Source organism: Zea mays, chromosome 10 (assembly GCF_902167145.1).
Source record: "Zea mays cultivar B73 chromosome 10, Zm-B73-REFERENCE-NAM-5.0, whole genome shotgun sequence".
NCBI lineage: Eukaryota > Viridiplantae > Streptophyta > Magnoliopsida > Poales > Poaceae > Zea > Zea mays.
The window spans coordinates 120,561,949-120,706,127 of NC_050105.1; the positions used below are offsets into that span (position 1 = coordinate 120,561,949).

Sequence of the window (144,179 nt, forward strand, 5' to 3'; positions counted from 1 at the left end):
CATGAGGACTTTGGTGAGCCTGACGTCGCCGATGACGGGGTCAACAACGAGCGGGTATTTCCCCGGGCTCGGCATGTGGTCGGGGTGGTCGGCTTGGTCGAAGGTGATGGGCTTGTCGGACCAGTCTAGGTAGACTGGCGCCGCCACCTTCACCGAACAGACCTCCCGACGCTCTTGCTTGCGGTGCCGAGCCGAGGCGTTCGCCGCTTGCCCACCGTAGATCATGAAGCAGTCGCAGACCTCGGGGAACTCTCCTGCCTGGTGATCTTCCTTCTTGTCGTCGTCATGAGCCCTGCCACCCTCCGCAGGTGGCCCGGCCCTGTGGAAGTGACGCCGAAGCATGGCGCACTCCTCAAGGGTGTGCTTGACGGGCCACTGGCGATAGGGGCACGGCTCCTTGAGCATCTTGTCGAAGAGGTTGGCACCTCCGGGGGGTTTCTGAGGGTTCTTGTACTCGGCGGCGGCGACAAGGTCCGCGTCGGCGGCGTCGCGTTTCGCTTGCGACTTCTTCTTGCCCTTCTTCTTGGCGCCGCGCTGAGTTGACGCCTCGAGGGCATCTTCCGGTGGGCAGCCCTGGGGCTGCTTGTCCTTCCGGAAGATAGCCTCGACCGCCTCCTGGCCAGAGGCGAACTTGGTGGCGATGTCCATCAGCTCGCTCACCCTGGTGGGGGTCTTGCGACCCAGCTTGCTCACCAGGTCGCGGCAGGTGGTGCCGGCGAGGAACGCATCGATGACATCCGAGTCGGTGATGTTGGGCAGCTCGGTGCGCTGCTTCGAGAATCGCCGGATGTAGTCCCGGAGAGACTCTCCCGGCTGCTGTCGGCAGCTTTGGAGGTCCCAGGAATTCCCAGGGCGCACGTACGTGCCCTGGAAATTGTCGGCGAAGGCTTGGACCAGGTCGTCCCAGTTGGATATCTGCCCCGGAGGCAGGTGCTCCAACCAGGCGCGAGCGGTGTCGGAGAGGAACAGGGGGAGGTTGCGGATGATGAGGTTGTCATCGTCCGTTCCACCCAGTTGGTAGGCCAGCCGGTAGTCCGCGAGCCACAGCTCCGGTCTCGTCTCCCCCGAGTACTTTGTGATAGTAGTCGGGGGTCGGAACCGGGTCGGGAATGGCGCCCGTCGTATGGCCCGGCTGAAGGCCTGCGGACCGGGTGGTTCGGGCGAAGGACTCCGATCCTCCCCGCTGTCGTAGCGTCCTCCACGCCTGGGGTGGTAGCCTCAGCGCACCCTCTCGTCGAGGTGGGACCGACGGTCGCGGTGATGGTGCTCGTTGCTGAGGCGTCCCGAGGTCGCAGGCGCTGTGTTGCGCGTGCGCCCGGTGTAGACCGAGGCTTCCCGCATGAATCGGAAAGTGGCGGCGCGATGTTCCGAGGGGTGCCCCTGCCTTCGGGAGGCGGAGCTTTCGGCCCGCCGGACCGCGGCGCCCTCCAGGAGATTCTTGAGTTCTCCCTGGATTCGCCGCCCCTCGGTGGTTGATGGCTCTGGCATCGCACGGAGAAGCATTGCTGCTGCAGCCAGGTTCTGGCTGACCCCACTGGAAGCGGGTGGCGGCCTCATCCTGACATCGTCGGCGATGCGGTGTTGGAAGCCCTGGGGTAGATGACGCTTTCTCCGGCCGGAGGTTGGCCCGCCCATTCCTGCCCGATGTCCCGGTGGATCGGCTCAAGCGCTCCTGCTCCCTCGTCGAGCCTGGCCTGCACCCCGCGGATTTGCTCGAGCTGTGGGTCATGGCCCCCCGCCTGAGCGGGGACCACAGCTAGCTCCCGTAGGATGTCAACGCGAGGCACCGGCCTAGGGAGATCACCGTCCTCCGGCATACCGAGATGGTTGCCTTCGGAGGGACCCCCTAGATCGACGTGGAAACATTCGCGACTTGGGCCGCAGTCCTTGTCGTCGAGGCTGCGGCTTCCGTCGGAACAGTCGGAAAGGCAGTAATCACACGCGGTCATGAAGTCCCGCATGGCACTGGGGTTACCAAGTCCGGAGAAATCCCAACAGACATTGGGCTCGTCATCTTCCTCGGACCCCGAGGGCCCGTAGGTCGAGACGTCCGTCAGCCGGTCCCAGGGTGACCGCATACGATACCCCAGAGGGTTTGGACTCGCCTCTACGAGAGCGTCCGCCAAAGCGAAGCCGCTTGGCGGGTCGAGGCTGAATCCAAAGGGCGTGAGATGGGAATCAGTCGGTACCTCTTGGTCGACGGACGGTGATGAAGTCACGTCGGGAACTGACTGCACTGTCGTCTCAGGTACGAGGGTGACATCCAGCAAGCCTTTCGCGAGCGTGCTGGCGTCGTCCGTTTGCTCGGAATCGGCGTGTTGCGGGGAGACGGCGCTCGTCTTCGTCTCAAACGCGAGGTCGATGCCCGACGCGCCCCCCGTTGGGGCGCTCGCACCGTCGACTCGCTCGACAGCCGACGAGGCGCTGCCTCCTGCTTGGCCTTGGTTGTCCCGCCTCCTCCTCCGTCGGCGAAGGAGAGGACGGGGTGAGCTCGAATGTTGTTCTTCCACCACGCGGGGAAGACGTCGTCGATTCCGCCGCCGGCGGGCGGGCTGTCGGCCGCCATTGTCGCTGTCGCTCGGTGGGGGAAGGAGTATCATGTCGTAGCTGCCGTCGAGGGACATGAACTCAAGACTCCCGAAACGGAGCACCGTCCCGGGCCGGAGAGGTTGCTGGAGACTGCCCATCTGGAGCTTGACGGGAAGCTGTTCGTCAACACGCAGCAGGCCCCTACCCGGCGCGCCAACTGTCGGCGTTTCGAGACCGGGGGGTCCCTGGGCCGATGAGTGAAATGTCGCCGCATGCCCCAGCCCAGATGGGTCGGCGCGAGGCCAAGCGCGAAGGGGGGAGAAAGGTGGCTGGAGACGGGCGTGAGAGAGGTGGAAATCCCGCGGCCTTCGTGTTCGTCCCGCGCCCAGGTCGGGAGCGAGCGGCTTCAAGCGAGCGCCTGTCTCGTCCTCGTCCCCGCGTGGCCAACCCTCTGTAAGAGGGCCCTAGTCCTTCCTTTTATAGGCGTAAGGAGAGGATCCAGGTGTACAATGGGGGGTGTAGCAGAGTGCTACGTGTCTAGCGGAGGAGAGCTAGCGCCCTAAGTACATGCCGTCGTGGCAGCCGGAGAGGTTTTGGCACCCGGTTCGTGTGGTGTCGTGGCCGTCGGAGGAGCGCTGGAGCCTGGCGGAAGGACAGCTGTCGGGGCTGTCGAGTCCTTGCTGACGTCCTCTTGCTTTCATAAGGGGGCGGAGAGCCACCGTCGTCACGGAGCGTGCAGGGCGCCATCATTGCCTATCTGGCGGAGCGAGCCAGATGGGACGCCGGTCTTGTTCCCCGTAGCCTGAGCCAGCTGAAAGGGAAATGTGCCCTTGGGCCATTTCTAAGTATTTTGGTGATTAAGTGTCAACACAAGTGCTTTAATGTGAATCTATGCCCAAGGATGAACAAAGTGCAAATCACAAGTTAAGGTATGTTTCTAAGCCTTAGTACATTGGTTTGTGTACTAATATTCTTGTCTAAGTGTTAGAAACAGGAAGAAGAAGAGGAGTGGAGGGCTGCTTCGGGCTGGGGCACCGGACTGTCCGGTGTGCACCGGACAGTGTCCGGTGCGCCAGACCAGCGCGGAGCAAACCAGCCGCTCTCGGGTTTTTCTCCGGCGACTTCGGCTAAAATTCACCGGACTGTCCGGTGTGCACCGGACTGTCCGGTGAGCCAACGGTCGGCCGGGCCAACGGTCGGCCGCGCGATCGGCGCGCGACACGTGGCCGAGCCAACGGTCGGAATGGGGCTCCGGACTGTCCGGTGTGCACCGGACATGTCCGGTGCGCCAACGGCGCCCGGATCTGCAACAGACAGCAACGGTCGGATGCGCTGTTTATGGAAATAAATCGGGCACCGGACAGTGTCCGGTGTGCACCGGACTGTCCGGTGCGCCCGACGACAGAAGGCAAGGATAGCCTTCCAGATGTGTTCTCAACGGCTCCTAGCTGCCTCGGGGCTATAAAAGGGACCCCTAGGCGCATGGAGGAGGACACCAAGCATTCCTTGAGCACTCTTGATCACTCACACATCAATCTCGCGCACTTGTTCGACATTCTAGTGATTTGAGCTCCGTTCTAGTGTGCTAGTCTTTTGAGCTCAAGTCTGGGTCTTGTGTGTGCGTATTCGCTGTGATCTTTGTGTCGTGTGTGAGTTGCTAATCCCTCCCTTGCTCTGTGATTCTCTGTGAACATCTTTTGTAAGGGCGAGAGGCTCCAAGTTGTGGAGATTCCTCGCAAACGGGATTGAGAAAAGAAAAGCAAGAACACCGTGGTATTCAAGTTGATCATTGGATCACTTGAGAGGAGTTGAGTGCAACTCTCGTCCGTTGGGACGCCACAACGTGGAGTAGGCAAGTTTTGTACTCGGCCGAACCACGGGATAACCACTGTGTCATCTCTGTGATTGGATTCTTGTGGTTATTGTGTTTTGACTCCTCTCTAGCCACTTGGCATAAACTGTGCTAACGCCTAATCAAGTTTTGTGGCTATAAGTTTAAGTTTTTACAGGATCACCTATTCACCCCCCCCTCTAGGTGCTCTCAATTGGTATCAGAGCCGTTCTCTTCGAGAAAGGGACTAACCGCCCGAAGAGATGGATCCTAAGGGGAAGGGAATCGTGATCAACGATAAGGAGAAGGAGTCCTTCGTCAATGAGCCCAAAGATGACAAGCCTACCAACTCCGGCTCGGGTCATAGACGAAAGGAAGGGAAGAAGAAGAAGACGAGGCGCATCAAGGAGATCGTCTACTACGACGACAGTGATGAGTCTACATCTTCCCAAAAGGACAACGACCACAACAACTACGAGCAAAGGAAACCGGTTAATTCTAACTTTTCTTTTGACTACTCTCGTATTCCGCAAAGTTCAAATTCACATTTGCTTTCCATTCCACTCGGCAAGCCCCCACACTTTGATGGGGAGGACTACGGATTTTGGAGCCACAAAATGCGTAGTCACCTATTCTCTCTCCATCCTAGCATATGGGAGATTGTAGATAGTGGAATGCACTTTAATAGTTCGGATAGTCCTATATTCATTAATGAGCAAATCCATAAGAATGCACAAGCTACTACTGTTCTTCTAGCCTCATTGTGCAGGGATGAATATAATAAAGTGAGTGGCTTGGATAACGCCAAGCAAATCTGGGATACCCTCAAGATCTCTCATGAGGGAAATGACGCTACCTTGCTCACCAAAATGGAGTTGGTGGAGGGCGAGCTTGGACGGTTCGCGATGATAAGGGGCGAGGAGCCAACTCAAACATACAACCGGCTCAAGACCCTTATCAACAAAATAAGGAGCTACGGAAGCACACGATGGACGGACCACGACGTCGTCCGACTAATGCTAAGGTCCTTTACCGTTCTTGATCCTCATTTGGTGAATAATATTCGTGAGAATCCTAGGTACACCAAAATGTCGCCCGAAGAAGTCTTAGGAAAATTCGTCAGCGGGCGAATGATGATCAAGGAGGCAAGGTACGTGGACGACGCCTTGAATGGACCGATCAACGAACCACAACCTTTTGCTCTCAAAGCTACAAGAAGCAAGGAGGCGCTACCTAGCAAGGTGGCACAAATTGAGGCGGTCGGACTTAATGATGAGGAGATGGCTCTCATCATCAAACGCTTCAAGACGGTGCTAAAGGGTCACAAGGGGCAGCCAAGCAAGACCAAGACGAAGGGGAAGCGCTCATGCTTCAAGTGCGGTAAGATTGGTCATTTTATCGCTAACTGCCCCGATAATGATAGTGACCAGGAAAAGGGAAACAAGAGGGAAAAGAAGAAGCATTACAAGAAGGCAAAGGGCGAGGCGCATCTAGGCAAGGAGTGGGACTCGGATTGCTCCTCTTCCGATTCCGACAATGAAGGACTTGCCGCCACCGCCTTCAACAAACCAGCCCTCTTCCCCAACGAGCGTCACACATGCCTTATGGCAAGAGAGAAGAAGGTATGTACTCGCAACTCTACCTATGCTTCTTCAAGTGAGAACGAATCTAGTGATGAGGATGAAGTAGATTATTCATGTTTGTTCAAGGGCTTAGATAGATCTAAGATAGACAAAATTAATGAATTAATTGATGCCTTGAATGAAAAGAATATACTTTTAGAAAAGCAAGAGGATTTGTTGTATGAAGAACATGATAAGTTTGTAGAGGCTCAAAAATCCCTTGCATTAGAAATTAAGAGGAATGAAATGCTTGCTTGTGAAGTGTCAACATGCCATGATTCAATTTCTAAATTAAAGAGCATTAATGATGACTTAAATGCTAAACTAGTAGAAGCACATAAATCCAACTCTTGTGTTGAACATGTTGAAATTTGCACTAGGTGTAAGGATTTTGATGTTAATGCTTGTAGTGAACACTTAGTTTCAATTTCAAAACTAAATGATGAAGTGGCTAGTCTCAATACTCAACTTAAGACTAGCAAAAGTGATTTTGAAAAACTAAAATTTGCTAGGGATGCCTACACGGTTGGTAGACACCCCTCAATTAAGGATGGACTTGGCTTCAAGAGGGAAGCCAAGAACTTAACAAGCCATAAGGCTCCCATTCCCGCCAAGGAGAAAGGGAAGGCCCCTATGGCTACTAGTGCTAAAAGGAACCATGCCTTTTTGTATCATGATAGAAGACAAACTAGAAATGTAAATAGAAGTTATGATGCTTTTGATTCATATGTTTATGATTCTCATGCCATGTTTGCTCCTAGTTCTTCTTATGTGTATGATAGAAATGTTACTAGGAGAAATGTTGTTCCTAAAAGAAATGTTGCAAATGTTCATAGAAAAGTAGTGAATGAACCCTCTACAATTTATTGTGCTTTGAATGCTTATTTTGCAATTTGTAGAAAGGATAGAAAAGTAATTGCTAGGAAGTTAGGGGCAAAATGCAAAGGTGATAAAACTTGCATTTGGGTCCCTAAGGAAATTGTGACTAACCTTGTAGGACCCAACAAGAGTTGGGTACCTAAGTCCCAAGCCTAAATTTGCCTTGCAGGTTTATGCATCCGGGGTTTCAAGCTGGATTATCGACAGCGGATGCACAAACCATATGACGAGGGAGAAGAAGATGTTCACCTCCTACGTCAAGAATAAAGATTCCCAAGATTCAATTATATTCGGTGATGGGAATCAAGGCAAGGTAAAAGGTTTAGGTAAAATTGCAATTTCTAATGAGCACTCCATATCTAATGTGTTTTTAGTTGAGTCTCTTGGATATAATCTGCTATCTGTGAGTCAATTATGCAATATGGGATATAACTGTCTATTTACAAATGTAGATGTGTCTGTCTTTAGAAGAAGTGATGGTTCACTAGCTTTTAAGGGTGTATTAGACGGCAAACTTTATTTAGTTGATTTTGCAAAAGAAGAGGCCGGTCTAGATGCATGCTTAATAGCTAAGACTAGCATGGGCTGGCTGTGGCATCGCCGCTTAGCACATGTGGGGATGAAGAACCTTCACAAGCTTCTAAAGGGAGAACACGTGATAGGTCTAACTAATGTTCAATTCGAAAAAGATAGACCTTGTGCAGCTTGTCAAGCAGGGAAACAGGTGGGAGGCTCTCATCACACCAAAAATGTGATGACGACATCAAGACCCTTGGAGATGCTGCATATGGACCTTTTTGGACCCGTCGCCTATCTGAGCATAGGAGGAAGTAAGTATGGTTTAGTTATTGTTGATGACTTTTCCCGCTTCACTTGGGTGTTCTTTTTGCAGGAAAAGTCCGAAACCCAAGGGACCCTCAAACGCTTCCTCAGGAGAGCTCAAAATGAGTTTGAGCTCAAAGTGAAGAAGATAAGGAGCGACAACGGATCCGAGTTCAAGAACCTTCAAGTGGAGGAGTTCCTTGAAGAGGAAGGGATCAAGCACGAATTCTCCGCTCCCTACACACCACAGCAAAATGGTGTGGTAGAGAGGAAGAACAGGACGCTCATCGACATGGCGAGGACGATGCTAGGAGAGTTCAAGACCCCCGAGTGCTTTTGGACGGAAGCCGTGAACACGGCTTGCCACGCCATCAACAGGGTCTACCTTCATCGCCTCCTCAAGAAGACTTCGTATGAGCTTCTAACCGGTAACAAACCCAATGTATCTTACTTTCGTGTATTTGGGAGCAAGTGCTACATTCTAGTGAAGAAGGGTAGAAATTCTAAGTTTGCTCCCAAAGCTGTAGAAGGGTTTTTATTAGGTTATGACTCAAATACAAAGGCGTATAGAGTCTTCAACAAATCATCGGGTTTGGTTGAAGTCTCTAGCGACGTTGTATTTGATGAGACTAATGGCTCTCCAAGAGAGCAAGTTGTTGATTGTGATGATGTAGATGAAGAAGATGTTCCGACGGCTGCTATACGAACCATGGCGATTGGAGAAGTGCGGCCACAGGAACAAGGTGAACGAGATCAACCATCTTCCTCAACTATGGTGCTACCCCCAACTCAAGACGATGAACAGGTTCATCAACAGGAGGCAGATGATCAAGGGGGAGCACAAGATGATCATGTGATGGAGGAAGAAGCGCAACCGGCACCTCCAACCCATGTTCGAGCGATGATTCAAAGGGATCATCCCGTCGACCAAATTCTGGGTGACATCAGCAAGGGAGTAACTACTCGTTCTCGATTAGTTAATTTTTGTGAGCATTACTCTTTTGTCTCTTCTATTGAGCCTTTCAGGGTAGAGGAGGCCTTGCTAGATCCAGACTGGGTGTTGGCCATGCAGGAGGAGCTCAACAACTTCAAGAGAAATGAAGTTTGGACGCTGGTGCCTCGTCCGAAGCAAAATGTTGTGGGAACCAAGTGGGTGTTCCGCAACAAACAGGACGAGCACGGGGTGGTGACGAGAAACAAGGCTCGACTTGTGGCAAAAGGTTATGCCCAAGTCGCAGGTTTGGATTTTGAGGAGACTTTTGCTCCTGTGGCTAGGCTAGAGTCAATTCGAATCTTGCTAGCATATGCCGCTCACCATTCTTTCAGGTTGTTCCAAATGGATGTGAAGAGTGCTTTCCTCAACGGGCCAATCAAGGAGGAAGTGTACGTGGAGCAACCCCCTGGCTTCGAGGATGAACGGTACCCCGACCACGTGTGTAAGCTCTCTAAGGCGCTCTATGGACTTAAGCAAGCCCCAAGAGCATGGTATGAATGCCTTAGAAATTTCTTAATTGCTAATGCTTTCAAGGTTGGGAAAGCCGATCCAACTCTTTTCACTAAGACATGTGATGGTGATTTGTTTGTGTGCCAAATTTATGTCGATGACATAATATTTGGTTCTACTAATCAAAAGTCGTGTGAAGAGTTTAGCAGGGTGATGACGCAAAAATTCGAGATGTCAATGATGGGCGAGTTGAACTACTTCCTTGGGTTCCAAGTGAAGCAACTCAAGGACGGCACCTTCATCTCCCAAACGAAGTACACGCAAGATCTGCTAAAGCGGTTTGGGATGAAGGACGCCAAGCCCGCAAAGACGCCGATGGGAACCGACGGACACACCAACCTCAACAAAGGAGGTAAGTCCGTTGATCAAAAAGCATACCGGTCAATGATAGGATCTTTGCTTTATTTATGTGCTAGTAGACCGGATATTATGCTTAGTGTATGCATGTGTGCTAGATTTCAATCCGATCCTAAGGAATGTCACTTAGTGGCGGTGAAGCGAATCCTTAGATATTTAGTTGCTACGCCTTGCTTCGGGCTCTGGTATCCAAAGGGGTCTACCTTTGACTTGGTTGGATACTCAGACTCTGACTATGCTGGATGTAAGGTCGATAGGAAGAGCACATCGGGGACATGCCAATTCTTAGGAAGGTCCCTGGTGTCGTGGAACTCTAAGAAACAAACTTCCGTTGCCCTATCCACCGCTGAGGCCGAGTATGTTGCCGCAGGACAGTGTTGCGCGCAACTACTTTGGATGAGGCAAACCCTCAGGGACTTTGGCTACAATCTGAGCAAAGTCCCACTCCTATGTGATAATGAGAGTGCTATCCGCATGGCGGAAAATCCTGTTGAGCACAGCCGCACAAAGCACATAGACATCCGGCATCACTTTTTGAGAAACCACCAGCAAAAGGGGGATATCGAAGTGTTTCATGTTAGCACCGAGAATCTGCTAGCCGATATCTTTACCAAGCCTCTAGATGAGAACACCTTTTGCAGGTTGCGTAGTGAGCTAAATGTCTTAGATTCGCGGAACCTGGATTGAATTGTAGCATACATGTATTTATGCTTTTGATCATGTTCCTTTTTGCATTTTGTTGCTTTACTATGGTGCTCAAGTTGTACAAACACTCCCTGGACCTCACAAGTCCGTTGCAAAGTGTTGCACATGTTTAGGGGGAGATGTGTTACAACTTGACCCTCTGAGACTAACCATGTGCTTGAGTTTGATGATTTAGTCTCGAAGGAGGATTGAAAGGGAAAAGGTGGACTTGGACCATGAAAGACTTCCACTGCACTCCGTTGAGAGGGTAACTTATTCCAAGTTCATCTTTAAGACTCTTATTGCCTTTGTATTCTTATTGAAGATTTTGGTGAGGCAATGGGGTTATAGGGCCAAGATTGATCCCGTTTTGGTGCTTGATGCCAAAGGGGGAGAAAATAACGGCCAAAGCAATAAATGGATCAGCTACCACTTGAGAGATTTGAAAATAGTAGACTAGAGCTTTTGTTTTGTCAAAGCTTTTGTTTTGTCAAAACTCTTATTGTCTCTTTTGTGAGAAGTTGGCTTCTTGTGGGGAGAAGTAGTAATTATGGGAAAAAGGGGGAGTTTTTGAAATCTTTGATCAATCTCTTTTGGAATGACTCTCTTTATGCTTCAACATGTGTGTTTGACTTAGAGATAGAGATTTGAGTTTGATTTGCAAAAACAAACCAAGTGGTGGCAAAGAATGATCCATATATGCCAAAATTGAATAAAACTCAAAGTTGAGTTTTTATTTGAAGTAGTTTTGCACTTGTTCTAGTTGCTTTATGTTGTGTTGGCATAAATCACCAAAAAGGGGGAGATTGAAAGGGAAATGTGCCCTTGGGCCATTTCTAAGTATTTTGGTGATTAAGTGTCAACACAAGTGCTTTAATGTGAATCTATGCCCAAGGATGAACAAAGTGCAAATCACAAGTTAAGGTATGTTTCTAAGCCTTAGTACATTGGTTTGTGTACTAATATTCTTGTCTAAGTGTTAGAAACAGGAAGAAGAAGAGGAGTGGAGGGCTGCTTCGGGCTGGGGCACCGGACTGTCCGGTGTGCACCGGACAGTGTCCGGTGCGCCAGACCAGCGCGGAGCAAACCAGCCGCTCTCAGGTTTTTCTCCGGCGACTTCGGCTAAAATTCACCGGACTGTCCGGTGTGCACCGGACTGTCCGGTGAGCCAACGGTCGGCCGGGCCAACGGTCGGCCGCGCGATCGGCGCGCGACACGTGGCCGAGCCAACGGTCGGAATGGGGCTCCGGACTGTCCGGTGTGCACCGGACATGTCCGGTGCGCCAACGGCGCCCGGATCTGCAACAGACAGCAACGGTCGGATGCGCTGTTTATGGAAATAAATCGGGCACCGGACAGTGTCCGGTGTGCACCGGACTGTCCGATGCACCCGACGACAGAAGGCAAGGATAGCCTTCCAGATGTGTTCTCAACGGCTCCTAGCTGCCTCGGGGCTATAAAAGGGACCCCTAGGCGCATGGAGGAGGACACCAAGCATTCCTTGAGCACTCTTGATCACTCACACATCAATCTCGCGCACTTGTTCGACATTCTAGTGATTTGAGCTCCGTTCTAGTGTGCTAGTCTTTTGAGCTCAAGTCTGGGTCTTGTGTGTGTGTATTCGCTGTGATCTTTGTGTCGTGTGTGAGTTGCTAATCCCTCCCTTGCTCTGTGATTCTCTGTGAACATCTTTTGTAAGGGCGAGAGGCTCCAAGTTGTGGAGATTCCTCGCAAACGGGATTGAGAAAAGAAAAGCAAGAACACCGTGGTATTCAAGTTGATCATTGGATCACTTGAGAGGAGTTGAGTGCAACTCTCGTCCGTTGGGACGCCACAACGTGGAGTAGGCAAGTTTTGTACTCGACCGAACCACGGGATAACCACTGTGTCATCTCTGTGATTGGATTCTTGTGGTTATTGTGTTTTGACTCCTCTCTAGCCACTTGGCATAAACTGTGCTAACACCTAATCAAGTTTTGTGGCTATAAGTTTAAGTTTTTACAGGATCACCTATTCACCCCCCCCCCCTCTAGGTGCTCTCACCAGCTTGGGGTAGGGTAATGATGGCGCTTCCTGTCGACATGGTCGGTCTGCGCCCTAGGTTGGGCGATGTGGAGGCTCCTCCGAGGTCGAGGTCGAGTCTGTCTTCCGTGGCCGTGGTCGAGTCCGAGCCCCTAGGTCGGGCGAGGCGGAGACCGTCGGCTGAGGCCAGGGCTGAGTCCGAGCCCTGGGTCGGGCGAAGCGGAGTTCGTCGTCTTCTGGGGCTGAGCCCAAGTTCGAGCCCTGGGTCGGGCGGAGCGGAGTTCACCGTCTTCAGAGGCCTAGCCCGAGTCCGAGCCCTGGGTCGGGCGGAGCGGAGTTCGCCGTCTTCAGGGGCCTAGCCCGAGTCCGAGCCCTGGGTCAGGCGGAGCGGTGTTCGCCGTCTTCCGGGGCTTAGCCCGAGTCCGAGCCCTGGGTCGGGCTGAGCGGTGTTCGCCGTCTTCCGGGGCTTAGCCCGAGTCCGAGCCCTGGGTCGGGCGGAGCGGAGTTCGCCGTCTTCCGGGGCTTAGCCCGAGTCCGAGCCCTGGGTCGGGCGGAGCGGAGTTCGCCGTCTTCCGGGGCTTAGCCCGAGTCCGAGCCCTGGATCGGGCGGAGCGGAGTTTCCAATGGGGCCTGAGGCCGGGCCTGACTGCCTGTCAGCCTCACTCTGTCAAGTGGCACCGCAGTCGGTGCGGCGCAGACGACGCTGTCCTTCTGTCAGGTCGGTCAGTGGAGCGGCGAAGTGACTGCGGTCACTTCGGCTCTGTCGACTGAAGGGCGCGCGTCAGGAAAAAGGTGTCAGGCCACCTTTGCATTAAATGCTCCTGCGATTTGGTTGGTCGGTGCGGCGATTCGGTCAGGGTTGCTTCTTGGCGAAGACAGGGCCTCGGGCGAGCCGGAAACGTATTCGTTGCTGGAGGGGTGCCTCGGGCGATACGGAGATCCTCCGGGGTCGGCTGCCCTTGCCCGAGGCTAGGCTCGGGCGAGGCGTGATCGAGTCCCTCAAATGGACCGATCCCTGACTTAATCGCACCCATCAGGCCTTTGCAGCTTTGTGCTGATGGGGGTTACCAGCTGAGAATTAGGAGCCTTGAGGGTACCCCTAATTATGGTCCCCGACACAAGGTGATTCAAAGAAATAACTTTGAACTGTTATAAATTATGTATAGTTTTGAAATATGCTAGCTCAAGTGACCATCCTCAATAATAAGTATAAAAGAGGTACATAGACTTATAAGAAGGTCGAGCCCACCGGCACTTAGCACCATCCACAGCAACACACTTCTATTTTCGATTCTTCCTCCTGCTTGGGAACCACCTTTGCACAAAAGTAGCAAAACTCCGTAGGCTCTTCACCTAAAACAACATGGGACAAAGCCCTGAGTACGAAGTGTACTTTCGCAAGTCTTACCCGACTAAGGAAAAAGACTCTCAAGGATATGCTGGATTTAGGAATCAAGGAGAGGCTCTTAGCAAGAATCAACTTAGATACTTTTGCAGGAATAGCTTACTAAAGTGAGTCCTTACTTTCAATATTTTAACGCCAGATTAAATATTAATAGACTCTGGTTGCACCTAGTCTAATTTCACCATCTCATCAATACAACCTCATTTTTATTCATAATGTTCACATCCTGACTTAGGTTTTAGGTCAGTGACCAAGTCTCCACTCTCCGGGGATATAACGGCGATCCAAATTGATTTACTCAACTGAGGATCTCTAACCACACGATATATGTAGCACTTAACCCTTGCATATGTCAACCGTTCCCACAGATCCTCCACAACGTGAACCGGTCCGCGCTACCCGGGAGCACAGTACTCCTCCATCCAGCCTCTAGCCAGGAGGGTACACGCTACAGCCTCCAGCCTCTAGCCAGGAGGGTACAGTGCGCGGTTGTCTTTTCACGTATGGAATAGCCAGGTTCAAGCTTACCCTGTCCCATATCCAGGGCATGTGGCCAGTTAAGATAGTCCTTGATCATACAGGCCTACATACGCATCCAATCCTTAATTAACCTGGGCGGAGCATCACCTGTTCCTAGCCCAAGTCTCGAGTTAAGTACTTCCATTCTTAGGAGTGTTTGTGTTCCTTAAGATGAAAAGAGCGTTATAGGGAACTTTGCAGTAAGATCCCACCATGCTCCCAATGAAAATATTGTTGCAGGTAGAAGTCATCCTTCCTCAGGATAAACCTAAGCTTGGCATAAGTGCAAAGGACAAACTATATCTGCTTATAAGCAGGGCTAAGCATTTTTTAAAATTATATTTTGATACTTCACGAGAAGTATCTATAAAAGGAATGGATTTCAAGGTAGCCAATGCATCAAAGGGTTTCCAAGCAACTCCTATAAACCTAATGCACATTTCACTAGACTTAAAGTAGGTAAAAATTATTTAAAAACACAAGGAAGGGGTTGCATGCACCGGGCTTGCCTGAATAACACTAGGTTAGTGTTGTTAGATGACGTCCGCTTGACGACCATCTTTTGTCTTGACATTCGCCAGATTATCCATCTTCAGTTCCGTTCATCAGCATCACCTTGCGGTCGATTCAGTTCTGGTTCTCCGCATCACGTGTTTAATTCACGTACCTGAATGAAATGCATTATGCACATGAATGCACATAGACAGAAATATTACAAACCTAAATAGTGTTACGTGATAGCGGATTTAAACACCTAGCGGCGAGGCGTTGTACAATTTTATACGAAAATACTAGTTATCGATGTATGACTAAGCGCAATAATTACGCTTCTCGAACCTAACGCAAACATTACGAACAACAAACTATACACATGAAATACAATTAGCCTAATCACAACTTATCAATTAATTAATTAAATTCTAAACTTATCCCTTGCTTTATAAATTATACTACATCTTTATAAGTGATTAAAATATTTCATCAACACACAGGCCTACTAATATTCTGCTCGGTACACTAATTCAGCGAATTGACCAAAATTGCGAAATGACTCGCCACACCTGAATCTGGCTCGATAATCGCAAGAACCGCGAAGTCGACGAGAGTTTCGTGACTCACGCAATTTATCGAGCACCTAATGAGCATCGCACTAGCACATTAATTTATTCAACGATCGAACTATTCTGAATAATTCATCAGCTTACCGTTTCAATAGCCGATTCGAATCCGCGAGATCAGTAGTGATTTTCCGATCCAGGCAATTTGTCGAGCGCTTGGGGAATATCACTCGGCTAGCTTCGTCTTCACTCGACGTTTGGGATTTCTTGGGGATGCACGAACGACGACGAGATCGATAACATCGAGGAACCAGCAGACGAGTAGTACGCTGACGAATCCAATATAGAGCTTTGGGTACGGTCGAGGGCACTGGTGCTGCAGCTAGGATATTCCGACGACGACACTACGGATGGTGAAGACAGGGTGATGGTGAAGCAGTGTCCGTGAAGACAACCACGCGTGGATGGTTGCGTGGCATCGACGACCAAGACAACGGCGAGGTCCGCGCAGCAAGACAAAAATATTTACGGAGCACACGACGAGCGCAGCCAAGACGCGTGGGGCTCGCAGGGCTAGATCTTGGCGAGAACGAGCACACACGACGCGACGACGAACGACACGGAAGAGAGGAGCTCGACGCGGAAACTTGACATGCCGTTGCGAGGAGAGAACTTCGTGCACACAACAATGCGACGAAGGAGAACGGAACAGGGAGCTTCGCGGCAGCACGCGCAGGAACAACGGAACGCTACGCGACGCAAAGGCGAGCAGGACGCGAACGGGGCAGCGTCGAGGCAGGGAGCTTCGACGAACGCGAAGGGGCTCAAGCGGGGCAGGGAACTGCGCGCGACCACGGCAGACTAGTCGGCCAGCACGAAGAGGCGATAGCGAGCGACGTCAACTGGGAGGAGCTCGCGAGATCCAGGACGGCCTGACTGGCGCCGAGAAGCGGGAGTCAGGCGCGAGCAGGGCACGCACAGGAAGTTTCCTGGCTGGGGAAAGAACTCGGCAACCATGGCAGGGCCCAGGAGCGCGGCATAAGGGGTTCGGTAGGGCGCTGGGAAGGAGGCCGAGCGCCATTGGGCGAGCAGGAGCCGGCGCCATGGGAGCAGGGAGGTCCGGGCGCGCCATGGCGCGAAGCAGGGAGACCGCAGAGCTCACGCGGAGGGGAAAGAAGATTGGAGCGCGCGCGGGAGCAGCAGGGAGGAAGGAGGAGATGGGGCTGGAGCAGGAACTTGGCGACCTGGGGCTGCAGCAAGGGCACCGCGCAGAGGAGAGGAGGAAGAAGCACGGCACGCGGCTGGGGAAAAATCCAGGGGAGGGGCGGCGACAAATAAGGCCAAGCGCCAGGAAAAGATCGGACGAGGAGAAAAGCGGCGACAGATTTTTTTTTGGATTTTCTTTCTTTTTTATTAGAGAATCACAGATATTTTGAGCCAAGATTTTTAGATCCGAGACGTAATCGGAACAAATCAGAACAATATTTAGGACTGTGTTCCATTTGATTTGAAATCAATAATTTCATTCGCGACTGAACACCTGGTTTCACAGCCACGGATAATTTACCAGTGGATCGAGGCTCAATTATAGATTCTCGTACGCGATTTCACGGTGGACGAGTGGGAACTTAATTATTTAATAATTGTCTATATCCGAAGATTTGGATCTGGGCGAGAAACAACAGAACGAAATAAATTGATTTTGGCACTACTAATTTGTTCTGCGTGATTCGACCGAAATTAGCCGAAACCCGATCCGCTAATATACACTCGTTTTCGTCACCACAACAGCGTACTGAAGAATGAATGGAATTATAACCTCGCGCAAGATTTTACTCGGACGATGCACGATTCAGATTATTTTGTCCCAAACATTTTAGTCGTCGAGTTCAAATTAATTTGGTCGGAATAAAATCATCACTGCTGGTCGGCTTCCGAATTCGGATTCATGCGAGTGATGAACTTTAAATAATCACCGGACGCACCGATTTTCGAAACAGCTATGTTCCGAACATCACGAAAATTTAGGAAGAGCACGAATAAATAAAAACGTTGTCGTACGCGCATCAGACGAAACAGATGCGATATTAAAATCGAGATAGACGAAGACGATTAAAATTTAACATCTGTTTCATCCGCTGATATTACGTGCTTAAATCTGTACTCGTTGTCGAGCGGAATATAAACACCTGGGGTGTTACAATTACATGAATTCATTTTTGGTTTAACTTTTAGGTCTCAATGAAATGAATAGAATTAGGTTTTGTAATTATGGATAACACTTAAAGAATAATCAAATTCCTAAATGAGATTAGTCCATCTTATGATTTAATCTCTTTCTTGTTTAAATTACTACTTTACCTTTTGAGATATGTTCCAAACACTTAGAGAGTAATCAACTCCTAATTAAGATTAGTTCATTTTATAAGTTGATTTCATTCTCTTTTATCTAATACTATACCTTTTGAGATGTTTTCCAATGTTGGTATATGCTTGATGTGATGTTTGTTTGTATTTTTCAAATGTATTGAATGTATGATCGCTTTATTTAGACAACGAGCAGCTTGTGGTTCCTGAGTGTGTTGCCGAAGATCCCTCTGAGCAACAACCTGGTGAAGGCAAGTGTCCTCAGACCTATCATGTCTTACTTTACTTTATAATTCACTGTCCAACATTACATTATTGGAACTTAAGGATTGACTAGTCAGTATTTACCCTACCCTTGTTTACCTTTTTGGGTTAATCATGGTTAGCTTATGCTATTGCTTTAACTTAATCAATGAACATGATGTGATTATTTATGATACGATGATGTTATCCCGATGAGGTTCTTGTGATTCTTTAGGGGGCTTAGGCTGTTTCCTGAGTACCTCTCCGTAAGGACCTGTTTGGGGAGTGACAACCCGAGATAACAGTGCAACCATGAGGGTGGAATGAGACGCCCTTAGCTGATTAATAAGAGGAACCGGAGGAGTAGTTGGCTTCGCCGTAGGGCCGTCAATGGGGTCCGGGCACAGTACTTGCTCTGCCGAGGCTGGTTGCAGAGGTTCTTTGATTTGGTTTTGTTAGTCACCCTTCCTTTGGGGAGATGTACTGTGTTTATCAAACTGGAGAAACTAACGGGCGACTACGGCCTCTGGGAAATCTTTCTAAAGGCTATGTAGTGAGACCCTACTAGGTGACCTTGGTAGTGATCAATGGGGAGGCTAGAACCCCAGACATAATGGGAATCACAGCTTGTGGGTAAAGTGTGCAACCTCTGTAGAGTGTTAGAAACTGGTATCAGTCGTGCTCACGGTTAAGAGCAGCCTTGGGATCCTCTTTGATTAGAAGAACTTTGGTTACTTTTATGATGATGATTAGCAATGATGGTTATAATTTTGATCTCTGGTATTTTCTCTTGGAGGGAGTACTTCTGGGTAATAACTGGGTTTATTATTAAAACTTGGCTCTACTTTTAGTAATAAAACTTGACCAACTAAAAGCAACTGCTTAACCTTAACTCCACATACAGCTAGTCCACTTTAGCCAAACGGGACATTTGCTGAGTACGTTGATGTGTACTCACCCTTGCTTTACAAACCACCCCACCCTAGGTTGTCCCCACTATACACAGTGCTCAGGAGGAGATGTTGGTAACATGGAGGACTCTGAGGAGTTCCAGGACTACGACGAGTTATTGTTTTCTTAGTGGCAACCCCCAGTTAGCTGTCTGTGTATGCTTATCTTCTACGTTTCTTTTCTACGCACTTTGATTTAATGTTGAACACTATGGATATGTATTAGACTCTATGGATGTCTTGGACATCTTGATGTAATAAAATACTCTTTCCGCTATTTACTTTGAGCATTGTGTGATGATGTCCAATTATGTAATCGTTGTGTACGTGAGTTTTGATCCTGGCACGTACATGGTTCGCATTCGGTTTCCTTCCAAAACCGGGTGTGACAAGGAGCGTCTACCTGCGAGGTCCTCCGAGTCTCCCTCAGTGTCCCATACTTCGGGACAGTCGGCCGCTGATTTGGCCGGATGGGGAGAGACATGTAACTTTATTTTCTTCATTCTTGTTCCTATTATGTGTTCAAAATCATAATATAAACTAATACTTTTTATTTATCACTTGGACAGTTGTGGAGAATGTTGGGGGTCATCGCCGCAACCCTAATGGCATCCTCGGCCTGCTATGCAGGGAACACTTCCCTAGACTGGTTGAGTATGCCGGAGTGATGGGCCCAGCCTACATCTTTGACCACTACACCGTCGCCCCCGATGTTGTAGACCGGGAAGGCCAGGAATTCAATAACAAGACGGATCGGGTGAAGCAAGAGCTATGGGTAAGTCTTAATATAATGTAAAATATGTCGCATTCGTTGCACATTCTTGAAATAATGTATGGATACATCATTTTTGTATGCAGGATTTCTTCAGATGCGAGGTTGGATACGAGGCTAGGGCGGATGTGGTGGCCACCACGAGTTGTAAGAAGCTCGTCGTGGACATGCACTATGAGGCCCGAATCCAGGCCATCGTCAGCTACCACGGCTTTGTCCTTGGGGAGAAGGTTGTTGGGGACTTGTTCTCAAATGCTAGGAGTTAAGAACAAGGCAACATAGAAAATGTTAATTGCTAAAGTCCTTCGTCCTTCGAAGCATTATTTCCCTTAGGGTATAATGATTCTCGGACGAAGGTAATGAAGAGCGTACCTTCATAAATTTATTATATAGTGACGAAGGATAAAATGTAAAGAATATAAAAGGTAACATAAATAATTATATATTACTATCAGACATAGACATAAATATCTTTGAGTTACAAATGTACCTCCAACTGGAAGGAGATGACAATACAAGCGTGACGCAAAAAGCGAATGCCAAGTCAGCGTGAACAGTATGGGGGTACTGTTCTCTTATTTATAGGCACGGGACACAACCCATACAAAATTACATTCATGCCCTTTACACTTGATAATAATTCTATAGTAATCTGTCGAGGTTTAAATAGCCTTTTCATCTATAAGTCGGTTTCACTTTTTGCTACCGCGCCGAAGCTTTCCTGCTCACACCTTCGGCTCTGTATCAACCTTCGTATTACTCTGGTCTACTGTGATGCTGACTTGAATCCGAAGATACCTGTTCACACATTATACTCCAAAAATACTGTTAAATCCTGTTTTTGAGGACCTTCGGATGCCGAAGGTCCCCAACAGTAGCCCCTCGCAATATTAATTTGTTTAAAATAATAAATTTAGATTGCGACATGGACGAAGGCTTTACGCCGAAGGTCCGAAAAAACACCTTCCCTTTGCTAGAATAGCAACATTCACTGACAAGCGGGGTCTTTCAATTTTCAACGCACTTGGCGTATAAATACGGCCATACCACAAACTCATTTGATACGCTCTCTGGCCAACTGCTCCCACTCACTCAATTTTTAGCTCTTGTGCACTAAGATTTGCTAAGCTTTTAGTTTTGAAGCTTCGGCTTTGAAAATAGTTTTTTAGCATCTCCGAAGATGTCCGAAGATAAGAAGACTGCTGCTGAGACGAAGCTGAGCCTCGACGAAGAGAAAAATTTGGGGTTTCTTATAGCGATGTCAAAGACCAACACAGAAAAAATCACCAAGGAGATTCTGGAAGGTTTGTCTGAGGATACTGGTGACAGTGACAGCTATGATGTGGATAGTGGTGGTGAAGACTCCGAAGATCGTCCCTAGCGACCAAGCCATTCAGTTTATGGTAAATCAACTATCAAAGAAAATCATCTTGTCAATATGAGAGGAAGGTATTTCCGGGATTTGTCCATTGTGAGGGCGGACGAAGGGGAAAAAACTTGCCCACATCCCGAAGAGAATGAAGTCGTAGTGTACCGAAGCTTTTTGAAAGCTGGACTGCGATTTCCCTTGAGCAGCTTCGTTGTGGAGGTGCTGAAAATATTCGAAATCTATCTCTATCAACTTACCCCCGAGGCAATTATAAAGCTGAATATCTTCGTGTGGGCCGTGAGAAGCCAAGGTCTGAAGCCTGATGCAAAAAGCTTCTGTAATATACACGAATTATCATACGAGACAAAACCTTGGGGTAAGGAACAGTATCACAATAATTTTGGCTGCTACAGTTTCGTTTCTCGGTCCGGGTCAAGCTGCCCCGTGCCAACCTTTCGGAAGAGATGGCCCGGCGACTGGATGACAGAATGGTTTTATGTGAAAAATTATCTGACAATACGAGAAGATATTAAAGGTATAATTATGCGCCCTATTTGGCAAAGCTTCGGCCTTCGAAGGCCGAAGGTTGAAATGAATGAAGCTGCCGAAGAATGCCAGAGGGCCTTCGGCGCAGTCTGCTCTTTCATTGGAACGAGAGACTTAGTACAAGAGCATATTGCCTTCAGGGTATGGCCGCTCGCAGAGAAATGGGAAATGCCACAAGAAACCGTAAAAGAGGCCGACGAAGGTGGACTTATCAGGTTGAAGTACACTTTTAAATTTGGAGATAAATTCGTTGAGCCAGATGATGACTGGCTAAAAAGCATTGAAAATTTAAGTGATGAACTGCTTGGGGCTTATTCGAAGGCCGAAGACACTGCAATGTCAGCAGCCTTCGGAGGCCGAAAAAAGAAGAGGCTGAATCGGGTATTTGATGCAATCGGGTTTGTCTACCCTGACTATTGCTATCCCATTCGAAGGCAGAAGAGAAAAAACACAACCTCTGCAAAAGAAGAAGCTGCAATTGCTCCTAGCGAGCCAGAACCGAAAAAAAAAAGATAAAGGTCCTCACACATCGGCCGCGCTATATTGAACCAGCTTCGGTGCCTGAGTTTACCGGAGAAACTTCTTCGGCCACCGAAGCTGAAAAACCAACCGAGCCAACCTTGCTGCCAGAAGTCGCAGAAACGGCCGAAGTGCCAACAAAGATAGAATTGGAACAATCAAAGATTTTGTTATCAGAAACGAAAGAGAAGGCCGAAGCGCCGTCCACAGAAAAAATGGAAGAGGTAAAAGAAGCAACTGAGGGATCCAAAACATCAGAAGTTTTGAGTCCTGCAGCAAACATTGAGACAGTAAAAAATCAAAAAGTGCCAGCAGTGACTCCGAAAAGAAAGAGAATGGCTAATGTGCTAGATGTACTGGAAACGATTAAATCTTCAAGCACACCTCCGAAGAAGGCTGCTGTCATTCCTGAAACAACAACTGAAATTTCTGGTTCTAAAGCTCCAGAGCAAGAGACTGAAGCCGAAGCTGGGCCCTCAGAGCCCGCAAAGATAAAATCCTTGGAAAGTGAGGCAGAAAAAATAACAAAGCCAACTTTTGTTGAAGAAACCGGTGTTATTGCCCCCGAAGCATCCCTCAAAGTTCGTGATTATATTGTTCGTCATGCTTTGGGGAAAAAACTATCAGAAAAAGAAGAGCAAGAGGCCCAGCACTACGCCCAAAAACTGAAATATCCAAAGGGGGCGTTAATATTCAATGGCAGTGGAGAAGAAGACTTCTTGTATTGTCTCCCCGACAGCAAGGAGATTTCTGTCTGTCGGGAGATGAGCAAGAGCTTCGGATTCCCAACTTTAGAAGACGGGCTCTCGGTGCTGTCGAAGAACGATCTGGCCGACAGCCTGGCTTACAATAGCTTAAAGGTGCGACAAATGAAATCCTTGTATTTTTGTTGAGTCCAAAATTTTTCGTTTGTTTAAACCTATTGACGCACACATATTTCTCTTTGCAGGGCCTGATACTTAGCAATGCCCTCAGGGCACAGAAAGATGCTGAAGACGAAGGGTGTTCTATAGCCCTGAGCAACCTTCGTTCCGAAGTTATTGAACTGAGGAACGAAGGTCTCGAAAAAGATAAAATATTACACTCATTGATAAATAAAATAAAGGAAGACGAAGCTGCTTTTAAAGGTCAAGCTGAAGCTCAGAAGCGCGAAATTGAAGATCTTCGGAGACAACTGGCCAGAGCCAAGGAAGAACGCATACTTGAAGAAACAAAGCGAGAACTCAGCGACCAATGGGCAGATCACCTAGAAATAACTGTGGAAGAGCTTCGTTCGTCCAGAAAGAGATGCTATAACAAATCTATAGAGTGTGTTAAGAAGTTAAAAGCTAGCTTCGCCAGGGTCGGCGCCTTCTCAAGCGAAGAAAACTTTACGAGAGGCAATCCCGAAGGTCCCATCGAATGGATCGACCACGAAGCTGAGGCCTTCGAAGAAATTTTAAATAGCCGTGGAGATATATGTGCCTTCTCTGGTGCCAGAGGAATTGCCACCATCTTAGAGAAGAAGGGTTGCGAACATGTAAAAATTTTAGCACAATCCGAAGCTGCTTTGTCCTTTGAAGATGCAAGAGATCCTTCGGCCGAAGCTAGTATAATTGGTGGAAATTTTTTTACCGATATCTGGGATAATGGTGGCCGAGAAATGGTCGGAGAAATTATTCGAAGAAGTGAAAAGGGCATTCACGATGCTAGAGAAGTAGCTGAGGCTGCTGAAAAGAGCGCAGAGGCCGAAGGTCAATTAGGTATTAACTAATAGTTTTTATTGTGTTGTAATCTTAGGCTTTAAGATTTGTTTGCGATTTGTAATAGCAATGTAGTCGTATCCTGTCTTACTTCAGATCCTGCTAAAGCGTCTTCGGGCCCTCAGCCGAAAGGAGACGACGAAATTTAAAAGATGGCTGAAGATATTATGGACGAAGTCGTCAATCGGCTCCTGAACGAGGCTGCAGAAGTCGTTTTGAGAGAAGATTAAGTATTTTTGTAAAAAACTTCTGAAATGTAATATACTGTAACATTTTGTAACCCCAAATGTAATATACCTATTTTTGTTAGTCAATTCTTTACGATGCATGAAACTTTACACGTACCGCTTTTGAGTCTTTGACGAAAAAACACCTTCCCTTCTTTTCATGCTTCGTGAAGAAGAATTTTTCTTTGTCACAACAATATCCAATGTTCTGATGAATAATATCCAGGCTTCGTGAAGATATTTTCCGAAGCTACACTTCCGAAGATCAATGATGTATCTTTTTGTGACTATGATTTCTCCCTTTTTTCAAAGCGTTCTTCTGTAGATTAATAATGTGTCCACCTCTTGTGCCATATGCAAAATGATGTATGATGCTTATGCTATGCGAAATGATGCGATGATGTTATGTTATGTGAGATGACGTTTATTCCGAAGATACATACGCATCCCTGCAATAAAACACAATCTTTTATAAGCCTCCCTTAGGAGCTTCTTCGCTTTTTACTTCAGCGGAATCAGCGTTTATTTTTCGCTGTAAGCCTCCCTTAGGAGCTTCTTCGCCTTTTACTTTCAGCGGTATTCGCGTTGACTTTTCGCGCTTCGCCTTTTACTTAGGCGGTATCAGCGTTGACTTTTCGCTGTATGCTCTGCATTCCCTTTGGAACGACTTTGGAGCAGAAAACTTACACTGCGCTCCCTTTGGAACGACTTTTTTGTGACTTCGGCAAACTTACTCTGCGTTCCTTAGAACGACTTTTTGTTGCTTCGAAGAATTTTCGATAGTTTGAAGGTCCTCTTTATTATCACAAGTCTTTGAACTTCAATCAATTTAAGCCTGTGAAGAAAACATATTTTCCTTGTAGGAATCAACGAAACTAATTACATGAAACCTAAACAATGTCCTTTATTACAGAAAATAAAACTGAATGAAAAAGATTGCTATTAAGGTAGGATATTTGTCAATAGATGTGCTTTGACTCTGGCACAGTGCTATTGACTGTACGAGCTTCGAACTACTCTCTGAAGTCCCTCTGGTGTGGAGCATACTGGCTCCCTTCTGGCTGCTGGCCTTGTTGCAACGGAGGTGGAGGCGGAAGCTGTTGCCAGGAAGCTTGAGGCTGACTCGCCGAAGCAACAGAAACTGCAGGATGATTGCCCACATATTCTGGGATGTAGGGCGAATGATACGAAGCTGTATGCATGACCTGCTTCGGCTGAGCTTGTTGTGCTGTGGCTTCAGCTATTTCCTTTTGCTTCTGAATAGTAACATGGCACATCCTGGTAGTATGGCCTTTGTTCTCACCGCAGAATAAGCAAAAGATTCTTCTCGGTTGATCGCCAAATCTTCCTCCAAAGCCCCTGGCGCCTCTGCCTCTTGGAGCTGGTGGTCGGAAGGAGCTTTGCTGTTGCCCCGAAGCCTGTGAGGAACATTGTGGCCTTTGCTGTTGGCTTCCTCTATCATCATTTTGTGTAGAGTTATGAATTGATCTCACGTGCCTCGGGTAGAACCTCCCTCCGAAGCCCCTGATCATTTCAGAAAACCTGAAAGCCTCCTCCCTTCTTTGGCGAAAATCATTATCGGCCCGAATGTACTCGTCCATCTTCTGGAGCAGCTTCTCCAAAGTTTGAGGAGGCTTCCTAGCGAAGTACTGAGCTGACGGTCCTGGCCGAAGCCCCTTGATCATGGCCTCAATGACAATTTCATTGGGCACCGTTGGTGCCTGTGCCCTCAAATGCAAGAACCTTCGGACATACGCCTGAAGGTATTCTTCGTGATCCTGGGTGCACTGGAACAGAGCCTGAGCAGTGACCGGCTTCGTCTGAAATCCTTGAAAGCTAGTTAACAACAAGTCCTTCAGCTTCTGCCATGAAGTGATCGTTCCTGGTCGAAGGGAGGAATACCAGGTTTGAGCAACACTCCTGACAGCCATAACGAAAGATTTGGCCATGACTGAAGCATTGCCACCATACGAAGATACCGTTGCTTCGTAGCTCATCAAAAACTGCTTCGGGTCTGAGTGGCCATCGAATACGGGAAGCTGGGGCGGCTTGTAGGACGGAGGCCAAGGTGTAGCCTGCAGCTCAGCGGACAGAGGAGAAGCATCATCAAAAACAAAATTCCCATGATGGAAATTGTCATACCAGTCATCTTCGTTGGGAAAACCCTCCTGATGAAGATCTTGGTGTTGAGGCCTTCGGTGCTGCTCATCCTGGGCAAGATGACGAACTTCTTCAGAGGCTTCGTCTATCTGCCTCTGCAGTTCAGCTAGCCTGGCCATCTTTTCTTTCTTCCTCTGTACTTGTTGATGAAGCATCTCCATATCTCTGATTTCTTGATCTATCTCGTCCTCTGGTGGTGTCGGGCTGACAGCCTTCCTTTTCTGGCTTTGGGCCTCCCGCAGGGAGACTGTCTCCTGATTGTGGTCCAGTGGTTGCAGAGCTGCAGCCCCAGTCGCTGAAGCCTTCTTCGGTGCCATAACGAAGGTTTATGATCGCCGAAGGTGTTCAAAAAACTCAGAGTGGAAGTGAGTTCACCGGAGGTGGGCGCCAATGTTGGGGACTTGTTCTCAAATGCTAGGAGTTAAGAACAAGGCAACATAGAAAATGTTAATTGCTAAAGTCCTTCGTCCTTCGAAGCATTATTTCCCTTAGGGTATAATGATTCTCGGACGAAGGTAATGAAGAGCGTACCTTCATAAATTTATTATACAGTGACGAAGGATAAAATGTAAAGAATATAAAAGGTAACATAAATAATTATATATTACTATCAGACATAGACATAAATATCTTTGAGTTACAAATGTACCTCCAACTGGAAGGAGATGACAATACAAGCGTGACGCAAAAAGCGAATGCCAAGTCAGCGTGAACAGTATGGGGGTACTGTTCTCTTATTTATAGGCACGGGACACAACCCATACAAAATTACATTCATGCCCTTTACACTTGATAATAATTCTATAGTAATCTGTCGAGGTTTAAATAGCCTTTTCATCTATAAGTCGGTTTCACTTTTTGCTACCGCGCCGAAGCTTTCCTGCTCACACCTTCGGCTCTGTATCAACCTTCGTATTACTCTGGTCTACTGTGATGCTGACTTGAATCCGAAGATACCTGTTCACACATTATACTCCAGAAATACTGTTAAATCCTGTTTTTGAGGACCTTCGGATGCCGAAGGTCCCCAACAAAGGTTATCAAGCAACAAGCCCGAACCATGTCGTTGACCAGGGACCAGTACCTGCAGGTAAAGTCATGCATGTTTGGTACCAGTACTCCATGCATGAATTTAATTTTATCTTCTGATATTCAGTGTACATGTTTACTTTGTAGATGATTTCATATTGGTGTTGTTTGGGACTTGTTCTTAAATGCTATGAGTTAAGAACAAGGCAACACAAATGTTAATGGTTAAAGTCCTTCGTCCTTCGAAGCATTATCTCCCTTAGGATATAATGATCTTCAGACGAAGGTCATGAAGGACGTACCTTCATCATCGCGATACATATTAATGAAAGAAGAAGCATATGAAACACAAGAGATAACATGGATAACCATATGACATTATTAATATATCTTAATTATATCATCATGAATGAACGTGAACAATATCGAATTACAATTGTACCTTCGGCTTGATAGAAGGTAAAAGTCCAAGCGTGATGCACGAGTGAATACAAGTCAGCGTGAACAGTACGGGGGTACTGTTCATCTATTTATAGGCACAGAGCACAACCTGTGTAAAATTACATTCATGCCCTTCATGTTTACAATTAACTTAAGGACAATCTATCGAGGACTAGATAGCCTTTTCCTCTTTAAGTCGGTTCCTTTTTCTGCTATTGAGCCGAAGCTTCCTTGCATGTAGCTTCGGAATTGATTCGACCTTCGTCCCGATCATGCTTTTCATATTGTGAACAGCTTCGTTCCAAGTTCGAAGGTTCCTATACATATATTACGCTTGGGAAACATTGTTAATCATGTTTTTGAGGACCTTCGGAAGACGAAGGCCCCCAATAGTAGCCCCTCACAGTATTAATTTGTTATAATAATGAATTTAGACCACGACGTGAATGAAGGCCTTAAGCCGAAGGTCCGAAAAAACACCTTCCCTTTGCTAGAATAGCAACAGTCAATGACAGACGGGGCCCTTCAAGTTGCAACGCACTGGGCGTATAAATATGAACCCACACCGGCATCATTTGGCACACTATTTCTGCCATTTGTGTTATTGTGTCAAATTTTTAGCTCTTGCTCACTAGCTCTTGCCTGATTCATGAGTTTTTAGAGCTTCGTTTTAAAGACACGTTTGCTCCAAATTTGAAAAGAAGAAAATGAGTGAAGAGAAGAAGATGACTGAAGAGAAGAAAACGACCGGGGAGACGAAGCTGTATGAAGAGAAAAAGGTTGCAAATCCTTTCATTGCTGGATTTATTGAGTCCATGGCAAAAACAAATACAGAGAAAATTACTAAGGAGATCATGGAGGGTTTATTCAAATATTCTGGTGACAGTGATAGTTATGACGTGGAAAGTGGGGATGAAGACTCTGAGGACCGACCGTGGCGCCCAAGCCATACTATCTTCGGAAAGTCGACTATCAAACAAAGTCATATTGACGCCATGAGGGGGAGGTATTTTCGTGACATGTCTATTATTAGAGTTGGAGGAGATAGTACTACCCCTGCTCCAGAGGAAAACGAAGTTGTTATATACCGAAGCTTTTTAAAGGCAGGTCTTCGGTTCCCGCTGAGCAAGTTTGTGGTTGAAGTGCTGAAGATATACCAGATCTTCCTTCATCAGATGACCCTCGAAGCTATAATTAGGATGGGGATTTTTGTGTGGGCTGTAAGGAGTCAGGGGCTAGAGCCAAGCGCGAAGTGCTTTTGCAGTATGCACGAGCTTTTATATGAGACGAAGGCTACTGACAAAGAATAGTACCACAACAACTTCGGTTGTTATGGATTTATTGCTCGCCCTAATGCAAGCCACTCGGTGCCAACATTCTAGAAAAGATGGCCCAGGGCCTGGATGGAGGAGTGGTTTTATGTTAAAAATGATTTAAAGGCAAGGGAAGACATCAAAGAAATCATTCAGCGCCCCATCTGGTCTCGCTTCGGCCTCCGAAGGCCGAAGGTGGAAATTGATGGCACTGTTGAAGCATGTCAGAGGGCTTTTAGCACTATTTGTGCCTTCATTGGCACAAGGGATTTGATTCAAGAGCATATATCCTTCAGGGTATGGCCACTTGTGGAGAGCTGGGATATGCCAAAGGAGACCACCGCCGATTCTAGTGATGGTGGTCTGGTCCGTCTGAAGTATACCTTCAGATTTAGGGAGAAGTTTGATGAGCCAGACGACGACTGGTTGAAGTGTATCGAAGCTACCAGTGACGAGCTACTTGGAGCTTACTCCAAGGCCGAAGATAATGCTTTGTCCGCAGCTTTCGGGGGTCGGGGCAAGAAAAGATTGAACATGGTATTTGATGCTATTGGCTTCGTATATCCTGATTACCATTACCCGCTATGAGGGCAAGAGAAAAAGAGAAAGACTGTCGCTTCGGCCACTGCAGCTGAGCTGAAGAGCAAAAAAATGAAGGTTCTGACCCATCGGCCATGTTACATTGAACCAGACGTGGTGCCTAAATTTGGCGCGGGGACCTCATCAGCTGCTGAATTAAAGCAAGCTGCTCTGATTGTGCAGAGCGCTGAAGAGCCGACTATAGTGCCGAAGGTGCCTATAGTCGGGCCAGCCGAAGTTAAAGATGATAAGGCCGCGGAGCCACAGGTGAAAAAAGTAATAAAAGTGCTAGAAAACGTAAGCCCACCGGCAGAGGCAAATTTGCCAAAGATGCAAAAATTCCTACCGCAACTCCCAAGAAGAGGAGGATGGCCAGCGTACTAGACGCTGTCATAGAGACTACCAAGGCCTTGAGCCCTGCCCCTAAGAAAATTGCCGAAGCTACGAAAGTTCAGGCCGAAGCCGAAGCTGGGCCTTCAGTGTCCACCAAGATGAAGCCTGCCGAACCTGAGGAAAAACGGCAGGGCAGATTGTACCTGAAAAGACCGAAACTCCTGCTCCCGAAGCTCCGAACGAAGATGTTGACTACATTATTCGACATGCTTCGGGGAAGAAATTATCCCAGGAAGAAATACTAGAAGCTAGACACTTTGCCCAAAGACTGAAATATCTGAAGGGGGCTTTAGTGTTCAATGGTAGTAACAAAGAAGATTTCATGTATTGTCTCCCGGATAACAAAGAAATATCGGTTTGCCGGGAGATAGCTAAGAGTATGAGATTTCCTAAGCTTGAAGAAGGCCTTTCTGTCTTATCGAAAGATGATCTTGCTGACAGCCTCGCGTACAATAGCATAAAGGTATAAAAGTTGACTTTGAAGTTAGAAGCGAAGTATTTTATTGTTATACTCAATTCTTTCTTCTTCTTTACAGGGATTAATTCTTAGTAATGCCTTGAGGGCTCAGAAGAGCGCCGAAGACGAAGGTTGTACAATGGCTCTTAACAACCTTCGGTCCGAGGTGATTGAACTAAGAAGCGAAGGTCTAGAGAAAGATAAAATTTTGATTTCATTGGTAAACAAAGTAAACGAAGATGAAGCTAATTATAAGGCTTAGACCGAAGCCCAGAAAACTAAAATTGAAGATCTTTGGAGACAACTGGCCAAAGCTAAAGAGAATTGTGCGCTCGCACAGGCTAACCGAGAGATCAGCGAGTACTGGAAAAATTATCTAGAGAAAAATATTTAAGAACTTCGCGAATCCAAGGAAATGTGCTTCAAGAAATCCTTGGATTGTGTGAAGAATTTAAAAACTAACTTCGCCAAAGTGGGTGCCTATTCTGCTGAAGAAAACTTCATACGAGGTGACCCCGAGGGCGTCGTTGAATGGATAAGTGGAGAGGCCAAAGCCTTCGAAGAAATTTTGAGTGATCGCGGGGATGTTTGCGCGTTTTCCGGTGCGCGGGGAATTTCAGCCATCTTGGAGAAGGCCGAATGTGATCACATTAAAGCCATAGCCCAGACCAAAGCTGCCTTCTCCGTAGATGATACGAAGGATCCTTCAGCTGAAGCAACCTTAATGGGCGGAAAATTTTACAATGATATCTGGGTGAATGATGGCCGAGAGATGGCCCATGAGATTATAAAAAAGAGTGAAAAAGACACCCATGACGCCCGAGCAGAAGCAAAACAAGCTGAAAAGGCTGCAGAACGCGAAAGGCGTATAGGTATTATTTTTTGGTTTTTTAGCTTCGGTACTTGCTTTGTGGCTTCGAACTAATCAATTTTTCCTACTTCAGCTGAACTATCTCCGCCGCCGGAACCGTACGATCCCCTAGCTGATCCAGAAATGAAGGAAGCGCTGGACATTATAAACATGGCAGACTCCATTATTGACGAAGTTGTCGATAAACTTTTAAACGAAGTTGCAGAAAAAGTTCTCAGAGAAGAATAGATTTCATTGTAATAATATTTGGAATGCTCGATGTATGGGACAATGGAATGAACATTAAGCTTCTATTGTAACAAAACTATATAACATTTGATGTATATAACGTTGAATCCAATATGTAAATTATTGTAATTTATTTATTTGCGAGCATGAAATTTACACACATACCGTTTTTGAGCCTTCGGCGAAAAAACACCTTCCCTTCTTTTCATGATTCGTAAAGAAAGAGATTCCTTATGGCAAGGCTGGTAAAACTGTATCTCCCGAAGCTCACTTTGTGCCTTAGCACATTTTCAATTTGACGAAGCATTTGTCGAAGATTGGCTTCGTATTCGATTCTTGTGCCATTAATGCAATATGATGTATGATGTAATGTTATGCAAAACGATGAGATGATATGATGCAAAATGATGAGGATGCCGAAGACACACACACCCACACACCCACACTGGAATACACAAGCTCTGCATCCCCTTAGGAACGACTTTTGAGCTTCTTCACCTTCTATTTCGGTGATATAAGTTTTACATCCCCTTAGGAACGTCTTTTGAACTTCTTCGCCTTCTATTTCGGCGGTATAAGTTCTGCATCCCCTTAGGAACGACTTTTGAACTTCTTAGCCTTATATTTCGGCGGTATTTGGCTCTGCATTTCCTTTGGAACGACTTTTGAGCAGAAAACTTACGTTGCGCTCCCTTAGGAACGACTTTTTGTAGCTTCATCAATTTTAGCTCTGCATTCCCTTAGGAACGATTTTTGAGCAAAAAACTTACGTTGTGCTCCCTTAGGAACGACTTTTTGTAGCTTCGTAAATCTGTGAAGAAGATATATTTCATTCTGGTATTTACAGCATTATTACAAGAAGTTGAAAACTAAGTTTTTCATTACTTGTTCTACAAAAAGGTAAAACGATATAAAAGACAAAGTTGCTTCAAAAAGTAGGATATTCCTCAATAAATGTGCTTCGATTCTGGTACAGTGTTGTTTACTGTACGAGCTTCGGACTCCTCTCTGAAGTCACGTTGCTGTTGTGGATGTTGGTGCCCTTCTGGCTGCTGGCTTCGGGTATAAGTAGGTTGCAATGATGGTGGCAGTGGGAGCTGAGGCTAGGAAGCTTGTGAATGGCTTGTCGAAGCAACAGAAGCTGCAGGTTGATTGCCCACATACTCTAGTATGTAGGGAGAGTGACACGAAGCGGTATGTAAGACCTGCTTCGGCTGATTCTGCCGGGCTTCTGCTTCGGCAATCTCTTTTTGCTTATGAATGGTGATCTGACACGTTCTTGTAGTGTGGCCCTTGTCTTCACCACAGAATAAGCATAGATTTTCCTGGGCTGATCCCCATATCTTCCTCTGAAGCCCCTGCCGCCTCGGCCCCTTGGAGCTGGTGGCCTGAAGGAGCTTTGCTGCTGTCCTGAAGACTGTGAACTGTGTTGGGGCTTCTAAAACTGGCCTCCTTTGTCATCGTTCTAGCTAGAGCTGTGGATTGATCTGACATGCCTAGGGTGGATTCTTCCTCCGAAGCCCCTAGTCATCTCAGAAAATCTGTAAGCTTCCTCCCTTCTTTGGTGGAAGTCATTGTCAGCCCGGATGTACTCATCCATTTTTGAGGTAGCTTCTCCAGAGTCTGGGGGTTTCCTGGCGAAGTATTGAGCCGTAGGCCCTGCCGAAGACCTTTGATCATGGCCTCAATGACGATTTCATTGGCCACTGTAGGCGCTTGTGCTCTCAGACGCAGGAACCTTCGGACATATGCCTGAAGGTACTCCTCATGGTCTTGAGTGCACTGGAACAAGGCCTGAGCAGTGACTGGCTTCGTCTGAAACCCTTGAAAACTAGTGACTAGCATGTCCTTAAGCTTGTGCCATGCCGTGATTGTCCCTGGCCAGAGAGAAGAGTACCATGTCTGGGCCACACTTCGGACTGCCATGACGAAAGATTTCGCCATGACTACGGTATTGCCCCCATACGAAGATATAGTTGCTTCGTAGCTCATCAGGAACTGCTTCAGATCTGAGTGCCCATCATACATGGGGAGCTGAGGTGACTTATATGATGGGGGCCATGGGGTAGCCTGTAGTTCTACTAATAGAGAAGAAGCATCATCAAAAGCAAAATTTCCATGATGGAAATCGTTATACCAATCATCATCATTGTAGGAATTATCTTGACGAAGCTCTATTTGTGGAGGTCTTCGGTCCTAGTCATCTTGAGTAAAATGACGCGTTTCTTCAGCAGCTTCATCGATCTTCTTCTGAAGATCGGAGAGACGAAGCATCTTCTCTCTCTTCCTTTCGACCTATTGATGGATAGCTTCGAGATCCCTTATCTCCTGGTCCAACTCCTCCTCTTGGGGTGTTGGACTTGTAGCCTTCCTCTTTTGAGTTCGAGCTTCACGTAGTGTGTCCTGGTTGACGTCCAGTGGCTGCAGTGCAGCCCCTTGCCCTGAAGAAGTGGGCGATTGAGTTCACCGGAGGTGGGCGCCAATGTTGGGGACTTGTTCTCAAATGCTATGAGTTAAGAACAAGGCAACACAAATGTTAATGGTTAAAGTCATTCGTCCTTCGAAGCATTATCTCCCTTAGGATATAATGATCTTCAGACAAAGGTCATGAAGGACGTAACTTCATCATCGCGGTACATATTAATGAAAGAAGAAGCATATGAAACACGAGAGATAACATGGATAACCATATGACATTATTAATATATCTTAATTATATCATCATGAATGAACGTGAACAATATCGAATTACATTTGTACCTTCGGCTTGACAGAAGGTAAAAGTCCAAGCGTGACACACGAGTGAATACAAGTCAGCGTGAACAGTATGGGGGTACTGTTCATCTATTTATAGGCACAGAGCATAGCCCGTGTAAAATTACATTCATGCCCTTCATGTTTACAATTGACTTAAGGACAATCTATCGAGGACTAGATAGCCTTTTCCTCTTTAAGTTGGTTTCTTTTTCTGCTATTGAGCCGAAGCTTCCTTGCGTGTAGCTTCGGAATTGATTCGACCTTCGTCCCGATCATGCTTTTCATATTGTGAACTGCTTTGTTCCAAGTCCGAAGGTTCCTGTACATATATACGCTTGGGAAACATTGTTAATCATGTTTTTTAGGACCTTCGAAAGACGAAGGCCCCCAACAGGTGCGCCGCACATCCTCTGTGCTGGGAGCAGATGGTGGATAGGTGGTGCTCGCCTGAGTGGGATGAGGCACACAACGATAGCCGGGAACGATGTATGATGATGCAAGGTCCCTCCCACCACCAAGGCAGCCGCAGCCTAGGCCAATATGCAGAAGCATGGGTACGCCCTCTTTTTATTTAGGTATATAACACTGGATTAGATATTATTCTTAACTATCTTGTAGGTTTTCTTGCAGTCGGCATCACATGGTGGCCAGCCTTGCTCCATCTTCTCGGCCAATGCTATGGCCCATAAGGGTAAGGCGACGTCCGACGTCACCTACAACCCGAATGACAGGCTCGAGGCGTACAACAACCCCGCCGTCTACAGCCGCCTTCATGACTACACTACCATGGCACAGGAGATCCATGGCCCAAAATATGATCCGAGCACCGAGCAAATCAACCCCGATGTCCTCATGAGGGCTGGAGGAGGCAAGAGACATGGGCGGTACTGGGTTGCCGACGGGGCAATCGACTCGTCGTCCACTCCCACTCTGTCTCAGGTGTGAGCAAGGAGCACGGGCTTGAGTCCAGCCATATGACCTCGGCACGATAGCTCACAACATCGCATACAACAACTCGAGGTTAGTGCTTCTATAACTCGTTATTTCTTGAGTTATATACATTCTCATTGGGTTACTATAACATTGGCTTGGAATATTACAGACCCAGCTAGAAGAAGAGAGGAGGGAACGTCAAGAGATGGAGGCGAGGATGATGGCAGAGCGGGAGGCGGAGCGGGAGGCCCGCCTATTAGATCAACAGAGGATGGCGGAGATGTTCCAATACAGTTGACCCTACATTGTTCCCTAAAGTTGACCCTGCTGTCTTCCATACTCTTGTGAGTATCAAAATTGTAGTTAGATGTTGGTAATGCATCTGGTATAACACATGCAATCTCTTCTCTGTGCAGGGCCAATCTAGGGCGGCATCCAACAACCCAAATGGATCGCCCGACCCATCGCCGCACCAGTCCAACCGCCCACCTCGATGAGAGTTATGTTCTTAGTGTTGAGACTTCAGAACTTGTGTTGAATACTTATGTTTATGTTAGATACTTTCATCATCTGTCTCATCATTTCGACTTATGAGACTTATGTTCTTGATACTTATGTTTGTGTTGAGAACTTGGATATTTATGTTTGTGTTGGATATTTATGTCTGTGATGATATCTGTGATGTATATATGTGATATATGTGATGATATCTATGATGTATCTTTTGTTTGTCTAGATGGAATAGAAAAAACAAATAAAAAGGTGTATACTAGTCACTTTGTCGAGTGTTACACTCGGCAAAGAGGTTCTTTGTCGAGTGTCAGGGCCATAGCACTCGGCAGAGAAGCAATACCTAGGCACCGGTATAGCTTCTTTGCCGAGTGTTGTGGCCCTGGCACTCGGCAAAGAGGCAAGCTTTGCTGAGTACCTCCTAGAGCACTTGGCAAAGATCCTGACAAAGGGACCCGCTGGTGGATCCTTTGCCAAGTGCAGGTCGGTAGACACTCGGCAAGCTGTCGTCTTTGTGACCCATCTCCATGACGTCTGCTTTTCTTTGCCGAGTACCGTTTGGCACTCGGCAAAGACTTTACCGAGTGCCCGATAAAAAGTACTCGGCAAAGAAGCCTTTGCCCATGTACTGTTCGTCAAGCCCTCTTTGTCGAGTGCAGCACTCGGCAAAGACTTTGCCGAGTGTTTTTGAGGGTTTACCGAGTGCTTCAGGCACTCGACAAAGCGCCCTATTCCGGTAGTGTATCTTTTGTGCTCTTAGAGCTTTGAATAATGCACGCATCGAGCCGTGAAAATCTGATTACCATAGAAACGTCTTCGTTGTCCATTTGAGGACGAGACCACGACACACTGCCAATCTTCTTGTGTTCACATGAGGGAGGTACACGTGCGTAGACGAGGCCGAGGACACCAACTCGTCTTTTATTAATTATCATTTTGTAAATACTATTGTTCTTTCTTATAAAATTAGCCAAATTTAGAATAATAACTTACTTAAAATAATCCATGTTGCATCAATTTTTCTTTACTTCCATAAACTAATTATTATAGCTATAGTATGTCTTGATAATCTATACATGTGATCGTTGACGAATTGAAAATATATTTGTGATTGTCGGCCATCGTGTTGTTGATATATGTGTGGATGTCAGTAATCGTGATGTTAGTTTTATTGACAGGTTTGTGTTTTTTTTTGTAGAGGACTTTTTGGCGGCTGCAAGTTTGCCTGCACCGCGTCGTGTTGCCAATGCACCGACCCGCCACAGCCTCGCTAGCTTGACTCCACCATCACCCTAGTTATAACCTCTATTTCCGCATCATGATCGTAGATCACTGAAGCGTCCCGATCCTTTGGGACTCAAATATGATACAATTACTAGTCCCAGGAGGCTAGTAACCACATTCAATACTTCAAATGGTTACAGAGTCTGAATAATATTATTACAATACCGGGGGATACAAGCTCGAGAGTGAGCAGAAAATCATAAAGCGCAGTGGAAGATAAAATAGCCCAGGCCACAGGCAGAACTGGGTGAAGACACAACCCCATCAATCAAGCATAGCAGAAAAGAAGTCTTCAGCTGCTGAAAAACATAAATAAATCTGGGTGAATACACTAGGTATTCTGCAAGCCCACCCGGCTCCCGTAAAGAGAAAGTGACCTATAATGTACATGCTTTATATGGTGGAGTTGAAGTCACTCATACTTTTTCAGAGAAAGGCAGTATTCGTTGTTTATGGTTTTCCCAAGACAATAGAAATGACACTTGCTTGACCACCACTGAGCTTCCCGCTCCCGTGGTACCACTTTCTTTCCAGAACACACACACGCATTTCCCTGTTCCCGGTTGTAGTAGAAACACTAATTGTCATACCATACCTGGACACGGACTATTTGAATAGGTTTAGACTCTGCGCAGAGGGGTACACTTTACTCACTAGTCCGGCTCTGCGATCTCATGGCCAATGAGATCCGAATCCGAAACTCTTTTCTTCCTTGCACGTCCTAACCTTAACGGTTATACCGGAAGGAGTCAGGCCACCACCATGTCCAAACCGGACAAAACTTTACCCCTCCTTATCCTCCCGGTGCTCCCCAGCCTTCATAACCCTGGGGTTGGACCGTACGAGTTCAGATCGAGTGGCTGCCCACACAGCCTCGAGTGGTTGTACTTTTTGTGAGTACAGGTAATGAAAGATGACAAATCGGTCCTTATACGAGAGGACAATCCTTCTGCTCACGCCTAAACCAGCTGAGCCAACACCTTAGGCCCTCCCCTAAACCAGGGAGTCCCTGATCATCCTACTCACCAGGTGATGAGGGTGAATACCCTTCATCGCACACTTTTGGAAAAACATGCCACTTGTACCCTTTTTACTTGCCCCATATCTTTTAATCAAAGTAATAGTTAATGCGGGCTCTCTCATGCTCACCATGCAGTTTGATTCCCAACCCATAATCCAGGCTTAGGCAGTGGTAGAGAGAAATAGGTAAATAATGCATCAAGGGAAGGATGGACTTGCCTTCGTCGAAGCTTTCCTGGCACAAGAGGTTTATCTCGGAGGGGTCGGGTTCTTGCCCTTCTTCCGGAGCTATAAGTTCTGGAGGATCGGATCCCTCTTCCGCTAATCAAACATAGATAATAACAATACATCAAACATAGTGACCTTTGTGGGGTGTGCAAATTCTTATACTTTATTATTTTTGTGCCCTATAATTTATTTAGACTATTTTTGGTGCATAAAATATTAGCATCTAAATATATATGTGAAAATGGGAGAAAGAAAAGAGAAAAGAAAAAGAGAAAGGATTTTCCAGCCAGCTGGGCCGAGGGGGGATTTCGGCCCAGGTGGCGCAAGCGTGCGCGGGCGGGCGCGCTTTTGGCCCACTCGGCCCAGCCGCGCGGGGCGACGGCGGGGGAAAACGGCGCTGCGGCGCGGGCCCGCACGCCAGAGAGAGGGGGAGGGCGAACAGCGTTAACGGCACGGAGGGAGGGGCAGGAGCTCGACCGGGGTCCGGTCGGCGGCGAGCCCCGCGGCGGTTCTCCACCGTCGGTCCGGTTTTGCGGTGGGGAAACTGTGGCGAAGCATGGGCGGGTGATGGGGGTCACGGGGGTGGGGCGAATTTTGCCTGCGGGGGCCTATGGCGGCCGGTCCGCGGCACGGTGGCGGGTGCCCGCGGCGGTGATGCCGTCGGTGAGGTTGCCGGCCACAATAGAGGGGGAGAAGTGGCGCCCTGCGACCGTGAGAGTGTGGTGGAGCTTCTGGCATAGCTTAATTGGACAGAGGATTGCTAGAGAGTGAGAGGGAAACTCACCGGAGCGATGAAGGGAGCACGGCGACGCTAGCTCGAACGGCTCGGGGAAGAGGGAAGTGGGGTGGCCGGAGCTGTGTGGCGAAGACGGGGCTCGGGCGGGTCCTTTTATAGGCACTCGGGGGAGGGAGGGGGATGGAGGAGACGGCAAGCATCGGCGAGCTCGCCATGATGGCGGGAATGGCGCTAACGCCGATGCGATGGCTCGGGCAGGCGGGGGGTTGAGGGGACGGCTCAAGCACAGTGGTGGGGTTGTCGCGGAGGCTGGGCGAGCATTAATGGTGAGGCGATGAGGCGAGGGGGCGCTCGACGGCGGATGCGCCGATGAGGGATGGGCGAAGGGGATGAAACTGACAAGTGGGCCCTGGCTGCCAGCGAGAGGAAGCGGCGCGAGAGGGAGGGGGATGAGGCGCTGACGAGCGGGGCCCGGGTGTCAGCGGAAGGGAGCCGCGCGCGGAGCTGGGCCGCCTGGGCCGGGGAGAGAGGAGGGGAACGCGAGCGCGTGGGGTTGGGCCAGAATTCCCAGCCGAGGGAGGGGGGGTTTCCTTTTTCTTTTCTTTTTCTAATTCTAATTCCTTTCTTCTCCTTTTTCTATTTTTGTTTCTTTTTCTTTGGAGACCAAAAATATTTTCTAAGTGATCTTGGGTGAGAAATATAGTCTAGGTGAGGTGCTCTAATTATTTCAAGTGTATGCACATGAGAAGGGGTTCTAAGGGTAGGGTTAAGGGAGAAGGGTAAAATAAGGCGGGGGAAATAGGAGGTTAGGGTTTCAAACCTTAGGTGGGATTTTGGGATGTTACAATCACGTAACCCAGTAGGCGTCTCCCGTTCGAAAGAGATACGATGTAGATATGTAGATATTTGCATATTTACAAATGTATTTGTTTCGAATTGTCCACGTATTTTGGAGAGCCCACGGTTGCGTAGATGGTGTTAGTTTTCATGCTCTACTGCGGTCCGAGACAGGGTTTCGGCATCACCTCCTTGTTGTTCTTCGGACAGTACACTCTCCCTGCCATGACGTGTATCTGGAGAACAGTAGGGAGGTGCTGCCGAAATTCTGTCTCGAATCGGAGTAGAGCATGAAAACTAATCCCATCTACGCAACCGCGGGTGTGATTAGGACGTATCCTCACCTATTAGAAGGTAGGAACGTAGTGTACATGCATTACATGTTTATTATATATTTTATAGGATGGAGGATCGTGAGTGGATATACACGGGCCACATAGGAAGGAATGATGTCACCCCTGAATAGATTAGAAAGACTGATGCTTTCATGGAACGGGCATTTGACGAAGCTGCTAAAGGAGTGCGTCTAGTCCCATGTCCGTGCAGCAAATGTGCCAACAAGAAAAAAGAAAAAGAAGGCCATGGCAGAACATATTTGGAAGAATGGATTTATGCCAGACTATACTCGGTTGGTCTTCCATGGTGAAGCATGCCATACGAGAGAGGAGGAGGTGAGACAACACGTCGAAGATTACAATGTTCATGCTAGGGTAGCGGACATGTTGAACGACTATCACGAGGCATAGTTCATCGAAGAACGTACGGATGACGAGCCAGAGGCGACAGTAAAGGCGTTCTATGACATGTTTGACGCGACACAGAAACCCCTTCATGGCAAGACAAAGGTTTCTCAACTGGATGACATTGCACGTATAATGACGTTCAAGTCACGATACAGCATGAGTTGAGATGACTTTGTTGGTTTGTTGACAGTTATTGGTCGCCTGCTTTCGTATGATCACATTCTGCCAAAGTGCATGTACGAGGCATAGAAACTCCTTCATTTCTAAATACACATTTTTATATGTGCTTATTTGCTTACTCTCAATTGCAGGTTATTGAACAAAGATGGTGGGCGGTGGGACAAGGACAGGGAGGGGGACAAGGATGGGGAGGAGGAGGCGCAATAGGACGATGTTGTACAACAGCAGGTGGAGCAGCAGGCCGCTATCGATGCGGTGCAGCAGGACGATGATGACGCTCAGCTTGACGCCTTAGGTTCTGGCGCCTCAGGTTCGAGGAACGTCTACTTGCAAGGTCCCATGAGTCTCCCTCAACGACCCATACTTCGTGACAGGTGCCCGCTAATTCAACCTGATGGGGAAAGGTATGTAACTTTAGATGTTGTTGTAGCTTTTTCATATCATATGTTCAAATTCATAATAGAAACTAATACGTTTTCATAATCACTTGGATAGGTCTTGCAAGGGTGTGGAAAATGCAAGGGTCACAGCCGCAACCTTAATGGCATCCTCGGCCTTCTGTGCAGGGAACACTTCACTAGACTTGTTGAGTATGCCGGAGTGACGGGCCCAGTCTACACCTTTGACAACTACGTCGTCGCCCCTGATGGCAATGCAGTAGATCGGGATCACAGGAAATTCAATAACAAGGTGGAGCGGGTGAAGCAAGAGTAGTCGATAAGTCTTTCACGCACTATATTGTTTAATACATCGCATTTGTTGCACATTCTTGGAATAATGTATGGATACATCGTCTTTGTATGCAGGATTTATTTAGATGCGAGGCTGGATACGAGGCCATGGTGGATGTGGTGACTACCACGAGTTGTAAGAAGCTTGTCGTGGACATGGACTATGAAATGCGCATCTAGGCCATCATCACTTACCACGGCTCCATCCTTGGGGAGAAGGTGAGCAAGCAGGACACCCGAACCATGCCGTTGATTCGGGACCAGTACTTGCAGGTAAATACAAAACTTTAATATTGTCGGGTACCGTAATTAGGGGTACCCCCAATGCTCCTTAATCTGGCTGGAAAACATCTTCAGAACAAGCCATACACGACTGATAAAGCGCGGTTCAACTCAGGGCCACGTCTGCCGAGGGACGCGACTTCATCCGAGCCTAGCCTCGTGCGGGAACAGTAGTCCCGGATGGATTCACGCCTCGCCCGAGGGTCCCCTTAGCCAGCAGACGCACCCTCGGCTCGCCCGAAGCCCAGCTTAGGCAAACTTTGTCGTGCAGCGACCTTAGCCAAATCGCCTTACCAGCCAACCGTATCGCATGCGCATTTAATGCGGGGATCGCCTGACACCTTATCCTAACACGCGTGCCTCAGTCGGCAAGGTCGAAGTGACCGCAGTCACTTTGCCCCTTTACTGACCGATCTGACAGGAAAACAGCGCTGTCCGCCCCGCTCCGGCTACTGTGCCAACCACCAGGGTAAAACTGAGTCACGATCTCCCACGAGTTCGGCCTCGGGCACAACAGGGAGCTCCGCCTCGCACAACCTCAGGCCTCGACTCAGCCTCGGCCTCGGGAGGAGTCACAACCTCGCCCGAGCCCAGCCTCGGCCTCAGGAACAGTCTCCGCCTCGCCCGACCTGGGCCTCGGACCGACTACGCTACAGGGGATACATCATTACTCTACTCCTAGCTAGCTACCTCAGGCTATGAAGGAACAAGACCGGTGTCCCATCTAAGGTTACTCCGGTAACAGGTAATGATGGTTCCCCGCGTGCGCCCATGACGTCGGTTGCTCTCAAACCCCCTACGGAAGCAAGACAACGTCAGCAGGATCCATGCCGCACCGACAGTTGTGCTTCTACAGGGCTCAAGGCACTTTTCTGACGGTCACGCTAGCTCGTGTACAGGGCTCAAGGCGCTTCTCCGCCAGCCATGATAGCACATAGCTACACCCCCTTGTACAGCTGGGCATCTCCTTGTATCTATAAAAGGGGATGTCCAGGGCCTTCCTAAGGCACGTCGTAGATAGACGTTGCAACACTGACAACGTTGGACGTCGAGGACAGGTGGGGCAGACGAGACAGGCAGCACGCAGAGACTCTGTGTCTCTCTCTCTCGCTCTCGCCCTCGCTCCCTCACGACGCTTGTACCTACTACGAGCACCCCGGTGCGAGATAACATAAGCCTCATTTCCCTCTTGTGTTCCATCTTGCATCAACCCATCTGGGCAGGGACACGCAACAACAAATTTACTAGTCGGTTGACGGTCCTCGCGGGTCTGAAACACCGACAGTTGGTGCACCAGGTAGGGGCTCGCTGCGTGTTAAGGAACACTTTCCCGTTGAGTTCCAGATGGGTAGCCTCCAGCAGCCTCTTCAGCCAGGGACGCTGCTCCGCTTCGGGAGTCTCGAGTTCCTATACCTTGACGGTAGCTACGACATGGTACTCCTCCCCCCGCAGCGCGACAACAACAACGGTCGTTGGCTCGCCCGGCAGCGGCGAACTCGACGACAGCTTCCTACCATGGCAGAAGAGGAACACCCGGGTTTGCCCCGCCACCCTCCTCGCCGAAGGAGGAGGAGACGGGGCAACCGTGGCCATGCAGGAGGCGGCACCTCGTCAGCTGTCGGGCCAGAGCGAGTCGACGACGCCGGCACCCCTGTGGGGGGCCATGTCGGGTGTTGTCCTCGCACCTGAGACAACGACGGGTGTCGCTTCCCCGCAACGCACCAATCCCGAGCGGACTGATGACGCCAGCACCCTCGTAAAGGACTTGCTAGGCGTTAGCCTCATACCTGAGATAACGGTGCAGTTTGTCCCTGACACGACTTCGTCACCGTCCATCGACCAAGAGGTACCGTCCGCTTTCCACCCTGTCCCTTTTAGATTCATCTTCGATCCACCAAGCGACCCCGCTTCGGTGAGCGCTTCCGCAAGGGCATCCCTGACCTTCCAGGGTATCCTATGCGGTCATCTTGGGACTGACTGACGGCCGTCTCAACCTCCGGACCTCGGGTTCCGAGGAAGACGACGACTCCGACTTCGGTTGGGATTTCTCCGGACTCAGTGATCCCAGTGCCATGCGAGACTTCATGTCTGCATGTGACTACTGCCTCTCCGGCTGCTCTGACGATGGCCATAGCCTCGGCGACGAGGGTTGCGACCCAAGCCGTGAGTGTTTCCACATCGATCAGGGGGGTCACGGCGAGGACAACCACCTCGGCATGCCGCAAGATGACAACGCCCCTGTGCCTGCGTCTCGCGTTGACATCCCATGGGAGCTAGCTGTGGTCTCAGTCCCTGCGGGGGTCAGGACACACAGCTCTAGCAATTCCACGAGATGTAGGCCAAGCTCGACGAAGAAGCAAGGTGGCTTGTGCAGCTCTGACAAAACATCGAGTACGAGTGGGCAGGCCGAGCACTTGCCGGAGGAGCGCCTCATCGGGCCCAAGACGTCCAGTGTCGTATCGTTGACGACGCTAGGGCAGGGCTGCCCCCGGCCTTCAGCGGGGTCGGCCAGAATCTAGCTGCAGCGGCGATGCTACTCCAAGCAATGCAGGAGCCATCCACCACCGAGGGGCGGCGTATCCAGGGTGAACTCAAGGGTCTCCTGGAAAACGCAGCGGTCTGACGGGCCGAGAGCTCTAACTCCCGAAGGCAAGGGTGTCCCTCGAAGCATCGCGCAACATCCTCCCGACTCATGCGGGAGGCCTCGGTCCGCACCGGGCACACGCGAGACGGGACGCCTGTAGCCCCGGATCGCCTCGGCGACGAGCACCACGACCGCGACCGTCGAGCCCGCCTCGAAGAGAAGGTGCGCTGAGGCTACCACCCCAGGCGCGGAGGATGCTACGACAGTGAGGAGGACCGGAGCCCCTCGCCCGAACCGCCGGGTCCGAGGGTCTTCAGCTAGGCCATACGACAGGCGTCGTTCCCAGCCCGGTTCCGAGCCCCGACTACCATCACTAAGTACTCAGGGGAGACAAGGCCAGAGTTGTGGCTTGCGGATTACCGACTGGCATGCCAGTTGGGAGGGACGAATGACGACAACCTCATCATCTGCAACCTCCCCCTTTTCCTCTCTGACGCTGCCCGGGCATGGCTGGAGGATCTGCCTCCTGCGCAGATCTCCGACTGGGACGACCTGGTCAAGGCCTTCGCGGGAAACTTCCAAGGTACGTACGTGCGCCCTGGGAACTCATGGGATCTCCGAAGCTGCCGCCAGCAGTCAGGGGAATCCCTGCGAGAGTACATCCGACGGTTTTCAAAGCAGCGCACCGAGCTGCCCAACATCACCGACTCGAACGTCATCGGGGCATTCCTCGCCGGCACCATGTGTCGGGACCTGGTGAGCAAACTGGGGCACAAGACTCCCACCAACGCGAGCGAATTGATGGACATCGCCACCAAGTTTGCCTCTGGTCAGGAGGCGGTCGAAGCCATCTTCCGGAAGGACAAGCAGCCTCAAGGAAGACAGAAGGAAGACGCCCCCGAGGCGTCCGTCCAGCGTGGCTCGAAAAAGAAGGCCAAGAAGAAGGCGCAAGCAAAGCGCGATGCCATTGACGCGGATCTCGTCGCTGCTACCGAGCACAGGAATCCTCGGAAGCCTCCCAGAGGAGTCAACACGTTTGACAAGATGCTCAAGGAGTCGTGCCCCTATCACAGGGGTCCCATCAAGCACACCCTTGAGAAGTGCGACATGCTCCCGCGTTACTTCATCAAGGCGGGACCTCGGTAGAAGGTGGCAAGGACCAAGGCAACAACAAGAAGGGGGGCGACAAGGATGAGGAGCTCCCGGAGGTCCGCGACTGCTCCATGATCTACGACGGACAGGTGGCAAACGCCTCGGCTCGGCACCGCAAGCAGGAGCGCCGGGAGGTTTGCTCGGTGAAGGTAGCGGCGCCGGTCTACCTAGACTGGTCCGACAAGCCCATCACCTTCGACCAAGGCGACCACCCCGACTATGTGCCGAGCCCAGGAAGGTACCCGCTCGTCGTCGACCCCATCATTGGCAACGCTAGGCTCACCAAGGTCCTCATGGACGGAGGCAGCAGCCTCAATATCATCTACGCCGAGACCCTAGGGCTCTTGGGATAGATCTGTCTACGATCCGGGCCGGTGCAGCACCCTTTCACAAGATCGTCCCCTGTAAGCGCGTCTTGCCCCTTGAGCAACTTGATTTGCCCGTTTGCTTCGGAACTCCCTCCAACTTCCATAGGGAAACCCTCATGTTCGAGGTGGTCCAGTTCCGAGGAACCTATCATGCGGTGCTGGGGAGACTGTGCTACGCCAAGTTCATGGCCGTCCCCAACTACACGTACCTCAAGCTCAAGATGTCGGGCCCCAACAGAATCATCACCGTCGGATCCACGTACCGCCACACTTACGAGTGCGACATGGAATGCGTGGAGTACGCTGAGGCCATCGCCAAATCCGAGGCCCTCATCGCCGACCTGGAATGCCTCTCCTAGGAGGCGCCAGATGTGAAGCGCCACACCCTACAACTTTGAACCAGCCGAGGCGGTTAAATCCGTCTCTCTCGACCCTAGCAACGACACCGACAAGCAAGTCAGGATCGGCTCTGAGCTTGTCGGCGTTTCGAACCCCGGGGGTCCCTGGACCGACGAGTAAATTGTCGTCGCGTGCCCCAGCCCAGATGGGTCGGCGCGAGACGGAGCGCGAAGGGGGGAAGAAGCCGGAGGGAGGCAGGCGTGAGAGGTGAAATCCCGCGGCCTTCGTGTTTGTCCCGCGCCCAGGTCGGGTGCGCTTGCAGTAGGGGGTTACAAGCGTCCACGTGGGATGGAGCGAGCGGCCTCACGCGAGCGCCGTCTCGTCCTTCTCCGCGCGGCCAACCCTCTGTAAGACGGCCCTGGACCTTCCCTTTATAGGCGTAAGGAAAGGATCCATGTGTACAATGGGGGTGTAGCAGTGTGCTAACGTGTCTAGCAGAGGAGAGCTAGTGCCCTAAGTACATGCCATCGTGGCAGCCGGAGAGGTTTTGGCACTCGGTTCGTGTGATGTCGTGGCCGTCGGAGGAGCACCGGAGCCTGGCGGAAGGATAGCTGTCAGGGCTGTCGAGTCCTTGCTGACGTCCTCTTGCTTCCGTAAGGGGGCTGAGAGCCGCCGTCGTCATAGGGCATGCGGGGAGCCATCATTACTTGTTTTGGCGGAGCGAGCCAGATGGGACGCCGGTCTTGTTTCCCGTAGCCTGAGTCAGCTTAGGGTAGGGTAATGATGGCGCCTCATGTGACGTGGTCGGTCCGAGCCCTGGGTTGGGCGAGGTGGAGGCTCCTCCGAGGTCGAGGTCGAGTCTGTCTTCCAAGGCCGAGGTCGAGTCCGAGCCCCTGGGTCGGGCGAGGCGGAGACCGTCGGCTGAGGCCAGGGCTGAGTCCGAGCCCTGGGGTCGGGCGAAGCGGAGTTCGTCGTCTTCCGGGGCTGAGTCCGAGCCCTGGGGTCGGGCGAAGCGGAGTTCGTCGTCTTCCGGGGCTGAGCCCGAGTCCGATCCCTGGGGTCGGGCGAAGCGAAGTTCGTCGTCTTTTGGGGCTGAGCCCGAGTCCGAGCCCTGGGGTCGGGCGAAGCAGAGTTCATCGTCTTCCGGGGCTGAGCCCGAGTCCGAGCCCTAGGGTCGGGCGAAGCGGAGTTCATCGTCTTCTGGGGCTGAGCCCGAGTCCGAGCCCTGGGGTCCGGCGAAGCGGAGTTTCCTATGGCGCCTGAGGCCGGGCTTGGCTGCTGTCAGCCTCACTCTATCGAGCGGCACAACAGTCGGAGCGGCGCAGGCGGCGATGTCCTCTTGTCAGACCGGTCAGTGGAGCGGCGAAGTGACTACGGTCACTTCGGCTCTGTCGACTGGAGGGCGCGCGTCAGGATAAAGGTGTCAGGCCACCTTTGCATTAAATGCCCTTGCGATTCGGTCGGTTGGCGTGGTGACTTGGCCAAGGTTGCTTCTTGGCGAAGACTGGGCCTCGGGTGAGCCGAAGGTGTGCCCGTTGCTGGAGGGGGTCCTCGGGCGAGACGTAGATCCTCCGGGGTCAGCTACCCTTGCCCGAGGCTGGGCTCAGGCGAGGCGTGATCGCGTCCCTCGAATGGACCGATCCTTGACTTAGTCGCACCCATCAGACCTTTGCAGCTTTGTGCTGATGGGGGTTACCAGCTAAGATTTAGGAGCCTTGAGGGTACCCCTAATTATGGTCCCCGACAGTAGCCCCCGAGCCTCGAAGGGAGTGTTAATACTCGCTTGGAGGCTTTTGTCGCACTTTTTTGCAAGGGGACCAACCTTTCTCGGTTGCGTTTTGTTCCGGTGGGTGCGCGCGAGCGCACCCGCCGGGTGTAGCCCCCGAGGCCTCGGAGGAGTGGTTTGACTCCTTCGAGGTCTTAATGCATTTCGCAACGTTTCAGCCGGACTGGTTGTTCCCTCATGCGAGCTGGCCGTAGCCCGGGTGCATGGTCGAGTCCCAAGTTCTCGGGCTGGTATGTTGACGCTGTCAACGGTTTGGCCAGAGCCGGGTTTGCGAGAGCAGCCCCCGAGCCTCCGCACAGGGCGAGAGGACGGTCAAGGACAGACTCGACTTTTTTACATACGCCCCTACGTCGCCTTTCCGCAAGGAGGAGGGGGGAAAGCGCCATGTTGCCCTTGGAGGGTGCCGAACATGGTGTCTCCAGCGAGCTGCTGACGGGTAATCCGAGTGGACGCCCGTGCCCATTTGTTAGGGGTCGGCTAGAGGCCCGGAGGCGCGCTCCAAAAGTACCTGCGGGTGATCTGCTGGACCCGGTCCCCTTTTGACGGGGTCCGAGGGCTCGATGCCTCCCTCTGATGGGATTCCGTTACAAGATCGTTCCCGCTGGTCTCGAAAATGTCCTAGGGTACCTCGGGAGCGTAGCCCGAGCCTTGGTTATGTATCGAACGTACCCAGGGTCATCCCTCGCTCTGTGTCTGAGGCGGCTGTGAACCCTTCGTGGGCCAGCCTACGAACCCCTGATCAGTAGTGTGCGCGGAGCCCGAGTGGCCTGAGGCGGCCGTTGAACCCTTCTAAGGGGCCGGCCTTCGAACCTCTGACCAGTAGTGGGCGCGGAGCCCAAGCGCTCTGAGGCAGCTGTTGAACCCCTCCGAGGGGCCAGCCTTTGAACCTCTGATCAGTAGGGAGGCTCGGGGCCTGTTTCCTTCGCGGAGAAGGATCCCTTTCGGGGTATCCCCCTTTCCCGGTCCCTGTTGTAAGAGAGAGAAAGAGGAAAAAGGAAAGAATACGAAATCGAGATGACGTGGCGCACCTTTTTGACGCGGTCATTATGGCGAAGGTGAAGCGTCGCTCGCTTCTCCTGCCAAAGGTGCCGCCTGTCCCGCCGCGGAGTTAATGCGACGGGGCGAGTGGTTCGCGGGGCAGCCGTTGCGCGTGCGCGAGCCATTCGAGGAACGGAACACGGGCGCGCCGTCTTCACGCCGTGGGAGAGGGTTCCCTTGTTGTCTCTGGATGGGACGTAAGCTTGGCTGACGACGCGACTACTGCTTCCGCCCGCCTGCCACCGCCATTACTGCCGGCCCATTTTTGGCCGCATTGACCGTCGCGCCTGGCTGGCACTGTTGGGTCATACGCAGGGTTGCCTCGAGTCGCGGTACTGGTTCCGTAGTCGAGGAGGCGCGATAGTGGCGCGAGTGGTGGTGCTTCTACAGGGCTCAAGGCACTTCTCCGACGGCCACGCTAGCTCGTGTACAGGGCTCAAGGCGCTTCTCCGCCAGCCACGATAGCACATAGCTACACCCCCTTGTACAGCTGGGCATCTCCTTGTATCTATAAAAGGGGATGTCCAGGGCCTTCCTAAGGCACGTCGTTGACAGACGTTGCAACACTGACAACGTTGGACGTCGAGGACAGACGGGGCAGACGAGACAGGCAGCACGCAGAGACTCTCTCTCTCTCTCGCTCTCGCCCTCGCTCCCTCACGACGCTTGTAACCCCTACTACGAGCACCCCGGTGCAAGATAACATAAGCCTCATTTCCCTCTTGTGTTCCATCTTGCATCAACCCATCTGGCAGGGACACGCAGCAACAAATTTACTAGTCGGTTAACGGTCCTCGCGGGTCCGAAACGCCAACAAATATTGATATTAAATACGGTTAATTTTATCTTCTGATATGTCGTGTACTTGATTTTTTGTAGATGGTTCCTTATTGGTGCGCCACACATCCTTATTGTTGGGAGCAGATGGTGCAAAGGTGGTGCTCGTCTGAGTGGGAGGAGGCGCACAACGCTAGCTAGGAACAATGTTTGATGATACAAGGTCCCTCCCACTACCAAGGCAGTCGCAGCCTCGGCAAATACACATAAGCATGGGTACGCACTCTCTTTAAATTAGTCTAACTTTCGATTAGGCATGATTTCTAACCATCTCGTTGGTTTTCTCGCAGTCGGCGTCACATGGTGGCCAGCCTTGCTCCATCTTCTCGGCGTATGATATGGCCCATAAGGGTAAGGCGACGTCCGACATCACCTACAACTCGGAGGACGGGCCCGAGGCGTATAGTAACCCCACCGTCTACAACCGCCTCAGTGAGTACACTGCCATAGTACAACAAGTTCATGCCAAATTACGATCCGAGGACCGAGGACATCGACGGAGATGTTCTCATGAGGGTCAGAGGAGGCAAGATGCATGTGCAGTACTGGATTGTCGACGAGGCAATCGACTTGTCCTCCACCCCACCCTATCTCAGGTGCGAGCAAGGAGCACGAGCGCGAGCCCAGCCATACGATCTCGGCAGGACAATTCACAGCATCGTATCCAGGAACTCCAGGTTAGTGCTTCTGTAACTCGTCATTCATTGAGTTATATACCTTCTCTTTGCATTATTATAACATTAGGGTAAAAAATTACAGGCCTAGCTAGAAGAGAGGAGGGAACAAATGGAGATGGAGGTGAGTATGAGGGCGGAGCGTGCGGCTCGCTTGGTGGATCAGTAGAGGATGGCGAAGATGTTCCAGTACATGCAGAGCCTTGGCGTCGCACAGGGTTTTGCTCCACCACCTCTATTATTCCCTCCAGCTGACCTTGCTCAGTTTCATACTCCTGTGAGTATCAAAATTTTAGTCCTGCATGATATATATTCATCTGATCTCACAAATGTAATCTCTTCTCTATGTAGGGACAATCTGCGACATCAAACAACCCTCATGGATTGTCCAGCCCATCGTCGAACCAATCCAGCTGCCCACCTCGCTGATGTTCTTCTAAACTTAGTTGTGAGACATATTTATGGCATATATTGGATGTTTGTGGACTCATTTATGTGATTACTTGTTAGTGTTGTGAACTATTTTGTGATGCTTGTGACTTTGTGGTCTTTGTGAAGAAACATGTGATATTTGTGAGCTATGTCGCGTGTTTGATGTATGTGATGATTTTGTGAGCTCTGTGATGTATATGTGATGATTATGTGATATATGTTTTGTTTGTTTAGATGGAATAGTAAAAACAAATAAAAAGGGGTTTTGGTCACTTTGTCGAGTGTTACACTCGGCAAAAGGCTCTTTGCCGAGTGTCGTGACCATAGCACTCGGCAAAGAAGGCACACCTGAGAACCGATAAAGCTTCTTTGTCGAGTGCCTTCTAGAGCACTCGACAAATGGCCTGTCAAAGGGGCCCACTGGTGCTCCTTTTGTCGAGCGCTGGGAGTCTTTGCCGAGTGCCTCTTGAAGCACTCGACAAAGAGATTGGCAAAGGAGCCCACGGGGCCTTTTTTGCCGAGTACTAGACCAGCAGGCACTCGACAAAGAGGGAGCCTTTGTCGAGTATCAAGGAGAACACTCGACAAAGGCTTCGTCACCGTCACTTAGCGTCGTGATGGCGACTTTTCTTTGCCGAGTACCTGGTGGCACTCTCCCGACAAAAAGTACTCGGCGAAGAAGCCATTGCCAATATACAGCTCGTCGAGACTTCTTTGTCGAGAGTCACACTCGGCAAAGAGTTTGCCAAGTGTTTTCCAATCTCGGCAAAGCAGGTTGTTCCAGTAGTGCAAGCAGTCATGCCCCATGTGTGCGTGCCTGACGACCCACGACGCTAAGGTTGGCCATCTACAAAGTTTATGTACACAATAGATCATATATTGTTTAGGATTTTTAATATCAAAAGTTGTGTTGCATTTAACATGAAACTCTTCTCAGATATTATACTATAGTGTATCTTAGATAGATATGAGTGGTAATAGATCATGATTCAAATATTTTTTTTCATAATAAGTCAGGATCTTTAATAGATTTTAGTTCAAAAATAAATAGGAATAGAACCCGATTCTAATCAGATTTGATACTTAAAATTTTTCTGTACAAAATTTAGAGCCCGTTACCACCTATAATCTTAGACGTCGCAAAGTTGTATTATTTGTACATGCCCTGAGAGACATGGCGGGCTGAGGACGGTCCATCGGACCATGGGCCTTTTGTTTTATACCTAAGTTGCTAAAAATTACCATACATTTTTATGCCACACTTGCCTAAGATAATTAAGGTTAGACGCTCAAATCCAGCGCCACAGTTTATCATGTCTAAGAGAATTTTGCTATACTTTTACAAGTTAATGACGAGTGAGAGTGAGACCTACGTAGCAGGAGAAAAATCTTGCCACAACTATTATTTTAAACCAAACACATATCTAACTTTAAATTACCATACATTTTTATGTCACACTTGTCTAAGATAATTAAGGTTAAGCGCTTAAATTCAACGCCACAGTTTGTCATGTCTAAGAGAAGTTTATCATAGTTTTAAAAGTCATTGACGAATGAAACCTACGTAGTAGGAGAAAAATGTTGCCACAACTATGATTTTAAAACAAACATATATCTAACTTTACCTAGCCTTACTCATGACAAATCTTGACAAGTGAGGCAATAAACCAAAGAAGTCGGTTATGAATGGTGAGTTGGCGAAGGAAGGTGAAGCAGCGTCTCCCCTCCCGGTCGCCAGTCGCGTCGACCCCGAGTCCCGACCGGTGCGCGCGCAGGCGCACAGCCAGGACACGACCGAGCACGGAGCAACGTCGCCCTCCCCCAGTAGCGCAGCCCGGCCACGCCCTCATCGCCCATCCTGCCGGGCCGCGTCGCCGACTCGCCGCCAATTACCATTCGCCTCTGCAGACCCGACACGGCGCGCGGCTCCTCGCCGATTTGTTCCCGGCGGCTCATCAGAAAGGTGGGGTCTCTAGTTCCGAGATCACTGGAGCACTCTCTCGGTTTTAATCCGTAATCGTGCTGCTTGGCGCCGATTTCTCATCTCCGCAGGCTGTCTCCTTGGGGGGATCGATTACTCGCGTGGCTCGCAGTTCGCACGATACTCGGGGGTTCTGACTTGGTTCTAAACAGCATCTGCATCTTCTCGACCCCCCAGGCTTTGGATCTGGCCTTCGTCTCAGTTCAGCGAGCCGCGAAGAACAGCCTTGATTTGGTGCCCCAAGTGATGTAGTGTGAGAGGCTAACTTCTTGAGAGCGCGATGAGCAGCCAGGGATTCGGTGCGGGGAGCCCCAAGTCCTTCCGCTACCCCAGAGGCGGCGACTTCGATCTCGAGTCCGGGTCCCCACGCAAGGGCCGCAAGCCCAAGAACCCTCACCTCGAGACCTCGATCGTCATGAGGATCCGCTACTTCTACGAGGCGCACCCCGTGGCCGTCGCCCTCATCCTCCTCTCCTTCGGGCTCAGCGTGCTCATCCTCCTCTCCGTGTACGAGACCCGGTTCAGGACGATGAGGAGCGTCAGTGCGTGGTCCAGTGACGGTGGGGATTATCCATTGCCAATGCTCCGGAACCTTGTCATGGTGGCTGGGCATTCGATCTATACGAGCTCAAGATGCGGGGAGACCGAGAGTGAGAATTCCTGGTTCTTGGAGCCGTACCAGAAGCACGCTGGACAGGCGGCCACCTTCCTGGCTCACATCAAGGAGGGGGTGGGGATCGCGGCGAGGGATGAGGGGGCACTCCTGTTGTTCAGCGGCGGGGAGACGAGGAGAGATGCTGGCCCGAGGAGTGAGGCACAGAGCTACTGGGCTATTGCCGAGTCGAAAGGATGGTTCGGTGAGTTTTCGGCAACTTCATTATTTCTTGGTTGATGTACTTTAGTAAGATTTGTGTCATCGTGAGTCTCTGTTGCTCTAGTCGAAGTTAGGATAGGTCGTGCAGTTACTTATGACTGCTAAATGCTACCCATCAGCTGCTCTAGTAAAATGCAAAACAAACAAGCTTGTCTTTGGGGCTATGTATTCATAGGATAGTGATTTAGAATTGAGAGTGGGTGATTCAAAATTTCAAATAGTCACTTGTGGTTCTTCATTTATTCTCAATTCAAAAATCATATTATGTTTCTGTAAGGCACTACCGATAGGCAAGCCCTAAAATGCTGGTTTCTGGTTATGTCAAAATATATACTTCAATGCACATTTCCATCTCTGCATGCTCAAACAAGTTAATGTTCCTGATGGTTAATATTTTTTAGCTTTCTCACTGTCATCACTCATCAGTGTGGTAGTTAAACCTTATTCATGCTTGCAGCTACATCTTGATGTTCTTTCATTTTCTATAACACTGAATGATTTCCCAGTTGTCCACTTGTCCTTGACAGTCTTCTAACCGATTGTGTGGACATGCACAGGAAATGATGAGGGTGTAAGAAGCCGAGCACTCACCGAGGAGCATGCACGAGATAGTTTTGAAAACCTCCTATTTAGTGTGTGCCGTTTCAGAGAGCTAACTGGAAGATACCCACAGAACATAACTGTAAGCTTTGCTTCTTTTGAAAACTTTGAATCAACTGTTTACTTGTTCATACCAGTATAACAATGGATGTAGATCTTCTGAACTTTGAATCCAAGCTCTTCGAGTTCTGGTTATCGCCATTCCCTAATCGGCACACTTGAACGTCTGTTCCTTAGGTTGTTAGCTACGATTTCAAGGAGGAACGTTTTGCACAACTGCACAGAACCGCACTCGGATTCCCGGAAGGAAGGTTCTTCTTCTCAGGTACACCAGCTACGCCTTCTGCAAGGGAGGCTGCTCTGAAAGGCGAAGCAGCTGTCCGAGCTCAGTTCCTTGAAGACCCGTATGGATGTCTAGGATCTCTTCATGTAAAGAGGCTGAAGCGGGACCCGTTCCACCGAACCATTCCATACCCTGCCGGTTGCCCAGAGCTGAAGGGTCTGTTCTCCTATTGTGGCCCGGTGCCTTACTCTGGGCACCTCCCTTGGACTGAGTAGTAGTGTAATGTACATCAGCCTTGGATGGAGCTCCCCACTGCCACTTCACGATGTCCAGCAGCCTTGCACTGACCTTGTTCTGAATTGAGGGAGAGTATATGTTACACTATCAACATATGGATTTTTAACCTTTTTGTTTCTTCTCGATGACTTGGCTACTGTCTTTACTCACAATTCAAACTTGTGATTTTATTTTTACACGTACTCCGCCTTATTCTGTGGTGCAATGCAAACAGTGAAGAACTTCCCCTTTGCAGCCGAAGTTAATGAACCTTCCCTGTCAGCAGAACCCGAACAGAATCTGTAGTCTGTGATATCCTGCTGTTCTTCTAATACTGGTCCCTCTGCTTTTCCAGTTTCTCAGCGCAGTTAAATTCACTCGGTTAGCTAGAATCTTGAGCACTTCCAAGTTCCAATCTATTGCACCAAAGTTATCTCCAGTAACATATCGCTTTTTCTTTTACATAATATATTTTACACTTTGTGGGAGTCGTCTTCATTTCTGGAAGTTGACACCTCTCTTTCCCCTCTCAGAGTAGGGGGGCTTGTTTGGGTTTGAGGCTTGTGTAGTGAGGCACAGGCATTTCATCATCGGCGGCCGATTATTGGACGGCTGGGTCTGAGATTGATGCGTGGGTCTGGGCCGTAGTGTGTGGACTGAGTTAATTCTTTTGTCTTGGAAAGCGAGGAAACAAGGCGAGCCAAAAAAAATGGCCCAGTGAAATTATTCAGATTTGAGAGGAAACAGAGCTTTCTTCACGCAGAGGATTAGCCAGGTCTGCAGACATGAAAACAAAAAATTGCATGGCTACGGCCTTAGAGAACATCTCCACGCACGAGTTTTTTAAAATAACTCCTTGTTTTGATAATTTATTAAAAAATACCCTCAATGGTTTGGTGAAAGAGGTTCTTAAAAATTAAAAAAAACATTAAATAACTCCTTATTAAAATTTCCCTCAAGGGTGGGAGCTGGACGGTGGTCATGGTAGTAGGCTAACGGTAGCTGAACGCCGGAGCTGGACCGCCACTAGCCAGTCGGGCCCAGCAGAAACAGCCCATGAAGTTCTTTGGCCACGGGTTCAGTTCAGCTTTTGATGCATACTTTTTTCCAGTTTTAACTAAATCCTTTTTTGCTATTCGTTTCCAAGTGTTGGTCAAATTGGCAGCAAATAGTTAGGACAGCAGGTGATACGTCGAGACCAGTCAGCACTTGACTTGAGGCTCTCTCACAAGTCGCAACACAAGCCACGGCGGCAGGGACTACTGGGCAAGGCAAGTATCAGAATCTGTGATGTACCTGTAGCTTTTTGAGGTTTCCGGTGTCTGGGAAGCCTTGCGTTAACTGCACGCACGGTTTAGCACCATACAAGTGACGGCTACAAATCGGTAGGTGCAGAAAAACTCCCATTCCAGAACCTCCGAGATCCGAAAGTTCATTTTAGCCTCTCGAGAGAACAGAAGAAAGCCTGATTGGATGGTCACACACGACACGAGCACGCAGACTCCCGCGAGGAGACGATGCGGGCAAACTAATCGGACGGCATATGGATATGGGCCGCCTGTTCGGGACTCCAGAAAATGTTGCTCCCCAGCGCAGCGCCCATGTCGACGAATCGCATTGCATTGCTACCCGGTCAAATATGGTCAGGAAATGTCGTAACAGATTACTTGCATTGCCATTGTGTCTCTAATATATTACAGATTAATAATAACAATTATATATCAAAATTGATCTGATACGAACCGTCTCTGCTGCACCTTTCCACTGATTGGCTGGCTTAATAAAAACTTGGACCCTGCTATGTCAATAGCCTGACTTAATGAACTGGCAAGGGTCATACTCAATTACTCATAGCTAAACCAAGGCCGCTACATCACATGATGTACATAAGAAACTCAAAAACCTTGACACGGGGAGGGTATATCGGAGCGTCACGACCCTTTTCTTGATAGATGCTACCGCAGCAGCCCTCCAGACTGGAGATGACGGGCCGACAAAAATCAGAAGTGCTATCCCACGACGAAGATCAGCTAGCCGTTAATTTGGGGGAAGATTTGTGATATCTTCATGAAAACATCCATGACCTAAAGGCAGAGAAAATCGTATTAGAAAGCTAAGCAGGGTGTCACTCCCATCTATGTTCATAAACTTGCTGCAGACATCAAGAGGATCCAGAAATACCTCCTTGTCATTTTGGTATTTTACAATGTTAAGAGGGTTCTGCGAGCACTGCATCAAGATGGCACCATGTCAGAAGACTCAAATGTCAGAAAGCTAAGCAGTAATAGATGAGTTTATACATGGTCTTACGTCCATGATGGCTGTCTGTATTTTTGGATTCTGGAATGCAACAGCTACATCTGGGTTTGCCATTATTTTCGATACTACTTCCTCAGGAGTCATGCCAACTTGCGCTGTACAAGCAATCATACAGTTTAGGAGTTCATATCTCATTTAAGCAAGACTGCTTCGATGGATAACTAATGACACAAATTTGCACTAAACAGTTCTTTGATAATAAACAATAAAAAATGACACCACAAAAGCACAGATTCTTAAATAATTAGCATAAGAAAGTAAGGTATGTATTATAAAAACATCAGATTCTCAATATGTTAGCTTGTGTCAGCCTCACATCATAGGAATATATTTGAAGCAAAGAATGACAACAATTACCTTACCAATGAACCGCAGGCAGGAACAGAAGTATTGCAAAGCACAGACAATTTTGCAGAATTAATGTCTTCCAAACAAAACCCAAGTTATACACTCCCTCCAATCTAAATTATAAAACGTTTTGACTTTTGGATACATTGCTTCCGCTATGGATCTAGACATAGTGTATATCTAAGTACATACCAAAAACCATGTATCTAAAAAACACAAAACATCTTATAATTTGGAATGGAGTAGAAATCATTTAATTCACTCACCAAACTGCTGCCGCACTTCTGGACTGCTAAGGTCGAAGTTCTTAAGGTGATCAAGCATGCGGTTATCCCATTGATCAGGAGTTGCGCCCATGTTATTTCTGTTAATAAGCAGCAGCATCATTATGAAAACCAGGGAAGATTTTTGCGCTAAAAAAGTTAGTGTTAAGCATTCAGGTACCTATACTTGTTAGCTCAATTGCATACAGTTCCAGTTGTCATGATAAATTGAGAACCAGTAGGTCCATGAGACCATGAGTCTAGGTGTAAGTTCTATGCTAAGACCACATCAGTTAGAATTGCCCAGAGGAAACTTGGGGTCATCTTAAATTCTTCTACCGTCCCATGGCATCATCATTCAAGATTTATATGGTATGTACAAATGATAGGCTTTATCAATAATCAAACTATTGATGCCACGGTTCATCTTAAGTCTAGAATGATAAGTTAAAATACAACATTGCAATATCCAAGTTAAATGTAAAGTTAAAATAAAAAGGGTGAGAAATCAAAACAGCGAGCCAATGATATACAAAAGCAGGGTGGAAAATTGATGTATTACTTACAGCATATCCTGTAGTTGTTGGCGGTACATTGGATTCTGCAGCATCCCTAGAAAAATAATATTAGCACCAATCATTATTTAAAATGGAAAAGAAACTCTGGATATGAAGTATTAATTATCTAAATATGTGATCACTGATCAGGATTTGTGGACGTACACTTGAATGAATTTGGGTTCCGCATCTCTTCAGGCAAGTAGCTGCAACAAGTGAAGAAATCAGCAATCCTTTCAGTTTACTTGGAACAAAAGGAGAGTTCCTGTTTCTTTTTTTCTAAAACGTGCAGGACAACTGTGCATCAATTATATTAAGAAGATAGAAAAAATGGTCGAATATAGACCAGAATCCGGAGTTCCTGTTTCTTAATATTCTTTCACAAGAATTAGTAACTTCAGAATTACTAAAATTGACTTTGCAGCCTGTCCATTACATGGGAGACATTACCGCAAGAGAGATTGCTGCCTCATTCCAAACACATAAAAGGCAAGAATTGCAGCACTGAAAAGACGCAACGCAACTGCCTCCAGAAAAAAGTGACATTTGGACATCCAGATGGTCTCCAAAACACAACTTTAACTAGTACTTCTTACTACAGGAAGTTTGTAATGTATTGAAAATACATTTGGGGGAAATCTACTTACAACAACAACAACAAAGCCTTTTTGTCCCAAGCACGTTGGGGTAGGCTAGAGATGAAACCCCGTATGAAAACCTCAGAGCTCAACCCCAAAGAACAGAAAAGGGAAACAAAGGCAAAGGAGAACCGAAAACAACGAAACGGGGAAACACATAAAAGAGATAAAACCCACAAGGACCAGCAAGATCTAAAATGGACACAAGAAAAGGTCAAACGATTAAGGAGGAAAAGCGAAACTATCAATCAGGGTTCTGGCACGTGAATTGCACACTTCCACCCCTTCCTATCTGCGGCGAGCTCTTTATCAATATTCCACTCCTTCAGGTCTCTCTTCACAGCCTCTGTCCACGTCAAAGTTGGTCGACCTCTACCTCTCTTCACATTTTCGGGACGCCTAATTATTCCGATATGCACTGGTGCCTCTTCAGGTCTTCGTTGGATATGTCCAAACCATCTCAAGCGATGTTGCATAAGCTTCTCCTCAATTGGCGCCACTCCTACTCTCTCTCGTATATCATCATTCCGGACTCGATCTCTCCTTGTGTGGCCACATATCCAGCGCAACATACGCATCTCTGCCACACTTAGTTGTTGGACATGTCGTCTTTTAGTGGGCCAACATTCTGCTCCATACAACATAGCCGGCCGGATTGCTGTCCTGTAGAATTTGCCTTTTAGTTTGCGTGGCACCCGGTGGTCGCATAAGACACCCGCAGCTTGTCGCCACTTCAACCATCCGGCTTTAATTCTATGACTGACATCCTCATCGATGTCTCCCTCCTTTTGAAGCATTGATCCTACTTATCGTTTCAAAAACTAACATAAAAAACAATTTACTATCAAACTTAAAAATAGTTGGCTTCAGACAATTCCATCATTTATCTGTCACTGGATGGAGTATTATGTATTCCCATTTTACTTGATCTATGGTTCTTTCATCCCTAACACATGACAGGTAAAGAATAGGTACACTGATAAATTTCTAGGTCATTCCATCTTTATGTTAAACCATGGAGTTCCTCAAAAGCAGAACTAATTTCATACAAAGTATAAAGCAAGAAACTGGCTGTTACTCTGCAGATGTCATGTTTCTCAAATTAGCAAAATTCAGGATTAAGTTATTGGTGTAGTAAATCAAAGGTGTTGTTTTTGGGCTGGTGCAGTGGTGAGAACTATCTCACTGAGTCACCATGTCACAGTTTCGAAGCAGCCTCTCCGCATTTGTGGGCGCAAGGCTATCCTTCCTCAGACCCCACTCATGTGGGAGCCTCCAGCACTGGTCTGCCCTTATTAATCACTTAATTATCCTCATCATTCAGAAAAAGAACACAAGAACATAACCTAAACACAGCACATGAGTATCACCAATGCGCAGAAGTGCTGACATCCTAACACTAACAAAGGCAGTGATCGGAATGTGGTTGAGCCAGGCTGGTTTCTTAGGTGTTTTACTGCTTTCAGACACAGCATTTCTATTATTGCACAAGCAATCAAACATACTGTGTAAAAAATGTGTGTATTGAAATTGGCAAGGCATGGATACTTGACATTCAGATGAATTAACTGACAGTCTTGGGAATCAAAAGCATTTCTGTTTTCAATAAAATAACTGCAAACATAGTGAAGTTAGGTGGCAAACTCACGGATACACCATCTTCTGCACAGCTGGATCTTCCATCATTTTCTCAATTGTCTCAACGGATAGCATAGATGCCGAGTTATCTATAATAGAATCAGTTGAAGAATCTATTTAGATCAACTAGGAAAACCAGATAAAAGGAACACTACCAAATGATTTTATAAGAAAGATACTAAAATACAAAAGGAGATCCACAGTGTGTGTGTGCTCAATTGCTTACTAGATTCAGTTGGCCCATGAGCAGCACCTTCGTTCAGCTTAAAAGATGCTCCATTTGTGGGAACCTTTGAGAATTACAGAAATTAAGATTAAATAAAAACTTAAAAAGTGTATTTTGCAGGAACCTTATTGCCCAGCTTTGTAACATAACTTACTTTTTCCTCAGTATCCTCCTTACTTTCAGTGTTTGTACTAATTGTGGGAACCTTTGAGAATTATAGAAATTAAAGTATTAAATAAATAGTGGATTTTGCAGGAAGCTTATTGCCCATCTTTGTAACATAACTTACTTGTTCCTCAGTATCCTCCTTACTTTCACTGTATGTACTATCATGTTTTACATCTACCGTCTCCGGTGAAGATTGGAGGTTCTTTTGCTGCAACTCTTCGGGAGAAACATCAACAAATGCTGCATACATTTAATTAGGGTTGTCAGAATGAGAAGCAGATGTCAAATATATGAAGCAAATGAAGTTCAACGTTAAGAGAAGCAGCATCACCAATGGGTAGAGTGTTTTCATTCATTAGTATAGATGCTCAACAACACTAACATAAAAATTGAACCTAAATGCAAATTCAAGGATACTTAAAGAAAGAAAGCTACGGGCACAAATGTCATACCAAACTTCTTTGAAGGTTTTGGCGTTTCAGTAACATCCACCTCTTTCGATGTTCCAGTGGCTTCCACTTCATTAGCTGAGACATCAACAGTTGACACATGCGGGGAAGTATCTTTCTTTGGTTCCAAGTACGGGTAAGTGCTTGGAGCAGTAGGAGATGCCTGTGGCGGCATGCTAAATGGGAAAGGCGAGTTGGAGCCAAATGAGTTTGGTGCTGACTGGGTCATCATTGACTTAAATGCTTGTTGCATGGCATATCTCTGCAACAGATTTAGCAACAAGTGAAAAAATGGGTAAGCAAATAGATCACACACAGCCAAATTCAAAGACACCACAAACTGTAAATGGCAACCACAAATGGGTACAAGGGTCAAACCTAGTGAGATACGAAGTGGGGTGTACAGCTTACGATTTTGATAGGTATTGCGGTAATAGTGATAGTATGGAAGTTAAAATATATACAGATGCAGAAGCTAAACTTATGATCAAACTACAAAAAAAACACCTAAACAGGACTACATACTATGCTTCAAATTACTAAAATAATAGTCCCTCTGATCATAAATAACACTTTGAGTGAAGTCGGGTCAAACTAAGGTAGAGTCTAGTGGTAGAGGCGTAGAGCTGTGTGATAATGTGCTTGTGTCTTTCGAGAGTGTACACAAGTGCTTTTTCCTCTCTGAACTTGTCTGTAAGGTGGTAATTCGGCACACTTCTGGTGCTTTCAATAGAGCAGTGAAAAAATGCCATCAGTTCCAAAATCAAGTTTTTTTTTGAAATTTTGACCATCAGTAGTTTTCAAAATATAAGTTAAGACTTAGGAAACATTTAAACAAATGTGTAAATATTTCTTGAAATGTACTTTCATAATATCATACTTATCATATATTACAACTATATTTTAATGGCCATCAACAATTTTCAAAATATTTAGTTAAGAAACATAAAAGTCAGGTATGTGTATTTTTTCTTGAAACATACTTTCATAATATCATACTCATTAGATATTATAGTCATATTCTATATTAAGAAACAAACTGGTCAAAAAAATAGATCAGATGCTAAAACCTCAGAAATGGACTGATAAAGTATTAGAGACAATGGAATACTAAGCAAGCATAGCACAGAAAGGCTAACCCAAAGAACTCTTGCAGATTCATGACCAACCATCAACAGACAGCCATAGGGAAATTATTAAGAGTAACCATGCGCTTGATGGGGATACATACCATTTGACAACATAAAAAACAGGGAATAGCTGTGAGCTCACCTTTAACATGGAAGAGACCTGACACATCAAACCAGCAAGTATTTGAGTTACAAGTGAACGATATACATAAAAGCATGGTATAGCATTAAAGACAATGGGATTCACACCGTGGTAAACGCCACAGACAATGCTACACCAACTCCAATCCAGAAAACAGGTGAACCACTGCAGAGATTATATGCTAAGTTATCGTGCAAAGGTAAATCTGATAACAGCATACACAGAGAAACAAGAGGGGAAACTCACATATATGATGATGTGGGTGGCATGGGAGGTAGTGTACCAGTTCCAGTAGACATATTCTCATTGCCAGTCGAAGATGACATGCTTGCAAAGCCTTTTGCTCTCAATCCCTCGAAAACTGATGTAATGAACGTTTTTACTTAGTTATATCAGAATAAAATAGACTACACGAATAGAAATGGGAACAAGCGACACCATTCTGAACTCTACTCATCAGCTGCTTTATTATAATCCTAAAAAGCAAACGGATAAGCTGTCCATTCCCTGTTCGGCTCTCAGCTACTGATTGTAATTTCGTCAGCTATACAATCAGTTCCACATACGGAGGCCGCAAGGATTGGGTCAATAGATAGATGAACAAAACTAAAGAATTATAACAATTCAGAGGAGGCATGGTCCTGTTCAACGCCTAGTGAAGCTGAGCAGCGCGCAATCAGGAAGCGAAAAGGCATCAGAAGAGGAAGGCTTATCCCCTCACCGTTTCCGGAGCCGCGAGGAGCCGCCGCCGCGGCAACGAAGAGCCTGGGCCTCATCGGCCCTTTCCTCGCGGCACCGCTGATGGACGCCGAAGACGGCGGCGGCACGGAAACGGGCAGCCCGCGGAAGCGGGCGGCGGAGGAGAGTAGCGGGAGCCGTGGGGACGCGGAGCAGGAGGAGGCGAGGATGAGGCTCTCCATGCCGTCGGGCCGGGCGCGCGTTGCTCGAGGCACTGAGGTCTCTGCCTCTCGCTTGCTCGCACTAGGGTTTTTGCTCGCGTGGCGCCGACGCCGCCGAGGTTCGGTATCCGACTCGTGGGAGGAGGCCAGTAGGGAGTAGAGACGGGGAGTTTTGGGATGGGATCATGGGATGACGATTGACGAATGACGACAAAACGCCCTCGTCTCTCGCTGTAGACTGTGGATGTGGGGCCCATATGATGTTTTTACTGTCACGGTGAAATAGGTATGTCAATGGAGAAAAAAATTACCACGAGGCATCGAGGCTCCTCCAATCTCCTTCGATTTTATGATTCCTAAACTAATTTTTGTAAACTTGTTCGGTTATTCCTGTCTCATGTGAATTGGATAGGATTATAAAAAATTATGAAAGATTTTAACCTGTTTAGAATTTAAACTCACTCAATCCACATGGATTGAGAGCCAAACGAACGAGCCCTATGGGGGACATTTATTCCCTATTCCCGTTTCTGCGAAGAGATAAATCCCCAACGAGAATCCGCGTTCCACCTTAAATTATAACTAGTTGAATGCCCGTGCGTTGCTACGGTTTCCATGTATTACATAGTTGTACCTTATTTGAATGGGATAATCATTTCATCGGTGATGGAATAGAGTTCAGAAAAAATGGATTTAAACATACACTCAGTTATTATCTGATCAAAGAACGAAGTAGAACTATAGTTAATCTGACGCTACTTGTGGGCATGCGACTCTACATCATGTTGGATCTTCCGTGGTGTTTTCCTTTTCTGCTTATACTTCGCATAAGAGTACCATAGGCCACCAAATGTGTTGATCACCAGTCCAGTAACATTCAGAGCATGTACTTCGACACCTCCCAACAGATCGAAACCGAGGGTCTGATGATGAAAAACATGATACATGATTTACTTATTAGTTTAGAGCTCAATTGTATCAAAGGGTTCTGATTAAAGGACAAACTGATCTTTCATAAGTCGGCAAACTTACCGTTGATCCGACACCCTTGAGAACTCCTACTATTGTTGTAGTCAGAGCAGAGTTCACAATTGTGCACCAAAACATAGTGAAATTGAGAACGATTCCCATCATCAGCGAGATAACGAGAACGACACCGAACATCAGAGAGGCTGCCTGTAGTTCAAGTGTCACCAGACAATGCAAGTTAGGATAGAGACATACAACAGATAATGACACAGAAACTTTAAGAGTACTATTGTGTTAATGAATAGCAGCGAAGTGTTAAACCATTTGCTTCAGAAACTCTAGAGAACTATCTTTGAGACAAGGGAACACACAGAGATTGCTAGCTTAAATGTGCTGGTAAAATTTTGATTATACTGCATTTGTATCACTGACCTTTGCAGATAATACTGTAAGAGAATGGGGGAATTCTCTTGTTGCTATAATGAGGAAAAACAGAAATGGAAGTGACAATATGCTGTTGTAAAACATCAAGTCCACTGAGGAAAGACCATCCTCGGCACCTGATTTCTCCACCAGAATCAAATACATAGTCTGCATAGTGCATACACATTCAGCTGTCAATTACAAAGATAAAGAACCTTGCCTAAAAAATCTCTCAAAAGTTATAGAATAAATTTGTAAGAACAAAGCACAAGGAGATAACACAACCTGGAAGAAGACTGATGTTAGAGCCATGTAGTATCCATATAGGTCAAAGGAAAAATCTCCAAGTGCTGCAACGAGGACACCATTGGCGGTGCAGATAACTGAAAGAATGACCTAAAACAATTTTGAATTGATCAGGATGTGGTAAACAACAATAGTAATAAATATATGTTAGTTCCTAGGAAGAAACAATGCATTTCCCTAAAGTTTGATTTTTAAGTTGCAAATGAGGAAATTTCAAAACAAGAATGTAGAGCATATCATGAGCGTCAGTTACATTGTCAATGCCTTTTGCAATACCTAAAGCGCTTGCATAATTTTTACTGGAAAACATGGCCACCAGAAGACAAGCACTGATATTGACCTAGAATATTAAGATCTATTGACATGAATGTTGAGAAGTAGGATTTACACTACCCAGTAAGGCTAGAATTCTCATAAACCTTGATAAGCTATATCCACACTTATCTGATTTCATGACTGAATAGTTGAACTGGGAGAAGCTTGACAGATTTTGCAAGCATCAATTAGAGACAGTGAGGGTTGTATAGTTTAAGTAATAAATGCACTGTATGTTAAAGGAAGTGCAAAATAGAGTAAAGACCTGTGTCGGTGGCTTCCCCTTTCCCCGCATGCACCCAGCCACCAACACAGCAAGGGGAGTGATCCTTTTGATTGCAATATACATTGGGATGTTAACCCCTTTCAAGCTTGCTAGAGCAAATCCCACATTTGCATTGTAGAAAATTGACACTGGAACAAAACAATCAGATTTAGTCAAACATAGAAGCATGCAATACTTTCCCGGCCGTGATGCTCAGCAATACATGTAAAGTGAGGAGGGTCATGGAGTGAACATACTGAAAGAATTAATAAACATGCAGTCAAACCTCCAAGTGTTGTCTAATATCGTCGCCACCATTATAGGAATAAATTTATACAATATGCCTTGAATAAGCAACACCTATTAAAATAATAAATACATCAGAATTGAAGCCATCAAAAGGACACCAAAAACACTGATTAAATCATCTCATCTTACCAAACAAGGTTCCATCAGGACTCCATATTATGCGATTAACTGACACAGCTGGATCCTTAACCAGTGATGCCTGTTGAATGTTGATCAATTTATTATGTGTTATATGAAGGCTAATAGAATATAACAAGTGCCTGAAACACATAGTGCAACAAACAGACCTGGAGAATTAATGTACATTTACTGAGGTCCCAGACTTTGAAGTTCCTTACAACGAGTCTATCTTTGGTATTATCTGTTAGATCAATTCTCCTGTTGCAAATTATATAGTGTAAATTACATAGTGGACACTCAATAGTGGATGCTTTTAGGTATTATCTGTTAGATCTAATATATAGTGTAAATTATATATAGTGAAAACAGAAAGTTAAGTTTGTGATGTTAAGTATAAATGAGATAAATAATAGTAAAGAAGTTAAGAAGCAATTCCGAAATATTCTAATTTTGCTTACCAACTAATATAATTTGGAATGACAAAGATAGTACCTTAATAGTTATCTTCAGACCACTGTAAAGTTTTGCTCACCATCTAATCCAGCTTGGAATGATAAAGATAGCACCATGATAGTATTCTTCAAGCCACTGTAATAGTGCAGAATAATTTAAATCAGGATTAACTAATAAGCATTAATCACCAGAAGAATGGGCGGGGAGAAAGAAATGATGGATGCATTGCTTTAGTCTATGTGCTGAAACAACCTGCGGTTTATTGCAGGTATATATTCTAGCACCCTTCGGGTAAATAACAAAGACCTAAAATAGAGCAAAGGGAGGCAAATAACTCGAATTAACCTAAAATCACCCGTTGGGTTGACGCCATGCCACCCTATGTCTTTCCACTGTTCTGAAACTAAGCTAGTGAGCTATGTATCACGAAAGGAGGCATTCCATAGAGCCCTAAGCAATTCCTAAATCCAAAGAACATATAGTATAATAAATTCACAAGTCAACATCGACTCAAAGTCAATAAGGTATATAACTAACAGAGCAAAACAAATAGCAAGCTAGTTGCAATTTGAAACTGATTTTTGCGCTAAGTGTCGCAGAAGTCCAAATTTGTTTTTAGACTACTCCAGAGAGTAAGTTGAAGCCTCTATCTATATCATAGGGGCACACTGATTGAGATAGTTCTGTCAGGTGTCATTGTAAGGTTCACCATCACTCAAACAGGTGACTAACAGCATGGGAAAAATAGTAGACATGTCTGGCATACCAGTCTAGTTTACCATTCTTATCAAGATTGTTTGCACCTGTGCATCCTCCATATGAAGCAACTATTTGCACTAATCAAACAATAACAATATTGGTAAGCAAGGTTATCAAGTCATCCCCTAGTTAGGCTTATCGGTGTAATGGCAATCAGTAGTATTTTAACAAAACATCATCGCAAAATGATATTTATGCAAGGAAATAACCAAAAAAAGAAGGATATTACAATACTTGAATGCATCCAACTCTAGGGCATGCCAAACAAAAACTCGAGCTGGTGGTGGATCAAATCCACGTATCCTGAAAAACATGGACAAACAATGTCACCCTGTGTTCAAAGTGAGAAACTCAAATAAACAAAGTCCAAGAAATAGAGAGGAAATATTCCAGAGAATAGGAGCAAAACAGTAGTGCCATCAGAATAGGACCAAAACAGTAGTGCCATCAGAATAGGACCAAAAGCGAGCTAAATCATTTGCACATGTGCATCCTTCATATTAAGCAATTATTTACACTAATCAAACGATAGTAGTACATTCACTGTGTAACAATTTCTTCATACTATTTCATGATAACAATGGATCCAAAAGTTCTACTATATGTTCTCATATTGCTTAAATTCCAAATACAACCCCACATATAATAATTACATAATGCAAGTACAATAAAAAACGGCATATCATATGGTATGCATATTCAATCATAAAAACAAGACTTAAGGTTCACAAAGAGTCTCCAGCTTGAACGACTCAGATCGTGATAACATATGCTAAGCATTTCACATTGATAGTAAAAAAAACAGCAAAGCGGGTATATAGGGAAAGAAAATATGCTTATATATTAAGCACCACATTTTCTTCACGACATCAGATCATGATAACATGCTCTCACCAGTGCCGATAAATTTCACTAAATCATCCGAAAGTTGAAGGGGCACAAGAAAACCAGATCCAGCTCCTGAAGAGCCACCCTTTTGCTTCTTTCCTGCAAAGGGTATTTCATCAACAGGTTAGTGGGAACAGAAATTCATGATTGTGTAAATATGCTTATATATTTCTAACCTTCACTCATGTCTCTATTATGTACGAAAGATATTTTTTGGTATGGATGACTTATTGAAGATGGAAGGTTGTATGGTATTTCCATGCAATAAATCAAATTACCAGTTTGGTCTTCTTCCCGGAAGACACCGCCACAACCTCCTCCTCCTCATCCTGGTTCTGGTGGATCTCCTCAGCCATAGCGGAGCGCTTCCGGTCGGAGACGCGCTCCTCCTCGACGAGCGAGGTGTCGAAGAGCACCGGGAAGGAGGCGGCGTCCAGGAGCGCCACCATGCGCGGGTCGCGCGCCACGAAGGGGCCCGGCGGCATGTTGAGCCGCACAACGGTGGAGCCGTGCGCGCGCACGCGGGAGGCGAAGAAGCCGTCGCGGCCACCCGGCCCGTAGAAGTACTCGAACCGGTCGCGGACCGCGCCCAGCACCGGTGGGCCGTAGTCACCCGGCACCTTCCGCAGCGGGAGCCGGCGCTTCGGGGACAACACCTCGCGCGGGCGGTCCGTCGCGGCCGACGCGGCCGCCCTGGTCGTCTGCCGCCGCAGGCGGGCGCGTGATGACGGCGGCGGCGGGGAGGAGAAGGAGGAGGAGAGGTAGGTCGTCGTGGCCATCTGTTGATCTGCTTCCGGTCGGAGACGCGCTCCTCCTCGTTGGGCTCCTCGGTGCACACGTCGTCCACAACGAGCTCCACCCTCTCGGTCTTCCCCTTCTTCTTCATCCCCACCTGGCCGGTTTGGCCTGCTTGGGTGTCGGTTTGGGCTTCTTCCCGGACCTTCCAGCGGGCGTGCGGGCGTGAGGACCTTCCATTCTCCGCTGCGGGGCGGGACCTTCCATCGGCGAGCACCTTCCAGCGGATTGCGGGCGGGGATTGCGGGGCGGGGAGCGATGGCAGAACGCGATGTGTGGACGCCTACACTCCACACATATAGAGTAGTAGAGATTAAAAGATACATCGTTTGTTATTAATACAAATTGTCACTTATACATATTGTAGATGTAAGAAATCATTGTGAAAACATTTGTTCAATGAGTGGTCTCTTGACAAGCTAATTATTTATTTTACCATTAACTACCACTCCCTCCGTTTTCAAATATACGACGATGTTGACTTTTTTTAAAAAAACTTTGATCACTCGTCTTATTTGAAATACTAGCTGAATGCCCGTGCGTTGCAACGGGAATATATAATACCAGTATACTACGATAACTTATATACAAAATGTATGTTATATCGTTATGAGAAAATGTTTCATAACCAATTTATGATTCTGGTCATACATAAATTTTGTTATTTATAGTCTATCTGTTTCACCACTACATTGCAACCATCAGTATCATGCAGACTTCGATATATGTTACGATTTGTATGGTCTCATTATTGGAGAGCACGTTCCACACATACCGGAAGAAATTTTCTCGTACATCGTTAGTCATCAGACACGTACCACCATACACTTTTGCTTAAACAAAAATGCAAGTGTGTGTTTGCGAAGAGAATTAAAGGCAAGTCGACACAAAAGCTACCCCAACGGTGGCGAGGATGACGAACTGGTCATTTTTGTCGGTCCTCCCCTGCGTCACCTCTGGCGCCAAGATGACGCCATAGTCCTCGATATAGTAATCGTCGAACGCGCGCGACATACCGAGTACTGATGACTCTTGGCTGGGCTGTAAAACGAAGTGCACCCCGGGCTCATCAGCAAGGTAGTACCCCTGGTCGTTGCACTACCGGATGCACTACTACTCTACATGCATCGTGTTCGAGGATACTCATACAACGTCAGCAACGGCTATCGTCTCAGTGCACAAGAATTCATGCCTAGTCAGTAGCGACTTACGTGGCTGGTTGGGCTTCAGGTGAACGATGAGCTGGACAACGTGATGGCGTCGTCGTCGAATGCGGTGCCCAGAACAACCCGAAAGTCGCCGACGTTGGCGACGACCATGAGGTCCCCCTGCTTGACGATGGATAACGCGGAGCAGCCGCTCTGCACCGCGTCCAAGCGGCAGCTGCGCCGGAGCTTGTCGTACATAGCGGCACATGCGACCACGTCGGACTGTTTCTAGAGATCGAACTGGCAGTCGTCAAGTTTCTTCTTGTCGTCGATGAGCGACCCTAACGCGAGTGCCTCTTGCTGATGGTGTTTGTTCGGGGTTTTCAAGTAAGAAACATGAATTCATGTTTGGTGTTGGTTTATAAAAATGACTCACAAGTCAGATCCATGGAAAAAAATATTACGAAGAATAAATGTCACGCATGCAAAAAAAGAATTTAAGTTAAAAACATTATTCAAACAAAAGAAATTGCATGCAAGGCTCTTCTTTAAATATTACTCCCTTCATCCAAAAATATAATTAAGAATCTCGGTGATACTTATCTACTACTACGCATTGTGCAAGGGTAGCAGGTGGGCTTGAGAAGAGATATAGTAGATGTGTTTTCTGTTATAAATGTAGACATAAACACACATGTGGTGTAGTGCTAGCTACCGCTAGCATTTGCTTGAGAGGTTGTGGGTTCGAGTCCCTTTGGAGCCATGTGTATTTTGTTAATTTTAGCTAGGTGTCGGCTGTACGGGGGAATGAGAATGGGCTTTGCGGGGAAGGGGAATGAGAATCGGAAAGACAGAACACAGAATGGGTAAAACAGGGAATGGCAGAACGCGAAATGGCCGACTACTATTACAGCCTTAATAAGTAATATATATATATATATATATATATATATATATATATATATATATATATATATATATATATATATATATATATATATATATATATATATATATATATATATATATATATATTCTCTAGACTCTAATCTTCGGAAGTAATAGCAATTGGCTCCAATCTTGTGTCTAGTCATGGTGATACTAAAGTAACTCCTTAGTATATGGGCAAGAGGTTGTAGCACACGTTGAGGACTTGAGGTAAATTTGAATGCATATAGAGTTGCTAAGCAACGAGAGTAATCTGTTCTTATGTATCATGATATAATGATGGACAATATTGATAAGATAGTAGAAAAGACATTAAAGACACTCAAGGATATTGAGAAGGACAAGGCTCATTTTGCCATAGCATAAACCAAAAAAGTTAAAAACAAGTCGTTTCAATTTAGAGATCTATTATGGAAAACCATACTATCAATTGGATCAAAGAGCAACAAGTTTGACAAGTAGTCACCAAGTTGGGAAAAACATTGATCAAAGTCATATTAAAAAGACCATTCTAAAGATATCAAAATTATATTTGGAAATTCATATGTGCTAAAGATGTTGCAAAGTGAGTCTTTCAAGAGCAATTATTGAAAGATATTTAAAATTATTTCTCCAAGTGTTTGCAAGAAGTCTAGCATGCTTTCTGGACAATGACTGATACCGTCCTTAGAACAAATTTGGTCATCCATCCCTTTTCGTAACAAAAGATATCGAACGAGCAGGAAAGCTGCACATCTTTATATATTTAGAGAGACGAAAAAGTCTTACAAGAAAGTTCCCCAAATAGAGAGAATAAAAAAGATCTGATCATCCATTAAGTACACTTCCAATAATACTGATAATAATAGCTAGTGTACCTATTTTCAAAAAAAAAGATTGTCAGGTGGATTCATCACAAACGTATAAGAACAATCCTCAGTTAATGGATGCATATTACAATCCCAGGTCAGTTGTCGCTGGTAAACATGGAAACAGTGGTCTCATCGTCCTCCCTCCCTCACTGCGCCATGCTCCTTCTTGGGGATATATTTTTCTCTGGAATGTGCAGGATCTTCTGCCAGTTCTCGTGTCCCTCTGATTGGCAGGTTCTACTGAGGACGCGGCACCCATGGATTTCAACCTTCGCAAGCGACCGGGGCAGGGTTGGAAGGCGCTCCATCCTATCGCACCTCATAATCAATACACTCTGGAGCGAAACAAGGGGCTCCATATTTTCTGGCATGCTGTCCCAGTCGCACAAGCTAACTCGAAGCTCAGTAGCTCACGCAGACAACTGAACAGCTCGGTCTCTTCTTCAGGAAAAGATGCCAATCGGTTGCAGTTATGGAGCTCAAGCTCTTGCAGGTACTTCAGCGCTCCTGGACTCTGGCTACTCAGCATCCAGCTAGGGTACCTCGAACCCTTGTAGCGGTTGATTGTGAGTGTTGCAAGATCCTTCGGGGGGCAAAGGCCCTCAAGGACCTCTGCAGCAACGTCTGGAGCCTGGCCTCCCATCATCCAGCCATGGTACCTATGGTTGGTTGGATCCTCCGGCGGTAAAAGGCGGTTAAGTATCTCTGCCACGGCGTTCGGATCCCCCGCCTAACGGACAGAGAATGTCAGCTCCAGTTTCCTTAGTTGTTCCTTGCTGGCTAGGTGTGCTTCAAGAGCTTCCTCTTTGCTTCTGACGACCCCCAGACCGTCAATCGCCAGAGTGCCTCGAAGGTTGTTCAGGTGCTTCAGCTGCTTCAGTTCGTGCCCCTGTTCTCTCTTCACTTGGAAGTACCGTAGCGATTGGAGCGACGTCAGCCTGCCAACGTTTGCAAATCCCATCCACGACGAAGAGCTGTGCCGCAAGGAAGTGAGATTTTGTGTCACGTCTTTGGCGCAGGAAATTTTCTCACTATATATGCTCTGCATATGGTAAAGTTTGCTAAATGTGCTTGGGAAAATAAGCTCCACACTGCGATGAGAACAGTCCAGATTAAAGCTTAGATAACGCAGATGCTTCATCTAATCGATAGATGCTGGGACTAACAACGCTGGTTCATGGTACTGTTTCGTTGTAACGACCAGCGCCCGCAGTTTCCTCAGGCTCCTGAACATTCTGCCCAAGACTTCCTCGTTAACTAAGGTGCGGCCTGACCGTTCCTCATCATCTTCAGCTGCAAATGTTTTCCTCTTGTTTTCGCTGTACTCTTCGACGATGATGAGAGTGCGTAGATTTACCAGACCTAGAATTTTCTTTGCGATAGCTGCTCTACTGTCAGTCCCAGTGCCAACAAAGAGATGGCGAACCTCCTGCGGAATATGTTTTGGTGAGCTATTTGAAACAACTCTGAAGCATTCGCTTCCGCTGACCCTCTCTGCCAACTCGTGTAGCAGGTCATGAATCGTGAACGCCTCCGTTTCAGTGCCAAAAACTGTTCTTTCTATCTGCAGAAATGAGAAGGTCCGCAGTTCGTTAATGTAGTGCAGGCCTATATCTTCTGGTTGCTCAGTTGCATTAACCCTGGTGTTTATGAACCCTTGCACTATCCAGATGTGAACCAACTCGCCTCGTACTAACCTGTATCCTCTGGGAAAAGTGCTGCAGTATGCAAAGCATCGCCGGACGTCTACACCTATCTGCTGATAGCTCCACCACAGAGCTCCCATTGTTTCGTCCAACATGTCAAGGTTCGCTGTTGTCTCCCAGAAATCGATGCTGCTGTTGCTCCGAAGCCGTGCTGCCACTGTGACTGCTGCAATGGGTGATCTGCCGAGCTTTTTCGCGATTTTTCTCCCTATTGCTATAAACCTTCCGTCACCAACACGCTTGCCTTCTAGGGCGTAGTGCATGAACATCGAAAAGTACTGCTTCTCTTCCATATCCGGAATCGGGATCTGCTCCTCAGCGCCTATCGCTGCAGCTACATCTTTCTTCTGAGCTGTCACCAGAACCCGACTTCCACTCTGCCCAGCATCGAGCACATTAAGTAGAATAGCACGCTCCTCCTGATTCTCACGAGTGACCCAGAGATCATCCAGTACCAACAAGAAGCATTTTCCTCTCAATTTTCCTTCAGCTCATCGTGTAGGCATTTAACACTGTTGCTGTCAGATTGCCTGTCCTTCCTGATCTCCCTCAGCATGTCACGAAATATCTTATCCACCCTAAATGTCTGAGACACATGAATGAACATGACAGGGTCAAAATGTTGGCCTTCGGCCTTCTCATAATCACAGACATATTGTGCCAGGGTACTCTTCCCAGACCCTGCAATGCCATATATACCAATCACAGAATAATGTTTACTGCTACTGGAGCTTGGTGTCTCCGGACCAGGTCCCCTACGAAGCATACTGATAAGCTTCTCACGCTCCTTATCTCGACCAATTACCTTCCGCTCAATGCTTCTGTACAGGTACTCAATATCCTCATGCCTGCTACTCCTTTCTTTCTTACTGCTGCTGCTGCTGCTTTGCTGGTTCAACAGATGTGATATCTTCAAATCATTGAGAACGTTTTCTATGTGCTCTATTCTTTTCGTCAAGTTATGTCTAGCAATGGTTAGCAAGAAAGAAGCTGTTGCTGTGCCATCGTTCTGCAAGAAGCAAGCTAGCGTCAAATGATTATCCTAGCTAGCGTCAATTATAGAAGCTAGAATTGGTCATAATGATAGGATGGTACCTGATTACTGTTGATACCAATAACTTTATACGGGTCTATTCTCTACTAAGGCGCTATTCTATTCTCTACTCATAGAAATCAGACATGAAATCAGATTTTTTTTTTTGCAACTCTGATTTGAAGAAATCAGATTTTTTTTTCGAGCAGGGCCAAAGGGTATGATGCACAATTCTTAATTTAACTGCAGATTGCATATACCGGTTGTGACACGCTTCTTTTGTCCTCCTGAGATACCTCTGATCATAGAGTCTCCAACCATTGTATCCGCACAGATCTCCAGACCCAGAATCTGCAATCTGCAAAAGAAATACAATTACTGTTAGGGGGCATATATATCCATTTCTCATATTTTCTTTTTCTGCAGTATATTTTTACTTACCTTGAGGATGTAATCTGTAACCACGCTCTCCTGACCTTCCACGGAGATAGCCTATTTGCACAGAAGCACAAATAACTTTGAGTAACCTTTGTTACTTCCAATGTAAACACAGGATTTGGTTAGAATTAAATGGATTTTTACCTTCATGTAAACATCGACATCAGGATCTGGTTTTAATGTTGGCTTCTTTCTCCCTTCTTGAAAGCTCAGTAAGCATGTCTGCGTAATTTGAAAACACCATCAGGTTCACCCCGAAGGTGAATAATTATCTGTGTTCCTTTCCAATGTCTGTGTTTACATACCATAACGCGTTCCGACTCCTTGACATCTTGCAGAAAAGGCAAGTGTTTCCCGGACCGTCATTTCGCCGACGTGAACATCGTGCCGCCTGATGTATGCCGATGTCCTCTGAGGGACAAATTCATCCATGTCATGACCATTGTAAGTCACTCTTCCTGACACCTGAAAATTACCATTGCAAGTTCACCTATTCAGTACAGTTTACAGCTATCTCTCTCTCCCAATATATACCCTTTTTGCCTAGAATTCAGAAGTTCACAATCAAGAAATTATCGCAAGATGTGATACCTTCAGATTGGAGTCAAGTTTCCCTGCCAAAGCCAGAAGTAGACTTGTTTTCCCGGATCCAGGAGGTCCAAGCAGCAAGGACGTTCACATTCTGAACGAAGTGCCAGTTAGTAAGTACAACTACAGAAAAACTGAAAACCTTGCACTTTAAAATTCTTTGGCTTCTTACCTGCCGGGTCTTATGACCCCACTGATATCGTGAACGATGGAGACAGGCCTCTTCCCGCTAGAGACGATGTGCATAGCACTTAGTACATCCTATGATGGGAGCAGCTCACGAGAGTTAGTAGCCGAAGGAATTCCTTCTCCGTGGCTGCCTAGGAAGCATGGAGGGGTGCCCGCTGCTGCAGATGAGATGCATACCATGACTTTGTTGGAGAAGAAGTTGGTCATCGTGGGGACACCTCGGTTGCCGACGTAGGCCTCGGCGTCGATGTTCAGGTTCTCAAAACGCACCTCTATCGTCGGATTATCGATCCCAACCCTGCAGGTCAATTTACAATCGCTTTCTGAATTTCTCTTCACTTCACCGGTGACCAAGGATTCAAATAAGAGCTGAACTTTTTTTTCTTTCTTTTACTCACCGCTCCATGCGGTCGCGGAGCTTGAGCAGGAAGCGCTCGTTGTCCTCCTCGGCGGTGCGCACGAGGCGCTCGATGAGGTTCTTGCGCTCCTGCATGCCGAGCCCCTGGATGTCCACCTCCTCGACGCCGGCCGCGGCCCCCGTGAGGATGCCCTTGCGCATGCGGTCGTAGATGGGCAGCTGCTCGATGGCCGCCCAGCGCAGCGCCTCATCGTCGTCCTCCTCCCGCACGGACCGGCCGAACGCGTCGCAGGGATTGGGGAAGGGGATGACTCCGACGGCGAGCTCCTAGTCTCGAAGGAAGGGCCGCCGCCGCGCCGGAGAGCGTGCTGATGAGATCCTCAGAATGGAGTGAAGGTGAACGATCCGCGGGAGAGCGGCGGACTGAAGGGGGAGGCGGGGAGGCGGCGGCTCACGCGGGGTGGGGAAGGAGGCGGGGGGACGAACGTGGGCGTGGGCGGGCGGACGGTGTAGATTTACGGAAGCGAGTCGACGGTGCAGATTCGCCGAAGGCAGAACTAGGGGAGGCAGCCTACCCCTTACAACCTTAGTAAATAGATTTATTCGAAAATCTAAAATTTCAAGTCTCGCTCAAACTAACTTAAGTGATAAAATAAATTATAATAAAATAAATAATATTTCACTTTTTTTGTTGAACAAGACGAGTGGTCAACATTTTCAAAAAATGAACGGTGTCATATATTTAAGAATCGAGATAGTACATGAAAACAGTGTCATGTGCCAGTTTACCGGTCCCGTGGGAAACGGGGATGGAGAATACTTTCCCGTTCATGTTTACCAATCGAGAAAAAATTTTACCGTTTATATCCCCGTGGGAAGAAACTTTTCTACATCCATCCTCTAATTAAAAATTCTCCCCGAAAAATCGAGGATCGGATTCTCATTGTGATCTCTATTCTGAAAGGCTCAAGTTATCATGCTACGCTGGGCTGAGCAAACCAGAGTGCATATTTAATTTAACAAAAAGATATATGATAGAGTTTTATAGGAGATAAAATAATTTTATAGTAATAAAACTCTAGATACATTGTTTTATAAATAGAAACAGATATAATAGCCTTAAAAATAGTACATAAAACTATACATTGAGAATGGCCTACATACAACTACGGCTAGGCTACATCTAATGTTAGCATTGTCTGTCACATTACTGACCACACTACCGACCACGCTATCAATCGTCGCTAGTTCTTATTTATTTCACTAGGTGAGTGCCCGTGCGTTGCAACGGAACCATATAATAACACGATAACTTATGTATATATGTGTGTTTTATTGTTATAGATATGTGTCCGTGCGTTGCAACGGAAGTAAAAGATTTGTATGAAACATTGATACGGAACGATAAACATCACTATAATATGCAAAATTCGTGTGGAAAACATTATCAATATCACACAAATTATTTCTAAAAAGTTAATTTAGAATTTTTAATTACAGACAAATGTGTCGACAACTGTACACTAATCAGCTAATCCTTTTTAGCGATATCGATAAGTCTCTGTTGTATGTTTGCAGGGATGGCATATCGGCACGAATTATCCTCATAACTTAACAGATCAATCACAAAGTTTCTTCGAAAAATCTTTGCATCCTACAGACAAAGACATAAGAGAACAAAACATATTATCTTGTAGAACGAGATAGCTAGAATGTATGTTTTAAACATAAAACGAACGTACTACACTCACCCCCAACAAATTTCATTCGTCTGTCATTCCCCCACATGGTCATAGCTTGTAGAACGAGATAGCTGGAATTAAACCTATAGAATAAACCTATACAATGATTATCATAGAAAAATTTAAACTGCTGAGAAGGTGGTACGAAGAAAATACCCTCTTAAGTCAATTGAAACACCAGTCTAAATTGTATGTTCCCACTTAAAGATATCCTCCGCCCATCCATAACGTTTCTTGCTGTAAGCAATCTTATATTTTTTTGAGGCCATGATAATCGCTTCCGCGAACCTCTTGTATGACATGTATTTACACCAATCTTGAGTCGATGTAAAGTCGATAAAAGTCACATGCTTTTTAACATGATCTATTACAAAAAGGGCGTGTCATCCGTTGAATTTCCATAACATAAGAACCTGCAAAATATCAGTCATTAGGATCCTACAACAGAAGTGTCCTTTATAAATACATTCGAAATGAACACATACTTACATATCTACAACCCGTGATATAATAATTCATTGATGGCCAACAATCGAGTGTTTTGGCTAACTCTTCTGTTATAGGATCCTGATGGTACTTTGGAAGTTTACCAAAACCAACCATTCTCTGGACAGTATATATACATGTCCACATGAGGATTAGATGTAGATACTATATATTAACATAAATTAAAATTTAAATTTAAATTGAACACATGTCTTCTGGTAATAAATTATTTTTTAATAATAGCTACACACCGGTATTTTTTAATAATAGCTACACACCTGTTTTTTTTCTGTTTCACAGAAGCAGCCGGAGATCCATTTGATGGTGGAATTAATTCTTCTTAGTGGGGGCAGGTTTCAAGTAATATTCTCAATGGAATTTCTGATGAAAATATCTCTCTTACACGTTTTTACCTTTTGCTAGAAAAGGTTGTCAAGGATCTACGTAGAAATGAATCTGAAGAGGATTTTCGATGTAGCCAAACTGCTCCCGTCCATTCCATCATTTTTTTGTCAACATTGTTTTTGTCAAGGATTGTCAAGGATTTTCGATGTAGCCGAACTCGTTTTTACCTTTTGCTACAAAAGGTTGTCAAGGATACTTGTGCTGCTGCACTTTCGCAGACCTATTCCATCATTTTTTTTCTTGTCGGTTGTGGCAATATCCTGATAACATACTTTGGTGGTTCCAGTTGATTTAGTGAATTTGTGTAGGTGGAGTCATGCCAGTACCACCATCGCAGTCTGATTTGCCAAGAAAACAGCTGAACAATATGAATTACCACAGTGGAACTGGAACTGGACTGCTAATCCATCACGACATAGCAAATTTAGAATTAGATTCAAGAACAATTTTGTGCAAGGTTCATCAAGTCAAAATATAATGGTTGTAGCATACTGCCTGCAGCTTTAGATACTGATCATATTTTCAAACAAGCTGAAGCAGCACAGACCTTGTCCTGGTAACAATTAGTTTGAGAATTGTTTAGTTTACAAATCAGATGTATTTTAGTTATGATGGTTTCTTGATTTTGTCTGCTGCCCTTATATATTGATAAAACAGTAGCATGGAACTGTGGTGCTCTGTGCAACTGTCCAGCTAAACTGGAACAGTGGAACTGGACTGCTTACATTGTTTTTTTATGCTTAATGGAGGGTCACATTTTACACTCCCGTAGAATTACCACAGTGGAACTGGACTGCTAATACATCACAACAGCGCAAATTTAGAATTAGATTCAAGAACAATTTCGTGCAAGGTTCATCAAGTCAAAATATAATGGTTGTAGCATACTGCCTGCAGCTTTAGATACTGATCATATTTTCAAACAAGCTGAAGCAGCACAGACCTTGTCTTGGTAACAATTAGTTTGAGATTTGTTTAGTTTACAAATCAGATGTATTTTAGTTATGACGGTTTCTTGATTTTGTCTGCTGCCCTTATATATTGAAGCAGCACAGACCATGGTGTCAGCAGCACAGATCCTGGAACTGTCTAAAGACTATAAGGCCAAATTTTACCTACAGAAACCTGACAGCACAAGGATATCTGTTGACAGTGATAAGAGGGCTGGAAAACATGGATTGGATCAGAGCAGAAGCATTTCGAACAATATAAGTTGTAGTGTGACTGGAGGAAGGAACCCTACCTTCCAAGTTAAAGATGGAGAGGTTGGTCAGCAAGATGCAGGTCATCAGAGTGCAAGCCATGTTTTCCAGATCACCGACTACTCCAGGTTTGTAAGTCAGCAAGATGCAGGTCATCAGGTTAGTCAGCAAGTCGGTGATCGAAGAATAATGTTAGGTATTGTTCTTTTCAGCAGGGTTGCCATCACCAGATCTTTCACGAGATTCACCCAGGTTTGTAAGTAGATTCCTATCTGAAATAGTTTTTTCAAAGTTCTTATCTCTGCTTTCTGAAGCAAACGCTTGTGCAACTGCAGGTTGCTGATTGGAACTTGACAATGGTTTGTTGCTGATAGAAGGAGGTGGGCATACAAGATTGACGAGGACATTCAGTGCTGGACAGATCACCTGATTCACAAAAACAGTGAAAGTAGATTTTTCACAACCTTACCAATATCTTGGGTTAATAGTCACAGGCCTACCAAATTTTGTGCAAACCTACCATTACTTGAGTAGTCTTCTCACAGAACTTTTACATCAAAGTGCTGATTTTTGTCCAGGATCAAGTTCTGGGGAGGTCAAAGGGGAATTGATCACTAACAAGGTCATTGCAGGACCTACAAGCCCTCTGTGTGTTTTTCCTCGAAGGCATGTGCACCATAGAAAAAAAGGCCGGTACGCAATGAATGTATTTCCCCCTCTAACATAGCCAAGACAGATGTAAAAGTTAATGAAAAACAGGAAATGTGCTCTTTAAGTGAACATTTGGACCATCCACATCAGCCTGATGCATTTGACGGAGGTGATGTGATTGACCTCATGGAGAATTCATCAATAATGACAAGGCAGAGATCTGAAGTGAACAATAAATTGATGTCTTTACGTTATTTGAGTATGTTAAGAATGTAAGGAGAAAATAACTAATCACAAGAATATATGTAAGAATAAATATGTCCTATATGAGATGTTGAAACACACTTGCTTTTTCCTGCATCAAGGATTGCCATATAAAATTTTTTCTTAATTTACTTATATTTTTAATGGTTTATGCCAGTCTGTAATTGACAAGGAGGCAAGCAGATCATTTGCTGGAGTTAAACTACACCACCAGTCAACTAAGAGAAGTCTGCTATGAATTAGGTGGCCTTACTAATCTCACACCATATACATCGTGGAGCTTCCACTGGCATCTGTAGAATGTAAGGGAAGCTCAATCTGAAATTAAAAGTACATGTAATTGAGCTTCTATTGCCAAGCATCAGACACAAGTTTTTTCCCCGAAAAGGTGGCAAGAGAGTTGCCGCAATTCATTAATAAGAGGGAGAAGCATGCAAGCAAAAGAAGATACGTGTAGAAGGAATATTGCAAAAGAAGGGAAAAGAAACAATCAACGAGGAAATTTTGGTTGGACTTCTTTAATTCTAAAGTAGCCTAGTGTATGCATTATTCAAAGTAAACTCCCTATGTAATTGATATAAATCAATAAATGGCTCACCCAAAACTGTATAGTTCAATAAAGCCTAGTATATGTTTGCATACTTACACAAATAATCCTGGTACAAGATCTCATCAATTGAAAGGAACAGTCACACACCATGTCCCAACCATCACTATAGCTGAAAAGAAAAAATTCTCAGAACACCAGGTTTACCCATAAACAGAAACTTAGAACAAAGGGCCCAAATAAAACCTTTAAAAGCAACACATTAACCACCGAGCAGTCAATAGCCACTTTGGAGATTTGGAACAAGCACAGCCAAACTCAAGAAAAAGTGTGGTCCTTCTACACATCCACAACAACAAATTATCAACAAATAGCAATGAAATACTACAGAGGTTTCAAAAGCAGATTACAAGATAAGTGAGCATCAATCTACGAGGTCATCATAAAAAAAAGATGGACAACTAGTAGGAATGTTTCAGTCTGGTGTGCCATGGAGTACTTCATATTCGAGCATGTTGAAGACCAGAGTTTCCAACAGTGCAGCCCAATCCTTCTTATTCTGACTCTTCATGAATATCTCTCTCTCCTATAACCGTTATAATATTTGGCAGCATGTTCTTTAATATCATGACCATTGCGACGTTTAAGTACTTCAAATTGAAGAACTACAGAGACAAAGATAAGAGGTGGGTTAATTAACAGTACTGCAACTGCAAGCCTACCACACCAATAAAGTTTACTTTGGAACTGAGACAACTGCAACTTGAAATAAAAAGACGAAATAATATCACATTTTCCTGACATGTTTAAAAAGACAAAATAATATCACAACTGCAACTGAGCTTTTTTCCAGCCCTAGGTGTGGCTAATGGTAATTTTTCTTTAAAAATCATCATGTGATGTTGGTACTGCTCCCAAATTCTATTATAATGAATACTTCAGCTATCAGCATCTCATACATATTTAAGTTATTATAGAGGATAAAAGAAGAGGTTGTAATTAAATTACCTCAGTCATAAAATGGTGCATTCCAAGCTGCTATCTTAGGAGGGCTGGGAAACATTGGGATCACAAAGAATAGTTACCTGCTTCCATCAAATAGATTCATTTTTATATATATGTGAGGGACAGATTTTCATGGGATGTCTTCTTGTTCCGTAAAAAAATTTTGTAGCCATGTCAAAAGGAACCTAAGCACCAAAAGTAATCAGACCATATGGTATACTGCATGTTCTGAATTGAGATGGCCATGGACTTACGAAAGTGCAAACAAATGCTAGTTGAACTTTGACAACTGCACCATTGATTCTAAGTGCGCACACAACCCCTAGATCTGCGAAATCAATATGATAATATACATTGATATATAATGTCTCACATTCTAGCATAGGTAGGAATAATTGTATAAAGCAACTGCGACCATTAAACAAAGATGGGATGGATAGTAATACATGTAGCAGAGACCATCCCTTTCATCAGTTCCACGCTATCAGGCGTGTCATGCGCTTCCTTGGTCCTGCGTTAATCCTGCAAGAGTAGAAGTCCACTAATTCATAACTCATAAGAGAGATGAACTGGATGGAATCGTTGGTAAGGAATACATGATATTTGAGGATCACCTTTCATCGAATGCTTAAACCAGATCTTCAACTCAGATTTAAATTCGGATCAAAGCAATACATATCAACTACCTGTCATATCTGGAAGTGAACTAATAGGAATGGGGCACCTAATTCAAGTTTAAATGACGTCATATTAAAAGAAGATACGATTCCTAAGGATCTCCTCTGTTTTTTTAAAAAAGATGCAAAAAATAGCTAGAAATCCATTAAAATACCATGTAAGAATCAAGGAGTAACCCAACCTCCAGTGATCCTGATCTTCAAGATAAGAGCCATCACTCCACCTCATAACTTGAACAATAAGAACATTTTTCTTGTCCGAATCACAAGGATGACAGCAATCGGTAATTTCAAACTCACCAGGAAGCCTGCTAGCCTGGCTGCACCATAAGAACTATTGTCTCCAAAGTGTCCTAAAAAGGAAAAAAAGAACAAAAAAATGGACAGCCATCAACCCAACACTCCTAATCACAACCAAAATATATAATCTATCATATTTTGGGGTGCAATTTGAAAAACTATGTTCCTATAGAAAACAAAATTGTCTACATCTAAGCAAAACAATTCACAACAGTAAAACATGATTTATAAGTTTGGGGAATGGAAGAACTTCACTTCTTTCAAATAGAGAGCGGAAGATACTAAATGGAAACTAAAATGCTAAAAAGATGTATACATGTAAACTTTTTGGATACCACACGACAAAACAATTTGTGGTTGCAGATTATCATGTATTCCACTTCTTAATAAACAACAACTTTTTAAGGGGAGCACACAGAAGTTATGAATCAAATACTGAAATAGATACCAGTGAATTAATCCCATGAAAGGAACATCAAATATACATTAAGATGTACAGATGGAGCAAACATTAACCTGATCATAATGCCATTTCAACTTGCAGTGCAGCCAATTTATCGTCTTTAGCTGTAGCTTTCTGTGAAGCAGGGTGAGCTGGTTGCTTGTTGCCTGGGACATGCACTGGATGCATCGAAAGAGCTGCAACAGGCTCTAGAAGCTGAGATTCCAACTCTTCTCCTTCCAGTTCTTCAGGTTTTGCATCTAGTTCATCCTGTAAGTTTTTCGGTGCAATGGGTGCTTAGTGTGTCAGAGAAAACTATGCACGTCAAGGTTGCAAATCTCAAATGCCCACCATGGTAGTGTGCTGACCGGCCGTCTCCTGCCAAAAGTGCAAAATGAGTAAAACCACAGGCGTTGAGACAAGAATTTGTTTTGTTTCTGAAGCATGACAACATCTAGCATCGGTTCACATGAATGCCAGAGTGGCTACAAAGGTAGAAGTCTGATTCACTTGGATGACATATCTTCGTGTCAACCGTGGTTCCTAAGAACACAATAAAATTAGTATCCATAAACAATAAGAATGCAGAGGAGCGCCGCATATATATATATATATATATATATATATATATATATATATAATATACATACATACATATATGATTCATCAAATAGTAGTAATGTGGCCTCATCAGTTTCAAGAACAATTGCACAATAGCAAATTTGTTTTACCTGGCAAAATATTTCCACGTCGATCTGTCTGTTTGTGTGAACGATGATCTTTAGGACAAAATCGTGTGTGATGGCGCTTTTGCACCACAATGAATGTAACCGGAGGAAGGTAGCCCTCTTCCAAGCTGGCACACGCCTAAGTACAAACACAAATAATAAATTATGTAAACAGAGTTAGGAGAATACATCAAAAGAGAATAATATTGTGAAGAAAATACCTTTCTAATTGCATCCACTTCATAAAGCAAGAACCGACTAAACTGCTCCTCACTGGCATGTCTCTACAAATCAAGGAAACAAGTAAAATAACTCTAGGATTCTTCTCCAAGTATACAAGGTGTAGTTGTTTAGCTGTTGAAATATGTACTAACATGAAGAAAACTGGCAGGTGTTTTTCTTTACATGCAAGGAAAAGAGATTTAAGTTCAGACAGCAACATAATTCATTCAAACAGACAATTACGAACCCATAGAAAATTTTCCTATTTGGTTTGTGGCTCCCATTTGCCTTATAGAATGACACGAGTAGTTCCCTGAAGCAAAAATATGACATTTAAAAAAAGGACAGATTGTTTATCTGAAGAACTAAGTTAGACAACTAAGATGTTTAGCATGCTTGATCATTCCACAGTGAACAAATCCCTTTTGTGGATCCTTCACTTCTGTGAAAAGATCAACTATGATATCTTCCTTATGACCTTGAGAAGACACCAAGCACATGTACTTTGAAAATTCTAGCCAATCCATTGATGCAACAACTAATCATAAACTTTTAGATGACCAATTATAAACCAAAAACACACGAAAATTCTGACAAGGTGGAGCACCTTATGTGCATTTTTGCAGAAAGGTGTGAGGCCTCAACCTCAGTATTGAGCTGTCTGCGGCCTAGGAACACCCACCATGGAGCAAAACTCCCCAGATCTATAGGACAGAACACAACTCGCAACTAATTAGAACTTAATTAATACTCATTCCTTCCTCTGTAAAAAAGGCCACCTGCATGTACCCATATTTAGCTCCGTAAACAATCCTAAATTTCATCAAAAATCTACTGTTGTTTGATTCTGCCCATGTGTATTTCATTTCCAGAGGTAGGAAATCTCCATGGATCCCGCACCAACCACCTGGCCAAACAACTGAGAGGAAATCAAGTGGGAGGGCACGCCATAGTAGGAGTATAGGATGGGTGTGCAGTGCAGTGCACTGACCATGCTGAACATGCTTTTGCCGTCGCTGTAACCGCTGATAAGCACCGCCTAGCCGCCGCTCGTGCCCTTGCAGACGCCCGACGGTGGACGGTGATCCTCTCACTGCCGGTTCCCGGTCCTAGACAGACAGAGAGAGGAATGGAGATATGTTTTAGATGTACGGGCACAGGGATTCCAGCACCGGACGACGAGCTTCCAAATTACCTGGACATGTTGCAGAGGAAGGGGAAGTCGAGGACGGAATCGCTGTGGCACGCGTCGACGACGGCGTGGAGCTTGGCGCCGGGCACCAGCGGCCGAACGTTGTCGATCTAGGCGCAGAAGCTGCAACAGGCTCTAGAAGATGAGATTCCAACTTTTAGAAACTGGAGACCGCAGATTCCGTCGATCTGGGTGAACCTTCCATGGAGAGCACGGATCGAGGCCGCAATCCCGTCCGCGTCTGGAGAGCGCGGAGCAGGGATTCCGTCGATTTGGGCACCGACCTCGCCTTCCATGTAGAGCGCGAGAACAGGGGAGAGCGCAGAGCAGGGAATCAGAGTGTATCTAGGCGAACCTTCCATGGAGAGCGCGGCGCAGACGCCGTCGATCTTGGCGAACCTGGAGATCGCGGATCGAGGCTGCAATCCCATCTGCGTCTAGATTGTAGGGACTCCGTCGATCTGGGAGGAAGCGTGCGTGGAGGCGGACGCCGAGACCGAGCGGTGGTGTCGTGGCCTGTGGGTGTCGTTGCCGCGCTCTGGACGTACCTCGGCGACGGATGTCCCTTCATCGCCATACGACGAGCCGCACGAGGTCCTGCAGCGACACCCCGCGCGGTACGGACACGATTCGAATGTCCCCGCCCGCATACCACAGCGTGCCGTCTCTGGGCGAGGGAGGATGCCATCGAAGGACACCGCCGCTGCTTGATTGTGGGATCCGCTGGCGGGATTCGAGGGTGTGGGATCCGCACCGTCAAAGGAGCGCGCGGCTGTAGGAAGCGCGGAGGGAGGCGGTTTACGGATGCAGCGCGGATGGTGGTGGATGGAGATGGCAGGCGCGGAGGATTCGCGGCGTCGAAGGAAGGAGCACGGGATTGCAGGAAGCGCGGAGGGAGGCGAGCGTGGATGGTGGCGGATGGAGCGCGGAGGGAGATGGCAGCGCGACGGCAGAACCGTGCGCCAAGGAAGTGTGGACGCTTACGATAGGCACATAATTAGTAGTAGAGATTCTTATATATCACGGTGTTTTAGTGTATAGTCTATCGTCAGTCTATAGCTCTCAACGTCATTAGCTTTTATTTTACACTTTTATTTAAAACAAAACACAACATTTTATTTAGAAAAAACATTGAACATATAATCAAGGAAAAATTATGCAATTCAAACAAATTAAATAAAATGTAAAAATAAAAAAGTTTATAGTTCATAAAAACGATAGGTGGTGGATTTATGCGTAGATGTTATTTGACAAAAAAATGATCCTTCTTTGTGTTGCCCTCAATAGGATCAATGGAGTACAGTAGCCACAAATACATAGAGATAGTAATAGATCATGATCCAAATACTTCTTCATAATAAATTAATGTTCTTAATTAATTTTAGTTCAAAAATAAATAAAAATATAGTTCAATTCTAATTTAATTCGATCTTTAAATTTTATAGCGTAAACTCTAGAGCATATTAGGGCATGCCTACTCTATTCCAACGATAGAGTTATAGATATTCTGAAGGAAGTTAAACTAGCAGCCGCTGATATCGCTGACCAAGTTGATATCTAGTTGTGATACTTTATGATGTAATTGAGTTGAACATTGCTAAACATTGAACACTCTACGTTAGAGCTGGATATCGAGCAAGCTCGACTTGGCTCCATCGAGTCGAGTTGTCTCGTTAAAAAAACAAGCTAGTTCGGTTTGGTTCGTTAAGGAACCAAGCCAGAGAATCAGCTCATCTCGACTTGTTTGAAAGTTCGAGCTAGTTCGTTTAGCTCGTGAGTCAAAAAAACAATTTACATATTTATATGTAACAATATAATCAATCGCTAGTTATTTATAGACTAATTTAACTTTAGAAACGAGTAATAATGGACACAATTTCATATACCACATTAATTCAACAACAGAGTAACATAGTTCATAATTTATTAGTTCATCCAACACAAGTGCATGCTTTATTTTGCCGACAAATGTTAGCTCATTCAAGCTGATTTGAGCTGGCTCGTTAACAAACCGAACTAAGACGCTAGCTCACGAACTCGAGTTGGCTCATTTGAAAGGGAAATGTGCCCTTGGGCCATTTCTAAGTATTTTGGTGATTGAGTGCCAACTCAAGTACTTAAATGTGAATCTATGCCCATGGATGAACAAAGTGCAAATCAAGAGCTAAGGTATGTTTCTAAGTCTTAGTACATTGGTTTTATGTACTAATATACTTGTCTAAGTATCAGAAACAGGAAGAAGAAGAAAAGAGGAGAGTTGGTTGTGTACAGCCAAGTGGCTGTTTCGGTCTGGGGCACCGGACTGTCCGGTGGTGCACCGGACAGTGTCCGGTGCGCCAGGCTGCCTCGGCCGAAGAGGCCGCTCTCGGGAATTTGCTGACGGCATACGGCTAAAATTCACCGGACTGTCCGGTGTGCACCGGACTGTCCGGTGAGCCAACGGTCGGCCGGGCCAACGGTCGGCCGCGGATTCTGCGCGCGACACGTGGCCAAGCCAACGGTCGGAAGGGGGCACCGGACTGTCCGGTGTGCACCGGACATGTCCGGTGCGCCAACGGCTCCCAGATCTGCAACGGTCGGCTTCGCCATTTAAGGAAAGGAATCAGGCACCGGACACTGTCCGGTGTGCACCGGACTGTCCGGTGTGCACCGGACTGTCCGGTGCGCCCGATGACAGAAGGCAAGGATGGCCTTTCAGATTTGTTCTCAACGGCTCCTAGCTGCCTTGGGGCTATAAAAGGGACCCCTAGGCGCATGAAGGAGAACACCAAGCATTCCTACAACAATTCTAAGCACCAAGACATCGATCTCGCGCATTCGTTTCATTGTGATAGCATATAGAGCTTTTGTGGAGTTGTGAACTCTTTGAGTTGTGTTGCGAGCTCTTGTTGCGACTTGTGTGCGTGTTGTTGCTCTGATCTTTTGAAGTCTTGTGTGCGTTGTTCATTCCCCCTTACTCCGTATTTCTTTGTGAATCTCAAGTGTAAGGGCGAGAGGCTCCAAAGTGTGGAGATTCCTCGCAAACGGGATATTGAAAGGCAAAGCAAAACACCGTGGTATTCAAGCTGGTCTTTGGACCGCTTGAGAGGGGTTGATTGCAACCCTCGTCCGTTGGGACGCCACAACGTGGAGTAGGCAAGCGTTGGTCTTGGCCGAACCACGGGATAAACCACTGTGTCATCTCTGTGTTTGATCTCTTGTGGTATTGTGTTTTGTCGAGACTCCTCTCTAGCCACTTGGCAATTATTGTGCTAACACTTAACAAGGTTTTTGTGGCTATAAGTTTAAGTTTTCACAGGATCACCTATTCACCCCCCCCCTCTAGGTGCTCTCAATTGGTATCGGAGCCGTTCTCTTCAAGAAGGGACTAATCGCCCGAAGAGATGGATCCTAAGGGAAAGGGAATCGTGATCAACGACAAGGAGAAGGAGTCTTTCGTCAACGAGCCTAAGGATGACAAGCCTACTGACTCGGGCTCGGGCCACAAGCGTAAAAATGGGAAGAAGAAGAAGACAAGGCGCATCAAGGAGATCGTCTACTACGACGATAGCGATGAGTCTACTTCTTCCCAAAAGGACGACGACAACGACTACAGGAAGACGGTCAATTCGAACTTTTCATTTGATTATTCTCGTATTCCACATAGTTCGAATTCGCATTTGCTCTCCATTCCTCTTGGCAAACCTCCACACTTCGATGGGGAAGACTACGGATTTTGGAGTCACAAAATGCGTAGTCACTTATTCTCTCTCCATCCAAGCATATGGGAGATTGTAGAGAATGGAATGAAATTTGATAGCTCGGATAGCCCTATGCTTATAAATGAACAAATCCATAGAAATGCACAAGCTACTACTGTTCTATTAGCATCTTTGTGCAGGGAAGAGTACAATAAGGTGAGCGGCTTGGACAACGCCAAGCAGATATGGGACACCCTCAAGATCTCTCACGAGGGGAACGACATCACCATGCTCACTAAAATGGAGTTGGTGGAGGGCGAGCTTGGACGATTCGCAATGATAAGGGGAGAGGAGCCAACCCAAACTTACAACCGGCTCAAGACCCTTATCAACAAAATAAGGAGCTACGGAAGCACGCGATGGACGGACCACGACGTCGTCCGCCTAATGCTAAGGTCCTTTACTGTTCTTGATCCTCATCTCGTAAACAATATTCGTGAGAATCCCAGGTACACGATGATGACGCCCGAGGAGGTACTCGGAAAATTCGTAAGCGGGAGGATGATGATCAAGGAGGCGAGATACATCGACGACGCCTTGAATGGTCCGATCAACGAGCCTCAACCCATTGCTCTTAAGGCAACAAGGAGCAAGGAAGCGCTACCCAGCAAGGTGGCACAAATTGAGGCTGCTGGTCTTAATGATGAAGAGATGGCCCTCATCATCAAAAGATTCAAGACGACGCTAAAAGGTCGAAAGGGACAGCCAAGCAAGACTAAGACCAAGGGAAAGCGATCATGCTTCAAATGCGGTAAGCTTGGTCATTTTATTGCTAATTGTCCCGACAATGATAGTGATCAGGATCAAGGGAACAAGAGGGAGAAGAAGAAGAACTATAAGAAGGCAAAGGGCGAGGCGCATCTAGGCAAGGAGTGGGACTCGGACTGCTCCTCTTCCGACTCCGACAATGAAGGACTCGCCGCCACCGCCTTCAACAAGTCATCCCTCTTCCCCAACGAGCGTCACACATGCCTTATGGCAAGGGAGAAGAAGGTGAATACTCGAGACTCCACTTATGCTTCTTCTAGTGATAATGAGTCTAGTGATGATGATGACATAGACTATTCATGCTTATTCAAGGGCTTAGATAGATCTAAAATAGATAAGATTAATGAGTTGATTGATGCTTTGAATGACAAGAATAGATTACTAGAAAAACAAGAAGATCTTTTATATGAGGAGCATGATAAATTTGTTAATGCACAAAATTTTCTTGCTCTAGAAATTAAAAGAAATGAAATACTCTCTGGTGAATTATCTACTTGTCATAAAACCATTTCTACTCTAGAAGGTGTCAACAATGATTTAAATGCTAAATTAGAAGTAGCAAATAAATCTAATTCTTATGTAGAACATGTTGTAATTTGTACTAGGTGTAAAGATATTGACATTGATGCTTGTAATGAACACCTAGTTTCAATTTCCAAGCTTAATGATGAATTGGCTAGTCTTAATGCTCAACTTAAGACTAGCAAGAATGAATTTGACAAGCTAAAATTTGCAAGGGATGCCTACACGATCGGTAGACACCCCTCAATCAAGGATGGACTTGGCTACAAAAGGGAAGCCAAGAACTTAACAAGCCATAAGGCTCCTATCTCCGCCAAGGAGAAAGGAAAGGCTCCTATGGCTAGTAGTACTAAAAGGAACCATGCTTTTATGTATCATGATAGGAGACAAACTAGAAATGCTTATAGGAGTTATAATGCTTATGATGATTTTGACTCTCATGCCATGTTTGCTTCTAGTTCTTCCTACATGCATGGTAGAAATATGTCTAGGAGAAATGCTATTCATCATGTGCCTAGAAAGAATATTATCCATACTCCTAGGAAAGTAGTGAATGAACCCTCTACAATTTATTGTGCTTTAAATGCTTCCTTTGCTATTTGTAGAAAGGATAGGAAAATTGTTGCCAGGAAGTTAGGGGCAAAATGCAAGGGAGACAAAACTTGCATTTGGGTCCCTAAGGATATTTGCACTAACCTTGTAGGACCCAACAAGAGTTGGGTACCTAAGTCCCAAGCCTAAATTTGCCTTGCAGGTTTATGCATCCGGGGGTTCAAGCTGGATTATCGACAGCGGATGCACAAACCATATGACAGAGGAGAAGAAGATGTTCACCTCCTACGTCAAGAACAAGGATTCCCAAGATTCAATTATATTCGGTGATGGGAATCAAGGCAAGGTAAAAGGGTTAGGTAAAATTGCAATTTCTAATGAGCACTCTATCTCTAATGTGTTTTTATTAGAGTCTCTTGGATATAATTTGCTATCGGTTAGTCAATTATGCAATATGTGATATAACTGTCTATTTACAAATGTAGATGTGTCTGTCTTTAGAAGAAATGATGGTTCACTAGCTTTTAAGGGTGTATTAGACGACAAACTTTATTTAGTTGATTTTGCAAAAGAAGAGGCCGGTCTAGATGCATGCTTAATGGCTAAGACTTGCATGGGCTGGCTGTGGCATCGCCGCTTAGCACATGTGGGGATGAAGAACCTCCACAAGCTTCTAAAGGGAGAACACGTGATAGGTCTAACCAATGTTCATTTCGAAAAAGATAGACCTTGTGCAGCTTGTCAAGCAGGTAAACAAGTGGGAGGAGCACATCACAGCAAGAATGTGATGACCACATCAAGACCCCTGGAGCTGCTACACATGGACCTCTTCGGACCCGTCGCCTATCTGAGCATAGGAGGAAGTAAGTATGGTCTAGTTATTGTTGATGACTTTTCCCGCTTCACTTGGGTGTTCTTTTTGCAGGATAAGTCTGAAACCCAAGGGACCCTCAAGCGCTTCCTCAGGAGAGCTCAAAATGAGTTTGAGCTCAAGGTGAAGAAGATAAGGAGCGACAACGGGTCGGAGTTCAAGAACTTGCAAGTGGAGGAGTTCCTTGAGGAGGAAGGGATCAAGCACGAGTTCTCCGCTCCCTACACACCACAGCAAAATGGTGTGGTAGAGAGGAAGAACAGGACACTAATCGACATGGCGAGGACTATGCTTGGAGAATTCAAGACCCCCGAGCGTTTTTGGTCGGAAGCCGTGAACACGGCTTGCCACGCCATCAACAGGGTCTACCTTCACCGCCTCCTCAAGAAGACGTCATATGAGCTTCTAACTGGTAACAAACCCAATGTATCGTACTTTCGTGTATTTGGGAGCAAGTGCTACATTCTAGTGAAGAAGGGTAGAAATTCTAAATTTGCTCCCAAAGCAGTAGAAGGGTTTTTGTTAGGTTATGACTCAAATACAAAGGCGTATAGAGTCTTCAACAAATCATCGGGTTTGGTTGAAGTCTCTAGCGACGTTGTATTTGATGAGACTAATGGCTCTCCAAGAGAGCAAGTTGTTGATCTTGATGATGTAGATGAAGAAGACGTTCCAACGGCCGCTATGCGCACCATGGCGATTGGTGATGTGCGACCACAGGAACAATTGGAGCAAGATCAACCTTCTTCCTCAACTATGGTGCAACCCCCAACTCAAGACGATGAACAGGTTCATCAACAGGAGGCGTGTGATCAAGGGGGAGCACAAGATGATCATGTGATGGAGGAAGATGCGCAACCGGCACCTCCAACCCAAGTCCGAGCGGTGATTCAAAGGGATCATCCTGTCGACCAAATTCTGGGTGACATTAGTAAGGGAGTAACTACTCGATCTAGATTAGTTAATTTTTGTGAGCATTACTCCTTTGTCTCTTCTATTGAGCCTTTCAGGGTAGAGGAGGCCTTGCTAGATCCGGACTGGGTGTTGGCCATGCAGGAGGAGCTCAACAACTTCAAACGCAATGAAGTTTGGACACTGGTGCCTCGTCCCAAGCAAAATGTTGTGGGAACCAAGTGGGTGTTCCGCAACAAACAGGACGAGCACGGGGTGGTGACGAGGAACAAGGCTCGACTTGTGGCAAAAGGTTATGCCCAAGTCGCAGGTTTGGACTTTGAGGAGACGTTTGCTCCTGTGGCTAGGCTAGAATCAATTCGTATCTTGCTAGCATATGCCGCTCACCATTCTTTCAGGTTGTTCCAAATGGATGTGAAGAGCGCTTTCCTCAACGGGCCAATCAAGGAGGAGGTGTATGTGGAGCAACCCCCTGGCTTCAAGGATGAACGGTACCCCGACCACGTGTGTAAGCTCTCTAAGGCGCTCTATGGACTTAAGCAAGCCCCAAGAGCATGGTATGAATGCCTTAGAGACTTTTTGCTTGCTAATGCTTTCAAGGTTGGGAAAGCCGATCCAACTCTGTTCACTAAGACATGTGATGGTGATTTGTTTGTGTGCCAAATTTATGTCGATGACATAATATTTGGTTCTACTAACCAAAAGTCTTGTGAAGAGTTTAGCAGGGTGATGACGCAGAAATTCGAGATGTCGATGATGGGCGAGTTGAACTACTTCCTTGGGTTCCAAGTGAAGCAACTCAAGGACGGCACCTTCATCTCCCAAACAAAGTACACGCAAGATCTGCTAAAGCGGTTTGGGATGAAGGACGCCAAGCCCGCAAAGACTCCGATGGGAACCGACGGACACACCGACCTCAACAAAGGAGGTAAGTCCATTGATCAAAAAGCATACCGGTCAATGATAGGGTCTTTACTTTATTTATGTGCTAGTAGACCGGACATTATGCTTAGCGTATGCATGTGTGCTAGATTTCAATCCGATCCTAAGGAGTGTCACTTAGTGGCGGTGAAGCGAATTCTTAGATATTTGGTTGCTACGCCTTGCTTCGGGCTCTGGTATCCAAAGGGGTCTACCTTTGACTTGGTTGGATACTCAGACTCCGACTATGCTGGATGTAAGGTCGATAGGAAGAGTACATCAGGGACGTGCCAATTCTTAGGAAGGTCCCTGGTGTCGTGGAACTCTAAGAAACAAACCTCCATTGCCCTATCCACCGCTGAGGCCGAGTACGTTGCCGCAGGACAGTGTTGCGCGCAACTACTTTGGATGAGGCAAACCCTCAGGGACTTTGGCTACAATCTGAGCAAAGTCCCACTCCTATGCGATAATGAGAGTGCTATCCGCATGGCGGAAAATCCTGTTGAACACAGCCGCACAAAGCACATAGACATCCGGCATCACTTTTTGAGAGACCACCAGCAAAAGGGAGATATCGAAGTGTTTCATGTTAGCACCGAGAACCAGCTAGCCGATATCTTTACCAAGCCTCTAGATGAGAAGACCTTTTGCAGGCTGCGTAGTGAGCTAAATGTCTTAGATTCGCGGAACTTGGATTGAATTGTAGCATACATGTGTTTATGCCTTTGATCATGTTCATTCTGCATTTTGTTGCTTATTGTGGTGCTCAAGTTGTACAAACACTCCCTGGACCTCATAAGTCCTTTTTGCAAGTGATGCACACATTTAGGGGGAGATGTGCTACAACTTGACCCTTTGAGACTAACCATTTGCTTGAGTTTGCTTGATTTAGTCTCGAAGGTGGATTGAAAGGGAAAGGTGAACTTGGACCATGCAAGACTTCCACTGCACTCCGATGAGAGGGTAACTTATTCCAGGTTCATCTCTATGATCTTATTGCCTTTGTACTCTTAATTGAAGATTTTGGTGAGGCAATGGGGTTAAAGGGCCAAGATTGATCCCGTTTTGGTGCTTGATGCCAAAGGGGGAGAAAATAAAGGCCAAAGCGATAAATGGATCAGCTACCACTTGAGAGATTTTGAAAATAGTAGGATAGAGCTTTTGGTGGTGTGTCAAAACTCTTGCATTGTTTCTTTTGTCAAAAGTTGGCCTCTTGTGGGGAGAAATGTTGGTTATGGGAAAAAGGGGGAGTTTTTGGATTCTTGAATCAAATTTCTTTGGAAAACCTCTCTTTATGTCTCTACAAGTGGATTTGACTTAGAGATAGGATTTTGAGTTTGATTTGCAAAAACAAACCAAGTGGTGGCAAAGAATGATCCATATATGCCAAAATTGAATCAAAATAAATTTGAGTTTTATTTGAAGTGATTTTGCACTTGTTCTAGTTGCTTTATATTGTGTTGGCATAAATCACCAAAAAGGGGGAGATTGAAAGGGAAATGTGCCCTTGGGCCATTTCTAAGTATTTTGGTGATTGAGTGCCAACTCAAGTACTTAAATGTGAATCTATGCCCATGGATGAACAAAGTGCAAATCAAGAGCTAAGGTATGTTTCTAAGTCTTAGTACATTGGTTTTATGTACTAATATACTTGTCTAAGTATCAGAAACAGGAAGAAGAAGAAAAGAGGAGAGTTGGCTGTGTACAGCCAAGTGGCTGTTTCGGTCTGGGGCACCGGACTGTCCGGTGGTGCACCGGACAGTGTCCGGTGCGCCAGGCTGCCTCGGCCGAAGAGGCCGCTCTCGGGAATTTGCTGACGGCGTACGACTAAAATTCACCGGACTGTCCGGTGTGCACCGGACTGTCCGGTGAGCCAACGGTCGGCCGGGCCAACGGTCGGCTGCGGATTCTGCGCGCGACACGTGGCCAAGCCAACGGTCGGAAGGGGGCACCGGACTGTCCGGTGTGCACCGGACATGTCCGGTGCGCCAACGGCTCCCAGATCTGCAACGGTCGGCTTCGCCATTTAAGGAAAGGAATCGGGCACCGGACACTGTCCGGTGTGCACCGGACTGTCCGGTGCGCCCGATGACAGAAGGCAAGGATGGCCTTCCAGATTTGTTCTCAACGGCTCCTAGCTGCCTTGGGGCTATAAAAGGGACCCCTAGGCGCATGGAGGAGAACACCAAGCATTCCTACAACAATTCTAAGCACCAAGACATCGATCTCGCGCATTCGTTTCATTGTGATAGCATATAGAGCTTTTGTGGAGTTGTGAACTCTTTGAGTTGTGTTGCGAGCTCTTGTTGCGACTTGTGTGCGTGTTGTTGCTCTGATCTTTTGAAGTCTTGTGTGCGTTGCTCATTCCCCCTTACTCCGTATTTCTTTGTGAATCTCAAGTGTAAGGGCGAGAGGCTCCAAAGTGTGGAGATTCCTCGCAAACGGGATATTGAAAGGCAAAGCAAAACACCGTGGTATTCAAGCTGGTCTTTGGACCGCTTGAGAGGGGTTGATTGCAACCCTCGTCCGTTGGGACGCCACAACGTGGAGTAGGCAAGCGTTGGTCTTGGCCGAACCACGGGATAAACCACTGTGTCATCTCTGTGTTTGATCTCTTGTGGTATTGTGTTTTGTCGAGACTCCTCTCTAGCCACTTGGCAATTATTGTGCTAACACTTAACAAGGTTTTTGTGGCTATAAGTTTAAGTTTTCACAGGATCACCTATTCACCCCCCCTCTAGGTGCTCTCATCATTAAACAACCAAGCTGAGATGCTAGCTCAATTAGTGATAAAATTGAAACGAGCCGAGTCGAGGCAATCTAACTACGAACCGAGCAAGCTGACGAGACATGAGTATTTTGTCTAGGTTTACTCTACGTACATTATTGTAATATACAAACTAACTCTTCATCTTTTATGTATATGATGGCTTTGACTGATCCCAAGTCCGGTATTAGAGTCGATCAATGTCTAGATTAGCACTTAGTGCTCTTATTCATATGATCCTCACTAGGTGAGTGCCCGTGCGTTGCGACGGATGTAACAATGGAACTGAAAACGGATGGAGTGCAAACATCACTATAATATACAAAATCCGGACAAGTACATAGCTTCTGTTCATAGCAACATATAAAGCTGATGAACAAGATTAGCTCAAAGAAATATGATATCAGCAAGAACAAGATTGCTAGGAAACTCGATTACATTTACTTCAACAAAGGTTCCTCAGAATACTCTGCTATTGCAGCTAGTTCTGTCATAAAGGTCATTTTACATCTTAGAGGTTCACTATAAATCAATCACTGAAACATGACACATCAGATGAAATAGCACCAAGATCTACAAAAAAACTTGAGTTATGATCTAAAACTCATACAACGCAATTGGTTTCTCTTGCCGTTGATCTGAACAATCATGAAATAAACATCAAAATGTCCATTCAAGGTCAATACAATTGGTTCGAGCGCAACTGAAACCATGTATACATAAAATTTATAGCTACAGCTAATCGATGATTAGTCAAGGTAGACATCCTTGGTCTGTGGCATCACCCACTGATCATATAGCTTGGAGAGCACTTTAGGATTGACCTTGCACTCACTATCAGTGGCATTCTGCTCGAAGATCCTTACCTTATTCTCTACTCTCTTCTTGACCTGCTCTTCCACAGCCTTGAATATCAGCATATCCATTAGAGAAAAGGGATCTGCATTGGATGTTTGAAGAATCAATCATGGAAGCTTCGGTCATAGGCTAAGAACAATGAGAAAGACAAGGTAGAAACATAGTCTTGTTTCAGATATAGAGGATGACTAAATGTAAACAACTTCTCTTTACTTCTCTGTAAATCTGCCCAAAAGACAGGCCAACAATTTAGCAGGCATATCAATTTTTAGAAAGACACAAACTCTACAGCCGGACATACACACAAAGTAACTAACAACCACAACCCGAAATTAAGGCACACCCAACTGATCCGAACAGCCAGTGTTCAGAATTCAGAACACTTGACCTTCTTAAGTACACTCTGCAGCCGGACAGACTCAATGTTTAGAATTCAGCCAATTACCTGACAGACGACTGCTTGATCACCCTGGCGGACCTTCCGCCATCAGGTGACCTAAGCCCCCAGCCGCCACACAGGATACCCTATTCCCTGTGTTCTTCCACTCAATCCACCTTGATATCCCACCCTTCGTGGTGCACTCCTCCCCGTCCTGCGCATCGCAGCCGGGTTCACAACACTGTCCCACCCATACACAATGGCACGGTAGCTTATGTATGAATAACCGCGACCGGGACAGGGCCTTAAATCTATGCTTTGGCGTGGGATAGACGAGGAGATTTTTTAACCACGGCCTAAAAATCGCTCCCACGGGGAGTCGAACCCAAAACCAGGGGAGTGCTACTCAGACCATCTAACCAACTCAGCTAGAGCTCATTTCGCTTCTTGCAGAATTTACAGTCACCTACTAAACAATATGTGCTAATAAGGTGATGAACCTCATTTTACTTTTTCGGATCAAATATTTAAATACGATTTCTCAACAACATTGCACAGAAGCATACTTAACTGTGAAAATAGAGTTAACAGTCACTAATTAAATGATATGTAGGCTACATATGCTGATAAGGCGATGAACCTCTTTTCATGATAGATTTTAAATGTGATTTCCCAACAACATTGAACAGAAACATAACTATCTGTGAAACTAATAAGTTGTTATCTGGTGATGCTTCCCCAAATGCCTATAATAATGCAGATCCATTTTGCAACCCCTGAATAGAAGAATGTTCAGCAGACCATTGTAGAGATGCTAGGATACATACTGGTGAATCTGCATCCCAGGTTGATGTGGCTTCTCCAAGTCGGAAAACACCGCTATAGCCTTTAACCATTCCTTGGTAGCTTCAGAAGCATGAGATCATTCAGAATAGAATGTACAGCAAGTGCTAGAGATGGAGGGATGATAAGTAGCGATAGTATGCAAAACAATTATTTCAGTCCATCATATTTTCCCCCACATAGCCTACTATATTTTGGTTGCTTTTCCTACACAAACAATCAACAATCCAGTTGCCATTGGGTCCAGAGTTCCAGCATGTCCAACCTGAGACCACACAAATATTGCAAAACATGTACTTAATGCTAAGGGCTAATGCTACATTCAGATACAGTGAAAAGGCCCTGATATCACCTTTTGTACTTTCACCAAGCGCCGTAACTTTCCACAGACAGTAAACGAAGTCCATCCTGATATCAGAAGAAAGATGAGTTCAAATGAATAGTTTAGGATGGAAGGCAGTAGAGCAAATTTAATAAAACACAGTTCGAACCTAATCCTGTCGGCACATTAGCTAATTATTTATCTGCCCTGATAGGAAAAACAGTACAGAACCCTGTCTTCAGGCAAAGATGCAGTAGTGCCACACTACCTGGCTGACATCTAACTGTTGTGATAATCGCTCACATTTCATAAAATGAACTTTCCAGTGGTACATCAGATAAAAGTAGCTAAGAAATATTAGTGTTGTCTTAAGCTCACAGACGGCAATGTGCCAGAGGGGAGGGGGAAGGCATCACCTTTGGTATTGTGGACGTCTACACTACCGTCTTATGAAGTAGTAAAGATTGAAGCTTGCATAGTACATCTACAGATAACAGGTTTACAAATAACAATAACACAAGGAATTGAAGGTTACAAAATTAAATATTAGAATATTACCTTGAAGCTTAGGAGTGGGGACTGCGTGCCTGTGTCAGGTGGGAGCGCTAAAGAATGGGGAGACGCGCTCGCTGGGCAGTCGCTCGCCAGCTCATTGCTGAATCGCTGACGCGGTGACACCGAGCCGCTAAGGAACCGTCATTCGGACCCGTGAAGCAGGCTGCAGCTGGCCAGCTTCTCGTTACAGATTAGTTTAGATGTGAAGCCAAGACAGACAAATAAGACTAGAAGAAACACACATGAAGAAACTTAGGCATCATCACAGATTAGTTCAGATATGAAGCAAAGACAAAGACAAATAAGAACAGAAGCAACACACACACAAATAAACTAAGGCATCATCAGAGAAGAATTTTTGTTTTTAGTAGAAAAAATATGATGCTAAATACTATAAGGGAAAGGACAAAACAGTGTTGTTGCAATACCTACATAACATTGTCAATCATAGTATTTGAAGTATAAGTGCTTGACTTCTGCCTAATTCTCTTTGGTTCAATATCCACAGATATTGTCACCCAGAATGCAAATATAGTTGCATCCAAAACCTAAATAAGCAGCGCAAATAAACATTACTATAAAAACTATAGTGAATATGTTCTACAAAGATACAATTATCGTCTTCATAAGAACAAATTGTCCAACCCTCCTCCATATTGTCGGTGAATCGAGCAGAAAATCCTTAGGGTTCTGCTTGTACTCGGATCAAGCATCCAAATTCCATCTAGACCAATCTGCAACACAAACATCAAGACATTTCAGGTATCAAAATGTCAATTGCTTTTATTTTTGTTATAATAATTTATAAACAACAAATACCAATGTGGATTCAACGAATTACAGGAATTCCCATTGAAAATTAGTGAACCCTAGGATAATATAATCAAGACCTCCCAATCTTCAAACAAATTTTGCCTATGATGCATAATTTCATCAATCTTATCGCTACTGTACCTGAAAAAGCACATAAGTAGGTTCCCCGAATCTTCTAGCAGCAGCTTAACGCGAAACTTCTGTGCACCAACACTCCCATCCTCACGTGTTTCTTACTTTGGAAGAACCTTTGCAATCACCCCATAGATACCAATCACTCATCCACTGCCACCACTGCCCCACGTCTGCTCCTCCCATCCAGATGGTGCAATTGGGCACTGATCGACCGCTCATAGTCATCAAACAGGCAGATCTTGACCCCGTAGGCTTCACTTGCAGGTGAGGACATAGAACTCAATTAGATCTCCATCGAGGGCAAGGGTACGGGCAGGTGTAGCCCGATAGGTGAGGACAGCGGGGAAGACGACCAACTGCTGGAGCGATGGAGGTCGCGCCGCACTCACAAGGAACGTAAAGCGGCAAAGGGGCAGAGGGACTCACACGAGACCGGAGGTGGAGGCGATGCAGCAGGCCCCGTTGATAGGTTGGTGGCCAGGGAGCGGCATGCGGTCGAGGTTAATGCCGTCGGGCACCGCCTGCACGACGCTACCCTGCGGGCCCCAGCAGCGGACGGTGGCGGACGCGTTGGCCTGGACAGCGCAGGAGAAGCCATCCCCGGAGACGAGGGAGCGGAACGCGCCGTCGGCCCGCGCGGGGAACCAGCCCCCGCCGCGCCACCATAGGACCACCTGCCTAGAGGCGTCGTAGGTCGTGACGTGGTTGGCGCCGACGGCGAGGTCCGCGAGCGGGGCGGGCCCGTTGTAGATCCGCCGGAGCTGCCCCCACTGCGGCGCCGGCGTGGACGGCCAGCAGAAGAGCGCGGCGCCCCTCGCCTGCAGGCCGCACACGAATCCTCCGGACGGGGGAGAGATGGGGCCGGAGTAGGGCAGCGACAACGGCTGTGGGTGGCTTACCTTATCTCTCCTGGCGGCGGGCTGAGGCGGACCGAGGGCTAGCCAGCCTGCTCCTTCGCCATGGTCGCAATGTGGCGGGGGCACGGTGAAGCCATCGAGGTGCGGTCGGCAGAAGGGGCCGGATTGGATGAGTTTGGCTTCACGGTTGTGTCCTTGGCCTCCTCTCCCCCTCTCCTGCTTGCCCAAGATCCTCGGCACCTTCTGCTGATGGCGGATGGAGACTCCGCTGATGGCGCGATGTTGCCTGAAGGAACTGGATCTGCGCGCGCCATCGACGGCGTGGGGAGGAGGGCGTTGATGGCGGCCTCGGATATCCGTCATCGCGGAGCAGAGGGAGAGGAGGGTGGGCGTGGCGTTGATGGCAGATCTTCGGATCCGCGCGTTTGGGAAATGTGGTGTGGTGGTGGAGCGACAACAATGGAAGGGGACGGAGGAGGGCGTTGATGGTGAAGCAGAGGGGTAGGAGATCGCACCTTCCATCGACGATGGCGTGGGGAGGAGGGTGGGGCGGATCCTCGGCCACCTTCCGTTGATGGAGGAGGGCGTTGATAGCGGGGTAGGAGATCCTCGGCGCGCGGATGAAGGGCGGTGGTGTCCCCTGCACGCTTGGGAAATGTGGTGAGGTGCAGCCTCGAGTTTGCCTTATGACGGGTGGGCCCTAGCGTCCCCTCGACTCCTGGCAGAACCGTGCACCATATGTATTGTGGACGTCTACACTACTGTCTTATAGAGTAGTAAAGATAGATGTTTGAGTTCCGTGAATTCAACATTCTAGAACCCTTGCAGGGAATAATCCTCATAGATAATAGCTGAATTACATGAACTTGGCATTCCAGAATCTTTGTAGAGATGTATTTTTACATATGTCCAAGTCGTATGGATTCGATACTTCCAAACTCTTAGAAGGGTATTTTTTATATTAATAACCGAATTGCATGAATTTGGTGTTTCAAAATTCTTATGGGGATTTTTTGTAGATAATTGAGCCTCATGGGCTCGTGAGGCTCGATATTCCTAACGCTCGTATAGGGATAACGATGTGCAAACGATTTTGTCTATGGTTCCACTTGACAATATGTGCCTTTTATGGAGCTTAACATTAATCCCTCCTCGGAGGGACCTTAGACCCACCTCATTTGATTGTATCTAGGCAGCGTGTGCAGCGCTTGTACGATTAAAGGTGTTAAAATCAACTTCTTATTCAAAATTGAAAAAGAAGAAGATTTTATCACACACTACCGGAATCCAAGGCTTTGCCGAGTGTCGGCTTCTTTGTCGAGTGCCTTTTGTCAGGCACTCGGCAAAGAAGGCTTTGCCGAGAGCCGCACTCGGTAAAGTTAGGCTCTCGGCAACGAGCCTCTTTACCGAGTGCTGGACACTCGGCACAGGACCCCACTCGGCAAAGACACGTTTGCCAAGTGTCAAACACTCGACAAAGGGGGCGCTCGGCAAAGGGCCGTCAGCGGCCGTCCCAAAGCTGACGGCCGTCAGTCTTTGCCGAGAGCCGAGGGTTGGCACTCGGCAAAGAGGCTTCTTTGCCGAGTGCCAAATAGTGGGCTCTCGGCAAAGGACTCTTTGCCGAGTGTCTTCTCTAGACACTCGGCAAAGTATATTTTTATTTTTTTGATTTCGTCTCCCAAACTTTTTGTGGTATGTTCCTACACTATGTAGACCTACATGTATCATTTGTGGACAATTATAACAGAGTTTTCAATCGTTAGTAGATTTAGTTCGTTTATTTGAATTTCTTCGGAAAATTCAGATTTGAACTGCAGGTCACTCGAAACTTGGAAAACCGTGCATGCAAAAATGATATTCATGTTACTTAGCATAAGTTATGACCGATTCCAGAAGTGGACCGGAAACTTCGAGCAACATGCTCACTAAACATGGCCGTGAACTTGCCATCCACATGTTTAAATATTGTATAAAACACAAACAAAGTCAGAAAATCATGAAACTTGTCCACGTGTCATGATATCATATGTACAGGCTGTGATAAAAAATTGAAAAAGTTTCGAGAAAACTATGACGCGCTATGTGTACAAACCTAAGAGATCCACATTGAAACTCTATGATTTCATGTGTAGTTCTCTTAGGTTTCTACACATAGTGTCTCACAACTTTCTCCAAACATTCTAAAATTTTTATCACAGCCTGTACATATGATATCATGCCACGTGGATAAGTTTCATGATTTTCTGACTTTGTTTGTGTTTTATACAATTTTTAAACATGTGGATGGCAAGTTCACGGCCATGTTTAGTGAGCATGTTGCTCAAAGTTTCCGGTCCGCTTCTGGAATCGGTCGTAACTTATGCTAAGTAACATGAATATCATTTTTGCATGCACGGTTTTCCAAGTTTCGAGTGACCTGCAATTCAAATCTGAATTTTCCGAAGAAATTCAAATAAACGAACTAAATCTACTAACGATTGAAAACTCTGTTATAATTGTCCACAAATGATACATGTAGGTCTACATAGTGTAAGAACATACCACAAAAAGTTTAGGGGCAAAAACAAAAAAATACAAATGTACTTTGTCGAGTGTCAGCTGGTTGACACTCGGCAAAGGAGGCTTTGCCGAGTGCCCCCTGGGTGACACTCGGCAAAGAAGTGTAAGTTAGACTTTGCCGAATGTCACCTCGTCGACACTCGACAAAGGAGCCTTTGCCGAGTGTCCCCGATCTGGCACTCGACAAAGCTTATTTTAAAAATAAAAAAAATCTTTGCCGAGTGCCAGATCACGGGCACTCGGCAAAGCGCGTTTACAAAGCGCTGGTATTTCCTTTTTTTCTCTCTCACTCTCTCACAGCCGCGCCGCCTCCGCCGTAGATTGCCACCGCGACCCCGCCGCCCCGCCGCGACCCCGCCGCGCCCGCGTCCGCGTGCGCTCACGCTCGCCCGCGCCCACGCCGCGCTCGCCCCGCCCACGCCCTTGCCATGCCCCCGCCGCGTCCCCGCCGTGCTTGCCCTCGCTGTGCCCTCGCCGTGTCCCCGCCGCGTCCCCGTCGTGCGTGCCCTCGTCGTGCCCTCGCAGTGCCCTTGTCGTGCCCCCACCGCCTCGCCCCATGACCCGCCGTCTCGTCCGCGACCCGTCGATTCGTCCGCGACCCGTCGTCCCGCCCGTTGGGTATGATTAGGTTTAATATTGTGTTGATTAGATTAATATTTAGTTTTCTTGTGTTAAATTTATGTACGTGTATGATTAGGTTAATATTGAGTATTGATGATTGTCGGCCATCGTGCCGTTGAATTATGTGTGGATGTCAGCCATCGTGCTGATAATTTTATTTGCAGGATTTCGAAACCTCCCCGTGCAGGGGAGGTGCTGCCGAAATTTCCTGTTAGAGGATGGAGGACCGTGAGTGGATGTACACGGGCCGTAGAGAAAGGAACGATGTCACCACTGAATGGATTAGAAAGACCGATGATTTCGTGGAACGTGCATATGGCGAAGCTGCTAAAGGAGCGAGTCTAGTCCCATGCCCGTGCAGCAAATGTGCCAACCGGAAAAGAAAACCAAAGAAGTCTATGGTAGAACATATTTGGAAGAATGGATTTACGTCGGGCTATACTCGGTGGATATTTCATGGTGAAGCGCATCGTACGAGAGAGGAGGTGCTGAGACAACGTGTCGAGGATTATGATGCGGATGCGAGGGTAGCGGATATGTTGAACGACTATCAAGAGGCACAATGCACGGGAGGATGTATGGATGACGAGCCAGAGCCGACTGCAAAGGCGTTCTACGACATGTTCGACGCGGCACAGAAGCCCCTTCACGGCTAGACAAAGGTTTCTCAACTGGATGCCATTGGGCGTGTAATGGCGTTCAAGTCGCAGTACAGCATGAGTAGAGACGCATTCGATGGCTTGTTGACGGTTACTGGGAGCCTGCTTCCAGATGATCACGTTCTGCCAAAGAGCATGTACGAGGCACAGAAACTCCTTCGTGCACTCAAGATGACGTATGAGCAGATTCATGCTTGTCCGAAGGGCTGTGTGCTATTTAGGAAAGAATACACGGAGGCAAAGTACTATCCCAAGTGTACATCGTCTAGGTTCATGGAGGTAGACTCTGGTGATGGACAGAAGAGGCAGCTCGACATCCCCTTGACAATCCTATGGCACCTTCCGTTCATACCGAGGATCCAACGTCTGTACATGACAGAGGAATCCGCGAAACAGATGACATGGCACAAAAATGGAAAACGATACAACCCTGACAAGATGGTGCACGCATTCGATGGTGAAGCATGGAAACACTTTGATGCCATTCACCGTGAGAAAGCCGAAGAGGCTCATAATGTACGTGTTGCGTTGGCCACAGATGGGTTCAATCCCTATGGAATGAGCGCTACCCCGTACACATGTTGGCCCGTGTTTGTTATCCCAATCAATCTCCCCCCTGGTGTGTGCTTTCAAAGGCAGAATATATTCGTGTCGTTGATAATTCCCGGACACCTGGGGAATAAAATGGGCGTGTACATGGAGCCTTTGATCGATGAATTGGTACGTGTCTGGGAGGAAGGGGTATGGACGTATGACCGAGCTACGAAGACAAACTTCAGATTGCATGTTTGGTATCAGTACTCCATGCATGACTTACCGGCGTATGGGCTATTCTGTGCCTGGTGTGTTCACGGTAAGTTCCCATGCCCAGTTTGCAAGGAAGCTCTCAGGTTCATTTGGTTGAAAAACGGTGGCAAATATTTGTCCTTCGATAAACATCGACAATTTCTTCCTGCTGACCATCCATTCCGCCTAGACATCAAGAACTTTACGAAAGGTGTCGTAGTGATAGACCGCCCACCTGCAACGATGACTGGTGCCCAAATTTGTCAACAGATAGATGGGCTCGTGGCCAATACAGAAGGTGGTTTTGTGGGATATGGTGAGCAGCATATGTGGACACATAAGTCTGGCTTGACTCGGCTCCCCTATTATGACGACCTGCTCCTTCCACACAACATTGACGTGATGCACACTGAAAATAATGTTGCTGAGGCACTGTGGGCAACAATTATGGACATTCCTGATAAGTCAAAGGATAATGTGAAGGCAAGAGTGGATCTGGCAGCGTTATGTGATAGACCAAAACTAGAGATGAAGCCGCCAAGTGGCGGAAAGACGTGGAGAAGGCCTAAGGCCGATTTCGTCCTAAGCAGGGCCCAGAGGAAGGAAGTACTTCAGTGGATCAAGATGTTGATGTTCCCTGATGGGTATGCAGCTAAACTGAGTAGGGGGTGAACTTATCTACTATGCGAGTCTTAGGGATGAAGAGTCATGACTTCCACATATGGATTGAACGGATTCTTCCTGCGATGGTTCGAGGCTATGTCCCTGAGCATGTCTGGCTAGCGCTTTCAGAGTTGAGCTATTTCTTCCGTCAGCATTGTGCAAAGGAGTTATCTCGGACCGTGGTTGCTGTTGGGGGCCTTCGGCTTCCGAAGGTCCTCAAAAACAAGATTTAACAGTGTTTCTGGAGTATAATGTGTGAACAGGTATCCTCGGACTCGAAGTCGATATCACAGTAGGAGAAGCCCAAATAATACGAAGGTTGATACAGCGCCGAAGATGTGAGCAGGAAAGCTTCGGCGTGGTAGCAGAAAAGGAAACCGACTTAAAGATGAAAAGGTCATTCAGACCTCGGTGGATTACTATAGAATTACTACCAAATGTAAAGGGCATGGATGTAATTTTGTATGGGCTGTGACCCGTGCCTATAAATAGGTGAACAGTACCCCCGTACTGTTCACGCTGATTTGGCATTTACTTTTGCGTCACGCTTGTACTTTCGCCTTTCTTTCAAGCCGAAGGTACATTTGTAATCTGATATTATTTCTACTTTTCTATAATAATAATACAGAAATGAATTGATAATAATACATAATGATTTACGCTATCTTTTGTGTCTCATATGATTCCTTCTTCATTATTATATGTTGAGTTTATGAAGGTATGTCCTTCATAACCTTCGCCCAAAAATCATTATATCCTAAGGGAAATAATGCTTCGAAGGACGAAGGGCTTTAACGTTTAATATTTCTTATGTTGCCTTGTTCTTAATTCATAGCATTTGAGAACAAGTCCCCAACAGTTGCAGACTTGGAAAGATAGGCACCCGTGTTACTGTGTAAGCTTGAGAAGATATTTCCACCCGGCTTCTTCAATCCAATGCAGCATTTGATTCTTCATCTCCCCTATGAGGCACGAATGGGGGGGTCCGTGCAGGGACGTTGGTGCTATCCAATCGAGAGATGTCTAAAGACTATTCGAAAGAAATGTAGAAATAAATGCAAAATCAAGGCTTCCATTGTAGAGGCATACATTCTAGAGGAGGTCTCAAACTTCACAACAACTTATTATGGTGACAAACTGCCGAGCGTGCATAATCCACCCCCTCGTTACAATGATGGCGACAATGAATCAAACCTTAGCATATTTCGAGGCCAACTCGGAAGCGCAAGTGGCTCGACCACCAAGACCCTGACACATGAAGAGTGGCGGCATATCATGCTATACGTATTGACCAACCTTGAAGAGGTGACGCCATACATGGAACAATTTCTTCTTGAATTCTGGCGTCGATCAAGGGACCCCACTCACAGGAATATGACGCTCTTCTTAGAAAGGGTGCGAGAAATGGGTTGCCCGATTTCATTTCCTGGTTCAAACGTAAGGTACATGCTTAGTTTGTAAAAGAGATACGTCTTTGAACTCAATTTAGCGTCTTTTAACTTGCCAATACTTGCAGGGCCAAAGAGATCCGTCTATGAGTGCCGAGTTGAGACAAGTAGCCAACGACTTTGCTTATAGGGTCAAGAAATATTCTGGGTATGACGTCAATGGATACCGTTTTCGCACAACAAACTACGACAAAAGTCAGCCCAATCGGAAAACAACGTGTTCTGGAGTCTTTACGCCCGGCCTTGACAATGTCGATTATTTTGGACGAATCGAAGAAATATATGAGCTCAATTTTTATGGTTCCAAACCTCTTACTCCAGTGATATTCAAATGTCATTGGTTTGACCATCAAGTGACGAGATGGACACATTCTAATATTGGAATAGTCGAAATTCGACAAGATTCCACCTTCGCAGGAGACAATGTCTATATCGTGGCCCAACAGGCCACACAAGTGTATTATCTCCCATATGCGTGTCAAACGAAAGAACTTCTTAAGGGTTGGGATGTTGTGTATAAGGTATCGCCGCATGGGAGGTTACCTGTTCCTAACGATGAAGATTACAACTTAGACCCGGACACATATGATGGAGAGTTCTTCCAAGAAGATGGGCTAGAAGGGCGATTTGAGATAGACTTAACTGAAGCTATCGGAATGGACGTAGATATTGAAATGGTTGTTGATGAGGAGGATGATGAGGTGCAAAATGATAATGACTTAGTAATCCTTGAAGGCAATGACATTAATGATGAACTTGCGTCTTCCGATGGTGTTGAGATTGAAATGCTTGATAGTGATGATGAGAGTTATGATCCGGCTAACCCCGACACATATGAAGATTATTTTTAATCGATGTAATGCTATATGACTTTTTATTTTGCACCTATTTTTAAATACATCTTTTTATATGTGCTTATTTGTTTACTCTTAATTGCAGGTTGTTGGACAAATATGGTGGGCGGTTGGCTAAGGAGGAGGAGGGAGAGGAGGAGTAGGACGGTGGACGAGGCAGAGCAGGAAGCGCAGCAGGACGAGGCAGAGCAGGCAGCGCAGCAGCAGGCGGCGCCTCAGGACGACGACGACCAGCAGCAGGACGCCTCAGGTTCTGGCGGCTCAAGTTCGAGGAGCATCTACCTGCGAGGCCCCGCGAGTCTCCCTCAGCGTCCCATACTTCGGGACAGGCGGCCGCTGATTCGACCAGAAGGGGAGAGGTATGTAACTTTATGTTCTTCATTCTTGTTCATATTATGTGTTTAAAATCATAATATAAACTAATAATTTTTATTTATCACTTGGACAGGTCTTGGACGATTTTGGATTATGCTGGGGGTCATGGTCGCCCCCCCAATGGCATCCTCGGCCTGCTGTGCAGGGAACACTTCCCTGGACTTGTGGAGTACGCCGGAGTGACGGGCCTAGCCTTCACCTTCGACCACTACGTCGTCGCCCCCGATGCAGTAGACCGGGACGACCGAGAATTCAATAACAAGGTGGAGCGGGTGAAGCAAGAGCTGTGGGTAAGTCTTAGTATAATGTAAAATATGTCGCATTTGTTGCAAATTCTTGAAATAATGTATGGATATATCATTTTTGTATGCAGGATTTCTTCAGATGCGATGCTGGATACGAGGCTAGGGCGGATGTGGTGGCCACCACGAGATGTAAGAAGCTCGTCGTGGACATGCACTATGAGGCCCAAATCCAGGCCATCATCACCTACCACGGCTCCGTCCTTGGGGAGAGGGTGACCAAACCTCAAGCCCAAACCATGTCGTTGACCAGGGAGCAGTACCTGCAGGTAAAGTCATGCATGTTTGGTACCAGTACTCCATGCATGAAGTTTATTTTATCTTCTGATATGCACTTTACGTGTTTACTTTGTAGATGATTCCATATTGGTGCGCCGCACATCCTTTGTGCTGGGAGCAGATGGTGGATAGGTGGTGTTCGCCTGAGTGGGACGAGGCGCACACCGCTAGCCAGGAACGACGTTTGATGATGCAAGGCCCCTCCCACCACCAAGGCAGCCGGAGCCTGGGCCAATATGCCGAAGCATGAGTACGCCATCTTTTTTATTTAGATATATAGCACTGAGTTAGATATTATTTCTAACTATCTCGTTGGTTTTCTTTGCAGTCGGTGTCACATGGTGGCCGGCCTTGCTCCACCTTCTCGGCCTATGCTATGGCCCATAAGGGTAAGGCGACGTCCGATGTCACCTACAACCCGGATGACGGGCCTGAGGCCTACACCAACCCCGCTGTCTACAACCGCCTCCATGACTACACCGCCATGGCGCAGGAGGTCCATGGCCCAGACTGTGATCCGAGCACCGAGCCGATCGACCCCGATGTGCTCATGAGGGTCGGAGGAGGCAAGAGACATGGGTGGTACTGGATTGCCGACGGGGCAATCGACTCGTCCTCCACTCCCACTCTGTCTCAGGTGAGAGCAAGGAGCACGGGCTCGAGTCCAGCCATACGACCTCGGTACGACAGCTCACAGCATCGCATACAACAACTCGAGGTTAGTGCTTCTGTAACTCGTCCTTCCTTGAGTTATATACCTTCTCTTTGAGTTACTATAACGTTGGCTTGTAATATTACAGACCCAACTAGAAGAAGATAGGAGGGAACGTCACGAGATGGAGGCGAGGATGATAGCGGAGCGGGAGGCGGAGCGCCGGGCAGATCATCATAGGATGGCGGAGATGTTCCAGTACATGCAGAGCCTTGGCGCCGCACAGGGCATCGCTCCGCCACCTCCACTGTTCCCTCCAGTTGACCCTGCTCTCTTCCACACTTCTGTGAGTATCAAAATTGTAGTTAGATGTTTGTAATGCATCTGGTATAACACATGTAATCTCTTCTCTGTGCAGGGCCAATCTGGGGCAGCATCCAACAACCCTCCGGAAGGGTTCAGCTCAACACAGCCCCGGTCAAACTGCCCACCTCCATGAGTGTTGTGTTTTCATTGTTTTAGACTTCAGAACTTGTGTATAATACTTATGTTTGTGTTTGATACTTATGTGAGAGCTTGAGATGTTTGATACTTATGTTTGTGTTTGATACTTGTGTTGAACACTTATGTTTGTGATGGATATTTATGTTTGTGGTGACGGTTTTATGTTTGTGTTGTCTATTTATGTTTGTGATGATATCTGTGATGTATATATGTGATATCTTTTGTTTGTGTGGATGGAATACAAGAACAAATAAAAAAGGTACATGTTGGTCACTTTGCCGAGTGTAACACTCGGCAAAGAGGTGCTTTGCCGAGTGTCAGGGTCATAACACTCGACAAAGAGCAAAAACCTGGGCACCGGTTTAGGGACTTTGCCGAGTGTTATTGATAGTCGCCTAGAGGGGGGGTGAATAGGGCGAAACTGAAATTTACAAATATAAACACAACTACAAGCCGGGTTAGCGTTAGTAATATAATCGAGTCCGCAAGAGAGGGTGCAAAACAAATCTCAAGCAAATAAGGAGTGTGACACAAGGATTTGTTTTACCGAGGTTCCGTTCTCGCAAACCTACTCCCCGTTGAGGTGGTCACAAAGACCGGGTCTCTTTCAACCCTTTCCCTCTCTCAAACGGTCCTTTCGACCGAGTGAGCTTCTCTTCTCAAATCAACACCGGGAACAAAACTTCCCCGCAAGGGCCACCACACAATTGGTGCCTCTTGCCTTGATTACAATGGAGTTTTGATCACAAGAACAAGTGAGAAAGAAAAGAAGCAATCCAAGCGCAAGAGCTCAAAAGAACACGACAAATCTCTCTCGCTAATCACTAAAGCCTTGTGTGGATTTGGAGAGGATTTGATCTCTTTGGTGTGTCTAGAATTGAATGCCTAGCTCTTGTAAGTGGTTGAGAAGTGGAAAACTTGGATACAATGAATGGTGGGTGGTTGGGGGTATTTATAGCCCCAACCACCAAACTAGCCGTTTGGTGGGGCTGACTGTCGTATGGTGCACCGGACAGTCCGGTGCACACCGGACATGTCCGGTGCGCCAACCACGTCACCAAAGCCGTTGGGTTCCGACCGTTGGAGCTCTGTCTTCTGGGCCCGCCTGGATGTCCGGTGGCGCACCGGACATGTACTGTAGAGTGTCCGGTGCGCCAGCATGGGCGTGCCTGACTTCTGCGCGCGCTGGCGCGCATTCAATGCGCTGCAGGTAGCCGTTGGCGCCGAAATATCCGTTGCTCCGTTGTCACACCGGACAGTCCGGTGTACACCGGACATGTCCGGTGAATTATAGCGGACTAGCCGTTGCGAATTCCCGAAGCTGGCGAGTTCCAGAGCCGCTCTTCCTTGGAGCACCGGACACTGTCCGGTGTACACCGGACAGTCCGGTGAATTATAGCTGAGCGCCTCTGGATTTTCCCGAAGGTGACGAGTTGGAGTTGGAGTCCTCTGGTGCACCGGACACTGTCCGGTGGCACACCGGACAGTCCGGTGCGCCAGACCAGAGATGCCTTCGGTTGCCCCTTTGCTCTTTTGTTGAACCCAAAACTTGATCTTTTTATTGGCTAAGTGTGAACCTTTGGCACCTGTATAACTTATACACTAGAGCAAACTAGTTAGTCTAGTTATTTGTGTTGGGCAATTCAACCACCAAAATCAATTAGGAAAATAGGTGTAAGCCTAATTCCCTTTCAATCTCCCCCTTTTTGGTGATTGATGCCAACACAAACCAAAGCAAATATGGAAGTACATAATTGAACTAGCTTGCATAATGTAAGTGCAAAGGTTGCTTGGATTTGAGCCAATATAAACACTTATAAGATATGCATGGATTGTTTCTTTGTTTTTAACATTTTGGACCACGCTTGCACCATATGTTTTGTTTTTGCAAATCCTTTTCAAAGGTCTTTTGCAAAATAGTCAAAGGTAAATGAATAAGATTTTGCGAAGCATTTTCAAGATTTGAAATTTTCTCCCCCTATTTCAAATGCTTTTCCTTTGACTTAACAAAACTCCCCCTAAATGAGATCCTCCTCTTAGTGTTCAAGAGGGTTTTGATATATCATTTTTGAAATACTACTTTCTCCCCCTTTTGAACACAATAAGATACCAATTTGAAAATACTCTTTGAAAAACTAAATTTTTGAAATTGGTGGTGGTGCGGTCCTTTTGCTTTGGGCTCATACTTTCTCCTCCTTTGGCATGAATCGCCAAAAACGGAATCATTAGAGCCCTTTGTAATACTCTCTCCCTCTTTGGTCATAAATAAATGAGTGAAGATTATACCAAAGACGAAGTCCTTTTGCTTTGAACTCTCCCCTAAAAGATGGAGAGATGCGCGGAGCGACGACGAAGGATGAGTGATAGAGTGAAGTGGAAGCCTTGTCTTCGCCGAAGACTCCAATTTCCTTTCAATATACCTATGACTTGGTTTGAAATACACTTGAAAACACATTAGTCATAGCATATATAAAAGAGACATGATCAAAGGTATATTTATGAGCTATGTGTGCAAGTTTAGCAAAAGAAATTTCTAGAATCAAGAATATTGAGCTCATGCCTAAGTTTGGTAAAAGTTTGTTCATCAAGTGACTTGGTAAAGATATCGGCTAATTGATCTTTAGTATTAATGTATGCAATCTCGATATCCCCCTTTTGTTGGTGATCCCTAAGAAAATGATACCGAATGGCTATGTGTTTAGTGCGGCTATGCTCAACGGGATTATCCGCCATGCGGATTGCACTCTCATTATCACATAGAAGAGGAACTTTGGTTAATTTGTAACCATAGTCCTGCAGAGTTTGCCTCATCCAAAGCAATTGCGCGCAACAATGGCCTGCGACAATATACTCGGCTTCAGCGGTAGAAAGAGCGACCGAATTTTGCTTCTTTGAAGCCCAAGACACCAAGGATCTTCCCAAGATCTGGCAAGTCCCCGATGTGCTCTTTCTATTAATCTTACACCCCGCCCAATCGGCATTCGAGTAACCAATCAAATCAAATGTGGATCCCCGAGGGTACCAAAGCCCAAACTTAGGAGTGTAAGCCAAATATCTCAAGATTCGTTTTACGGCCGTAAGGTGTGATTCCTTAGGGTCGGCTTGGAATCTTGCACACATGCATACGGAAAGCATAATGTCTGGTCGAGATGCATATAAATAAAGCAATGAACCAATCATCGACCGGTATACCTTTTGATCGACGGATTTACCTCCCATGTCGAGGTCGAGATGCCCATTGGTTCCTGTTGGGTCTATGCTTCGTCGCCGAAGGTCTTCAAGGGAGAAGCTCAAAATATACAAAGGTTGACACAGCGCCGAAGCTGTCAAGCAGGAAAGCTTCGGCATGTTCGCAGAAAAGGGAACCGACTTAAAGATGAAAAGGCCATTTAGACCTCGATAGAGTGCTATAGAATTATCACCAAATGTAAAGGGCATGTATGTAATTTTGTATGGGTCGTACCCCGTGCCTATAAATAGGTGAACAGTACCCCCGTACTGTTCACGTTGACTTGGCGTTTGCTTTTGCGTCACACTTGTATTTTCATCTCCTTCCAAGCCGAAGGTACATTTATAATTCGATATTGTTTCTATTTCTCTATGATGATATAATAAAGTTAAATGGATAATGTTATATGATTATTCATGCTATCTTTTATGTTTCATATGCTTCGTCTTTCATTAATGTATACTGTGATGATGAAGGTTCGTCCTTCATGACCTTCGTCCGAAGATCGTTATATCCTAAGGGAAATAATGCTTCAAAGGACGAAGGACTTTATCGTTTAATATTCTCTGTGTTGCCTTGTTCTTAACTCGAAGCATTTGAGAACAAGTCCCCAACATTGGCGCCCACCTCCGGTGAACTCACTTCCACTTTTTGAGCTGATGGCTTCGTTCAACGACCAAGCTGGAGCTGCTTCGGACCCGAAGCTGGTGCTCCCGATCACAGGTGGCTCGTCCTCAGAGCCAGCTAACAAGAAACAGAAGAAGGAAGCACAGAGAAGGGTACAACATGTTGGGGTGCAAGGACCCTTCATCAAGTCAAGATGGTCTCACATTCCTATTACCTTCTCCCAAGAGGACCTTCAGCTCAAAGATTACCCACACAACGATGCCATGGTTATCTCTTGTGTTATCAAAGGATTTCTGGTCCACAATATCTTGGTTGACACAGGCAGTGCAGCTGACATCATATTTGCTAAGGCCTTTAGACAAATGCAAGAGCCAGAAGATAAGATTCATGATGCTACACATCCTCTCTATGGCTTCGGAGGAAGACAGATTGTAGCATTGGGCAAGATCACCATGTCAGTGACCTTCGGGTTCATCAACAACACTAGAACTGAGCAAGTTGTGTTTGACATTGTCGACATGGAATACCCTTACAATGCAATTATTGGTCGTGGTACTCTCAATGCCTTCGAAGCAATCCTTCATCCTGCCTATCTTTGCATGAAGATACCTTCGGATCAGGGACCCATCGCTATCCATGGAAGTCAGGAAGCTGCAAGAAAGGCCGAAGGTAATTGGACTGACTCAAAAGCAATCCATAACATAGATGGAGCTGAAGCTTGTGAACAGTACAAATTCAGAAGGGAGAAAGCAGCTTCAGCAGACCAGCCGAAGCCTATGCTCTTATGTGAGGACATAGCAGAGCAGAAGGTGCTGTTAGGCTCTCAGTTATCCGAAGAGCAGGAGAAAACCTTGATAAGGTTTTTGTTCAATAACAAGGATGTTTTTGCATGGTCAGCCAATGATCTCTGCGGAGTTAATAGAGATGTTATCGAGCACTCACTCAATGTCGATCCATCCTTCAGACCTAGAAAGCAAAGGCTTCGGAAAATGTCAGATGATAAGGCCGAAGGTGCTCGCAACGAAGTCAAAAGACTCCTTAGTGCAGGAGTTATCAGAGAAGTGAAGTACCCAGAATGGCTAGCTAACACTGTTATGGTAAAAAAGGCCAATGGCAAGTGGCGAATGTGCATCGATTTTACAGATCTTAACAAAGCTTGCCCGAAGGATGAATTCCCACTACCAAGGATAGATTCTTTAGTTGATGCAGCAGCTTCTTTAGAGCTCATGAGTCTGTTAGACTGTTATTCAGGCTATCACCAAATTTGGATGAAGAAGGAAGATGAGCCGAAGACTAGCTTCATAACTCCAAGTGGCACATATTGCTATCTTCGGATGCCTGAGGGGCTCAAAAACGCTGGAGGAAGTTTCAGCCGAATGACTGCGAAGGTTCTCCAATCTCAAATAGGCAGAAACGTGCTAACTTATGTTGATGACATCATTGTCAAAAGCACGAAGCAGGAGAATCATATTGCTGATCTGCAGGAGACCTTCGCCAGTTTCAGGCAAGCTGGCTTGAAGTTAAATCCAGAAAAATGCGTCTTCGGAGTGAAGAGGGGGAAATTTCTTGGATGCTTGGTTTCAACAAAGGGGATTGAAGCTAATCCAAGTAAAATTGAAGCTATACTTCGGATGGAGCCACCAACTACAAAGAAGGGGGCTCAAAGATTGACAGGAAGATTGGCATCTCTCAATAGATTCATATCCAGATCAGCAGAGAGAAACTTACCATTCTTCGAAGTACTGAAGTCAGCCGAAGTCTTTCAATGGGGACCAATCCAACAGAAGGCCTTTGAAGAGCTAAAACAGTATTTAATAGATCTAACAACATTGACTCCACCAATGCCAGGGGCTCCTTTGTTATTATATGTGGCAGCTTCGCACTCAGCGGTAAGTGCAGCGCTTGTCCAGGAGAAGCTTGATGGTCAAGTCAAGAGGCAGGCCCCAATATATTTTGTATCCGAGGTTCTTAGTTTGTCAAAGAAAAATTATACAGAGCTGGAGAAGGTATTGTATGCTGTCTTGATGGCCTCCAGGAAGCTTCGGCACTATTTCCAAGCTTACAACATAATTGTTCCTTCATCACAACCTCTGAAGGATATTATGAGGAATCGAGAAGCTACTGGAAGGATTGGAAAATGGGCTGCAGAGCTCAATGAATTTTGTATTGAATATGTTCATAGATCTTCGATTCAGTCACAGGCGCTGGCAGACTTTATTGCTGATTGGACGCCAGGGACTCAGGAGGAGGAAACGAATAAAGACAACGAAGCCTGGACAGTGTTTTGTGATGGATCTTGGGGAACCTTCGGAGCAGGAGCGGCTGCTGTGTTGGTTTCACCTTCCAAAGTCAAAATTTGTTATGCGGCAAAGCTTGATTTTAATTGCACAAATAACATTGCTGAGTACGAAGCATTGGTTCTAGGTCTTCGGAAGTTAAAAGCAATGGGAATCAGAAGGGCCATACTTAAAACTGATTCCCAGGTTGTTTCGGGTCATATTGACAAAAGTTGTAAGGCTAAGGATCCGAAGCTTGAAAAATATCTGGATATGGTTCGAAGAGTCGAAGCTTCCTTCGAAGGGTTTTCTGTCAAGAATATCCCTCGAGGACAAAATGAGCATGCTGATCTGCTAGCTAAGTCAGCAGCACAGGGGCTGCCTTTACCTTCGGATGTGTTCTTCGAAACAATAAAAGCACCTTCGGTGGAACTTCTTGAAAGAGCAGTTCTTAATATATCTCCTGTTTTTAGCGAAGATTGGAGAACCGAGATCATCTCTTACCTTCAGGGTAAATTTCTTTCAGATGACGAAGCTTATAACAAGAGGATAGAAGCAAGAGCTCGTCCATATGTCATGATAGAAGGGGAGTTGTACAAACATGGAGTTTGTGCTCCGCTGCTCAAATGCTTATCCAGAACCGAAGGTATAGAGTTAATGAAAGAAATACATGCAGGCCTGTGTGGATCTCACATCGGATCTAGGCCGCTACTCGGAAAAATTTTCCGTCAAGGGTTTTATTGGCCGAAGGCAGCTTCGGATGCAGCAGAATTGGTTCAAAAGTGCGAAGGTTGTCAAAAATGTGCAAGAGATCAAAAACAACCTTCGTCCCTAACACAGCTCATACAACCCACTTGGCCATTGCAAAGGTGGGGCCTTGACTTGTTAGGTCCGTTACCACCGGCCCAAGGGAACCTGAGGTATGTTGTAGTAGCTGTGGAATATTTTTCTAAATGGATTGAGGCAAAGCCTTTAGCAACAATAACTTCGGCCACCGTCCAAAAGTTTTTCTGGCAGAATATTGTTTGTCGTTTCGGGGTGCCAAAGGCCATCACTGTGGACAATGGGACACAGTTTGACTCCGAAGCTTTCAGGGATTTCTATGACCAAATTGGTATGAAGATCCATTTTGCATCAGTTAGGCACCCGGAGTCAAATGGACTCGTTGAAAGAGCCAACGACATTATAATGACAGGAATAATGAAGTTAATCTTCAATCAACCCAGAGGAAAATGGCCAGATCAGTTAACCAAAGTGGTGTGGAGCCACAACACGACAACATCAAGGTCTACAGGCTTCACTCCATTCAAGTTGTTATTCGGTGACGAAGCAATAACTCCAGAGGAAGCTAAAACCGGATCAATAAGGATAGTAGCTTCGGCAGAATCAGATTCTGAAGCTGCTTATTCTATAGAAAAAGATGCTTTAGAAGGGATCAGACTGCAAGCCGTGGAGAATATCAATAAGTATCAAGCTGAAACAGTTAAATGGCGGGATAGAAAGGTTCGGCTAAAAAATATTGAGCCAGGGCACTTGGTGCTTCGGAGGGTGGCCAACCCGGAAACAGTGGGCAAATTGCAGTTGAAATGGGACGGGCCTTTCTTAGTAGCATCTTCGTCAAGACCCGGTTCATACAAATTGAAAGATATGGACGACAATGACATTCCTAGATCTTGGAATGCGGATGAGCTTCGGCGATATTATGTATAATTCGATGTAATTTTTCATATTTTTTATTTTTTATTTCTTCTTTCATGGCACCCTTTTCCTTTCCGAAGGGGGAGAAAGGTTTTTAATGGGGCCATCACGTGTAATTTTCTTTTTTAGTTCTATAAGAGCAAAATCCCCCAAAGAATGTAAATGTAAAAGCTGAGAATGCACCATCGAGTGCCAAAAAGAAAAAACGAAGCTCCAAAGACGTTCCTAAGGGAATGCAGAGCTTACAGCGAAAAGTCAACGCTGATTCCGCCAAAAGTAAAGGCGAAGAAGCTCCAAAGACGTTCCTAAGGGAATGCAGAGCTTACAGCGAAAAGTCAACGCTGATTCCGCCAAAAGTAAAGGCGAAGAAGCTCCAAAGTCGTTCCTAAGGGAATGCAGAGCTGAGGTGTGATTGTTTTTAAGAAAATAATGGCTATGAATATGGCTTCGGATACGTGTTTGGCCATTCATTTGCACATCACATTACATCATAGCATTTGCATTCATAAACATTCATCTAGGCATATGTAGGATAATCATCTTCATCGCATAAAATGGTTGCTTCGGCAAAAAGAGAAAAAAGAAAGGGAAAAATTTCTATGAAGGAGAGCTTCGGAGAAAAGGAAAATGTTGTTTTCTATGAAGGAGAGCTTCGGAGAAAAGGAAAATGTTGTTTTCTATGAAGGAGAGCTTCGGAAAAAAGGAAAATGTTGTTTTCTATGCTTCGTTGCGTACGAAAAGAAGGGAAGGTGTTTTTTCGCCTTCGGCTCAAAAAAGGAAATTTCGTCCACATCAAAGCATTTCTCATACATCAGTGAAAGGTTAAGGATATATTACAAGGTATGAACAGCATACATTAAAAACAAGTTTTTGTTTACATTTACAAAAGTTATCTCAAAAAGTTTTTCAAGTACTGTCTGCAGTCTACTATCTAAATCTCCAAGGAGCTTCGGCTTCAGCGTTATTTTTGATCATCAGCTTCGGCTTCGTCATCCTACATGAATAAGGTCGTTGGAAGTCAGAATCAAGTTTACAGGAAAAGGTAAGCACAAGGTATGATTTCTTACTGGATCAAGGTGGCTACGAGCTTCGTCTCCAGCTTTCTCTCGACCACCTTTTGTCCATATCATTTTTACAAATCGATTCGAGATGCTTCGGGCGAGATCAGGGATGTCATCCAGGATTGATGGTGACAAAGTAAAATTTGGCCTATTGACAATTTTCCCATGATCACAGCCAGCCTTCATGAAGGCTGCAGCAGTCCCTCGAGAAGCCACCCAGGCACAGAAGTCACCATGCCCAGCTATGACTTCGTCGAGCTCGTCAATCTCCCCCTCAATGTGTTCGAAGGTTTTTGGTAGATCTTCAGCTGAGGGGGTAAATTTTTCGCTGCTAGCTCCAACCGAGTAAAAAATCTTTCTTAGTCGTTGAATGCACTTGTTGCTAAATTCCAGGCATTTTTCTTGAAGATTTGTCAGTAGTTTTCTCAAATCCGAATTTTGCTGAGCTTCGGCTTCAAGTTTTGCATTGAGATCTTGTTTTTCTCGTTCGAACTGCTCAGACTGGCGGAGAAGCTTCGAGTTCAGTTCTGATATTTTTGCTTCAGCTTCCGCCAGTAAGCCTTCGGTTGCCTGGAGCTCAAAGTTCTTTTTCTCAAAAGCATCTGATTGCTCCTTTATTTTGTTTTCCAAATTTCCGATTATAATTTCATGCTTTTTATCTTCAAGATCTTGCTGCATTTGCAAGGCTTTGCTCAATAACATACTCTACACAAACACAACCTTCGTCAGACATGTTTTTATTAGAAGCAATAAAGGTTAAGGGACAAGTCATTCACCTTGAAGTTGGAGTAAAATAAACTACCAACGACATGTTGTCGTCGGTAGCGGCTGATGTCTGTTTCTAGCTTCGGGAATCCAATACTCTTGGACAGAGTACTGATAACTTTGGCCCCTGTTTGGTCCCGAATACACTCTAATTTCTCGTCATCAACGCCTCCGAAGAGGAGTGCCCCAGGTTTGTATCCACAGGATTGGGCATACTCTTTAAGCTCTTCTATTTCAGCTTTTGTTAGATGTTCTCCAACTAAGTTTTGGAATGCGAAGGCTTCGTTTTCTGAAGCTTCATCAGCAATTTCTTTTCCTTTCTTTGACGCTGCGGTCACAGTCTCTTCGGCAGCAGTGGCAGCTTCTTCTGCAGCCATGTCTAGCAGCATTTGGTCAATGTGTTCAATTGTGCTCTCTAAATTCAAATCTTCAGCTGAGGTAACTTCGGCGGCTGCAGCCTCCGAAGGTGCAATTTCAATATCTGCCCCCACTAAAGCTGCTCGTGTTTTTTGGGCCGAAGCTCTTGGCGGCGTTTTGTCAATTACCTCTGTCACGGTAATGATTCTTTGTTTCCTTGCCTTGATTGTTTTCTTCGATTTCTCGGGCTCCTTGTCCTTCTGAAAAAACTTTGTCAGTTGAGGACCCAGTGGACTTAGCTTCGCAGGTAAGGATTCAGTCATTACCTTCAGAATTTCCTCAACAACAGCAGTAGAAGGTGATGCGGGAGTTTCTTCTGCTTCGGATATTTGTTGCTTCGGAGAAGAAGTTTTCCTTTTCTTCGGAATTTTCTTCGTTACTGGCTCTTTTTCACCTTCATCTAAGGCTTCAGTTACCCTTTTCCTTTTTTGGCCTCCGGCACCTTTGTTCAGATTTTCGTAGTCTGGGTATTCGAAACCCAAGGCGTCCAACACTCGATTTAGCCTTCGTTTCGGACGAGTGCCGAAGGCTGCGGTCATCAATTGATCTTCTTTTTTGGAATAATTGCCAAGTATTTCATTACACATTGCTTCAATCGTATCTAGCCACTCTTGGCAAGGTGCTTTAAAGTACTTTTTAAACTTGAAATAGTAAGGTAAACGTACGAGTTCACCTTCTTTCTTTTCCCCCTGTAGCTTCGGCATTTCCCATTCTCTCAAACTGGGAAAAACTTTGAATGCTAAAAACTCTTGAACCAGGTCCCTTGTGCTGATATGCTCTGCAATAATTCTGAATTCACTCATTGCTTGTTGTGTTGGACCTTCGGGTGTCATATTGCAGCGAGGTCAGGTTTCTCCGAAGATTAATTCCAGCGGGCTTTGTACAAGCTTTTCCTTGTCGTCATCAACCTTGACATAGAACCACTCTGATTTCCAGCCTGCTGCCCACTTGCTTCGGTAGCTAATTACAGGGAACTTTGTAGTTTTCCGATAGGCAAAGTTATAGCAACCAAAATTATCGTGTAATCCATCTTTTCTAGCCTTTGTTTGATAATGTAGCTCGTGAACCCAGCAGAAGCTGTCTGCAAATGGTTCCACTGCTTGGCCTCGGAGTGCCCAGATATAAACAATAAGCCTAACGATAGCGTTAGGGGTCAGCTGATGAAAATAGATACCGAACCTCTTCAGTACCTCTCCAATAATCCCATGAAGGGGGAACCTTAATCCAGCCTTTAGAAAACTTTTAAAAATAACAATCTCATCCTTCTCTGGCTTCGGGGTAGTCTCTTCTCCACCGAAGCGCAACAGCTTCTTCTGATTTTCAGTGAAAAAGCCCGATTTTACCATCTTGGATAGATCAGTCTTCGAAACAGTAGATTTTCCGAAGTCCAAGTGGCTCGGCTTGCTTGGCATGGCAATGCGGTAATCATCTTCGGAATCAGTTTCCTCAATATCTTCTTCCTCTCCTTCAGCGATTGCTTGTTCTGTATCATCATGAGGGATCTTTCCCGAAGTCACTAGACCCGATCGTTGCATGGCTTCGGAGATGGGGAGAGTCTCCGAAGCTTCAGTTTCTTCTCCCTCGCGCTCAACCCTGGCGGTAGAGCGGACTCTGGCCATTCAATTATGAACTTGTGAAACTTTAAAATTTTCTTCCTCCGAAGCAGGTTTCAAACTGCAGCTTCGTTCGGTTCTAACAGACAAGCTTCGGTGATGGTTAAAAATTTTGGCAGGAAAACAGTGCAAATAGCAATGAATGCTGTGGTAACTTCACACCTACTCGTCTGTTTATATAGTGCTGCAGGTAAGAAGGCGAAGCGCCAGAGTTTTTACACCAGGCGCACACCCGCTTGCGCTCGATGCGCAGTGGACCGCAGGGACAAACAGTAAACTCTGCAAGGTGGGACCACTACGTGCTGGGAAATTAAATCGTTTCTCGGCAACGAGCTCAGGGAAGGTGTTTTTTGGACCTTCGGCTCCCCGAAGCTTAAGAGACTTTTTTTCACGGATCAAGCTCGTTACGAAAAACGATCTAGCACCGCGAAAGGGGCTACTGTTGGGTCTATGCTTCGTCGCCGAAGGTCTTCAAGGGAGAAGCTCAAAAGATACAAAGGTTGACACAGCGCCGAAGCTGTCAAGCAGGAAAGCTTCGGCATGTTCGCAGAAAAGGGAACCGACTTAAAGATGAAAAGGCCATTTAGACCTCGATAGAGTGCTATAGAATTATCACCAAATGTAAAGGGCATGTATGTAATTTTGTATGGGTCGTACCCCGTGCCTATAAATAGGTGAACAGTACCCCCGTACTGTTCACGTTGACTTGGCGTTTGCTTTTGCGTCACACTTGTATTTTCATCTCCTTCCAAGCCGAAGGTACATTTATAATTCGATATTGTTTCTATTTCTCTATGATGATATAATAAAGTTAAATGGATAATGTTATATGATTATTCATGCTATCTTTTATGTTTCATATGCTTCGTCTTTCATTAATGTATACTGTGATGATGAAGGTTCGTCCTTCATGACCTTCGTCCGAAGATCGTTATATCCTAAGGGAAATAATGCTTCAAAGGACGAAGGACTTTATCGTTTAATATTCTCTGTGTTGCCTTGTTCTTAACTCGAAGCATTTGAGAACAAGTCCCCAACAGTTCCCATGGGTGTCTTGATGGGCTTAGCATCCTTCATTCCAAACTTGGTTAGAATGTCTTGAGTATACTTCGTTTGGCTAATGAAGGTGCCTTCTTGGAGTTGCTTGACTTGGAATCCTAGAAAATACTTCAACTCCCCCATCATCGACATCTCGAATTTTTGTGTCATGATCCTACTAAATTCTTCACATGTAGACTCGTTAGTAGACCCAAATATGATATCATCAACATAAATTTGGCATACAAACAAGTCATTTTCAAGAGTTTTAGTGAATAGAGTAGGATCGGCCTTTCCGACTTTGAATCCATTAGTGATAAGGAAATCTCTAAGGCATTCATACCATGCTCTTGGGGCTTGCTTGAGCCCATAAAGCGCCTTAGAGAGTTTATACACATGGTTAGGGTACTCACTATCTTCAAAGCCGGGAGGTTGCTCAACATAGACCTCTTCCTTGATTGGTCCATTGAGGAAGGCACTTTTCACGTCCATTTGATAAAGCTTAAAGCCATGGTAAGTAGCATAGGCCAATAATATACGAATTGACTCAAGCCTAGCTACGGGTGCATAGGTTTCACCGAAATCCAAACCTTCGACTTGGGAGTATCCCTTGGCCACAAGTCGAGCTTTGTTCCTTGTCACCACACCATGCTCATCTTGCTTGTTGCGGAAGACCCATTTGGTTCCTACAACATTTTGATTAGGACGTGGAACTAAATGCCATACCTCATTCCTAGTGAAGTTGTTGAGCTCCTCTTGCATCGCCACCACCCAATCCGAATCTTGGAGTGCTTCCTCTACCCTGTGTGGCTCAATAGAGGAAACAAAAGAGTAATGCTCACAAAAATGTGCAACACGAGATCTAGTGGTTACCCCCTTATGGATGTCACCGAGGATGGTGTCGACGGGGTGATCTCGTTGGATTGCTTGGTGGACTCTTGGGTGTGGCGGCCTTGGTTCTTCATCCTCCTTGTCTTCATCATTTGCATCTCCCCCTTGATCATTGCCGTCATCTTGAGGTGGCTCATCATTTTGTTCTTCCTCTTTATCAACTTGAGCCTTGTCCTCATTTTGGGTTGGTGGAGATGCTTGCGTGGAGGAGGATGGTTGATCTTGTGCATGTGGAGGCTCTTCGGATTCCCTAGGACACACATCCCCAATGGACATGTTCCTTAGCGCGATGCACGGAGCCTGTTCTTCACTTATCTCATCAAGATCAACTTGCTCTACTTGAGAGCCGTTAGTCTCATCAAACACAACGTCACAAGAAACTTCAACTTGTCCAGTGGACTTGTTAAAGACTCTATATGCCCTTGTGTTTGAATCATATCCTAGTAAAAAGCCTTCTACAGTCTTAGGAGCAAATTTAGATTTTCTACCTCTTTTAACAAGAATAAAACATTTGCTACCAAAGACTCTAAAATATGAAATATTGGGCTTTTTACCGGTTAGGAGTTCATAAGACGTCTTCTTGAGGATTCGGTGTAGATATAACCGGTTGATGGCGTAGCAGGCAGTGTTGACCGCCTCGGCCCGAAACCGATCCGAAGTCTTGTACTCATCAAGCATGGTTCTTGCCATGTCCAATAGAGTTCTATTCTTCCTCTCCACTACACCATTTTGTTGTGGCGTGTAGGGAGAAGAGAACTCATGCTTGATGCCCTCCTCCTCAAGGAAGCCTTCGATTTGAGAGTTCTTGAACTCCGTTCCGTTGTCGCTTCTGATTTTCTTGATCCTTAAGCCGAACTCGTTTTGAGCTCGTCTCAAGAATCCCTTTAAGGTTTCTTGGGTTTGAGATTTTTCCTGCAAAAAGAACACCCAAGTGAAGCGAGAATAATCATCCACTATTACAAGACAATACTTACTCCCGCCGATGCTTATGTAAGCAATCGGGCCGAATAGATCCATGTGGAGTAGCTCAAGCGGCCTGTCGGTCGTCATGATGTTCTTGTGTGGATGATGGGCTCCAACTTGCTTTCCTGCTTGACATGCGCTACAAACCCTGTCTTTCTCAAAATGAACATTGGTTAATCCTAAAATGTGCTCTCCCTTTAGAAGCTTATGAAGATTCTTCATCCCAACATGTGCTAGTCGGCGATGCCAGAGCCAGCCCATGTTAGTCTTAGTAATTAAGCATGTGTCGAGTTCAGCTCTATCAAAATCTACCAAGTATAGCTGACCCTCTAGCACACCCTTAAATGCTATTGAATCATCACTTCTTCTAAAGACAGTGACACCTATATTAGTAAAGAGACAGTTGTAGCCATTTTGCATAATTGAGATACGGAAAGCAAATTGTAATCTAATGAATCAACAAGAAAAACATTGGAAATGGAATGGTCAGGGAATATAGCTATTTTGCCCAAACCTTTGAACAAACCTTGATTTCCATCCCCGAATGTGATAGCTCGTTGGGGATCCTGGTTTTTTGTCACACCCGGTTTTAAAAGGCAAACCGAATGCGAACCATGTACGTGCCAGGATCAGTTATTCACGTACACAGCAGTTACATAATATGGACATCATCACACAGTGCTCAAAATAGTATTAATAAGGGAAATAGTCGATTACATCATACGTCTGAGACGTCCATATAGTTCTTACAATAAATCAAAGTGCGGAAAAGAAACGTAGATAACGCGGCCTTCACAGGCAGCCGACTGGGGGGTTGCCGCTAACCCACACCTAGAACTCGTCGTAATCTTGGAACTCCTGGAAGTCTCCTTCCACAGCTTCATCTTCGCCTGAGCAGTGGTTGCAATGCTGACAACCTGGGGGGGGGGGTTTGGTGTGTAGAGCAAGGGTGAGTACACATCAACATACTCAGCAAGTATCCTGTTTGGCTGTAGTGGACTAGCTTTATGTGGGGATAAGTCAAGCAGTTGCTTTTAGTTGGTCAGATTATTATTTACTAGTAGAAAGCCAAGTTTTAGCATTAACCCAAGTTATTAACCCGATGTACCCTTTCCAAACGGAAAGAATACCACTTACCAGCACCATAGTCATAACCAAAACCATCAATCTCATAACCACCTGTACCACAATGTCTCTGATCAAGTATCACTAATCACTGGAGCTCCCTTGGCCGCTCATAACCGTGAGCACGGCTGATATATCAGTTTCATAACACTCTGCAGAGGTTGTGCACTTTACCCACAAGCCGTGATTCCCTCTTGCCTCGGGCCGATCAAACCCTTAAACACTACCAAGGTGAATAGGCAGGGTTTCACTACGTAGCCTTTACAAAGATTCCCCGGGGCTGTAGCCACCCGTTAGGTTTCCTAAATGCACCGCACTCCTCCCCAAGGGGCGAACCCAAACTTGGCAGAGCGAGCCGCATACACCGAGCCCCATTGACGGCACGACGGCTAAGTGAACTACATCCCGGATCCTCTAATTATTCAGCTAAGGGCACCCCATTCCACCCTCATGGTTGCACTGTTTTCCCGGGCGGTCATCCATAGAACAGGTCCTTACGGAGAGGCACTCGAGAAACCGCTCGAGCCCCCTTGAAGGTCACAAGTACAACATCATAATAAGAGAAGGGAAAACAGCGTATCATAGATAATCTCATCATGTTCATTGATTAGAGTTGAGCAATAGCATAAAGCTAAACAGTAATAATCCAACCCAAATAGGTAAACAAGGACAGGGATAACAAAAGCTAGTCAATCCTTAGGTATAAAGGTGTAATGCGGGGGGTGAATTAAATAGTGAATAGGACAGAGATAGGTCAAAGGACACTTGCCTCCACCAAACGACTGCTGCTCAGGGGCTTCTCCTGCGGGTTCCTCGGGCTCTTCGACCGAATCGTTCTCTATGCGATTGCAAACATACATACATCCACATATTTAATACAGAAGAACAGTACACCATACAAGGAAACAAATAAAGCGAATATGCATCAAGTATGACATTCGATATCGCATTTGTTATGGTTAGAAAGAAACGGGAAAGGGTCTCGCAGGGGGTTAAATCTTATGCGCTAACGATCAATTACAATTGGTTCTTAACAAAAGAATTCTGTTATATGCACTAGTGGGAACCTAATCGTTTTAAGTTGATCAACATCGCACGAGATAAACAATTAACTACATGAATCAATTAGCATAACAGAATTTTAAATTAAACTTCCTATTTCAATGTCATATGAACAACGATTAGCCTACTTAAAATAAAATAGCTATGATCACAGAAAGTAAATAAAATAAAATAAAACAAATAAATAAAAAAAAGGGGGGGGGGGGGTTGAACCGGCCCTAGGGGCGGTTGAACCGGCCGGCTGGGCGGCGAGCTGGGCGGCGGGGCGGCTGAGCCGGCCCGGTTGAACCGGCGGCCAGGCGAGCGCGCGGGGGGGGGGGTCGGGCTGGCCAGGCGGCCGAGCAGGCCAAACGGCCAGGCGAGCGTGCAGCCAAGGCGGCCAGGGGGCGCGCCGGCCAGGGCGGCCAGGCGGCCAAGGGGCCGGGCGGGCGGACGGCTGGGCGGCCAGGGGGCGCGCCGACGGGGGGCACGGCCGGGGGCTGGCCGAGCCGGCCAGGGCGCGGCCGGGCGGGGCGGGCCGAGCCGGCCATGGCGGCGGCCAAGGCGCCGAGCGGCAAGGGGAAAGGGGAGGGGGGAATGGGGAAGGGAGGAGAGGGGGAGGGGGCTCACCGGCGACGGGGACGGGGCGGGGCGGGGCGGCCGATCGGCGACGGGGAGGGGCGGCGCTAGGGCAGGGGGTAGGGGCGGCGGCGGCTTAGGGTGAGGGAGAGAAAATGAGAGAAAATGAGAGGGAGGGAGAAAGAATTTAGGGAAAAAGGGGAGGTGGGGGGGGCGGTTGGGCCTTTTGGGCCCAAGGGGGGGCGCCAGGGGCGGCTGGGCCGGCCGGGGTCGGCCCACGGCGCGGGAGAGAGAGAAAAAGAAGAGAAAGAAAGAGAGAAAAAAAAGAAAGAAAAGATCTTCTCCTCATTTTCGAAATCCGATCTTTTTACATGAATGCATTTGCACTTTCAAAGCAATCAAAAGAAATGCAAGGTTCGGCATGGTGCATCAAACAACATAAAGTATTTAGGGTTTTTCTTACACGGGAAATCCAAACCGAATCCCGCTAGAACTTTGGAAAAGGTCAAGGTGTAGCGAGGGCAAAAAGAAAAAGAAAAGGTAACGCCCGAATTTTGGCGAGTAAAGAAAAGAAAAAAAATTCAACTGCAAAATTCGGGGCGTTACAAACCTATCCCCCTTAAAAGAATCTCGCCCTCGAGATTCAGGGCTGGCTAGCAAAGAGCTCTGGGTACTTAGCCATCAGATCATCTTCACGCTCCCAGGTTGCTTCTTCCTCAGAGTGGTGATTCCATCTGACTTTGCACATTCGGATGGTCTTCCTTCGGGTGACTCGGTCTGCAACCTCAAGGATTTGCACTGGCTTCTCAACGTAGGTCAAGTCCTCCTGGACTTCCAGACCTTCCACTGGCAACTGCTCTTCTGGCACACGCAAGCACTTCTTCAACTGGGACACATGAAAGACATTATGCACAACAGACAAATTCTCTGGCAAACTGAGCTGATAGGCCACTTCTCCTCGCTTTGCAAGAATCTGATACGGACCAATGTAGCGGGGTGCTAGCTTGCCTTTCACTCCGAATCTTCTGACTCCTCTGATCGGTGACACTTTCAGATAGACAAAGTCTCCGACTTCGAAACTCAGCTCTCTTCTTCTTGTGTCTGCATAGCTTCGCTGCCTCGATTGCGCTATCTTCAGATTCTCTCGAACCATCTTGATGTTCTCTTCGGCTTCGAGCAAAATGTCTGGCCCAAACACTTGCTTTTCTCCAGGCTGATCCCATTGCAACGGAGTTCTACAACTCCTTCCATAAAGCGCTTGAAACGGTGACATCTTCAAACTGGCCTGATAACTGTTGTTATAGGAAAACTCTGCATAAGGCAATCTCTTATCCCATCCGGACTGATCTTGCAACGCACAGGCTCTCAACATATCTTCAAGAATTTGATTGGTCCTTTCGGTCTGGCCATCTGTCTGCGGATGATAAGCTGAACTGAAATTCAGATGCGTGCCCAAGGCTTCATGCAACTGCTGCCAGAAATGAGAGGTGAACTGCGTTCCTCTGTCTGACACTATCTCCTTTGGCACACCATGAAGACAAACGATCCGAGACATATACAATTCTGCCAATACTGCACTGTTGTAATTGGTCTTGACAGGTATGAAGTGGGCTGACTTGGTCAAACGGTCCACGACTACCCAAATGGAATCGTAGCCGGCTCGAGTGCGAGGCAATCCGACTATGAAATCCATACCAATTTCATCCCATTTCCACTGAGGGATCTGCAACGGTTGCAACAATCCAGCTGGTCTCTGGTGCTCTGCCTTAATTCTTCGGCAACTATCGCACATAGCCACATGCTCTGCGATTTCCCTCTTCATTCCGTACCACCAGAATTTCTTCTTCAGATCCTGATACATCTTCTCACTGCCAGGGTGAATCGAATAGGCTGTCTCATGAGCTTCCTTGAGAATCAACTCCCGAATGGACTGGACATTGGGAACACACAAGCGGTCTTTGAACCATATCACGCCTTCTACATCCTCTCGAAAATCTTTGCTTTTGCCTTCTAGAATCAGTCGCCGGATCTCACTGATTTTCTCATCATTCTTCTGCGCTTCTTTGATTTCGCGCTCCAAGGTAGGTTCCAACTCAACTGTGACTCCTCGCGAATTGTTCAGAAATCCGAGACTCAACCTGTCAAACTCTTTGGCCAACTCATAAGGCATCGGACGAGCGACCATCAGATTGACTTGGCTCTTTCTGCTCAAAGCATCTGCCACTACGTTTGCTTTGCCTGGATGGTAATGGATCTCCAACTCATAATCTTTGATCAGCTCTAACCATCTTCGTTGCCTCATGTTCAACTCTGACTGAGTGAATATGTACTTCAGACTCTTGTGGTCTGTGTAAACATCGCATTTTTGTCCATACAGATAGTGCCTCCATGTCTTCAGTGCGTGAACCACTGCTGCCAACTCTAGATCATGGATTGGGTAATTCTTCTCATGAACCTTCAGCTGTCGGGACGAGTAAGCCACAACTCTTCCCTCTTGCATCAACACACATCCCAAACCTGTGTAACAAGCATCGCAATACACCGAGAAGGGCTTGTGCACATCAGGCAAGACTAGGACAGGCGCTGTAGTCAACTTCTCTTTCAGCGCTTCAAAAGCCTCTTGACATTTCTGGGTCCACTTGAACTCAACCTTGTTGCCTAGCAACGCTGTCATTGGCTTCGCAATTTTCGAAAACCCTTCAATGAATCGCCGATAATATCCGGCCATTCCAATGAAGCTCTTGATTCCTCTAGCATCTGTTGGCGCTTTCCAGTTCAGAATGTCTGCCACTTTCTTCGGATCCACAGCCAATCCTTCCTTGTTGATTATGTGACCCAAGAACAGGACTTCGCTGATCCAGAACTCACACTTGCTCAACTTTGCGTACAACTGGTGCTCTCGCAATCTCTGCAACACCATCCTCAAATGATCTGCATGCTCTTCTTCGCTTTGAGAATAAACCAGAATATCATCAATGAATACCACCACAAACTTATCAAGGTAATCCATGAATACACTGTTCATCAAGTTCATGAAAAATGCTGGTGCATTGGTCAAACCAAAAGACATCACTGTGAACTCGTACAACCCATACTTGGAAATGAATGCCGTCTTCGGAATGTCCGAAGGTCGGATCCTGAGCTGATAATAACCTGACCTCAGATCAATCTTGGAGAACACACTGGCTCCTCTCAACTGGTCGAACAGATCTTCTATTCTGGGCAAGGGATACTTGTTCTTGATCGTGACCTCATTCAAAGCTCGATAATCAATACACATCCTCTTGGTACCATCTTTCTTTTCCACGAACAAGACAGGGGCGGCCCAAGGCGAGGTGCTTGGCCGAATGTAACCTTTCTCTGACAGCTCATCAATTTGCTTCTTAAGTTCATCCAACTCTGGTCCAGATATTCTGTAAGCTCTCTTAAAGATGGGGGCGGTTCCGGGAAAAAGCTCTATAGCGAACTCAACCTTCCGCTCTGGTGGCATACCCGGTAAGTCCTTTGGAAACACATCTGGAAATTCAGACACAACCTTGATACTCTCAATTGGATCTGCTTCACTGCTATCGACAGCCATCTGATAACAACTTCCTTTCTTCGGCTCAGATGGGACTAACTCGGTCACCACTTCCTCTCCTAGTGGGGACACCAACTTAATTGTCCTTTTATCACAACTGATAATTGCCTGGTACTTATCTAGCCAATTCATCCCTAGGATGACATCTATTCCCTGAGTACCCATTACTATAAGGTTGGCGGGAAACGCTATCCCCCTTATTTCCACACTTATATTCAAACAAATGCTATCGGCTCGAATTCTACCACCGGCTGAGTCAATTTGAATGGGGGTTGACATGGTAGTAATTGGAAGATTATGTGCTTCTACCCATGATGCAGTAATGAAAGAATGCATTGCTCCAGTATCAAATAACACTTCTGCAATATGGGAGTCGACTGGGAACATACCTACTATCATGCCGGGGGTCTCCTGAACTGCTTCAGCTTCCAAGTGGTTCAGTCTTCCATGATTATAACGCGGCTGAGGGCGATTGCCTGATCCAGGCTGAGGCACATTCTGCTTCGCTGGGGCATTGGGGCCTGACTGCTGCTGGGCTGCCTTCTTCGGACATTGCATCACCCAGTGGCCTTGCTCTCCACAGTGGAAACATGCCCTGTTTCCAACCTGAGCTGGTGCTGCCTGACTGTTCTGCTGATTTGCTGGGGCAGGAAGACGAGGTGCTTGCTGATTCTGCCTTTGAAACTGACCTCCTGACTGATTGCTCTGACGGTTTTGGTACTGGTGCTGAGGATACTGCCTTTGGAACTGCTGATGCTGAGGTGGACGCTGGTTCTGCCTGAACTGCTGGGGTTGATTGCCTGAGAAACGAGGACGACTGCTGCTTCCAGGCTAGGGTCCACTGATCTTGCGCTTACGATCTTCCATCTCCTTACGCTTCCTTTCTGTCATGATTGCTCTGTCAATCAGGTGCTGGAATGTCGAGAAGGTGTGATTCATCAGTTGGTACTGCAGAGGGTCAACCAAGCCTCTCAGGAAACGGTACTGCCGCTTGGCGTCAGTGTTGACATCTTCAGGAGCATAGCGAGACAATTGCAGAAACTTGTCCCGGTACTCACTGACAGACAATGGCCCTTGCTTGAGGGCCAGGAACTCCTCCTTCTTCACTGTCATCAGACCTGCAGGAACATGGTACTGACGAAAGCTACCTCTGAATTCTTCCCAGGTGATGGTGTCGGGGTTGGCATGGGTGGCGAGGTAAGACTCCCACCATGACTGGGCTGCTCCTCTCAACAGACGGGGACCATACAGAACTTTCTCCCTGTCATCGCACTGAGCGGTATGCAACTCCCGCTCCACAGTGCGCAGCCAATCTTCAGCATCCATGGGTTCAGAAGAGTGAGCAAACGTTGGTGGATGACCTCTCATGAATTCAGCACGCTTGTCTCTGGGCATCTGAGGCATCTGAGGCTGAGGTGGTGCTTGCTGCTGCTGCTGCTGCTGCTGAATGGCGGCCAAAGTCTGACCGATGGCCTGAACTGCCTGAGTCTGCATCAGAAACATCTGCTCAATCGACATCGGGGGCGGGGGCGGCAGCTGCTGCTGCTGGGGCGCCTCATCTTGCTGACCGGCTCGCTCCTGCTGAGCACGCCTTCCTCCTCTACGCCTGTTCTCTGACATCTGCAGAATGCGACCACACATCAGAACTGATCTGGCAAATCTTGCAGCATAAGAAAAGAGAATAGAATTCTTCAACAGCACTGAACAGATGAGCATCTTCACTGATCTCCAACACAGACCACACAGCTTCTCAGATAAAGAGGAAAGTGGAATAAAAGGTTTCCCAACTATATAACTAACTTTATTAACATAGTATGTAAACCAAAATGCAGGGGGTACCCACACTCTGGTAACAATCATTACAAAGATCCAAACCAAACATAGTTCATCATGACAAACATAGATGCACAGGATATAGCAAACTACCCTGTCTAACTAAGACTAACTAAGACCGAGATTAACGCTAAGACTGAAGCTTCTACGTATATATATTTCGTATTAATTACAAGGTCCAACTCTAACGATCTATGGCTCTAGAGTTATCTTGGTCTTGCAGGCGGGATTGCCATAAGACTGGTGTCCATGCTGAGGTGAGCGGTACGGGTGCTGAGTCCCGACGGGAGCGGGGGAACCACCATCCAAATAACGACGTTCCGCGCGCTCAGCCCGCAGCAGGGCGATCTCAGCACGAGCCCTACTCAGCTCGTCTAATGCATGGTCCAGCTCCGTGTTTAGCACGGCGGCTAGGTTGACTGTGCTGCTCAACCTAGGATTGCCCTCACCGACAGGTGAGACAATCACGCCTCCTGTGCTGCCAGATGAACGGCAGGGGTAATACTTCAGGTCAAGACCGTCAGCTGCCCCACCGAAAACCGAGCAGTAGTGCGAAAGCGCACGCCGTGCAGCATCTTGCATGGCTGCCTCAGCTGAGTCCCGTTCAGAGATAGAATAGTGCTCTGAGCAGGCCTCTGCACCCTGGAGACTGTTCTCCGGACAACGCACCAAGCAAGTTGCCTCCCAGCGATCCGGGTAGACCCCGCGACTATGCTGGTAGACCACACAGCGATACTCGACGGACCAAGTATGCCGGTCAAATGCCCGACGTAGCAGGGTGTCGAGCGCATCGTGGAAGTGACACCCGCGAGCAGCGTCGCGAGTGATGGGTCGAGCAACCCATCCTTCCGGCTCAAGGTTAGCAGAGAAGTCGGTGTCGTGGCTCGAGCTGTCGTCGCCATCTCCGTCGTCTGGGTCTCCTCCAGCAGCTACTCCAGAAGCTGGGGCGCCCAGTGGTGGTGCAGGGGGCGGCTCCAGAGGAAGCACAGGGGAGCAGCTCCTCACAGACTCTATCTCTTGGTGGAGCGAGAAGGAAGAGCTCTGCTGCTCCTGTCGTCGACGTTCCTGCTCCTCACGCAGGCGGTGGTGTAGTCTCTCCAAGTGGCTGGACTGTCCGGCCACGGGACGGCGAAGCGGACGCTCAGCAAGGCGGGAGGGTAAGAAGGGGATGACTGACTTTCGTGCAGTGTGTCTAAGTCGAGCCATCTACAAAAGACATCGCAAGCAAAAGGGTGAGAACAGAATTAATATGACCAACAAGTAATAAGTAAATGAAGGATCAGAATGAAACACAATTTTTTAGCAAGGTATAATATATAGTAGAACATAGGTTTGGTCGGTATGACCAACTTTTGAAGGGATATCAAAGTCAAGGCAGAGACAGAGGTCTATAGTCCTTAGAACGACCATTCTACTCTAGGTTAGCGGTCCTACAGTCAGCACGGCTCTGATACCACTTATGTCACACCCGGTTTTAAAAGGCAAACCGAATGCGAACCATGTACGTGCCAGGATCAGTTATTCACGTACACAGCAGTTACATAATATGGACATCATCACACAGTGCTCAAAATAGTATTAATAAGGGAAATAGTCGATTACATCATACATCTAAGACGTCCATATAGTTCTTACAATAAATCAAAGTGCGGAAAAGAAACGTAGATAACGCGGCCTTCACAGGCAGCCGACTGGGGGGTTGCCGCTAACCCACACCTAGAACTCGTCGTAATCTTGGAACTCCTGGAAGTCTCCTTCCACAGCTTCATCTTCGCCTGAGCAGTGGTTGCAATGCTGACAACCTGGGGGGGGGGGGTTTGGTGTGTAGAGCAAGGGTGAGTACACATCAACATACTCAGCAAGTATCCTGTTTGGCTGTAGTGGACTAGCTTTATGTGGGGATAAGTCAAGCAGTTGCTTTTAGTTGGTCAGATTATTATTTACTAGTAGAAAGCCAAGTTTTAGCATTAACCCAAGTTATTAACCCGATGTACCCTTTCCAAACGGAAAGAATACCACTTACCAGCACCATAGTCATAACCAAAACCATCAATCTCATAACCACCTGTACCACAATGTCTCTGATCAAGTATCACTAATCACTGGAGCTCCCTTGGCCGCTCATAACCGTGAGCACGGCTGATATATCAGTTTCATAACACTCTGCAGAGGTTGTGCACTTTACCCACAAGCCGTGATTCCCTCTTGCCTCGGGCCGATCAAACCCTTAAACACTACCAAGGTGAATAGGCAGGGTTTCACTACGTAGCCTTTACAAAGATTCCCCGGGGCTGTAGCCACCCGTTAGGTTTCCTAAATGCACCGCACTCCTCCCCAAGGGGCGAACCCAAACTTGGCAGAGCGAGCCGCATACACCGAGCCCCATTGACGGCACGACGGCTAAGTGAACTACATCCCGGATCCTCTAATTATTCAGCTAAGGGCACCCCATTCCACCCTCATGGTTGCACTGTTTTCCCGGGCGGTCATCCATAGAACAGGTCCTTACGGAGAGGCACTCGAGAAACCGCTCGAGCCCCCTTGAAGGTCACAAGTACAACATCATAATAAGAGAAGGGAAAACAGCGTATCATAGATAATCTCATCATGTTCATTGATTAGAGTTGAGCAATAGCATAAAGCTAAACAGTAATAATCCAACCCAAATAGGTAAACAAGGACAGGGATAACAAAAGCTAGTCAATCCTTAGGTATAAAGGTGTAATGCGGGGGGTGAATTAAATAGTGAATAGGACAGAGATAGGTCAAAGGACACTTGCCTCCACCAAACGACTGCTGCTCAGGGGCTTCTCCTGCGGGTTCCTCGGGCTCTTCGACCGAATCGTTCTCTATGCGATTGCAAACATACATACATCCACATATTTAATACAGAAGAACAGTACACCATACAAGGAAACAAATAAAGCGAATATGCATCAAGTATGACATTCGATATCGCATTTGTTATGGTTAGAAAGAAACGGGAAAGGGTCTCGCAGGGGGTTAAATCTTATGCGCTAACGATCAATTACAATTGGTTCTTAACAAAAGAATTCTGTTATATGCACTAGTGGGAACCTAATCGTTTTAAGTTGATCAACATCGCACGAGATAAACAATTAACTACATGAATCAATTAGCATAACGGAATTTTAAATTAAACTTCCTATTTCAATGGCATATGAACAACGATTAGCCTACTTAAAATAAAATAGCTATGATCACAGAAAGTAAATAAAATAAAATAAAATAAAACAAATAAATAAAAAAAGGGGGGGGGGGCGGTTGAACCGGCCCTAGGGGCGGTTGAACCGGCCGGCTGGGCGGCGAGCTGGGCGGCGGGGCGGCTGAGCCGGCCCGGTTGAACCGGCGGCCAGGCGAGCGCGCGGGGGGGGGGGGGGGGGGTCGGGCTGGCCAGGCGGCCGAGCCGGCCAAACGGCCAGGCGAGCGCGCAGCCAAGGCGGCCAGGGGGCGCGCCGGCCAGGGCGGCCAGGCGGCCAAGGGGCCGGGCGGGCGGACGGCTGGGCGGCCAGGGGGCGCGCCGGCGGGGGGCACGGCCGGGGGCTGGCCGAGCCGGCCAGGGCGCGGCCGGGCGGGGCGGGCCGAGCCGGCCATGGCGGCGGCCAAGGCGCCGAGCGGCAAGGGGAAAGGGGAGGGGGGAATGGGGAAGGGAGGAGAGGGGGAGGGGGCTCACCGGCGACGGGGACGGGGCGGGGCGGGGCGGCCGATCGGCGACGGGGAGGGGCGGCGCTAGGGCAGGGGGTAGGGGCGGCGGCGGCTTAGGGTGAGGGAGAGAAAATGAGAGAAAATGAGAGGGAGGGAGAAAGAATTTAGGGAAAAAGGGGAGGTGGGGGGGCGGTTGGGCCTTTTGGGCCCAAGGGGGGGCGCCAGGGGCGGCTGGGCCAGCCGGGGTCGGCCCACGGCGCGGGAGAGAGAGAAAAAGAAGAGAAAGAAAGAGAGAAAAAAAAGAAAGAAAAGATCTTCTCCTCATTTTCGAAATCCGATCTTTTTACATGAATGCATTTGCACTTTCAAAGCAATCAAAAGAAATGCAAGGTTCGGCATGGTGCATCAAACAACATAAAGTATTTAGGGTTTTTCTTACACGGGAAATCCAAACCGAATCCCGCTAGAACTTTGGAAAAGGTCAAGGTGTAGCGAGGGTAAAAAGAAAAAGAAAAGGTAACGCCCGAATTTTGGCGAGTAAAGAAAAGAAAAAAAATTCAACTGCAAAATTCGGGGCGTTACATTTTTCTCGTAGGAGGAGAACATCTTCTTCTCCCCTGTCATATGGTTTGTGCACCCGCTGTCGAGTATCCAACTTGAGCCCCCGGATGCATAAACCTACAAAACAATTTTAGTTCTTGACTTTAGGTACCCAAACGGTTTTGGGTCCTTTGGCATTAGAAACAAGAACTTTGGGTACCCAAACACAAGTCTTAGAGCCCTTGTGTTTGCCCCCAACAAACTTGGCAACTATCTTGCCGGATTTGTTAGTTAAAACATAAGATGCATCAAAAGTTTTAAATGAAAAACTATGTTCATTTGATGCACTAGGAGTCTTCTTCTTAGGCAACTTAGCACGGGTTGGTTGCCTAGAGCTAGATGTCTCACCCTTATACATAAAAGCATGGTTAGGGCCAGAGTGAGACTTCCTAGAATGAATTCTCCTAATTTTGTCCTCAGGATAACCGGCAGGGTATAAAATGTAACCCTCATTATCCTGAGGCATGGGAGCCTTGCCCTTAACAAAGTTGGACAATTTCTTAGGAGGGGCACTAAGTTTGACATTGCCTCCCTGTTGGAAGCCAATGCCATCCTTAATGCCAGGGCGTCTCCCATTATAGAGCATACTACGAGCAAATTTAAATTTTTCATTTTCTAAGTTATGCTCGGCAATTTTAGCATCTAATTTTGCTATATGATCATTTTGTTGTTTAATTAAAGCCATGTGATCATGTATAGCATCAATGTTAACATCTCTACATCTAGTACAAATGGTAGTATGCTCAACGGTAGATGTAGAGGGTTTGCAAGATTTTAATTCTACAACCTTAGCATGCAATATATCATTCTTAGTTCTAAGGTCGGAAATAGTATCATTGCAAACATCTAATTCTTTAGCCTTAGCAAGCAATTTTTCATTTTCAATCCTAAGGCTAGCAAGAGACATGTTTAATTCTTCAATCTTAGCAAGCAAATCATCATTATCATTTCTAAGGTTGGGAATTGAAACATTACAAGCAATAGAATCAACCTTAGCTAATAAATTAGAATTCTCATTTCTAAGGTTGTCTATAGTCTCATGGCAAGTGCTTAGCTCACTAGATAATTTTTCACATTTTTCAACTTCTAGAGCATAAGCATTTTTAACTTTAACATGCTTTTTGTTTTCCTTGATTAGGAAGTCCTCTTGGGAGTCCAAGAGATCATCCTTCTCATGGATGGCACTGATTAATTCATTTAATTTCTCTTTTTGTTGCATGTTTAAGTTGGCAAAAAGAGTACGCAAATTATCTTCCTCATCACTAGCATTATCATCATTAGAGGACTCATATCTAGTGGAGGATTTAGATTTAACCTTCTTCTTTTTGCCATCCTTTGCCATGAGGCACTTGTGGCCGACGTTGGGGAAGAGAAGGCCTTTGGTGACGGCGATGTTGGCGGCGTCCTCGTCGTCGGAGGAGTCGCTAGAGCTTTCGTCGGAGTCCCACTCCCGACAAACATGGGCATCACCGCCCTTATTTTTGTAGTACCTCTTCTTTTCTCTCCTCTTGCCCTTCTTGTCGTCGCCCCTGTCACTGTCACTAGATATTGGACATTTTGCAATAAAATGACCGGGCTTACCACATTTGTAGCACACTTTCTTGGAGCGGGGTTTGTAGTCCTTCCCCCTCCTTTGTTTGAGGATTTGACGGAAGCTCTTGATGATGAGCGCCATCTCCTCGTTGTCGAGCTTGGAAGCGTCGATGGGTTGTCTACTCGATGTAGACTCCCCTTTCTTCTCCTCCGTCGCCTTGAATGCGACCGGTTGTGCTTCGGGTGTGGAGGAGGTGCCTTGCTCGATGATTTTCTTTGAGCCCTTAATCATTAGCTCAAAGCTCACAAATTTTCCAATAACTTCCTCGGGAGACATCAGTTTATATCTAGGATCACCTCGAATTAATTGAACTTGTGTAGGGTTAAGAAATACGAGGGATCTAAGAATAACCTTGACCATCTCATGGTCATCCCATTTTTCGCTCCCGAGGTTGCGCACTTGGTTCACCAAGGTCTTCAAGCGGTTGTACATAGCTTGTGGATCCTCCCCTTGGTGAAGCATGAAGCGACCGAGCTCCCCCTCGATCGTTTCTCGCTTGGTGATCTTTGTCACCTCGTCTCCTTCGTGCGCGGTCTTGAGTACGTCCCAAATTTCCTTCGCACTTTTTAACCCTTGCACCTTATTATACTCCTCTCGACTTAGAGAGGCGAGGAGTATAGTGGTGGCTTGGGAGTTAAAGTGGTGAATTTGGGTCGCCTCGTCCGAGTCGTAGTCTTCATCCCCTACGGATGGTACCTGTACACCAAACTCAACAACATTCCATATGCTTGTGTGGATGGGGTTAGATGATGCCTCATTTTGTCACTCCACATATTATAATCTTCACCGTCAAAAACCGGTGGTTTGCCTAATGGAACGGAGAGCAAAGGAGTACGTTTTGAAATATGGGGATAGCGTAGAGGAATCTTACTATACTTCTTGCGCTCTTGGCACTTAGAAGTAACGGACGGTGCATCGGAGTCGGAGGTCGATGGTGATGAAGAGTCGGTCTCGTAGTAGACCACTTTCCTCATCCTCTTGTGTTTGTCGCCTCTCCGATCCGATTTGTGGGAAGAGGATTTCTTCTCCTTCCCCTTCCCTTTGTTGGAGGAGCTTTTCTTCTCCTTCCTCTTGTTGCGGGACTCTTCCGATGAAGTTGACCCGTGGCTTGTAGCAGGCTTGTCGCCAGTCTCCATCTCCCTCTTAGCGATTTCTCCCGACATCACTTCGAGCGGTTAGGCTCTAATGAAGCACCGGGCTCTGATACCAATTGATAGTCGCCTAGAGGGGGGGGTGAATAGGGCGAAACTGAAATTTACAAATATAAACACAACTACAAGCCAGGTTAGCATTAGTAATATAATCGAGTCCGCAAGAGAGGGTGCAAAACAAATCTCAAGCAAATAAGGAGTGTGACACAAGGATTTGTTTTACCGAGGTTCGGTTCTCGCAAACCTACTCCCCGTTGAGGTGGTCACAAAGACCGGGTCTCTTTCAACCCTTTCCCTCTCTCAAACGGTCCTTCCGACCGAGTGAGCTTCTCTTCTCAAATCAACACCGGGAACAAAACTTCCCCGCAAGGGCCACCACACAATTGGTGCCTCTTGCCTTGATTACAATGGAGTTTTGATCACAAGAACAAGTGAGAAAGAAAAGAAGCAATCCAAGCGCAAGAGCTCAAAAGAACACGACAAATCTCTCTCGCTAATCACTAAAGCCTTGTGTGGATTTGGAGAGGATTTGATCTCTTTGGTGTGTCTAGAATTGAATGCCTAGCTCTTGTAAGTGGTTGAGAAGTGGAAAACTTGGATACAATGAATGGTGGGTGGTTGGGAGTATTTATAGCCCCAACCACCAAACTAGCCGTTTGGTGGGGCTGACTGTCGTATGGTGCACCGGACACTCCGTAGGTGTTTGGGGATATAAGAAGGGAAGAAGGAAGGAGAATAAGAAGTATTACAAGAAGAAGGGCGGTGATGCCTATGTTTGTTGGGAGTGGGACTCCGATGAGAGCTCCACCGACTCCTCCTCCGACGAGGAAGCCGCCAACATCGCCGTCAACAAGGGTTTTCTCTTCCCCAACGTCGACCACAAATGCCTCATGACAAAGGACGACAAAAAGAAGGTAAAATCTAGAGCCTCTACTAAATATGCAACATCTAGTGATGAGGAAAACTCTAGTGATGATGAAGACAATTTGCTTGCCCTTTTTGCCAACCTAAACATGCAACAAAAAGAAAAATTAAATGAATTGATAGGTGCTATTCATGAGAAGGATGAACTCTTGGATATCCAAGAGGACTTTCTTATTAAGGAAAATAAGAAGCATGTTAAGGTCAAAAATGCTTACGCTCAGGAGATAGAAAAATGTGAAAAATTGACTAGTGAGCTAAGCACTTGCCATGATGTTATCTCAAACCTTAGAAATGAAAATGCAAAATTAATTGCTAAGGTTGAGAAGTTAGATGTTTGTGATGATTCAATTGTTAGTCTTAGAAATGATAATGCTAGTTTGATTACTAAGATTGACAAGTTGAATGCATCACTCTCTAGCCTTAAAATTGAGAATAAAAAATTAATTGCTAAGACTAAAGACTTAAATGTTTGCAATATTTCTATTTCCAATCTTAAGAATGAGAATGCTATTTTACATGCCAAGATTGATGAACTAAATGTTTGCAAACCCTCTACATCTACCATTGAGCATGTTACCATTTGCACTAGATGTAGAGATATTAATGTTGATGCTATTCATGATCACCTAGCTTTAATTAAACAACAAAATGATCACATAGCTCAACTTAGTGCCAAAATTAATGAGCATGACTTAAAAATGAAAATTTTAAATTTGCCAGAAGCATGCTCTATAATGGGAGATGCCCTGGGATTAAGGATGGCATTGGATTCCAATAGGGAGACAATGTCAAACTTAATGCCCCTAAGAAACTATCTAACTTTGTTAAGGGCAAGGCACCCATGGTTCAGGATAACGAGGGTTACATTTTATATCCTGCTGGTTATCCTAAACACAAAATTAGGAGAATTCATTCTAGGACGTCTCACTCTGGCTCTCATCATGCTTTTATGTATAAGAAAAACCATGATGCCCAAAGAGTATCACATTCGGGGATGGAAATCAAGGTTTGGTCAAAGGACTTGGTAAAATTGCTATATCTCCTGACCATTCTATTTCCAATGTTTTTCTTGTAGATTCTTTAGACTACAATTTGCTTTCTGTTTCTCAATTATGCAATATGGGCTACAACTGTCTTTTTACGGATATAGGTGTTACTGTCTTTAGAAGAAGTGATGATTCAGTAACATTTAAGGGAGTGTTAGAGGGTCATCTATACTTAGTTGATTTTAATAGAGCTGAACTCGACACTTGCTTAATTGCTAAGACTAACATGGGTTGGCTCTGGCATCACCGACTAGCCCACGTTGGGATGAAGAATCTTCATAAGCTTCTAAAGGGAGAACACATTTTGGGACTAACAAATGTTCATTTTGAGAAAGACAGGATTTGTAGCGCATGTCAAGCAGGGAAGCAAGTTGGTGTTCATCATCCACACAAGAACATCATGACGACCGACATGCCACTGGAGTTACTCCACATGGACCTATTCGGCCAGATCGCTTACATTAGCATCGGCGGGAGTAAGTACTGTCTAGTTATTATGGATGATTATTCTCGCTTCACTTGTGTTGGGGACTTATTCTCA

At 46.3% G+C, this 144,179-nt stretch overlaps 2 protein-coding genes and 3 pseudogenes across 6 annotated transcripts; 2 read left to right on the forward strand and 3 right to left on the reverse strand.

Annotated features, from left to right (window-relative positions):
• The first annotated feature begins 16,362 nt into the window (after positions 1 to 16,362).
• On the forward strand, positions 16,363 to 50,897 carry LOC109942904 (uncharacterized; annotated as a pseudogene).
• A 1,656-nt stretch (positions 50,898 to 52,553) lies between these two features.
• LOC100384408 (OSJNBa0006B20.20-like protein) lies at positions 52,554 to 55,127 on the forward strand. Of its 2 annotated transcripts, XM_008664027.4 has the most exons (4): positions 52,554 to 52,852; positions 52,942 to 53,727; positions 54,302 to 54,426; positions 54,582 to 55,106. In XM_008664027.4, the coding sequence occupies exons 2-4, from the start codon at positions 53,151 to 53,153 to the stop codon at positions 54,900 to 54,902; spliced, it is 1,023 nt and encodes a 340-aa protein (XP_008662249.1). In that variant the 5' UTR covers positions 52,554 to 52,852; positions 52,942 to 53,150; the 3' UTR covers positions 54,903 to 55,106.
• A 1,427-nt stretch (positions 55,128 to 56,554) lies between these two features.
• LOC100285102 (translocon Tic40) lies at positions 56,555 to 63,880 on the reverse strand. 2 transcript variants are annotated; one of them, XM_008663814.4, is made up of 15 exons: positions 63,503 to 63,880; positions 63,028 to 63,142; positions 62,889 to 62,946; positions 62,782 to 62,799; positions 61,513 to 61,771; positions 61,182 to 61,300; positions 61,047 to 61,097; positions 60,893 to 60,956; positions 60,677 to 60,755; positions 58,556 to 58,596; positions 58,400 to 58,445; positions 57,837 to 57,934; positions 57,204 to 57,317; positions 57,085 to 57,132; positions 56,555 to 56,987 (listed from the first exon to the last, which is right to left on the reverse strand). In XM_008663814.4, the coding sequence occupies exons 1-14, from the start codon at positions 63,699 to 63,701 to the stop codon at positions 57,113 to 57,115; spliced, it is 1,281 nt and encodes a 426-aa protein (XP_008662036.1). In that variant the 5' UTR covers positions 63,702 to 63,880; the 3' UTR covers positions 56,555 to 56,987; positions 57,085 to 57,112. The 2 variants fall into 2 exon arrangements, with proteins under 2 accessions (XP_008662036.1, NP_001151469.1); NM_001157997.1 differs by having other exon boundaries at positions 57,214 to 57,317; positions 63,503 to 63,850.
• Positions 63,881 to 66,396: 2,516 nt separating this feature from the next.
• Positions 66,397 to 68,828, reverse strand: LOC103642759 (WD40 superfamily pseudogene; annotated as a pseudogene). Its single transcript, NR_161339.1, has 6 exons — positions 68,664 to 68,828; positions 68,494 to 68,586; positions 67,834 to 67,902; positions 66,880 to 66,975; positions 66,555 to 66,645; positions 66,397 to 66,466 (listed from the first exon to the last, which is right to left on the reverse strand). The product of NR_161339.1 is annotated as a WD40 superfamily pseudogene (transcript).
• A 5,602-nt stretch (positions 68,829 to 74,430) lies between these two features.
• Positions 74,431 to 76,936, reverse strand: LOC111589254 (ABC transporter G superfamily pseudogene; annotated as a pseudogene). The gene is made up of 7 exons (NR_161340.1): positions 76,361 to 76,936; positions 76,167 to 76,255; positions 75,998 to 76,088; positions 75,551 to 75,871; positions 75,410 to 75,460; positions 75,229 to 75,319; positions 74,431 to 74,944 (listed from the first exon to the last, which is right to left on the reverse strand). The product of NR_161340.1 is annotated as an ABC transporter G superfamily pseudogene (transcript).
• Positions 76,937 to 144,179: the final 67,243 nt, after the last annotated feature.

Coding starts and splice junctions, on each gene's coding strand:
- LOC100285102 (NM_001157997.1), bottom strand. CDS start 63,701: ATGGAGAGCCTCATCCTCGCCTCCTCCTGCTCCGCGTCCCCACGGCTC. Junction 62,947..63,027: donor CCACCCACATCATCATATAT/GTGAGTTTCCCC, acceptor TAATCTCTGCAG/TGGTTCACCTGTTTTCTGGA. Junction 57,318..57,836: donor AGAAGTGCGGCAGCAGTTTG/GTGAGTGAATTA, acceptor TTGCTTGTACAG/CGCAAGTTGGCATGACTCCT.
- LOC100384408 (XM_008664027.4), top strand. CDS start 53,151: ATGAGCAGCCAGGGATTCGGTGCGGGGAGCCCCAAGTCCTTCCGCTAC. Junction 53,728..54,301: donor CGAGTCGAAAGGATGGTTCG/GTGAGTTTTCGG, acceptor GGACATGCACAG/GAAATGATGAGGGTGTAAGA. Junction 54,427..54,581: donor GATACCCACAGAACATAACT/GTAAGCTTTGCT, acceptor TCTGTTCCTTAG/GTTGTTAGCTACGATTTCAA.